This window comes from Eumetopias jubatus, unplaced genomic scaffold (genome assembly GCF_037043125.1).
Source record: "Eumetopias jubatus isolate StellerSeaLion01/CBP00866 unplaced genomic scaffold, mEumJub1_p1.0 scaffold_10, whole genome shotgun sequence".
In the NCBI taxonomy this organism is placed as follows: Eukaryota; Metazoa; Chordata; class Mammalia; order Carnivora; family Otariidae; genus Eumetopias; species Eumetopias jubatus.
This window is the reverse complement of record NW_028274816.1, coordinates 54,669,015-54,804,112: the sequence shown is the minus strand read 5'-3', so window position 1 is coordinate 54,804,112 and position 135,098 is coordinate 54,669,015. Positions and strand designations below refer to the sequence as shown.

The following is a 135,098-nucleotide window of genomic DNA, read 5'->3' as shown; positions in this document are numbered from 1 at the left end:
CTGACGCCCTGGGCTTTAAAGCCACTGCCCCTGGGGGACGACCCCCTAACCTGCCAGGCTGGGGGCTCATTCCAGGACCTGGCATAGATCAGCATACTAGAGGGGACTCTGGGGGACAGCCGCTGGATGCCAAGAGACCTGGACCTAGAGTGGGGCGGGGACGTGGCCCAGACAGAGGGGAGGGGAGCAGCCAGTGGGTAGAGGGCCAGGTGCGGACTTCTGGCAGCCCCACCTACTTGGAAAAACCTCTGCCTGTGACTCCCCAGGAAAAACAAAGGCACACTGGTCATGAGCAATTCTTCCCAGTGAACAATCATGCAAGCTTCCTCCATCCCCATCAGCCTTTCAGTAGCTCAGAGGGACCAGGGGAGCGTGCGGGTCACGCTGCAGCTGGGCAACAGTACGTTCCCCAGCAGAGCGCGCCCTTCCCACTGACAGGGCTCCAGGAACCTCGCTGCAGTAAATGACTACTCTGGGGCAGGGGGGCCAAAGCCTCCCCTCCCTTCTCCCCAGGGACCCAAGGGACAACGGGGAGGACACCCCAACTGCACTGGACAGGAGATGGCCTCAGCCTGTGGGTGCTTCGTGCTCTTCCCTGCCCCCTCCAGGGAGGCAAGTGGCTCTTCTCCATGCTGCCTGCCTGTCGCCTGCCAGGAGCTGCCTGTGGCGGGCCAGCTGCAGGGGGCAGGCTGGGCTGGGCTTGCAGAAGCAGCCAGGAAGCGGCAGGGCCCCGGGAGAGCCTGCCCACTCCAGTGAAGGGCACAGATAGCAGGTACCATGGGCCTGCCCCACTCCCCGCCCCGCCCCATCCTGACCTTCCAAGCCACTTGGCCCAACTGAATGAAGATCCTGTTACAGAAACATGTGAGATCAGAGGACGCCTGTAGCTTTCTGAGTCTGGTGGGGCAGAGGAAGGAGGCAGACCACAGGACTTACCTCAGGCCCCCTACAGAGCCTCACACACAGCAGGAGCTTGATAAGGCCAATGGTGCTCTTGGTTGAAGGGGAAAGTCAACGCCCCAATCCCTGGGTCCCCAGGGGCACAGGGCACACTAAACACCCACGTCCCAGCTATATGACAGGCAACTTTTAATTCTAAATTATTACCACTAACTATAGCCAACACTTATGTAGCATTTTACATACGTTAACTCCACTTACTGCTTTCAACAACTCCATGAGATCGATTATCCCTATTTTTCAAATGGGAAACTGAGGCAAGGGAAAATTAAGAAGGCTGCCACGGTCACAGAGCCAATAAAGGGAAGGGGCAGGATTTAAGTCCAACAGTCTGGCTCCGCAGTTCTTGCTTTTAACACATTTTGCCACCTTGCTGGTCACAACCACCATTTAGGGTACAGATACCCCTCCCCAACCTTTTCCAGAAGAGGAAACCAAGGCGGCGGCGGGGGCGGGTAGGGAGAAGCACTTGCCAAAGACACACAGCTAGGACAGAGAGGACCGTGCCCTCAACGCTCAGCTCATCAGGCGTGGGGTAGGGGGTGACCCAGCCCCATGGGAACAGCTGTGACGCTCAATATTCTTATGCAGGCCAGGTACCTACCCATCGGCTTCACTCCCTTATTCTCTATCCCAGCCCTTGGCTCATTCCCTTCCACATGCCTCTGTCTGTCTATAATGGCTCCGCTGGCTGCTTGGCCAGGTCTGTCTTGGCGGCCGCTGTGTCCCCAGCACAGGCCTGGGCACAGAGCTCAATACTGGCTGGCTGATGGTCAGAACCACCAAGAAAACACATCCAATCCCATGGTGAGTAGAGACTAATGACATCCACAAAACACAAGTGCCCAAGACTGCCCCACTAACCAACGGCATTCTGCCGGGACGTATGTGGGGGTCCTCTGTAACCTCGGTGAGCCCCCAGCTGGAAGGGGCTCCCGAGGGGATGTGTACATCTGAGGACACTGGTGATTTTCCACCTGAGGAACAGTACAGCCTGGCGGCTGAGGGCATGGCCTTCAGGGTCTCATCACACCAGAGTGTCTGCAGGGCCCAGGCACCCTTCTCTAAGATCTTCCCCCTGCCCCCACAAGGGTGACATAGGCCCTCGCAGGCCCCATTGGACAGGAAGGATGTGGATTTTTGCTAAGCCTGCACGAACTGCCCGGGGCAGGCACCTGGACTGATCAGTCCCATCCTGGCCACCTGGAAGGCCAGGCTTCTTTGGCCCACGACCAGGTAAAAAGAGAAACAAATCACAAGTGCATGTGGCCCAGGCAGCTGGTACCAGTCCTGGTTCCTGTTGGCTTTCAGAACCCCTGGGAACTGGCAGAGGACCCCATGTCCTCCCAGTGAACACCCTCATTTACCTCACACAGCTCCAAGTGAATTCTGGCCCTGACAACTTAAACGGACCCCAACTGTCCCAGGAGAGGGCCCTAATCTCTTTAGGGTTGAGTCTCCACATCTGGAAAATGGAGCCAATGAGACCGAGACACACACACACAACAGAGGCTTCTAGAAGCAACCACCGAGATCACCTGTAAGACGTCTGGCACGGGGTTGGTTGCTGCTTGGTAAACAGTGGCCACTGTCATCACTGGGCCGGGGCCTGACACCTGGGCAACAGCTCGGGGCGGGAGCCGGATGAGCAAAGGGCAAACGACGCCATCAGCCCCAGCCAGAGGCTCACGGCGCACCTGCCCCCCACTCGCTGCCTCCACCTGTCCCCTGCCACCCAGCTCAGAAGCACTGGTGACACACGCTCCCATCGGCCCGTACGCAAATATTTACCCAGGGCTGGCCTCTTCAGGGGGCTAAAGCGAAGACTTGGGGACAAGTGAGCACCAACAGAGTGGCCAGAAAGCAGGTGCAGGGACAGGGGAGGCGGAGGAACCACCCGGGCTCACGGCCTCCCACTCAGGTGTGCCTGTGGCGCTGGGGGCCACGCAGTTCTGTTCCTCAGTCTACCTGTCTGTGAAAGGGAGCCGCTGCTTCCGATCTCACGGCTCTGCAGCGAGGAGTCAGGTGCACGGGAGGGACAGCCCTCTGCCGGGTGCTCCGGGCAGGCCCGCGAGCTGCCAGGCTCCCAGGGCGGACGTCCAGGTGAGCTGGACTTACCCTCTGTGTCTCAGGGTCCCCCTCCATCTGTAAAATGCGGCAACAATCCTACCTCCCTCGTGGGCTATGGGAAGGAGAGAACGAGCCACAGCACGCAGAGCGTTTGGCGCCCCGCCGGCCCCCCACGGGCGCTCTGCCAACAGCGCAGGATGATTCCTGTTGTTAGTGATCCTCAAACCACAGTGACCCTGCCCAGCCCCGACCGTCCTCTGGGACTGCACGGCTCCTGCCTTGTCCACTTTGTGTGAGGGCTCTCACAGCCCTCTTCAAGAGAACACCCACGCCCGCTCTCAAACTCCCAGAGGACTGGGGGGACCTCACACTTCTCAGGGCACCTCTGCCCCGGCCCCGCACACTGTCAGGAGCCAGCGGTCGGGCATGACTCGACCCAAAGCTGCCAAGGGCGAAGGCTGTATCCTCTCTATCTGCCACAGGGCCAAGCACACATCCAAGCACCTTGTGTGCTCACTCCCTGGAGACATGGTGGGCTTTGGGCCAAATGGGCCTGGGGCTCAGGTCCACCTCTGACACGTTCTGGACCCTGGGCTCCATTTCTTCCTCTTTTTTTTTTTTTTATTTTTAAGTAAGCTCTACACCCAACATAGGGCTCGAACTCACGACCCCGAGATCAAGAACGACATGCTCCACCAGCCAGGAGCCCCACCATTTCTTCCTCTTAATCCCACCTACCCCCAGGGTGAGTGTCTCAGCAGTAACCCCACAGATCCTTCACTGAACACCTGCTCTGCGCCGCACTCTGTGTGGAGTGATGCTGGACACAGCAACCAAAACAGCTCTCAGCCCTGCCTACACGGGGCTCCCAGTCCAGTAGGGGGTAGAGACCCGTCTCCAGACAGTGATGACCCAGAGTGGGCAGGGCTGGGGCAGGGGAGCCCAGGAGAGTGCCTGACCCCGTCTAGCGGTCAGAAAGGGCTTTGTGGGAGAAGAGCTACCTAATACTACTGGTCATGCACATGCAGGGACCAAGTGGCCCTCACCACTGCGCTCCAGAACGCAACTGTACCTGGCATAAGGCAGGTGCTCCCCAGACAGGTGGGAAGGAGAGCCAGGGAGAACGAGCAGCCAAGTAACAGAGGGAAGAGCCACTGGAGAGTCTGCCACGACCGGTAAAGCTGTGTGGATCCACCAACTTACAACCAGCAATCCCACTCCTACGTCTATGCACCTCGACAAATTCTTGCTCACAACCCAGGCTTCATGTGCCAGAAAGTTCACAGCTGCACCAGTTTGTAATACTGAAAAGCAGAAACAGCACAATGGACAATCTGAGGCATGGTCAGACAGTGGAAGATTCTAGAGCACCTACATGGATGAAAATGGGAAACATAACGTTGAGAGGAAAAGCAAGACCCAGGAGTCCCCTCACGATGCAACACCATTTTTATAAAACTCAAAAACAAGCAAAACTAAACACTGCATTTGTCGGTGTGTGCACGGGCACACACACACGTACATAATAAAACTTAAAGAGGAAGCCCAGCTACTCAGAGGAGCGTGACTCTTGATCTTGGGGTTGTCAGTTTGAGCCCCACGTTGGGTGTAGAGCTTACTTAAAAATAAAATCTTAAAAAAAAAAACAAAAAACCACACGCACAAACCCCACAAGGCATGACAGTCATAACATTCAGACATTCAGGATAGTACTCTTGGAGTTCTGTGCCCCCCACGCCCCAGAAGGAGAGGAGAGTTAATGGCAATGTTCTCATCCCTAAATTGGAAGGTAGGCTCAGAGGTCCTCATTACATCACACTTTAACACTTAACGTGTATGTTACACATATAGTTCATATGCCCAGAAAAGGATTTAATTACAATAACTTAAAAAAGCAGAAGGAGGGAAAAGACTGTAGCAGCAGAGGGGACAGCACATGCAAAAACTCTGTGGAGACAGAGCTGATGGTGCCTCTGGGGAACTGAAGGTCACCATCAGGGTCAAAGGAAGCAAACGGGAAAGGAACCCAGCACACGTCCGGGGGCGCCGATGTGCCTGAAAAAGGACTGCAAGTCACCCAGTGGCTCACAGCTTCTTATCACTGCCACCCGCTGAAATCCCATGTAGGCCACGGGCCAAGCTCGGTGAAGGGGGCCTCTGAGAAAGTCGGTGCCCATCAGGGGACAACCAGCCCTGCCAGAACCAAAAGGGCTATTTCAGGCTGCCCGCCTCAGGCTTCCGGTCAGGGGCACCAGATGGCCAGCTGAATGCGGAGGCACTGGGAGAGTTTGAGTTGAGAATTAAAATCAAGTTACTGTGAGCTGTTTACTGGCCCAGCAAAGGCTCCGGGGATGGAAATGGGTGCCTGGAACTTCTTGTTGCCCAATCTGAGTTTCTCCATCTACAGAAGGTGAGCAACACCGCTTACCTTCATGAGGTCGTTTGGTAACTAAAGGATATATTTATTCCTCAATTTTCTACCAAATGACATAGGCTGGGCAGGCAACGGAAAACAAAACATTCTGATCCCTGCCCCTAGGGAGTAACTGCTAGGAAGACAGACAAATACACACACAATTAAAAGCAGCAAGTTATTAGAAAAAAACACTCATAGGAAAAATAGGGGCATGCAAACTTAAGACTGGAAGGAGGAGTTAGGACAAACCTGTAAGAGAAAAGAACGTGTAAGCTGAAACCAAAAAGATGAGTTAAGAGTCAGAGATTCATTCCTTCAAATATTCCTTTAGTGCCTATTCTGGGCCAGGCCCTGTTCTAGATGCCAGGTCTGCCCCAGTGAACGTGATCATCATCCATCCTCTCCCAAGCCGCTTACACCGGGGCACAGTGGGGGCAGAAGACAGTGAGCAGATTTAAGCAAACAGTAGCACACCAAAGGTGGGGAAACCCTCCCAGGCAGAGAAAAGAGGCAATGCAGAGGCCTGGCATGTGGAGCAAAACCTAGGGATTGAGGGGGGCGCGGCATGAGACGAGGCAGGAGCCATGAGCTGGAACCGCATCCCACAGGGCCAGGAAATGGTACTCTACAGGGATTGGGGAGCTGCTCAGGGGTGATGGCATATGATAAAAAGGACCCTCACCCGTGGGGTGCTGACAACATGGTGGCCCTGGCCAAGGGGGGAGCTGGACTCTGGGCTTCGGGACTTGCTGAGCCCTGCAGCTGTGGCAGACTGGATGTGTCCAGGAACCAAGACAGGGCTGCCTTCTGCAAAGGAGCACGACCTCCGGAAGCAACTGATGGCTCCAAGTCACAAAATGAAGGGCCCCACGAGCTTCACCAGGTCCCTCAGCCTGGTGCTCAGCAAACAGCAGCTGCAGTTGTGTTTACAGGGATCATCTTTATAATCTACTGTTGCTTGGCCCCGGCCTGGTCGCCACTGAAGAGCCCTGCTCTTATGCTGCACCGCCCTGAGGACCCAGGCTGATACTGCCTCATCTGCTCTCAGACCTGGCCACCAGAGCTCCTCCACTCTGAGCTGCTCCAGCTGGGATCGATGCCCTGCTATGCAGATCTGGTGAAAGAGCAAGGGAGAAAAGGATTCTTTTTAAGAAGGAAAGAGGGCACCTGGCTGGCTCAGTGGGTGGAGCGTGCAAATCCTGATCTCAGGGTTATGAGTTTGAGCCCCACGATGGGTGCAGAAATTACTTAAAAATCTTTAAAAAACAAAAAAAGAGAGAAGGAAAGAGGCGTCCTGCTCTGCTCATGGGCAAGGCCAATGATACACAAGGAAAAATATACACCAGTACAATAAAATTCCAAAGAGCCAATTATTTTCAATAGGGAAGGAGTCCTTACAAAAGGTCCCAAAACAAAAATGGGCAAAGAGCTTGAAGAAGGAACTCCCAAAGAATGTAACAAGGTAACAATAAATAGATTTAACTACCAGTCAAAAGAATGCTCATTAAAACAAGACACCATTGGGGCGCCTGGATGGCCCAGTCAGCCGGGCGTCTGACTCTTGATTTTGGCTCGGGCTGTGATCTCAGGGTCGTGAGATCAAGCCCCGTGGCAGGCTCCACGCACAGCTTGGAGCCTGCTTAAGATTCTCTCTCCCTCTGCCCCGCCCGCCTCCCTCATGCTCTCTCTCTCTAAAATACCCGCCCCCCACCGCAAAAAAAACAAGACACCATCTTGGCATCAAGATAGCCCAATGCAAATATTATTCATTCATTCATCAAAAAAAAAAAAAAAGAAATCAAGAGATAAAACCAAGTCCTGTCACTCCAGGCCTACAGTCCTAGGCAGGCACAGATGGTATCTTATCTAAGGTTTCAACGGTTCCTACCCTCTGACCTCGTAAAACCACCTTCTAAGAACTTCTGAGAAAGCTCCCCGTAATGAACATCAAGATTCATGGACGAGGATGAACATCGCTGCATTATTTATGCTACTGAAAATGGGAAAGGACCCAAATGCTCAGCAATGCGGAAATGCCTACAAGTAATTACAATGGCCCAATGATGTATTTTAATCCTGCTTTTTAGAAAATGAAAATGGGAGAGTCAAACGTATACAGAGTATCCTCCCAGTTTTGTTTTTATCGAACTGTGGCAATGCACCTAGCTACAGGAAAGAGATGGAAAGGAAATGCTCTGGCATTTAATGTTGAAAACATTCCAGGTGGTGCAAATCATTTCCCTGATAGGAGTCTTGCATCTAGAATATATATAGAACTCTTACAACTCAGTAATAAAAAGACAAACAATCCAATTTTAAAATGGGCAAAGGATCAGAACAGACATTTCTCCAAAGGAGATACACAAGTGCCGGATAGGCACGTGAAAAGATGTTCGACATCACAAGCCGAGCCATCAGGGAAATGCAAATCAAAACCACAATGAGATACCACTTCACACCCTCTAGGGTGGCTAGAATCAGAAGCACAGACACTGAGGCGCCTGGCTGGCTCAGTCAGTGGAACATGCGACTCTTGATCATTCCTTAACTCAGGGTCGTGAGTCTGAGCCCCATGTTGGCAGTCGAGTGTACTTTAAAAAAAAAAAAGAAGAAGAAGAAGAAAGAAGATGACACAACATTAATATCCAAGGTGTGGAGGAATCAGAATCTTCATGTGCTGGGGAGGGGAAAACCAAGTGTGGCAGCTGCTCAAATGGTTAAACAGGGCCACTGCATGACCCAGCAATTCCATTCCTGGAGAAATGAAAACATACGTGCACACACAAACTTGTACCTTAACATCCACAGATTATTCATCATAGCCAGAAAGAGCAAACAACCCAAACGTGCACCAACAGATGAAGAGAGAAGTAGAACGTGACGCAGCCATACGGTGGGACGTTCTTCAGCAACGAGGGATGGAGTTCTGACACATGCCACAATGTGGGTGAGCTCCGAAAACATCAAGCGAAATGAAAAAAGCCAGACACAAAAGGCCGCATAGAGTGTGATTCCATTTATACGAAATGGCCGGAATCTAAACAGACAGCAGATCAGCCCTTGCCTAAGCTGGGGAGGGTGATGGCTAGGGAGTGCAGGGTTTCTATGGTGAGGGGGGGGAAGAAATGTTCTAAAATCGACTGTGATGATAGATGTACAACTCTGGGAAGAACTGAAAGCCAATGAACATACACTTTAAATGGGTGAAATATGTATGAATTACAGCTCAGTCGAGCCCTTAAAAAAAATTCCAGATGGTGAAATTAACAAGTAATTTTTAATTTTCTTCATTAGACTTTCCAAGTTTGTTTTGTTTTTTATGATGAACATACCTCACTTTTAAAGTCAGGGGATCAAGGCAGCGATCCCTTCCCTAGTGGCCAGCCTCCAGGGTGACTGCACACCCCTCTCCCCGACTCCCCTTACCAGCTCCAGGACAGGAGAGGAGAAAACTAAGACCTTGGCAGCCAATAAGCTCACGGGGCTCCATGCTGGGCTAGAGATGGGGAGTCTCCATTTCCCCAGAGCACAAATTCTTTCTCTAAATACCACCTTCACACAGGCAGCTGGGGGGACCCCATCCTGCCCCAGGATGAGCCACCCTGCCCCTCAAAGCTACAGAGGTGGCGGAGGAGAGCAGTGGGAGGCCTGTCCTGAGTTCCAGGCCGTTTCTCTCTGGCCTGCTGCCTCATCTATAAAACAAGGAGGTTACGCCTCCACCTCTGATAATCCGTACTCTGGAGATGGGGAAGGGGTCTGCGCTAGCCCTGGGTTCTCTTGGCCGGGTGGTTAGTGAGCACAGGCAATCGGAGCCAACAGCTGGTGGTGGCACCGTAAGTCAGAGGCCCGCCTTCGAATGCCTGTTCCACCCACTGGGCTCACTGGCCTAGGATGTCCTCCCCTGGACCAGACAGAGTCAGGCTGCTGTCAGACATGGCAGCTCTAAGCAGGGCTCCACGAGGGCATCCTCTTTGGGCCCTCTCCCTACCCACCGCCCCCGGACCTCCATCCTAATGTTATGACATTCCCTGAGCATCTGCTCTGTGCCTGAGACACAGCAGTGACTGAGACGGACTTGGCCCTGCCAGGGCTCACGGTCCACTAGGGGAGATGGACCATCACCAGACAGGGACGACCCGGAGTGGGCAGGGCTGGGACGGGGAGCCCAGAAAAACTTGGCACTGCAGATCCTGAGGGCTGAGCCCAGGCCCAGCAAGGAAGGAGGCTCCCCAAGGGAACACAGCACTTCCTGGTATTCTGATCAAAGTGGGGAGAGTTGGATCAGGAAGCAAGGACCCCACCCAGGGAAAGAGGGGAGTTACAGAACAAAGAGTGAGACGGAGGAAGGAGGGGGAGGATGGAGGCTTGAGCTGGGTGGCTGCATGCCACTGACGTCCTCCACCTCCCTCCTGTTGGGGGGAACAGGGAATCAGGTCACCTGCCACAAAGGTGGAAAAGCAGATCAGTTACCAGAATGCAGGCTCTCTCAGCTCCATGCCATGATTTGGTTCCTTCAGTTGTGGGGGTGATCTATGTAGAGAGATGGAGAAACACACACAGTGGGAAAGGACCTCAGACACCATCTTGCTGCAACAGAGAGGGCAGTGCCTTGGCCTACGACACACAGCAAGTCAACAGCAAACCCAGCTTCTCCTGCGCTCTACCAGGCTGGCTAGCTTTGGGGTCTGCCAAATCTGGCAGGGGGACATCAGAGGCAACCTCCCCTCTTCACACTTCCTTTTCTGGACATGGGCTACACGAGGGCAGGGCCTGTCTAGTACCCAAGGCCCCCCACTGCATACTGCTTCCTTATCCACCTGCCATATAAGCTCTTGCTCAGAGCCAGGAGCAGTGCCACATGGTGTGGGCACCAGGGGGTACAGTGGCACCAAAACCAAGCCATCGTGCCTCAATGATGTGCACAGTCTAGGGGGCAAGAGAGAGTATCAGCAGGCCTACAGATAAATAGACCACCTGACAGGGGATTCAGAGGGCCAGGAAGAAAGGGTCCACTGGTACTTGAAGGACAAACCAGAATGGTGAGAGCGAAGCCAGCATTCTAGGACAAGATGGGGGAAGTTCCTCCCATGTTCTGCCACCATGCTTGAACCCAGGGAAGACGTGAGGAGGACGATCACAGTCATGGTCAGTGAGGGCGGCAGGGGCCGGGCCTCCTAAGCTGGTGCAGGGACTCTGGACTGGGGGTCGCAGGTCAGAGAGCGTGATCTGAAGTGAGAGAGGAAGCGGGTCTGCCCTCCCGAGCATGTAGGGGGAGCATGAGAGAGCAGGGGCAGCAGGCACAGGGAGCGGGTGCCCGTGAAGAATGAATACATGGGTGGGTGAACAAATGATCCCTCGACAGACATCCCCCTTCCCCGACGCTCTTCAGGGCTCCCGACTTTCTGAGGCCCCGGCGACTGGGTTTCAAGGGCTCCAAGGCACCCAGACTGGGGCACTCATTAGCCGACCCACTTCAGCTGAATCCCTAATGTGCCTGGGTGTGTGAAGCGCTGTGCCTCCTCGGGGGAGCCGACGGACAAGATGCGGTCCCTCGGGGAGTGTCTGAGTCCAGTCGGGGGATATGGACCCAATAAACAGCAACAGCCCGAGGCATCACGAGAACCCGAGCGCAGCAGGACCCTGCCCGGGGACTGTGCAGGTGGCGTCTGAGCCCCCAGCATGGGGAGGATGAGCAGAAGTTGGTCAGGAAAAGTCAGGGGACTGGCCAGGGGCACACTGAACAGAGGGAATCGGTGTCCCTGGGTCAGGAGGGAGGGCCTCCACCAGGCTCAGAGGCGTGGACCCCATCCTGTGGTTCAGAAGGGGTCCTCAGAGGTTTTCTGGGAACACAGCAGAGGACGAGAACCACTCCTTCTGGTGTGAACGTGGCTCCCCCCGCCCACCCCAGCCTCGGCTCTCGCCTTCCCGCTGCTGTGAAGATTAAACGAGTAGATGCATGTGAGGAGCTCAAACCTGGTAAGGGCTCCATGAAAGTGAGCTGTGATTATCACCACCACCCCGCCGCCCCCATCATCCAGGGGCACGACCCCTCCACCGGGTCACTTCCCTGGTGTCTGCCTTCATGCTCCAGGAAGGCAGGGAGTCCAGCTGTGAAGGGGCTTTGCTTTGCAGAAAGGGGAGGGCTGCAGAGACCGCTGGAAGCTCCACCACAGCGTGCCTGCAGACAGCTGCCAGGAGACTAAGAGTGGAGAGACACAGGGGTGGCTGTGACGGTGGCACATGGGTCTGACCCCAGTGGGGGGTTCCAAGAGGGGCCGGCCACCCAGCCGGGCAGGACATCCCAGCTGGGATCCAACAGGACCCCCCCCCCCCGCCCCGCCACCGAAGCATCAGACCGCAGGGCTCTGGACCCAGGCTTCTGCCGGAAAGGAAGAGGGCGTCAGGCAAGTCACATGAGCCGAGTGGCTGTCAGCAGACACTTCCCAAACTGCCACCCCCACCTGAGGCAACAGCTCGGCACCAGCTGCAGAGTAAGGAAGCGGGTGAGAATAACTTTAGAGCACCTACTGTGTACCTCCAGCCGATGTGAGGGCCTGCGGAATGCCAGGCACCGCAAAGTTCTGGGGACGGTGACGGGAGCCAAACTGATATGGGCCCTGCCTTCATGGAACTGTATTCCAAATGGGGGGAAATATAACCAGAGCACAATGACGTCTGTAATTCTTTTGGGCGTCCAGCCTCTGAACCCCTCCCTGGAACTGGGGACCCCTCTACCCCTCCCACACTCACTTCAGGCCCCAGCCTCCTGTGCCACTCCAGCCATGGAGGGCTGCCCCACATCTCTTCCAGCTGCCAGAGGGGCCACGGGTCCATCCAGGGTCAGGACGGGCAGTGCCAGTGCCTGCCTGGGAGCGGTCATGTCCAGGACCCCAGGCACTCTCGGCAGAGCTGCTTGAGCCTGGGGTGTGCTGCCAGCTGCGAAGGTCCTAGGCCTGGCCCTTTTCCCGGGGCGTCTGAAAGCTTTGAAATAGACTCGTCTGCCAAAATGGCTTCGCAAACAGGGACAGTGTAGCACAGGGATGTTTCAGGACATGCCCACATTCACACAGCTGAACCCACACCTGAGCCTCTGCCATGTAGCCTGGGGAGGTGGGGCTGTCTGTCCTCTTGCTTTTAGAGAGGAGGGAGCCGGGGCAGGCGCACAGCAGGGGCATGACCTCATTCAACTTCACCAAATCTTTACTGACTGACTATAATAGCTAGTCACTGTTCCAGTCTTTCCAAGTACGGAAAAATCTAATCCTCAATCCCCATACAAATGGGGACACTGACGCGGAGAAGCTGAGTGATTCGCCTAGGGGCAGAGCTGGACTGGCCCCAGTGGGCTGGAGCCCAAGCCCTGGGAGGCCTCTTGTATTGCTACCATTTCACGTTTTGGGGAATGAGGCCCACTAAGGACCCCATGGTCTCCTACTGGAGGCCCTTAGGCCAGATGCATTCTGGATTCAGAACTTTCTGGATTTTAGAAGAGAAATAAGACAGCTCTATTTTGCTAAGACCCCAGGAGGGTCTGGGACAGCTTTTAGAACTTTCTGGATCTGGGAAACGCGGGATCTAAAGGGACTGTGCAGGTGAAGCTACGTGTGCCACCTCCCTGTGTGCCACCACACAGGGAGGTGGCACACACATCTGAATGCACAGCCTACAAGCTGCCCGCCACCCCACCCAAGGGCGGGACGAAATGACTGGGGAGGAGCGGTGCTCGGAGATCCAAGAAGAGAATGGATGGGAGAAAACTGTCACCTTAGAAGTGTCATGGAAACACCGGCAATGGCAAAACCTTCAGGGGGCAGGGGAAGTTCAGATAAAGCCCACGAGTAAATCAATGAAGTCAAATGTCAGCCATTACCTCATGCAGGGCCACCTCCCTGGTCTCTAAGCCTCGGTCTCACCCCCTTCACACCACCCAGAAAGTTCTCCTAAAAATACCAGGCATGCCCCTTTAAAAATCCGCTGCTGGCTCCCCACAGCCGTGAGGCTAACACGGCTTATGAGGCCCCAGCTGGGTGGTCTCTTTCCTGCCTTGCGCACCTCACCTCTGACCCTCCTGCCTCCACCTCCAGGACGACTGGCTTTTGCAGACGTGCCTGGCTCACTCTCTGCCTCCAAGCCTTGCTGCGTGCTTCCAGCTGCTGCTCACCTGGCTGACTCCTGTGATTTCTAGGCCTCAGATGGCCCTGACTCCAGGAAGCCACCTTTGCCCACCTGCTGGCCCAAGCACACCTGTGAGCTCTTCCTAATCAGAGTCCTGGGCACCCTGGTTTGATTAGAATTGTTTACCGTGTGTCTCCCTTACTCGACTGTGACTTCCAGGGAGGCAAGGCCTGGGCCTGTCTCACTGCCTGCCCCCTAACACCTGGCATGGCCATGCCGAGCTAAATGAATGGTTGGCCATGGGGTAACCGAGTCACACATTCAGCCAGGAGGTACCGAGCACCTACCAAGTACCAGACAGTGTGCAGCACAGGAAGAACTCGGCCAAAGGGTCAGAATGAGGACCTAATGCTGAGGACAGGGGAGCTGCATGGACCTCCCAGGACTCTGGAGCTGCCAAGCGCCACGACAAACCCCCGTCCTGAGCTGTCAACTGGGCTGGGCCCTTTACTCGGTCGGTTTCTCATCCCAGCCACGACTGTGGGTGGCTAGAATTGCCATCCCCACAGCTCTTGTGGCCAGTACACAGGGGATGAGTACAGGACTGCCTGCTTTGAATCCCCGCTTCACCGCCTACTGGCTCTATGACCTCAGGTGAGTCGCATCACCTCTGTGTGCCTCAACTGCCTCATCTGCAAATTGGAAGAACAGCACCAGAAGCCATCCAGAGAGCAGGGATTTCAACCCAGGCCCCTCTACGTGCCACTGCAGCAGGCTGCCTTCCCAGCTCAAATTTCTGCAGTTACCTCAAGTCAGATATGTCAATCTGCTCCAAACCAGTCTATGAGGTCAACCCCAGCCAGCCCTGAACCGAGGGCTGGAAGGCAGTCCTGGGATTGAGTACTGAATGGCCTGAGCCCTGAGCAGGTCAGCCAAACCTGGCTGTCGGAACCACCTGGGGAGCTTTCTAGAAACATAGATTCCTGGCCCCCATTTCCAGAGGGCTGCCTCAGTCATAGCCAGGCCAGCCCGGGGCATCTGGCTCCAAGGTTCTTAACTTTCGGAGCATGAGACGGAGGAGAGCCACGGGTGCCTTGCTCCCAGAGACGCCCACGTGCACTTCCACTGACTCACTCACTCAAAGACTATTTACTGCCTCCTGCCCGCTAAGTCTGGGGGCTCGTGACGGACGCCAAAGCCAGCGTGCAGATCTCTGACGAAGAGCCCCTGGCACAGACTGGATTAACTACTCCGAAAGCTTTCTCCCAAATACCACCACCACCACCGGTTATTAGATGTGAGGACACCCTCACTCCTCTGACATTCATTCAGTGCCCGGGCCCTCTTGTGCGACAGGCTGAGGTCACAGAGGTGACTCGCATACAGTTTTTGCCCTTGAAGAGGGAAAAACGATACGAACACAAATAAAGAGTTGGAGGTGGAAAGAAGGAGCGCAGGCCGCCTGAGTTCGAGTGTGCAAAGGGCCCAGCCTGGCCCAGCGGCACTCCCAGCACAGCGCCCGATAACGCAGAGGGCTGGGTGGCGGGGTCCACGCTACAGACAGGACTAAGGCTCAGGGAGGAGGTGTAACTCGTCCAAAGTCATTGGCCGGTATCCAGAGAGGCTAACGCTTCGAGTCTAGAATCTGGGTACCCTTGCCACCTCTCAGGCTAGTGGGCCAAGACAGGCTGATTTAGTTTCAGCTCAGAGAGGTTGGGCAACTTGCCCAGGGTCACCCACCTTGTAACAGATCGGATCATGCCTGGAGCCTGAGGTCTTTCCCATGCCCGGTGAGGGTCAGGACAGCAGGGTTCTGATGGGGGAGATGCTGGGGAGAAAGATGAGTGCAAACGCACAACAGAGACAGGAAGCTGGTGGGGGCTGGCGAGGACAGGAAAAACGAGGGAGACATCTGATGAGCATTCACTATGGACTCTGTTATCTTACTTAATCCTCACGATCACCCTATGAGGAGGTACTATTGTCAGCTGCATTTTATAGACCGAAAAATCGCGGGCAGGGAGAACAATTGGCCAAAGTCACACGGCAAATCGCCCAAAGTCACACGGCAGATTATGTGCCAACGCCGGCAGCAGGATGTGAAGTTGGGCCCAGATGGAAATCTGGGCAAAAGCATCAAAAGCTGCCACCGCCCCCCCCCCATGACCCCATCCCCTACTCTCCAGCAACACCACCACTTAGGCTAAATTAAGCTGAGTCTCTCATTTTTTTTTTTTAGTTTATTTGTTTATTTTAATCTCTACATCCAACGTGGGGCTCGAACTCATGACCCCGAGATTAAGAATCACATGCTCCACCAACTGAGCCACCCAGGCACCCCTTGAGCTGAGTTTTATTTATCTGTAAGAGAGAGACAGCAAGAGAGGGAACACAGGCAGGGGGAGTGGGAGAGGGAGAAGCAGGCTTCCCGCGGAGCAGGGAGCCCGATGCGGGGCTCGATCCCAGGACCCTGGGACCATGACCCGAGCCGAAGGCAGACGCTTAACAACTGAGCCACCCAGGCGCCCTTTTTAATTTTTTTTTTTTTTTTAAGATTTTATTTATTTGAGCTGAGTCTTTTAATGGAGGGCCTCTTTCTACCACTGACAGTTGCATTTCCACCTGTCAAACCAGTTTTCAAGGACTAAATCTACAGCACGGGTTTCAAAGAGAACCAACAGTAAAGCATGTCCACCCTCTTTGATCCCCATTTGAGAACACCATGGCCACTGCCCCCACCGCTCCTTCCAACCCCCCAAACTCAGGCGGCCAGAGGTGGCCTCATCTTTGGAGCCCCCTCCCCCTGCAGACATGTCACAAGAGGAGTTTCTTGGTGGGCAAAACTCCCCCTCCCCCCCCACTGCAGGACTGACTCTCGTGGGCCAGAGGTCCAGGAGTGAGGAATGAGTCCCTGGCAGGACTGGAGGGAGGGGAGCCAAGCCTCCCACACCGGGGCCAGTGTCACACGCTCCCCGACACCTGTCCTGCAGAGCCCACATCTCCTCCCCACACAGCGTTCATGGGACTGGGAAAAGGAGCCGAGCCTTGGGGCATTCCTGCAGTTTGGTCTGGAAGGGTCCCCGGCACAAGTCCCTCAGGAGAGATGGGACCACAGGGCCTGCCACCAGGGGGTGGGGTGCACCCAGCCAGGCCCTCCTCCACCAGTGCCCACAGGTGGCCAGTCTGGCAGCTCTGAGGCAGCGTCTTCCACTCACAATTTCCACCCCGCCTCCTCCCCAAGCTTCACTTCCCGTCCACACACAACTGGCTTGCAGAGGAGGTCCTGCCCCACCGGGTTCATCCCATCTGCTCAGATGCCCTGGGTGGTCAGCAGGGCAGGGATCACGACTTCACAGATGAGGAAACAAACAAGCTCAGCAAGAACGAGTGCCTTCCTGGAGGCCACTGCACACGGCTGCCAGGGCTGGCCGGGAAGCGCACTCTGGCTACACAGGTCCCACGTGTGGCCTGCTGTCACCCCTTCCAGAACAGCTGCACACAGGCCCACCGGCGCTCATTCAACCATGATCACCGTGTGCCCTCTGAGAGGCCGAGGAAGTGGAAAGAGGACGGACAGCATCTGCTCTCCCATTTCAGTGGGGGAGAGAGACCCCTGGCATGAAAACGAGCACGTGAAGTAACAGCAGATGACCACTAGTGGCCAGAGGAAAATAAGCAGGACCCCAGCGTTGGGGGCCGGCAGGCAGGGACACTATGTGAGACGGGAGCCAGGCAAGGCCCCTCTGAGCACTGGTTTGGGTTGTGCCTCCAAAGGCCTGGGACTCCCTACTCCAGATCGTCTCACCTGCAGGGATCCCCAACATGTGACCTCAGGCAGGGCCTGATGGGGCTCTCGCCCTCAGGCAGACATCCCTAGAGGTTCCCACCCAGCTGGGCCACCACTCCTGTCCGGGCCTGGCCCAGCTCTCCTCCCTGAATGGTCACCTGTGCTGGGGCCCCCGATTCCTCTAGGCTGGGGATGCTCCTGCACCTCCTGGCTCAGGCAACTTCTCCATCTCTATGATGAAAGAGCAGCCTCTGAATGACCTCTCTCCCAAATCAGACCGGCCAACTCTCCCCTCACCCTTGATCCCGGGGTCACATCACCACAGCAGGCCCCAGAATGACTCTTCCATCACCCTTCCCACCAGGTCCACAGCTCGAAGACACCGCCCCTGTGCTTTCCCATGGCTTAAAGACCAAGTCCGACATGTCTCCCGCCCCTCTTCTAAGACCAACCAAGTCCACCCCGCAGCCCCCAGCGAAGACCCTTTAGCCTCCCAACTAGGTAACCCCCTTGGCCCAACTTTCTGTACCGAGTTTCCTCTTCTACGGCCTGGCAAGACTCCACCTTCCCTGGTCCCGAGCCAGGCAGCAACTCACTGTCCTCCCCAAGCACAGAGGCTAGCCACCTGCTCCTCAGCATTGACAGGCCCTCCAATTTCCTGTCCTGCAAATTCCATTGTCTAAACTCACCAACGTCACCCTGCTTGGGGACCAAGATCCCCCGACTCCTTCACTGCCAGGCCAAGCCCTCGGCCCCTCTCCCCAGCCAAGACAGACCATCTCTGCCAGCCCATAAACTGATTTCTCAACTTCTCCGTGTCATCACCGCTCTACCTCAGACCCAGTGACTCCGAAGTGTGAGTCCAGCCCCTGACCAGTCCCTGCCGTCCCTCTTTAAACTTCCAGAAATGACAGACTCCCCGAGCCTGTAATGTGTTACCACCTCCCCCTACCCAGGGACGACCAATCAGCAACTGTCCTCTCAGCTCCTCCCAGCCAGACTCCAAGTGACCCCTCTTTCTTGACATTCTTCCTTCCCCTCAAACTCCTTCACCGCCTGGGTAACAGCAGCTGCTATTTCTGTGGCAAGAATTGACAAGGACTATTTTATTTAATCTTCACAACTACCCGCGGTAGAAATTAGCACCTCCATTTGCAGAGAAAGAAACAGGAGGTGCAGAGAGGAAAACAGCTTACTCAAAAATCAAACAGCTGGTTACACACAGCTGTTCCTCTTCTGGAAACCTGCACACCAGAAACTTGCCCCCAGCCCCCAGCCCCACCCCGTGCCAACTCTCCCCCTGCCTCAACCATGGCCCTCCAGCCCACAAACTTTTCATCTTCCTTCCTGCTTGCCCGGGGCCCACAAACTGACCACCATCTCTGTCCCTCTCCTGAAGGCTTGGGAAGCAGGAACATCCAGGCCCCAAGCACATGAACGTCTAGACTGGCCCCTAAAATGACCAGTATCACCCAGCATCACCCCGAAAATGACCAACACTAACTGCAACTTCGTGAAAGCTCACCCTGGCCAATTACTTTTCATACACAACCATATTTAGTGCTCTCTTAAAGCCTTTGCAGGGGTTATTACCACCCACTTCACAGTCGGGAAAACTGAGACTCTGAGGAATTAGATAACCAGCCTGAGGTCATGAAGTGAGTAAATGGGAGTCAGGATTTGAACTGGAACCTCTGCTCTCCACCACCCTACTCTGCCTATGCAGGTCTTTCTCTCCTCCCGCTCTCAACTCCCTGGACTGGGTACCATGCTATAGCCAGGGCCCCATATGACCCTTCCCCTCCCCAGCCCAAGTCCTCCAACCCAAAAGTGACACCTATCCCTGGGGCCCAGAGCCCAAGACGTGGCTGGCTCTCGATGCCAACAATCATAAATTGTCTCTTTAACGAGAACTAGCCAGACTGGCATTTATGGCAGGCCACCTATGTGCTCAGCTTCCAGTTACCATGTTTCCCACTCTCACAAAAAAGCCACAATTCCTCCACTGCCAGACTAGCAACAGTGCCTCCTCTTTCCTGGGGTCAAGTGACCAACATCTACTGAGCCAGGACCAGTCTGTGACCCCTCTTTGTGGGCTCCACCATGGCAAGACAAGCAGAGAAAGACTCAACGCTCAACTCATCTACTGAGTGCCTTTCCAACTTTAGTCCTATAGGTAAAACACACACACTCCTCCAGCTGCCCTTTCAGTTCCAACACAAATCTGACCTTCAGGGGACCTAGAATCTGTAGACTTGCTCCCTCTACCAACATCTCAGGTCAGCAAACTTCTTCAGGCCCTCACCGTCTACCGACCAACAACTCCCAATTCCCCAACTCTTTCTCAGGAAACGAAGATTTTTTTAAAAGAGACCCTTCTATACCCAGACCCCAAAGGTCCTCTGCTCCTTAATGACTGATAATGCTTTGTTTCCCTTTTGGGGAGAAGAAAAGGAGGCATGCAGTGACTTTTCTTCTTAATGTCAAGATCTAACACCTCCTCCGGCTATCTCACCCACCTCCAAGGTGACCATCAACTCTGCTCCTTGCCTGGAAGTTTGTTTACCTTGACTCCCTTTTCCCAACCCCAGGATTTACCAACTCCTCCGCAGCCACAGGCCAGGCTGGTTTATTCCTCTCCTTTCAGCCAAAAAAGTGAGCAACAGGACTACCCCTTGTCCTGAGGTTTGCAGACCCGCAACTTAACCTCTTTCCATCCCTATGAGCCCATCAAACTCCACCTGCCCTTTGAACGCCAATGCTGATCCACTCTTCCTTCCCTGACTGCTCGCTTTATCCTTCGGGGGGGGGCGGGGGGGGGAGGACGACTAGGAACTCAAAGACTACCGCCCCACCGATCTCCCAAGCCTCCAAACTTTAACTGCTTGTCGTTTTAATTCCTAAAACGACCACCTTCAGCGACTGGAGGGATCCGGGCGGGGGGGGGGGGGGATAAGCCAGCTACTTTTCACCTTCCCAACCCAACAGGCACGCCATCTCTCACATCTTGCTGCTACTAAACTGACGACAGTCTCCTTAAATCCTCATCAGGTGCAACTTATTGAGCACCACCTCGGTGCCCGGCGCTGCACAGACTCCGGGTCCGCCACGAGCCTGCCCCCGCGCCCCGGCGGTAGCTACCGTGTCTCCACGGGTCTTTGGGTTCCACCGCTCCAGACACGATATCCTCGTCGGAGGGGAACGTGACGCGCTTGGCCGCAGCCTTGAGGCGCCCGTCGGCGGGGGACGATGCGGGGCTCGGAGACCGGGCCTCGGCGGGGGCCTCCTCGGCGTCGCCGTCCGCGCCCGGCCCGGGCGGCGCCTCCTGCGGCGGGATCTCCATCGCCGCCGCCGCCGCCTCCTCACGGGGGCCCCGGGGACATGTCCCGGGCCCCGGGCTCGTCTCTCCGGGCCCGCCCGCCGTCCCGGGGCATGGGCTCCGCCGCTGCTTCAGGCGCCGCCTCCGACCGCTCTCCTGGTCGTCGTAGTCGTCGCCGCCGGGAGCTCGAGCGCGCCTCCCCCGAGCCTCGCGCGCGCCTGCTCGTTCGCAGCCGCACTTTCGTTAAGAGCCCGTGAGCCCGTCGCGGACTGAGGAAAGCAGAAAATCAATTTAAGCTATTTGCGGGCAGGGTTGTCTCGCGGGTTGTTGAAACCGGTAACAAGAGGCAGAAAGAACCACGGGCAAAAGAAACGTGAGCAGTGAATCTGCAGAGCCGGAACTGCAGAATACGAGGGGCGGGGCGAGGTGGACGCCGTCTCCCGGAGCAGCGCGCAAGCGCGAACCTGAGCCGCCCCCACCCCCGCCTCCCCGCCTCAATCTAGGTAACTAACGTTCAGACTCACACACATTCGTCACGAGCTCGGGCAACCGAGAGGGGAATGGAGTTGATAAAAATAAAAACATCTGCTCGGCGGGGCTAGGCCAACTGATAAGAAGAGAGGCAAAGGGGCAGAGAACCTGAAAGGAAAGGCGATATTAGCCGTACTGAATATATGAGTACAAGTGATGGATGCTGACAGACGGATCCTCTGCCTGGAGACGAAGCCTGTGCCTCTTTGCTGCTTACTCTCTAGCCCTCCATTTGCAGACAGCGGTTTCATCAATAGTTCTCTGTATTCGTTGCGTGAAATGCAATTTAAATTCAAAGACTAAAATAAATATGAGCCCATGAGGACTATCATAGCCCTGATTAAAACAACAACTGGAAAAGGGAAGAAGTTCCAAAACCAAGAGACGAATCTGCCAACCAAAATAATCGGGCGATGGAGAGGCTAGATCACCAAGCCCGGAGGGAACCGGCACGAGCTCAACCCCCAGACCTCCCCTCAATTCAATCGCTTAATATTCGCCTCCGCACTTTCGCCAGGCTTTCCTAGCATATCCCCAATTGGGGGCCGGGGGTGGGAGGCGGGGCTAAAACGAAAAGGGAGGGGGGGATTCGGGGAGGAGCGAGCGACGTCGTTGCCAAGGCAACTCGGGAGCTAGGCCCCGGACTCGCTGGAGGCGGCGTCGCGAACGGACCTATGGGAGCTGAGGCTCTCCGCCTGCCCCATTCAGCATCTCCAGCCGCCGCACTTTCGCGACTGCAGATGAACAAAGCAAATCTCTTCTCTACTTAATGGGATCTTCACTTGCGTTCTGAAGTTGATGGGACTACAAGGGGGGCAGCAATTACTGTTTTAAGGCGAATCTGCTGACAGACAGCTGGTGACGGGGATAAGGGAAGCTAATGATACGGACGGTCACACAGCTTGGAGCGAAATGGAGAGGGTGAAGCTTCACCCCAACCCCTAGTCCTCAGCCTGGCCTCTGTGTCGCCGCCGCACGGGGTCCGACCCCTTCCGGAGTGGGCGGGGAAGCGAAGCGGCCGTCTCTAGAGTGAGGTCCACACCGCTCTAGGGCGGGGCGACCAGGTCACCCAGTGAGAGCCACGCCCCTGGCTGGAAACACTCCCGCCCACCCCGAAAAAGAAATCGCGTCCAAATGTCCCAAGCCCGGGGTTCAGGTCGCTCCAGCCATTCCCGGACCAAGCCAGTCTCCACCTTTATCCGCGCTCCTTCCAGCCCCGTGATGTGTCCTCTTCTTGTCCCAGATCCACCAGATCCAGCCCTTGGCTAGCCACCCTTCCACTTCCTAAATCTGGCTCCATCCCTGTGTCGTACACTTTAAAAAAAAAAAAAACAAAAAAAAACAGGAGGCGAATTTTCCTGGGATAATTGGTTCTTTAGTAGGAGGAGAGTATCTTCAGGGTGGCTGACCTTTGCAACTTCAAGAAACAATTTCCTACTCTGCGATTTGCCTTCCACCCCCAACCCCAGTCTTCAGGAACTGGCAAGTGGCCCTGTTTTTAGAGTTTATAGTTCTGTGAGGTAGAGCCTTCATCTCAACGGGCTCTAGAACTCCTGGGGTTGTAGAATCTTACTGACTGCACCCTGGAGGTCCCAGGAAGCCAGAGGTGCTTGGAGCTCGGCTCAAAATTCCAAGGGCATTCCAAACTCTCTGGGGCCCACGACCATGTGTGGAGGGCTGGGGCCCCGGGGCGAGGCCCAAAGCAGAAAGATGACCGTAGTAACGTGTTTAGGGCTTGAAGCTGTACGCAATAATGTCACTACACCGCAGCAGTGCCTCAGCCTGCACACCAATGGGCGTCTGCAGCTGCGACACGTAGAAGTTGGCCACGTCCAGGTCGGTGGCTCCGAAGTGGGCAGTCACGTGCACGCCCTCGTGCAGTGTGAAGCTCACCTGGTGACCCACCATGGCCAGCAGGCTGCGGAGGTAGCGTTCCCGGAGTGCAGCTCGTGCCTGCTGTTCCTGGGATTCCCGAGAGTCTCGAACTACGGCAGACCCCGGGGCTTCGGGACCCTCTGGCATCAGGGGGGCCCTGCGTCCATCTGGGGCAAAGCCGCGGCTCAAGCCATCCGGGCCGCGGGGAAGCCGGAGCACAGGTACAGGAATGGTCAGCGGAGTCTGCATTGTCCTGGCTGGTGGGTGAAGAAAGCAAGAAGCCATTACACGGGGAGTGTGCAATGACAACAAGAGGTGTCTAACCCCACCTCAATTCGACTTGTCCAAAACCCGTGCCGGATTCTCCTCCTAAACTCCGTGCCCTCCCTCCGCAGGAGCTGCTACCACCATTCTCCAGGTCCACGACAGCAGGAACTTTTGACTGCTTTTATCACTGTTTTATTCCTAGTCCCTGGCTATAAATACTTGCTGAAAAGAACACACTCCAGCCTCCTCAACTCTCTCACGCACAGCCTATCCAATCCAGAGGGAAATGCTCTCTCCCGAATACATTCCCAGTCACACAGGAGCCGGCTTACAACGGCTTCCGGTGGCCAGCTCTGGAATGATGTGAACATTACAATAATGATAGTTACACAGGGCGCCTGCCTGGCTCAGTCGGTAGAGCATGTGATTCTTGATCTCGGGGTTGTAAGTTCAGGGCCCACTTTGGGTGTAGAGATTACTTAAAAATAAAATCTTAAAAGAAATAAACGAAAAATGATAATTATAACCCACTGAATAAAAGAGAAATCCATGAGTCCCTACTAATGATAAATAAATAAAAGAGTAAATAAATGAAGGAGCTAAAATCCAACGGACACTAAAATTTGTGAACGAGTGTTGGGTGAGGGCCAGCGTATCCACAGTCTTAAAGTACTTTCCCCCAAAATGTTTATCTGTCGTAATGAGTAAACAGTAACTTTGTAATAGAGGAACCTGGTGGACACGACCTTAACTTAGGCATCAAAGCCATCATGTGCAGTGGTGGGACAAACGGACCCCCTGTGCCCCTGAGGTGATACACTGAGGACGGGGCACCACTTCTGTGGTATTCCTGCCAAAAATGGATTACCTAAATCTCACCGTGACGAAACTCAAATTGAGGGACATTCTATAAAAAAAGAGCCTGATGGGCTCAGTCGGTCAAGCGTCTGCCTTTCGCTCAGGTCATGATCCCAGGGTCCTGGGATCGAGCCCCGCATCGGGCTCCCTGCTCAGTGGCGAGCCTGCTTCTCCCTCTGCCTCTCCCCCTGCCTGTGTTCTCTCTCTCTGTGACAAATAAACAAAATCTTTGAAGTGCATTCTCTTTACCCTTTAAAAAAAAAAAATCAAGGTCATAAAAGACATAGCCTGAGGAGGAAAACATATATATTTGACACTTGATCAACACGGGAGTTAGAGCGCTGACCCCATGCACTACTGAAAATCCAGGTATAACTTTTGATTCCCCAAAAACATAACTACTGGTAGCCTGCTGTTGACTGGAAGCCTAGCTGATAACATAAATACATAAATAGTTGATTAAGACATATTTCATATGTTACATGTATCATATACTGTATTTTTACATTAAAGCAAGCTAGAGAAAAGCAAAGTTTATGAAGAAAATCACAAGGAGGAGAAAATACATTTCCAGTATTGTACTGTATTTATGGAAAAAATCCATGTATAAGTGGACCAATGCAGTTCAAACCTGTGTTGTTCAAGGATCAAGTGTTGTTTTGTATTCCGAGCCTAACGCTTCTCTCTCCACTGCCCACATCTTGGCCCAGCCACTGTCGCTCTCTGCTTGGACAACTGAAGACACGTCCTCCCTGGGCCCCTGGCTTCCACCTTCACTGTCCCCTCACCCCAAGTCCATCCCCACCCACACAGCCAGAGGGACCTGCTTAACACCTGACACCCACCATCTAACACCTGAGTCAGGTCACATCCCTCCTCTGCTGACAGCCCGCCCCTGGCTTCCGCCCTGCCCAGAGTCGAAGCCAAAGTCCTCCCCACAGCCCTCAGCAGCCCTGCAGGCTCCGGACCCTGCCAGCGCCCTCGTGGTCTGCCACGCTTCTCTCTCTACCCCAGCCTCGCCGGCCTCCTTGTGGGTCTGCAAGCACACCTGGCACGGAAGTGCCTCTCACACCCTTGCGCTTGAGGATCCCTCTGCTTGTACGTGCCGTCTGCCTTCTCTGGGCACGCCATGTTCAAGTTCCACCCCACGTCCCTTCCTGCCCTCCCCAGCTTCGTCGTTCTCTGTAGCACACAGTACTCTTCTGACGTAGGCTATATTTGTCATTCTGCTTATGCCCTTTGTCCCCTGCTAGATGCCTGCCTACCCATGGGCAGCGGCCTCGCTTCTTGCCTTCGGCTGTATCCCCAGCTCCTGGAACCCTGTGTGGCAGGGACACAAAGACCCGGCCCCTTCAACACTGCTCCTGCATGAACGAATGCAGTGGAGATTGAGCTCACAGGCCCGCTTCGCTGGGTGACCTCAGCGGGTTATCAGGATGCGACAGGCTCCTGCAGGATGGGGGCGCGTGGTTCACGGTAGCTTCTCTATAAAAATTTAGTTACGATTGTTATTATTAGTATTGCTGTGCGACTGGGGTAAGTTGCTTAACCTGTCTGTGCCTCAGTTTCCCCATCTGTGAAATAGGCACGGTAAGAGGACCAACCCCACAGGGTCGGCCCGGGGACTACACGCACGAACAATCACAGTGTTGAGCACAGGCCTGGGACACGTGAAGCGCCACGACCATGATGCTGGTTGCCTATAGGGGAGTGCTGGTTCTGTGTGCAAGAGAGAGGGAGAGGGAGAGAGGGATCCAAGTTTCAGGTGGCTGCACCCCTGTCTGTGGCTTAGTCCCCTCTCAAGTGATGACAGATTTTAGGCAGCCGGTGTCCCATCCCGGGGCCACTCACCGTGCGGGGGAGATTAAGATGAACCTTTTCCTTGTGAGGCTCTTCCTGTGTCTGCAGCTCACCCGTGAGCTCCTTGCAAGAAAGGACCCTGCAGAGAAATGGGCCAAGGCAACAGATGAGGGTTTCTCAACCGCAGCATTGTTGGTATTTGGGGCGGGGTCACTCTTTGTCCTGTTGTGGGGGGCTGTTGGATGCAGAGCTGTAGGATTTTAGCAGCAGCCCTGGCCTCTGCCCACGAGACACCTGTAGCATCCCCCACCCCGAGCTGTGACTCCCAAAATCGTCGCCCACTGGTGAATAGTATGGTATGAGAATTACATCTCAATAAAGCCTTTTTTTTTTTCCTTTTAAAGATTTGTTTATTTATTTATTTGAGAGAGAGCATGAGAGTGGGTAGAGGGAGAGGGAGAAGCAGACTCCCGGCCGAGCAGGAAGCCCGATGCGGGACTCGATCCCAGGACCCCGGGATCATGACCTGAGCCAAAGGCAGACGCTTACCGACTGAGCCACCCAGGCGCCCTCTTTTTTTTTTAAAGATTTTATTCTTGGGGGGACGCTTGCTTCTCCCTCTACCCACAGCTCCCCCCGCTTGTGCCCTCTCTCTCTCTGACAAATAAACAAAATCTTAAAAATAAATAAATAAATAAATAAAAACAAAATTCAGTGGATACACTCTTAAGAAATAATTTCTTAAAAAAAAAAGAAAGAGCTCTCCATATATGGGGGGAACAAAATAAAACATCTCTAGTTGAGAACCACCAGGGCGGATAAACAGGTGGGGTTGGGGGGGGGGCAGAAAAAGATGGCTACTCAACTCCTGAACATATTCACAACCTCACAGAGAACCAGAGAAATGCAGATTAAAGCTACAATACTGTAAGATTCTTCACCTCCCAGATTAGGGAGGACTAAAGGCTGATGAAGCATCGTGCTGGTGCATCTGTGGAGAAACGTCTTCATGGCCCTTAGGACTAAGGGTGTAAATGAGGACAGTGTCAAAGGGCGGCAGTTTGTATCCATGAAAACTGCAACCACTGCTGGTCATTCAGCCCCTGAAGAGCCCAGGGCAGGGGACTTTTAACTGTCTACCTTTTTATACCTTTTGCCATCCATACTATTCAAAGTAATTTGTTTTCAAAGATTTTATTTGGTTTAAGTCACCTCTACACCCAACCTGGGGCTGGAGCTCACAACCCCGAGATCAAGAATCACATGCTCTACCGACTGAGCCAGCCAGGCACCGCCATCAAAGTAAATTTTAAATTCTAATTTCGAGAAGGAAGGGGCATATTGTAATGCTCCCATGTCCCTTAAAAAATGTTAGATTCCGGGGCGCCTGGGTGGCTCAGTTGGTTAAGTATCTGCCTTTGGCTCAGATCGTAATTCCCAGGGTCCTGGGATGGAGCCCCTGCTCAGCTGGGAGCCCGCTTCTCCCTCTCCCTCTGCCTGCCACTCCCCCTGCTTGTGCTCGCTCGCTCTCTCTGTGTCAAATAAATAAATACTTTAAAAAATAATGATAAATAAGTAAATAAATAAATAAATAAATAAATAAAAGCTTCCACTGTTTAGTATTTGGACATTTAAAAAATAATAATAAATAAATAAAAACGTTAGATTCCTGGGGCGTCTGGCTGGCTCATTTGGTAGAGCGTGCGACTCTTGATCTCAGGGCGGTGTGTGGAGGAGACTACTTAAAATAAAATTTAAAGAAATACAAATAAAAATGTTAGATTCCCCCTCGGGAATCTGAACTTCCTCTCCCATCCTTACCCGCTCCCCAAACTTTCTGTCCCAGCCCAGGCCTTTCCTAGGGACTAGCTGTTCAAGCCCTACAGATCAGACACCCTCACTGGTGGCCCAGATTGAATCCTTACTAGAAGTGAGCAAATGTTCTCTGTACAGGGCCTGAAAGTAAATATTTCAGGCTTTGTGGGCCATAGGGTCTGTCACAACTACTCAACGCCGCCACAGTATTAAGAAAGCGGCCACGGACAGATGTGACAAGGAACGTGGCCATTCTCCTTACAACCCTCCGTACCAGGACACTGCAATTTGAATTTCATATTATTTCATGCACCCACAAAGATTTCTTAAAGTTTTCCAAGCACTTAAAAACATAAGACCCACTCTTGGCTGGTGGGCCATACCAGAGCAGGAGGCAGGCCATAGCTTACCCCGCAGCAGAGAGGATGAAGGTGTGGATTCGGGGAGCCTGGGGGGTTCTTAGCCCTCCCAGATTCATTACCAGGGATCTGGGCAGGTCACTGCGACTCTATGGCAGCCTCCCTGCTCTGGTTCCTCATCTCTGAAACGATGAAGGAAGGAAAAAAAAAAAAAAAAAAGACCTCCTAGGTTTTCCAGGAGAAGGGAGAATCTTTCAGGGTGATCAGGCAAAAGACATCCCACAGTGTCCTGGACCCCTCCTCGCTTTCTCTGCCACCCATATTCAATCCATCAGTAAGGCCCGTCAGCTCCACCTCAAAGTTGTATCCAGAACCCAGCAACTTTTCACCCCCTGCCCCACTCTGCCTCCTCCCCGGTCCGGCCACCATCCCCGGCCACCTGGACTATACCAGTCTCCTCCCCATTGGGTCCCCAGCTTCTAGCTTCACCCTACAGTCTGCTCCCTGCACAGACAAAGCTGCCAGGGAGATCCTGTTAGAACTAAGTCCCAGCACACCCCTCCTCTGCTCTGAGCCCTCCCATGGCTCCCACCTCCCCAAGAGCAAAAAGCCCAAGTCCTCACAGTGGCTCCAAGACCCCATCATACCCTCTCTGACCTCCTATCCCGCGCCCCCCACCCTTGCCTCACTGCTCCAGTCCTCGAACATTGCAAGCACACTCTTGCCCGGAACCCTCTTCCAGAGGGGAGACTTACATATTTCCGGATCCATGGCTCACCTTCCTCCCTCACTGCACTCAGGTCGCTGCTCAAACATCGCCTTTACAGGGGGGAAACAGTAGCCCCTTCACCGTGTTCTCCTGTCCCCACGGTACGACCCCCTCCTGACAATATGCATGTATTTGTTTACCTGTGTGTCTGTCTGTGCTGCCACCAAACACAGGACTTTTTTTTTTTTTAAGATTTTATTTATTTATTTGTCAGAGAGAGCACAAGCAGGCAGAGGGAGAAGCAGACTCCCCGCTGAGCAAGGAGCCCGATGCGGGACTCGATCCCCTGGGATCATGACCTGAGCCGAAGGCAGATGCCCAACCAATTGAGCCACCCTGGTGTCCCATCGAACACAGGACTTTGAGAGAAAAGCCAAGTCCCATTATTTCATGACTCCACCCCCAGCCCCAGCCAGAGCCAGGCAAACAGGGGGAGCTTGGTAAATATTTGTTGAAGGAATGAAAAGATTCACCCATCCACATTATCCAAGGGCCTGCTCAGGGCCCAGCCCACCTGGGGCGCTACTAGGGACACAGCCGTGAGCAAACCACCCCAGTTCAGCGGCTGCCACAGACTTGTCTCTAGCCCAGACTGACTCCGAGTGGGCAGGGCTGGAAGGATAGAGGCTGGGGGCCCCAGGTGCCCAGAGGGGCCGCCTGGCCCAGCCCGGGGGCGAGAGAGAGCTGGCCAGGAAGGCTGTCGTATTTGAGCACAGACCTAAATGGAATAAGGAACGGAGTCATGCAGAGATCTGGGGGAAAAGCCTTCCAGTCCATGGGAACAGCAAATGCAAAGCCCATGCAAGGAGGCCAGCGTGGAGGCGGCGCGGGAGCAAAGGCAGATGCTACAGGGAGGGGCCTTGAAGACTGAGGTGATGACCCGGCTCTCTACCCAGAGGGACTTGGATTTTCACATGATCCCTCTGTTTGCTGCGCGCGGGGACAGCGGACTGGGAGGGAAAGAGGGAGAAGCAGGGAGCCCAGTGAGGAAGCCACTGCTGTGGCCCAGGAGGGCGGCGGACGATGGTGCCTGGGACAGGTTGAGGGCCGCACAGGTGGGGAAAAATAGTCAGATTAGGATTTATTTTGAAGGTCGAGAGCCCTCACTATTTGCTGATGGACTGAGGGGAGAACCAAGGCAGACTCTCAGGGTCTTCCCTAATGGGGAAGACCACAGTAAATGGGCTTTATGGGATATATACATTTTCTTCTTTTTTTCTTTTGTGTTTTTATTTTAATCCCAGTTAGTTAATACACACTGTTAGTTTCAGGTGTACAATATACATTTTCTTTATTTGGCCACTACCACTGCGAATGGGATTCAGGGATACTTATCTGACCGCTAACTTATCTGACCGCTGAAGTCCAAGCTTAGTCAAGAATCATCAGCCCCTAGGGAGCCTGGGTGGCTCAGTTGGTTAAGCAACTGCTTTCGGCCCAGGTCATGATCCTGGAGTCCCAGGATCGAGTCCCACATCAGGCTCCCTGCTCGGCGGGGAGTCTGCTTCTCCCTCTGACCCTCTTCCCTCTCGTGCTCTCTATCTCTCATTCTCTCTCTCAAATAAATAAATAAAATCTTTAAAAAAAAAAAAAGAATCATCAGCCCCCAGGGCTCTCAAGCAACCTAGGGTAACACTTGAGTGATTTAAAAGAAACACCCTAGTCTCTAGGGCTAGTACTGAATTAAAGGACTGGGTGCCTGGGTGGCTCAGTTGGTTGAGCGACTGCCTTCGGCTCAGGTCATGATCCTGGAGTCCCGGGATTGAGTCCCACATCGGGCTCCCTGCTTGGTGGGGAGTCTGCTTCTCCCTCTGACCCTCTTCCCTCTCGTGCTTTCTATCTCTCATTCTCTCTCTCTCTGAAATAAATAAATAAAATTAAAGAACTGATGGGAATTAATCAAATGGCCACAAATGATGTTAAATCCCTGGATAAAACAAAAAAGTAAGGGTGGACCAATGTGCAGACTTGCTTTCTCCGTGAGGGGAAAACAAACAAGAGACTGGGGTCAGGCCACACGATCCCCATTTTCCCGGAGGAGGAAACTGGAAACAGGGAAATGCCAAATCATTTACTGGGTGCAAGCCGGCTGAGGAGACGGAAAACGGAGCAAACCCAGGTGGGTCTGACAACGGCCCCGGCCCATCACCCCTGCTCTCTGCGGGACAGATTTGTTTTCGTCCAGCACAGGAGGGCCACTGGAGGATTTGGAACCAAGGTGTGATCGGATAGGAAACCGGTTTAGGAAAGGTCCGGCAGGGTGTGCCCAAGAAGGCAAAAGCAGGCATTATCCAAGCTCCCCGGTGACCAGACTCCAGAATCTTTTACCTTTTCAGTCTCCAAGCCAAGGATTTCCCGCGGGAAGATTTCAGAAAAATGCCCAAACCCATCCCCCACGACTTGAAAAACGATTTGCATAAAAACTCCAGAGCCTATCACTTGGGTGGTGGGCGCGAGGGCAGGAGATTCGCAGACCTCCCTTCTAGGGGCCTCGGGGCTGACTTCCAAGGAAATGGCAATGGATCCGTTCAGTGGACACGCACTTAGCTAACCCTTCCGTTGCCAGGGCAGGGAACTAGCCGAGTTACCAGGTTCACAGGGAAGACCCCAGACGCCCGCGAATGAACCAAGGTGCTGATATGTCCACACAACACCCCACCCCCACCCCCCAGAAGCTCCAGCACAGAGTCCTTCCCCTCCCCTGGGCCCCCTAGGCCGGTCAGTCTGTGTTCCTGGCCACCCACCGCTAGCCTTTTCTTATACTAAGGAGGTCCTCCCGGCCCCCAGGCGTCCACTCCCCAGTCCGCCCGGGCTGGGCGTCTTCCCGGCTCAGATCGGGCAAGCGAGCCCGTCCCAGCGAGGCGGGGCGTCAGGACTGCTGTCGTGGTCACTGTCCTGACCGTCGTCGCCATCACCTGCCCGAGCCGGGAGCACTGCGCGCTGCCCCGGCTCCTCATCCCTCCGACCCGGGCGCGGGGACGTCCCCGACCGGAGTCCCGGTGCCGGCGCTCGCGGAGGGGGGGGCGGTGGGGTGGGATCCGAACTGCGTGGCAGGCGCGGACCTGCCCCTTTCCCGCCACTCCCGGCTCCGCACGCGGGCGCGCGCCCGGGGGAGGGAATTGCCCTGCGCTCGCGCCCCGCCACCGACACCCCGCACTCACCGAGGTCCGCGACGGCCGGCGCTCCCACTTCCGCCGGCGTCCCGGCTGCAGAGGCCCGGGCGGGCCGCGCGCCGCCCCGCCTAGGTTCCGCCCGCGCCACCGCCCCACGTGGTGGCGGGCGGGCTCTGGGGTTCGGAAGCCACCGCTGCCCCGGCGTCCCGCCCCGCCCCGCCCGCAGCCTGGCCCCGCGCTGCCCCCGGAGCCGCCCGCCTGCGACGTAGGAGCCTGTCCGGGAGCCCGCTTTACGGAAGAAGAAATTGAGGCGCAGAGAGGGGGAAGACTTCCTCCTGGCTGAGTTAAGCACGGAGCTTGGTGTTTGCACCCCCACCCCCTACACGTGCACACTCCTACCCTTCACCTGCAGGCCAAACCCCAGCTCCCTTCCTTGAAGCCCTGCGCAGCCAGGTTTCAGGAGGAAAGAGGTTTGGAGAGAGCTGCAGCTGGGATGGACCCCGGGTGGTGGTTCTGTCTCGCAGACCTCCCTGCAGCCCCCCACCCCCACCCCCGTTTTACAAAGAAGGAAACAGGCCTTGAAAGATGGAATGTCTGGCCTGAAGGCTAGGGAGCCTCGCTCCTCTGGGCTCAGACAGAATTCCCTTCTCCCACACTTTTTCAGTAAGGCAGAGGCTCCGCGGGCCTCTCCACCCCACCAGATCCCCAAGGCCTGCCTAGTGCCTGGCACACGGGCCTTCTGCGATATCTGTTGAAAGCCCGTGCAGAGCAGGAGCTCAATACACACTTGTTAACCTCTGAACGACTGGGGGCCCTGTGGACAAGGCTGGCTTGACTACTGCCCTCTTAGAACCTACATTCTAGGAAGGCCGGGAGGGGCAGATACAGGGTCTCCATGAGCAAATACATCAACAAGATCCTTCAGGGCTTGTGATGAGTGATATAAAAAGAATAAAATAAGGGTCATGGTGGTAGAGTTGGGGGAGCTTCTTTAATTGGGTGGCCATGAAGAAGCCCCCTTAGGTAACAGATGGGGAAGCTGAGGGCCAGGAAAGAAGCGAGGACGGATGGAGGTCATGGTTGTGAGGCCTTCAGCAGGGTGGGGCTACATTAGATACAGTGGTCAGGGAGGTCCTCTGCTCCCCAGAGGACAATTGAGCTCAGCCCTGAATAACAATATGAGGAACCTTCTGGCCTGGAGCAGTACTCTGGGGAGATTAGCATGTGAAATTCACTCGGAGCAGGGCTGGGGACAGCCCGGGAAGGACAGACCCTGGCCCTGACCTCAGGGGGCTTGTGTTGGGTGGGGGTGGGGAGGGAAGAGAGGACAGTCAACAAATAGGTCTATGTTATGGTGTGGCGGGTGCCAGGAAGAAAAAGAAACTCGTCAGGGTTGGAGGGTGGGGCAGGGTGTCGATGCCACTTCAAACAGCGATCGGAGTGAGCTGCTTTGCGGAGGGAAGTTCAAGGAGGCCCGAGTGGGGGGGTGGTGGTGGTGAGACAGTTGCCTGTTTGGTTTTAATGGTGATTCCAGAGCAGAGGAGATCTATTTGATCACAACCCTCCTTGCCTTAAAGCCTACCCCTCAAGGCTCTGGTCTCAGGAAACCAAAGACCTTAAAGTGATCAAAAGACCCTCTTGGGTCTCACCTCATTTTCTCACAAAACTCAATCACCCACGCCTCTCCCCACGCCCATCCCCCTTCCTTGTTATTCTTGAATGCCCAAGGCCGGCTGGCCCCCTCACCTCCCTCGGGTCTCAGTTCCACCATGCTCTGCCCTGGAGAAAGCTGACCCCCCACCCCCACCCCAGCAACCCTGTCCCTTTATAACCTCTCCTAGCTTTATTTTGCCCCATTGCACTTGTCATCCTGGGAGTCACTCTTAAGTTTTGCCGTTACCTCGTTGAGAGTCTGTCTCCCCAACAAACAAACTGCGTGAGGCGGGGGATTATTTTGTCTTGTTCACTGCGGTATCCTCAGTGCTTAGAACAGAACCCAGTGCACAGTAAAGGCTCAATAAATGTTTGCCCACTGAATTTTTATTGTAATGCATTTAGTGAAATAGTCCCGATTACTCATAGGCGCTTAGCGAGAAACGTGGCCCCTACTGTTTTCTCTCTTGGGGATGGGTGTGGGCACCCTTTGCCTCAGTTACACCGGCCCTAAAACGGGATCAGGAATAGCTGTTCGTGTGCGTGGCCGTGGGACCTGGACGTCATTAAGGTTTGGTCCCTAAGAAAATGCAGTGGGCTCAGCTTTGATCGAGTTTGGCTGCCGCCCGGGGCCCCTGGGGGACCGCCCCGTGCTCTCCCGTCAGGCCCCGCCCTGGTGGGCGGAGCCACGGGCCGGGCCAGCACGTGTGAGTTCGCGGCGGGTCGCCGCAGTCACTCACCTGAGCGCCTCGGACTGAGCGCGCACGGCCCCCGCGTCCTCCTCCCGCCAGCCCGCCCGCCCGCCCGGCCGGCCCTCGACTCATGTCCCGCCGCAAGGCCGGCTGCACGCCTCGCCGAGTAGACCCCGCGCCCGCCTCCAACACAGACGACGAGATGGAGATGCCGGACCTCGTCATCGAAGTGAAGCCCGAGCCAGACGCGCGGTCCCTACAGGCCCCGGGGCTGGGGCCCTTCTCCCCGAAGGAAGTGCCCGCGCCGGGGCTGTTCGAGGGCGAGCCCCGCCACTCCCCCGACCCCGTGCCCGCCGGGAGCCCTCTCCACGCCCCGGGCGAGCGGAACCAGTGGGCGCTGTGGACGCCACTGATCCTCAACCCTCGCGGTGAGCGCCCCCTACCCCTGCCCCGCCTCTCTCCCCTTCACTCTGGGGGCTTGGGGGGCTACGTGGGACGCCTTCCTCCAGGCACCGACCCCGGACCTTCGGACCCCGCCTTATTTCTGCTGCCTGATCCTGGCCTCCAGCCCCCATTCTGACCTTCGGGTTTTCCCTCTCCCTCGGAACCCCCAGCCCCCATCCTGGCCCCACCCCACGCTTACCACCCGTTTCCTCCCAGCAGACCGCCAGTCCTGGACTGACAAACACCCAGATCTGTTGACCTGCGGCCGTTGCCTGCAGACCTTTCCGTTGGAGGCCATCACTGCTTTCATGGACCACAAGAAGGTGGACTGTCAGCTTTTCAGAGGCCCCAGCCCCTGCCAGGGCTCAGGTGAGTCAAGCCGGGATGCAGTCCCCCTCTCAAGTTCAAGGGCCCGGCTTCCTGTGGGAGAAGGGGCTGAGCTGGACAGGCGGGGCAGTGAGCACTACTTCCCTTTTCTCGCTCCCCATCGGGTGCAGCCTAGGCGTGGCCAGGGCCTGCCCTGTCCTAGGGCTGGGACTAGTGGGGGTGGGGGGGGTAGGTGGGGGTGGGGCGGGGCCTGTACGAGGGCCGCCCACAGGGTGTGGCCAGCCCCTGAAGACTGGTCTGGGGATTTGCCACACACACACACCCCCAATCTGGTTTCACTTCTCCTTCCCCTTGGCCAGAAATAACTGGCCAGGTGGCTGGACCCTTGTGGCAGTAGGGGGACCTCTGGGAAGGGCAGGAACCTGGGGGAGGGGAAGCCGAGGCCAGCTGGAAGCGTGGCATGGCCACCCTGTCCCACCTCTTGATCACTTCTGATTGAGGCGCCGGTGCATTTGCTCAGAGTCAGGGAAGGGGCCTCTGGCTTCCCTCTCTGATGGAATCTCCCAGCCCTGCACGCTGGGAAGCCCCTGGTTTGGGCCAGGTCCTGGGTGTCTGGACACCTGGGTTCCTTCTCTTGGGAGGGAATGAAAGCCCTTGACATGGTACTAGACTCAATGGTAAACTTTTGGTCATCGCAGGCCGAGGCTTCTCCAGACCTACATGTTTCCATCCCCTGGCCCACGAGTTCCTAGGATTTTTGAGAGATGGAATTACATTCAGGCCTGGGCTGGCTGGTGGGGTGGGGGGTGGGGGGGTTCCCTGTAGTCGGGGAGGGGAAGGAGGGACTGTGAATTAGCTGTAGACTTGAAGCCAGCAGCTTATCTGGTGGCCCAGGGAGGGGCCTTGATGGAATCACTGAACACTCCCAGGTGCTTGGACTTGGAGCGGTGTGGGCACCTCAGCCACGTGGGCTCAGCTCATGTTTACCGAGGGCTGACATGGACCAGAACTCTCAGTTCTTCTCCATTCGAGGTCACAACAGCCCTAAAAGGGAGAGGATCCCCATATTCTGACAAATGAGAAAACTGAGGGCCAGAGAGGAGTGTTTCTCGCCCACACAGCTAGGGAGCCGGAGAACTAGTTGGAAGTCGGGCCAGGCTGACACTCTCCAGCCCCCATCTGTGTTCCTGACCCTGGTGTTGGATCAGGAAAGCCACCCCCATCCCAGACAGTCTAGAATTTGAAAGGTAAAGGCAAGTACTTTACTGATAGTACCTGGAGGGTCTAGAGAAAACATCCAATTTGGAGGGCTCTTAATTTGGGGTCCATGTCGAGGGGGGGCACCTAACTCACTGCCCCACCCCGACCTCTAGGTAGCTGCTAAGCCTTCTCCCCACTTAGGGCCAAAGGCCTTGGCCCCCTCTTCTGTGAGGCAGGGAAGAGGAGACCATGCGTGGAACACATGAACTTGGAGCTTGGCACAGAAACCCACTCAGTAATCAAGCCAACAGTCTTTTTTGAAAATCTGTCTCGCACTCCCCAGGTTTCTGGATTGAAATGCCAACTCCTCCCTTGCAAGCTTGTGACCTTGGAGAAGTGTGTCTGCCTCAGTTTTCCCATCTGGAAAATGGCACTCTTGTTTCTTGTCTAGGTTAGGAAGCTCAGTGAGCAGGGGGCATGGCCTGGCGCCCAGCACCCAGAATTTGGTCATGCCTTCCAGTAAGGCCTTCCTGACCCCCACCCCCACCACCCCCAATAGAAAATAGCACTCCTCCCATCCCTCACTCTGCTGTCCCTTTTTTCTGGAAGATTCTCAGACACAAAGAGAATCGCCAGGTAGTCATCATCCACTCCACAGATTTTTCTCACTTGTCTGTCCACCCACTTCTGCACCTCGGCTTCTGAGGACAGGGAGTTTCTGTCTCCCTGCAGTGCGTTCTCAGCCCTCCGAAAAGGGCCTTTGCTGCAGAAGGCGACCGACTGGCAGGCGTGAGAGGGCTGCTTTCATGCATCTCCCCAACACTCGGCCCTTCTCTCTGCAGAACGCAAGGACCCCAAGGCCTTGAGCTGCTTCCGCTGCGGGAGACAGTTCACAGGGGCCTGGAAACTGCTGCGCCATGCCCAGTGGGACCACGGGCTGTCCATCTACCAGACGGAACCTGAGGCCCCAGAGGCCCCGCTGCTGGGCCTGGCGGAGGTGGCCGCCGCCGTGTCGGCAGTGGTGGGGCCGGAAGCGGAGGCCAAGGGCCCCCGGGTGAGCATCCTGGCCCGGCGGAGCCCCACCTGCCCTGTGTGCGCGAAGACCCTCAGCTCCTTCAGTAATCTCAAAGTGCACATGCGCTCGCACACCGGCGAGCGGCCCTACGCATGTGACCAGTGTCCCTATACCTGTACCCAGAGCAGCAAGCTCAACCGCCACAAGAAGACCCACCGGCAGCTGCGGCCTCAGAGCCCCTGCGGGGCCAAAGCCAGTCAGGAACAGGCCTCTGCTACCGCCCCTCCGGAGCCCGCCGCCCATGCAGCCGCCCCGGCCAGCAGCCTGCTGTGCAGCAGCAGGGAGGGCGCCGGGGCAGCAGCCACGGCGGGCGTCCAGGAACCCGGGGCTCCTGGCGGCGGGGCCAGCTGGGGGCCTACCCCCAAGGAACACACAGCTGAGCCTGCCAAGAGCCAGACGTCCCCCAAGAAGATGCCCAAGCCGGCGGGCAAGAGCCGCGGGCCCGGGGGCAGCTGCGAGTTCTGCGGGAAGCACTTCACCAACAGCAGCAACCTGACGGTGCACCGGCGCTCGCACACGGGCGAGCGGCCGTACGCCTGCGAGCTCTGCTCGTACGCCTGCGCGCAGAGCAGCAAGCTCAACCGCCACCGCCGCATGCACGGCCTGGGGCCCGGCAGCGCCCGCTTTGAGTGTCCGCACTGCTGCGTGCCCTTCGGCCTGCGCGCCACCCTGGACAAACACCTGCGGCAGAAGCACCCCGACGTGGGCGGGGAGGCCTGAGCTGCAGGGATGCCCTCCCTGTTGGTCCTGGCACCGCACGGGGGGGGGCCACTGCTGCTCCACGTCCTTGTCCTTCCTCTGCCGCCAGTAAAGCCTCCCGCCCAGTCACACCCGTGTATGGACTCTGGCTTTCTCGGGGTGTCTCGGGGGGGGGGGGGCGGGTGGCTTCCCTCCTTGGGGTGGACGGCTGGACGGACCGGTTTGGAGGGGGTGAGGGGAAAGGCCAGCCCCCAGCGCCCCGGGCACAGCAAGACTGGCACAGAAAGCCGTGCTCCCGGTTCCTGGTGTGGGCGAGGCGAGGGCGGGGGGAAGCCTGGACCTGTCACCAGAGGCCCCTGGGCAAAGTCCTGGCCCATCCTCCACATGCGGGGTGCCGGCGCCCTTTCCCCACCGAGCGGGCCCCTGCCCTCGCCGGGCTGTGGCAGGAACGGTGCTGCCGAACCAGGAGCTGCCACCCAGACACCCACACGTGGGCAGGGCTGGCCACGAGGCTCGTAGTGTTGGCTTCCGCCCTGAAACCCGACCACCTCCCTCCCCAGCTGCCCTCGGTGGCTGGCCGACGCGGACCACACAGATGACACCGAGGCCAGGTCAAGGGAATTAAATAACGAGTGATTTTATTTCATTAGAGACAAAACCAGCAGCATCACAGCCTGAGCCCTCACCCCCCCCCACCCCCCTGCCCCTGCCCCCGCTTCTGCCTAATGTCGGTAATGGGGACTTCGAGACCGGGACCTTGAGCGCCTGCAGAGAGAAACAGGGGCCCCCCGTGAGGGCTTGTGCACACGCACACCAACACACTCGTGACCACCGCGGCATCGGTGATGATCAGGGGAGCAAGCTGCAGGGGGAGGGATGTTAACAAGGCTCGAGGCCAGCCTGTGCAACTGGGGCAGAGATGAAAGAATCAGGGCAGGGACAAGGTCATCTTCAGGGCGCTGGGCTGGGAGCTTACCTTCGGGAGGAGCTGTATTCTCGACCTGCAAAGAAAGAACAAAGCCAGTGCTCAGGGGCCAGGCCCCTTGGCCTGCTCCAAGGCCTGGCAACAAGCATTGCTTCTAACGCCTGCCTTTTTCCCCTCGTGACTAAAGCCATCACGTCAAGTGTGTGTCTTAAGAATTGTAATTCCTGGAGAGCTAAGGAGGAAACCGTACCGTGCTTCTGAGGTGAGAGCTGCGGGCTGCACGGCCGCAGGGTACTCACTGTAACGGGGGGAGGGCGAGCGGCTCTGCCGGCTGTACTGACGCTCCCATTCCTCTCGCTCCTTCTCTCTGCGTTCCCGCTCCCTGCAGGCGAAAGGGATGGAGCCCAGGGGCAGGCGTGAGCACGCGGCCAGAACACTGAACTTGAGGGTGTGGCGGGAATGAGAGTGCTGGGCTCGGAGGGATGCAGGCTGGGCAGAGCCAGGACTGGAGCCTCAGTCCGCCTTGCTTTGAAAGGCTTGCTAAACACACGGGATCGAGCTGGAAAATTCGACTTTTCTCCGTCATGCTCAGGTAGTCTCACAACACAGGGACTCACACATACTAAGTGCTTCCTCTGCCTTCGTCAGGCTGCCCGAGGCTCGCGACCCCAAGGGCTGTATTTATCGGGCCCCTGCTACTCGCCTGTTCCGGATCTGAATCCGCCCAACAAGCCTGTGGGCTGGGACAACTATTCCATCCCCATTTCACTGATGAGCAAACTGAGGCCCAGACAAGAAAGCGGCCCACAGCTGGTGGGCAGCGGAGGCAGGATCAGAACTCGGGATCCGACTGACCACAATGCCGAGTCCCCGGGCACTCTGCTTCCCCACCCGACGGAGGCAGGCAGCACCCTTGGGCCCAGCACACGGCAGCAATAAGCAGGAACAGTGACGATACACCCAGCCCCCTGCCGACACACTAGGCACCGCGCGGGAAGCCCTGCAGCAGGGGCCCCAAGGGAGGAAGAGGAAGGAGTCTCGGCTCCGAGGACCCACGAACAAGCGGCCGGTGACCTAGCCCCGCCACTGACAGACCCACCTCCACCCCAGCACGAGCGGGCCTGTGCTTTCTGAGCACTCCTCCCCGAGCTGCCCTGCGGGGTCGTCACCGAGTTCTGCCCTGGCTGCGGAGGCTGGAGTGAGGCCTGAGAGGGCCAGCGCCCACCCCTGGGGCCCCACAGTCACAGCACAGAGGGACAGAGCCGGGACTGGACTCCACGGCTGCCTGGTCCAGGACGTGAGCCTGTTCCCTTTGGAGCAAAGACCCGAGACACCTAAGGGGAACAGGGCGGAGCCACGCCCCGAACCGGGAAGAACCTGCCGCAGGGCTGGCTTGCGGAGCACCATCTCTGATCTGGGGGCTGAGCACACAGCAGGAAGCCGGCAGGCGGACCTGCCCGCTCGTCCCCTTTCCCGAGACATCAACGACAAGCAAGGAAACAAAACGGGGCGTGCCAGGCGGGAGTCAGTGCTCTGAAGAAAACATAGCAGGCTTAGAGGATGGAGCGTATTGGGGTGCTACTCTAGACAGGACGGTCAGGGAGGGCCCCCGACGAGTGAAGCCAAGGAGAACACAGAGGCCCCGTGCATCCGGGGCCGGCACGGCTGGGAGGGGCCGCAGCGGCTGGACCGAGCAAGCTGACAGAGGGCTGGGCAGGCGCGCGGGCGTTCTCCCACCCCAAGGGCTAGCGCGGGCAGCAGGGCCAGGAGCCAGCTGGTGGGGAACAGTGGGCAGCCCAGAAGCGGGGGGCCGTGGCCCTGGATACGGGGAGCGCAATGGTCTTACTTCATGCGGATCTTGCGGGCCATGGCTCGAAGCTCGTCTTCCCGCTCCTGTGGCAGACGTGGCTGTGAGGGCGGGCCGACTGGCCCGCTACCGCAGTCCCGCACCCCTCACTGCTGCCCTTACCTGGCGCTCATGCTCCTGCTGTATCATCTTCTCCTGGGCTGCCTTCTTATCCGCCTTGACTGTGGGCAAGGAGAGACGTGGTGGCTGAGGAGGAGCCCTCAAAAGCATCCCCCCTTCCCAGACGCCAAAACTGAACCCAGGGAGGCCAACCAGATGGCCACGGCCCTTAGCATGGGGGCAACGGAACGGCACACACACTAGCTCCTCCCCCAAAGTGCCACACCTCATTCACGCCTGCCTGTCCAGGAGCGGGCGGGCAGGGCGTCCCCCCGCAAGGCCAGACGGGCAGGCAGAGGAGCGGAGCAGACCGGGGACGGGGTGGGACGTACACTGCCTGTTCAGTGCTTTCTGCATCCTCAGCTTCAGCTTCTCCTGCGGCGTCAGCTTGGGCTGGGGAAGGGGGAGAAGAGGCGGGAGAGGGGGTGGGTGTCCGGAGCTCCCACCACCCACCTCAGCCAAGAGCCTGGGACTTGCGGGGGAATGTGGGGCAGAGGGACCGGCCACAGATGCCCACCACCAGGGATCTGGGAGGCCTGGGGACAGCTGGAGCCCCAGTGGACAGGGAGGAGGGGAGGGGGACATGGAACCTGACAGGGCAGAGCATTCCCAGCCCACTTCAACCCCAGGGCTGGATCTCCCGGCCCCCCGCCCCCCCCCCCGGGTCCCCCCTGCAGGCCCACCGGGCCCAGCTCTCGGGCACTGCTGCTGGCGGGAATTAGACGGGCGAGTTCCAAATTCTTACTGACTTTGGCAGCTCCTGTCTCTTTACCAGCGGCAGGTTCGGTCCTGGGAGGAAGAAAAGGAGGCTGCACCCTGGGCCCCGGGCCACCTCAGCACTGCTCTCAGACCAGACAGGCGAAGCCCTGGGCCTCAGACACCGCCCCCTCCCCCCGGGGAGGGACTGTGCCCCCACTTGGATCCCTCAGGCCACGGCCGTGTTCCTAGCACGGCCAGACCCCGGGGGGCAGAGCGCTGTCCCCTTCGGACGCCCCAAGGCAGGAGCTCTCTTGAGAAAGAGAACAGCGGAGCTCAGCCACCCTGTGCCACCCCGCCCTCCCGACTCACTTTCTCAGCTTCTCGCCCACAGCGGGGGACGCCGGCGGCCTGGTGGGCTTCTCCCTCGGGGGCGACGGCGAACGGCTGCGGCTGGGGCTGGGGCTGCGGCTGCGACTGCGGGACAGGCTGCGGCTGTGGCTGCGGGACGGGCTGCGGCTGCGGGACGGGCTGAGGGACCAGCTGCTGCGGCTGCGGCTGCTGCTGTGGTGTCGGGGGCCCCGGCCGCCCCGTCGGTATCGGTCCCCGGAGCGGGAGCGGCTTCTGGGCGCATGGCGGGAGGGGGACCGTGAAGAGCCAGGGACCCCCATCGGCATACCCCTGTCCCGAAGCTACAGCGCCCCCTACACCCCATTAGGCCCCGCAGTAGGTCGGGAGGTCCGGGGCTGACCACCCGCTCCTCCCCCGCTGTTCCCCGGCTTCTCCCTGGCCCTGCTCCGTGTCTACACAGAGCCCGCCCTCCAGATACAACCATCCTGAAACGGCTCCTCGCTTCTCACTCGTGACACACACTCACCGGCTCCCCTGGAAGGCGACCTCTGGGAGGGCGGGACCTGGCTGACCAGCGCCCAAACCCCGCCCCCCCCCCCCCCCCCCCCGCTTACCCACGGTGCCCGGCTCTGGGCACCTGGGGGCCACGACCTCATCCACCTCCTCACCTTGCTAGGGTCCAGTGGGGACCACCCCTCGCCCACTCTCCCCACCAATCTACAGCACGGACCCACGAGACCCAGTCGGGGGATGTGCGGCCCCATCCTTTCTCCACTCGGGACCCTGGGGGCTCCTCAGCAAGGGCTCTCCCTCAGGCTGGGGTTCAAGATGTGGCCAGGCCCCCTCCTTCCCCCAGGCCTTTCTCCTGTGGTTGCCCTGGGTCAGGCTACAGGGATTGACCTGGAAGCCAAGTCTAGGCCATACACGGATTCTGCTGGGGCTGGCCAACTTTTTACAAAACCCCAATTTGTGGGCAATGCTGAGAAAACGAACTATCCTTTAACAATCCAGACTCTCAATTGCTCATGAGAAACACAAGATGGGGCGACGTCGGGCCCACCACTGCACAGCCGACGACGTGACTGGATGGGACACGTGTACCCCAGTCCCCCCGGGCCCACCTGGCCCCTTATTTTACCTGCCAGCCCCAATAGAAAGCTGATGCTCAGACGCATGCCACAATACAAGGGTCAGTGTTGGTGGCGGCAGCAGTCGCCCAACACTAGGCCCCGTACCCAGCATTCAAGCGTGTTGTCACACCTTCCAAACGACTCCACAAAGGAAGCACTGTCCTTATTTTACACATGAAAAAACCGAAGCCCAGAAGTTTCCGAGCAGAGCCAGGATTTGAAGCCAGGCTCCCCCGCTGAGCCACGCCGCTGTGGCACAGGCAGGCCTGATCCCGCCAAGCAAGAACCCAGGAAGGATGCTCCACTCCCTAGATGCCTCGTTTCCTACCCCCGTCTGCAGCGCCTCTCTACTGGCGGAGCACCCCAGCCCTAGAGGCCAGCCGGGTCCCCACTGCAAACCACAGGACACCCTGAGCATCCGCACACCTGTCTACACCCACACCGGGAACTCCCCACAAGAGGACCAGCTCGGTCCCCTGAGAACGTGGCTGTGCGCCAGCCCACGTCACCACACGTGGGGAGCAGAGGAAGCACACCTCCCCTGCAAACCGAGCGCTTCCTCACAGAGCGGCCGTGGCCTGGTCCCCTCCCTCAGAGCCAAGTCTGGCTGACATGGGGCCATGCCTCCCCCCCAGGCCCCACCCCCATCCGTACCACACACCTGCTTCTGCGCCGGGGCCCGTAACCACCGCGCCGGGCAGGCGAGCGGGAGTACCGGTGTCCATCTCGGGAGCCCCCACCCGAGTGCCGCCGGCCGCGGCTACGGGACCGCGAATAGCGCCGGGAGCGGGACCGAGAGCGGGACCAGGACCGAGAGCGGGAGCGCGCGTGGCGGCCAGAGCGGTAGTAGCCCCCGCCGCGGCGGGAGCGGGAGCTGGAGCGGGAGCTGGAGCGGGAGCTGGAGGTCCTCGAGGCAGAAGAGGAGGAGGAGGAGGAGGAGGAGGAGCGGCGGCTGCAGGCGGGGCACGGAGGGCCGGTCAGCACGGGCCTGGGCCAAGGCCCCCCACTGCCCCGCGTCCCCCCCCACGGTGGCTGGGGCGTAGGGCGGGCGGCGTGAGCGTTACCGACCGGGCGCTGGCATTACGTCCCGGTGCGGGGCCGCCGGGCTGGGGGGGTGCGGGGGCCTTCCCTGTGGTGGCCCCAGATGCGGCTGCTGCCGCTGCAGCTGCTGCTGCCTCCTCGTCGCTGCCCCCAAAACTGGTGATGAACGTGATCTTCTCCTCACGGCCTGGGGTCGGGGAGCGCGAGCGGGAGCGGGACTCGGAGCTGGATTCGGAGGGTGACCTACGAGGCAGGGCAGAAGGCCTCAGCTGCCAGGGCCCCTGGGAGCCCACCAGCTAACCACGCACAGTGCAGGGCCCCAGAACCGCGGCCAGTGTGGCACCGAGCACCGCCGGACACCCAGCATGAACAGAGCCGAGGGCCCAAAAGGCACCCAGCCGTGCAAGGGTTTGACTCCGCCGCGGAGCCTCTGCAAAATAAGCAAGAAAGTGAGCAACAAGCTGGACCGATTCTGTGTCACTATTAAAAAGGGATGAGCAGATCTACAGATTTAACCTCGAAAGATCACTTCGACACAGACGTCCATGAAGCAAGTTCTACAACGAAAAGTGTGGCACAATTCCATTGTTATAAAAGGAAAGTACCCATGTCCTTGAATTGAGTGTTGACCTGTGCCTGACCTTGTACCCAAAGGCACCTGCCTCATCTCCTATGCTCTCACAAGCCCAGAGAGACAGTCCCCTCCCACTGCATGCTGATGAGCACAGCAGGGTCAGGCTGATGGCTGTCCACCCTCAAGGCCCCTGCCCCGTCACTCCCACATCCCGGAGACACGCGTGTGCAAGGCCAGGCCCTCCTGTGCAATCTCTCACTGCTTACTTCTGGGAGTTTAGATCAAAGGGACTTCTGATTTCTGTATCAAGCCCTTCTGCCACGCTGGGTCATTTTTAACACACGACTATGTTGTGTTTAAATCAAAAAATTAAAGAAGGTTCACATTTAAAGGAAAAAAGATTGGGAAAGCAGAGTAACATTCTGGAAAGCAGAAAAACGATTCAGACCCACAGATGACACTGGGTGCCAAGAATCGCCCCACTCCCCCTAAAACACACTGCTCTCCCCCCTCTACTCCCCCCCCGCCCCTTCTCCCCAGCCATACCCCTCCATCAAGGTTTGCCAGCTGCCCCTCCTCAGGCCCTGGGAACTCACCGCTTATAGGGGTCGTAGGTGGGGCTGTCTCGGCGGGCATAGCTATGGAGAGAAAAGCAGGGTAGGACAAGCAGGGGCTTGGGATCCGAGCGGGCATGGAACTGGGCCCACTCACCCAACCAAGGAGCCCAGGGTCAGGTACCGGGCACTGTCAGGAGGGGGCTGCTGGCCAGGATTTAGGCCCCTGCCTTGATCCTTCTGCGCACCCCACCTCCGATCTGTCCGAAGCCTGAACCTTGGCCACACCCCGCAAACTACGTCCTGGGCCCCTCCCGACCCTGAGCAACAGGGACTCCAGCAGCCTGAGTCCTGCTTAAGCTCTGGACCCCAGGCGGAAGCACCCCTCCTGCCACTCCAAGTCCCTGGCTCTGCAACCTGGGTCCCGGCTCGTAGACAAGGACGATGGGAAAACTAGAAACGCCACGGTGTCTTGGATGCTCACTACATGCCGCGCACTGAGCACTTTACTTCCACGAACGCAGCTGTTCTTCACAACTCTCACACAGCTGCTGGCGTCCCTCACAGCTCAGAGCTCACGAGACCACGGCCCAGAGCGGTGGAGTCACTTGCCCAGCGCCACACAGCTCATAAACGAAGGAGCTGGGCTCCCAAGCCAGGCGCCGGGGCACCCAGCCCACGCCTTTACTCACTACACGGACTGCATCCCTATGGGAAGCAGGATGATGGCGAGAATCAGTGTGGCTTTTCCGGACCCCACACCGAGCCCTGAGCCCACACCAGGCTGCTTAAGCCCCACAGCTACCCTGAGGGACTCTCCTTGTCTGGAGGCAGTGCAGCAAGAGGCCTGGGTTGGCACTGGGCCTCCAGCGCTAAGAGGCAGCGGCAGGCTCGTCTGGAGGCCCCTCGACCTAGGCCGACTCTCCACACCACACCAGACCGCCTCCTCCCAACCTGCCCCAGACCTCAGAGTGGGCACTGGTGTGCCCCCAATCCTGGGAGGTGACGGTGCCCCTTTTCCAAAGGAGGAAACTGAAACCCAAGGGAAGTCACTTGCCCCCGATCTGACGAGGTCACGGCCCAGGAGGAGAAGCAGGAAGAAGTTCAGGGACAGGGCTGTTCCCTTGATTCTGCCCTCAATTCTTCGGCTGCCCCGCACCACCGCCCCACTTGTGCCTGCGACACCCGGCAAGAGTCCAAGTCCAGCGGGGGAGGGGGGTTGGGGTGGGGGGTTGGCAGCTGGCGGAGCAGGGTGTCCACAAGGCCATCCCTACCCTAAGCCTTCCTTGTTTCCTGCCCTACCAGGGGGACTCTGTTCACAGGCCCAAGCCTAACCCCAAAGAGTCTCCTTGAGCCCCAGCCCCGCCCCCAGAGCCCCGAATGAGGCTGGCAGGGCAGCAGCACAGGGGACAGCCCAGCCTACCTGGGTGGGCTGATCTTCCGGCCCCTCAGTCGCTTCTCCCGGAACTCCCTCCGCTGGCGCCGGGAGCGACGGCCCTGGAGGAGGGCGGGCACCATGCTGGTGAGAGATGTGCCCTCCCTGGGGCACCCCCCTGCCTCCCCCCAACCCCACCCCGGCCCAGCCCTCACCGAGTACATGGCCTTCTCTTCCTCAAGGGCCTTGGCGTGCTTGATCGCCTCCGCCTCCTCTTTGTCTTTCCGGAGCATCCTGCAGAGGGACAGGGGGGTCACAACGGAGGAGGGGGCAGGCCACAAGCAGTGAGGGATCCCACTCCATCCTGGGGTCTCTCATTCGTGCAACACTATGATTAAGCGCCTGCTGCGTGCAAATGCTAGTTTATGGATTAGGGATTCACTACTGAAAATAAACAAAAATCCCGGCCCTCACGGGCTCATGTTCCAGAAGACAATGGCCCAGGTAACATGGCGACATGTAGTGTGTTAAACGGTGAAAACCCGGCCGGAAAGAGACATTGTAGACGGGAGAGGAAGTACCAGCAGACAAGCAGAGATGCTACGGCTTTCAACAGGGAGGTCGGGGAGCCCCACAGGGAAGGGAACAGCTAGGGAGAGCCACGGGGAGCACGCAGCACAGACGCCAGCACAGCCGGCACTGCAGCAGCCCGGAAATCGGGGGGCCTAGGGAGTGAGGAGGCGCGGAGGCCGCGCTGCGTGTGGGTGGAGGAGCGGAGGACCAGATGGGTAAGACCTGGTGGCTGAGGTGAGGACCCCGGCTGCCCGGCTGACGGGGCAGTCACGGAGGGTTCTGAGCAGAGGGTGCTGGGTTCAGATGGGATCACTCGGACTCCGACTCACTACTGTGTTAGCCGGGGCTGCTATATGGCATCCACATGGGCCGTGGCCCAGGGAAGGGGCCGGGTCAGCAGCTGCCAGGGAATGATCTGCTGAACGAAGCCTGCTCTCCACCAGGGGGAGCCGTCCACCAGGCCCAGGAGCCCCGGGAGCTTTTAGGGGTCAGACGGCCACAGGCCACAGGGAGCTGGGTGCCACCCGGTGGTCAGTACCCATCCCAGGAGCCTGTGTGTGGGAGGCCCGGGGCCGCGCACACTCGTGCTCAGGAACAAAGTGGCGGTCAGCAGCAGAGATAACGACCCCCGCCAGCAGGCCTCACCTGACAAAGTCGCCATCGGCCATGCCATAGGTCGTGGCCTGCTTGTTGAGATCTGCCACCTGTTCCTGGTTCAGTTCGTCCACATCCACCTCCACGTCTGCACCAAGAGAAGAGCTGTCAGGGGCCAAAGCTGAGCGAGAGGACCGGGGGGAAAGGGGCAGGGCCCCGGGAGGTGGGGGCACGAGGGGATGCCCACCAGACCGGAGGCCCCTGCAGGCAGGGAACGAGTCCGCTCATCTCGGCAACCCCAGGCAGGCGTGGGGCTTGGCCGGAGGCAAGGGGCGGTGGGGGCGGTGGGGGTGGGGGGGGGGGAAGAGATGCAATGGATGAGGGCCCAAATGAGCACTGGGATGGACGGGCGAGACCAGCGGACAGTGCGATGTACGACGTGTGGACACGGACGGACGGGCGGTGGGTGAAGATGTGAGTGGGTGGGTGGGAGGCGGGGGTTGGGGTGTGGGTGGCAGGTGTTTAGGAGCCAGATGCACTATGAAGAAGTGGAAGGGGGGGATGGATGCCTTCCGGATGTGTGGTAAGCAGCAGCTGGCTGAAAGGAGGAGGGGGAGACAGGTGGATGGCTGGAGCCACGGGTATTTAGGTAGGGGGTGAACGGCAGGGTGGGGGAGGGGTGAGGGATGGTTCTAGAACTGAATGAACACTTGGTTCTCCAGAGGAGACAGAAAAAGAGGAAGATGGAGAGGCTGACCCAAGCGGAAGAGAACAGAGACAGAACCTAGGTGGGGACAATACCATAGGAGCAGTGTCCTAGAAATGAGAGCAGACAGATAGAGGGAAGCCAGCACAGAGGAGCACCCGAGTCAGACAGGGAGGGCGGCAGGGGCTGGAGCGCCCCAGGGCAGGGGCGGGGCAGATGGGGCTCCTAAGTGCGGGGTGCCCCACAGAGGGTGAGGAACAAGACACGAAAACGATGCCCAGGGACTGCGGGGTGGGGGAGGGCAGAGAGGGGACCCCACCGATGTCGGGGATGACCTCATCTTCGTCCGAGTTGCTTTCCTCCTCGGCCGCTGACTCCTCCTCCTCTGGTTTCTCCGCTACCTTCTCTACCTCGGCCACGGTGCTGTCCTCGTAGGTGTAGCCAATGGAAGCCTTCTTCTCTGCCAGCCTGGGGCGGGGAAGCCCGTGAACAGGAGGGCCACGGGCAGGACAGAGCCCAGAGCCAAACCTCGAGGGCACACGGACTCCCTGAGCTCCAGCCTCTGGAGGGCGCCCTTGCCTGCGGCCCCTCACGCGCGCTCTCCCTCAGCCTCGAACCTTCCGCACCTGCCTCCCACCAGCCCCTCCCTCTTCCCCCAAGCTCCAGCTCCAGTGTCCCCAGGGAAGCGTCCCCCAGGCAGGGTCAAGCACCATCCTGAGCTCCTCAGTCCCACCCACGTGGGGTCCTGACTGTCGGGGGACAGATTTGTCTCCCCCTAGCAGACTAAGCTCAAGAGGGCAGGAGCCAGAATTCTGGGTAACAGAATAATTCTTGGGTAACAATGTGGCCCAGCTTTGCCCAGGACAGAGGAGGGGCCTCATGCACGTGTGTTGCTAAATTAATTTAGTCGACGTTCCCAGACGTCCCTCGAGTGTCAGCCTCCTCCTGAAAGTGGGCTCATGAGTGGGGACCAGTCATCAAGAAGCTTCTGTGGCATCCGTGGAAACTCCAGGAGGAGGAGAGCAGCGAGTGCTCAGGCTCACAAAGGCGAAGCCTCGGCAGCGCGAGGCAGCAGGAAAGGAGTGAGGCTCCGGCACTGCTGAGGACAAGGGGCCACCCTGGCCGAGGGACCGAAGACAGAAGGGAGACTGCCTGCCGGGGACCTCCTTGAGCCAGAGGCGGCTCCACGTAAGGCCCTGCCTACCCCCGCCGATGGACACAGCCCTGAGGAGCCCCTCTCTGGGGCGACGCTGGCTGCTACCGAGCGCATGCAGGGCAGGCACAGGACAGGCGACCCACAAGCTCCGTCTGCTGCAGGAAGGGGGGCTCCTGCAGGCCCGTGATGCAGGGGAGCGCCCCAAAGCTCAGCGAGGGAGTCTTTGCGGGCAGGGTGCAAACCCGGGCCTGGGTCAGCACGCGGCCGGCTCCGCGGACTGCACCTCCCACTGACCCCCACGCTAGAAATGCGATGCAGACGTTCTGCAGCCAATTCTCTCCTCTGGCCACCACTTCCCCTTCTAAGCGTATATTAAATGAGCACCTACTGTGTGCCACACGCTGGCCCTGACTCTGGGAAAGCCGAGGGGGACGAGCCAGAGAAGGCCGTGCCCTGGTGGGGCACACATTCCTCCCGCCTCCCCAATGCCAGCATGCCCCCAGACCCCAACTCACTTCTTCTTCTCATCCTCGCTGGGCCTCTGGAGGCCTCCGTACAGCTCGTCAATGTAGATCTGGTACAGACACTGCTCCTCTGAGACTGTAGCAAGGCAAGCAGCAGGAGGGTCGGGGGGGGGTCACTAGGAACTTGGGGGTGGGGTGGGGGACACAAGAGTGAGCGCCTGGCCCGGGGGCAATGCTACTATTATCCCCGCAAGGGAGGCCTTTGGGTGGACCCTTCAGAACTACAAACTTCTCCTGAGCGCTGAATGTCAGCAGGACTCCAGGGGCCACTCCACTGCGGGCCTGTGGTTCCGTTTAAACTACCGGTGTTTGGAGCCATCTGGGTTCTCGTTTTACCCACAACACCTGACCTGGGGAGCTTCCCACTGTACCCCAGCCTTCCCTGATCTTCCCTGCAATGAAATGCACGGCCCTGACTGGCTGTGGGCCCCTGGGCAAGTCCCCTTCCCTCTGTGGGTCTCAGCTTTTCTGTCAAGTCAGGTGGGTGGGCTGGGCGAAGAGCACCGTCCCTTGCTCCCGCAGCAACCCCCCTCCCCGGTTCCCACCGTGGCACACAAAGCCCAGGCAGAGAGGGCTCGGCCGGCCTGTCTCACCCAAGCTGCCTCGCTCTCCCTGTTCCAGCCCCGCAGGCTGCCTGTGCCCACCCTCCCACAGGCCTCTTCTGCAGCCTCCTTCTCCTCACCAGAGCTCCTCCCCCCACAGCCCCCCCAACCCCGACGCCAGCCTCCGTCAAGCACCTCAGAGAAGAGCCCACCGTCTGTTAGATCACCACCTCAGCCTGCAATCGCCACCCGCTTTGGTGACTGTGTGGCTGCTGCCCTCACCCCCACGAGACCCCCGACCCCAGAGGCGCGCCAGCCACACCACACCACAGGTGCTCAGGAACGGTGGCAAGGGACAAATGCGGAGTCAGACCGAACTAAAGGAAACCCTGGCTCCATGGCCAAGAACCCCTATGGCCCTGGGTGAAGGCAAAAACAGCAACAGTATGAAAGATGATAAAGTTCCCTGGTTCTAAGGCCTCGCTGATTGCTAGAATTTTGGCGAACTTTGGTATGAGAGACAAAGAAACGAGGGAATAGCAAACCACAGCAGGGGCTGACCGCGCCAGGCTCGGGGCCAGGCATTGACGCGCCCCTCGTTGGGCCCCTACAACCACCCTGGGGGACAGAAACCATCATGACCACCCTTCTCTGGGAGGAGACCAAGACGCACCAGGCGAAGGGCCTCGTGTGGTCCATTTTCCCTTTGACCCAACAGGGAAACCCTAGGAGGGGGCGTCTCAGCCCTCAGGAGATGAGCTAAAGCTCCAAGCTGTCCATCAAGAGGCGGCGGTGGTTAAGGGCGGGGTGAGAATCCCAGCTCCTTGGACACCATGTTCCCACCAACTCCTGAGCCTCAACATCCTCACTCGTAAAATGGGTGCCACCGGTAGGTGGTTGTGCCAATGTGATGAGATATAATACCGACAAAAAGGTCCAAGTCTGTCAGGGCCTGAACCTCCCCAGGCAAGCCCAGAGCGGGGAAAACCGTGAGCCTGTTTTCTCATTTGTGAAGCAGCATGGTGACAGCCTGGAGAATGACACCGACAGATACAACAGCTTGGCAGATTGCCAAACTCTGTCTAACTATTCCTAAACAATTCCTAAAAGAAATTTCCTCTTCACAAGTGATATTCCGACCCAAACAGGCTGGGGGAAAGACAGAGAGAACAAAATGTGTTCTTGCTATTTTCCCCAATTTTTTAGGACAAGAGACCAGAGAGGCAGAGGGTGTGGGATATAGAAGTGACCCCAGCAGGACCATCTTGCTCAGCAGACTCGGCCCGTACTGGGTCCAGAGAAGGAGGCCCGAGAGAAAAGAGCGGGGAGCAAACCCGAGGGCCCGGAGGAGAAAGCACTGGGGTAAAAGTGGCCTCCCCATGTCCACGGATGCCCAACCCGCCTGCCATGCCCCAGCTCACTCACTGCCGGCAAAGTCGTTCTGCACCAGGCCTCGGTAGCGCTCGTAGTTACATTTCCGCTCGTCTGACTCCTGTTCTGGGGAGCTTTGGGGGAGGCCAAAGTCTTGAGATCAGAGGGAGAGGAGAGGCCCCACCCGAAGCCAGCAGGAGTGGGGTTGGAGGAGCCTGGCTGGGGCTGGGAGGCTCCCCGCCGGCACACCTCCTCCTTCCCAGGAAGGGAACAGGTGGGCAAGGGCTTGGGAAAGGAGAGGCAGCAGGGCGCAGACTCCCTGCTGGGCAAGCCTGAGGGGTGGTGGCTTACATGGTGGTGAGCAGCGGGGGGGTGTAGTCAGGGATGTGGTCAAGGTGGGCGCGGACATCGAAGCGGTCAATCATGTTGTTGGTGTCCCCCTGCCAGGGCATCCTGAAATGGGGAGCAAGGAGTTGAGGATCCCCAGTGTCCACATCCGTTCCCTGTCACCTCAAGCTCAGGAGCCTGGCCCTCAGTTTCCTGTGATTTTCCAGGCCATGGGCCCCACACCCTCACCCCCCACTTCTCAGTCTCTTATGTCACTAATCCCCCTGAATCCACATTCAGGCTCCTGGCCTGAATAGGATCCTGGGAAACTGGGGCCCTATTTCTCAGAACCAAGCAAGAGTGGGAAACTCGAACCAGGTCTCAGGGGCCACTTCCTAAGCCCCGGTCACTTTGAAACATCCCCTCTGGCAACGTACTTGCCATGCCATCTGGGCCTGTGGTCCTGGTTCCACCCATTCCCCTCTAAGTCCCCCAAGCACCCCTGCACCCTGGGGCCTCCGTCCCAACCCCTGCCGGCTATCCTCGGCTGGTCACTGTAGGCTCCTCATGCAGGTCAGGCCACCCCTGCTTGAGTCCCCACAGGTCTCTCCACACCCCAGGCCCCTCCTGACCTCCAACCCTCCCCCCTTCTCAGTCTTACATGTTAACGGGGCTCTCGGCGGCCAGGGCGACTGCAGAATCCAGGTGCACCTTGCACGCTCGGCCGTGCACCTGCAGGAACTGCGCTGGGTCCTTCTTCTGCGGGGAGAGACAGTGTGGAGGTCACCAACGCGCTGAGCTCCAGACCCTGCCACCCCCACGCAACCTGGCTCAGCAGCAAGTGCACCTCTGTCAAGTGGGCCATGCCTCAGAGGTAAACTAAGCTGCAGGGGGGTGGCAGCACTCACGGGGGCCACCTCAGTTCTAGGGATGGGGACCTTGAGATGGTGGAGAAAGGCTCTGGGCTCTGGCCCAACCTTCTGTACAGTCAGTACCAAGACCTTCTGCCCCAAAAATATAATTCCCCAACTCACCTCCCTCCCCCAATCCCGGGTCACTCATTCGGAGCCAGGTGTGAGCACTCTGGCCTAGACCGGCCTCTAAGACCCCGGAACCACGTGAGCACAGGCAAAGATGATCAGTGTCACTACTCATCAGAGAAATGCCAACGAGAACCATGAGACACCACTTCACACTCACTAGGACAGTGAAAACGGAAAGGACAGACGTGAACAACGTTGACAAGAAAGTGCAGAAAGTGAGTTCTTCAACAAAGAACTGCCCTAAGACCCAGCAACTCCACTCTTAGGAATATACCCGCCAGAACCGAAAACAGATACTCAAATACTTGTACACCAATACTCAAGCAGCACGACTCACAACGGCCAAAAGATGGAAACGATCACGTGGCCAGCAATGGATGGCCAATAAACAAAACCTGGTATGTTTAGACCACGGAACCTTGTCAATAACGAGGACTGAAGAACTGACGTGCTACAACGTGGACGAACCTTGAAAACAGAACGCTCAGTGAAAGAAGTCGGTCAAAAAGGCCACATGTTATAGGATTCCATTCATGTGAAACGTCCAGAATAGGCAAATCCACAGAGACAGAAAGCGGATGATTGACTGCCCAGGGCTGGGAAGCTGGGGGGGACTGACTGCTAATGGGTATGGGGTTCTTTTTGGGGTCATGAAAATTTTCTAAAATTAGGCTGTGGTGATGGATGCACCCCGCCCCCATGAATATTCTGAAAACCACAGAATCGTATGGTCTGTGAATTGTACCTCAATAAAGCTGTTACGAAGGCACCAACATAGAGGAGCGCGTCCCCCGAGTCTATGCTCCTCCAGCCTGAGCCCTCGTGTGGACGTCAGGATTCCAAGTGTGGCAGGAAAGGGCAGAATCTAGCACCAGCGCTCCCACTGCTGAGCCTCCTGAGTGCCGGGCCCTGGCTGGGCTCCTGCTGCGGGCCACATCCGAGGAACCCACCAGAGCCACAAGAAGGACTACTGCTACTATCCACTGAATGCTGGCCAAGCTCCCAGCAACGCCTCGCCAGGGTCCAGACCCCCCTCACCACAAGCTGGTCCAGCCAGCGTCTCCAGCCCAGACCCCTTGGCAGCCTCTTCTTGGGCTCCCTGCCGTCAGCCTGCCCTCCGCGGTCCATCTCCCACACAGGGCCTGGGGCGGGCGGGGGGGGGGGGTGCTGCTAAAACCTATCAGGCCACATCCCTGACACCTCTGCCCCAGACATGCCGGCTTCCACAGCACTCCGTGACCACTCCACTCAGGCTCCACTCGGGACCTCAGTGCCCGCTCTTCCCTCGGCCTGCAAAGCTCTGGCAGGTGGCTGTCCTCTGGCTTATTTCAGATCTCTTTCTAGAAGCCTTCCTCATCAACTCTAAGTAGTTTCCTGCGCAAGTGCATACTTAACTCTCGATCTCCTTAACCCCACCTGTTCTCTTCACAATGCCTGCCACTACCCGGTTTCCCACCTTACATTCATTTATCAGTCATCTCCCGCACTAGAACATAACTTCCATGAGGCAGGGATCGCTGCTCTGTTCACCACTGTACCCCCAGTGCCCAGAGCAGGGCCTGCCCCACAGCATGCGCTCAGGAGCACTGACTCAAGGGAAGAGAGAATGAATCCTGACCGATGAGGAGACTGAGCCCCCAAAACCCACAGCATCAAATTCCCAAAACCCTGCACTTCCTCACTGCCTCCACCTCCCACCCACAAAGGGCCGAGAAGAACACTCACCGACGACCACGGCTAATGCTGGGCTACTGTCCATCCTGTGCCAGGCTGTTCCCACTCAGCTGAGGTGCGATCCGCCCAAGACCACAGAGTCCACCAGGGGTGGTGCTGCGGGAATCCAGCTGCTTATCCCGCACCTCACTTCCCTCCCTCAATGCCTCGTCTCGGGCCCCATAGCTCCTCCTTCAGCCCCGTGACAGCCCCTGGGGCTGTTGCAGGCCCAATGCCCAGGTCCCACAGCCATCGCGGGACCCTGCTTGCAATAAGTGCACTGACTGGTCCAGGGAAGCCGCAGGCTGTGCCAGCAACCGAAGAAGGGAAAAAGCATCGGGCTGGGTATAAAAATCTAAGTCCAGGGCCTGGCTCTGCTGGGAGATTCTGGAAAAGCCAATGAACTGTCCTAAAAGACAGGCCCTGAACTGTTTTATGTATATTTTCTCAAACTTCTCAAGCATGGGACAAAGGTTAGCAGTGTTCCCGACGAGGAAACTGAGGGGTGTGGCCCACTCGCTTGAAATCATGCCAGTAACACACAGAACTAGGATTTGAACCCAAATGGGCCTGACCCTCAAATCCACTCCTTTTTATTTCAAAAGTAATTTTTTTTTAAAGTCTGGTGACAAGCATATGATAAAAAATCTACATTAACTACTTTTCTCTTTTTTAAGATTTTACTTAAATATTTGATACAGCACGAGCAGGGACAGGGGCAGGGGGAGAAGCAGACTCCCCATGGGCGGGGCTCAATCCCAGGACCCTGGGATCACAACCTAAGCCAAAGGCAGATGCTCAACCAACGGACTGAACCCCCAGGTGCCCCCACATTCGCCACATTTAAGCATACAGTACAGCTGTGTCAAATTACATGCACCTTGCAGTGCAGCAGATCTCTAGAACTTCTTCAACTTGCAAAACTGAAACTCCATAGCCAGTGAATGACTCCCCTTTTCTCCTCCCCCCTGGCAACCACCTTTCTATTTCCTGTTTCTAAGTGCCTGACTACTTGAGATACCTCATATCTTGCATCATTTTTTTTTTTTTTGGTGACTGGCTGATTTCACTAGGCATAATGTCTTCAGGGTTCCTCCACGTGGCAGCACGTGACAGGATACCTTTTTCTGAGGCCGAACGATATCCCACTGCACAGACATACCACCTTTTCTTTATCCCTTCATCAGTCGAGGGACAGTTAGGCTGTTCCCCCACCTGGGCTATTGTGAATAACAATACAAGGAACATGGGGTGTACAAATACCTCTGTGGGATCCAAAGTCCATTCTTAACCATTGGACTATTCTGCCTCCGGGATCAGATGGGAGTCAGAGGGGTTCATGGACTCTTTCATTCACTCATTCAACTGATAAGCAGCCACCCACCATGTGCTAGGCCCCATGCTAGGGCCACGGCCATGACAGACACAGCCCCAGCCCGACCCTCACGGCTCACAGTCCAGGGCTGGGGACGGACCCGTCCCACACAGTAACGACCCAGAGTGGGCAGCGCTGGGATGGGAGAGCCCAGGGAAATGCCTGACTCAGCCTGGGCAGAGGTGGGGGTAAAGAGGGGGGTCAGCCTGAGGTTTTCTAGAGGAGGAGAGGCTTGAACTGAGAACTATTTCCCATTTTCTTATCAACAGGGAATTCTGTTTCTTTACCCAAACCACCAATTAAAGAAGAAAGTTGACAAGGACAAGGGCAACAACAGAACCAGGGTCAGCTAGGGGGAGAGAGCAGATGCCAAGGACAAACCAGGAGCAGGGAAACCAGCCTTGTGTGGGCCACCCATTCAGCCTGCCATAAACTTCCTTGGCTTCCTCAACGCTCGCCCCACAGCCTCCTCTCCAGCCAAGAATCAGACGAGACCCGTGTGAGCCGCCCCATCCCCTCCTCAAAGCAGCCGTCAGCCGCTGCCCACAGCTTGACAGCTCCACTCTGCATGCTGATCACGTTCCCTCGAGGGGACAATGGCGGCTTGTACAGGCCCACACCACAAAGTGCCCCACAGACACTGTTCTTGTTCTTGACGTTCCTTCCCCTGTCACCCAGTGAGAGGGGCCGACGATCACCACTGTCCTGAGGGGGAATATAAAGCTCAGGAAGCTCCCCTGCTAACAAGAACGATAGCCTGGAGTCCCAGACCTTTCAGAGTGACCCAACTGCAGCCTTCTTTCCTCTACCCCATGCCAATGCCAGCTCCACCTGGTAAGAAGAACTTCAGGAACAACAAGAGCCAGCATTTACCGAGCCAGTCACCCTGGGCAGGCCTAGCAGAGGTCAATGTGCCCCATCAAAACAAAGAGCCCTGTGAGGGAGGTGCTCGGCCCCCACCATCTGTGGCAGACCAGTAGCTGGCAACCAACATCTATTCCCCCTCCCAATATGTCTGGCACAAGGCCACCCAGAATGAAGCCTAGGCCTCTCAGGCTCCCTTGCACTTGTATATGATCCTGGGACTACTTTCTGGCCAGTGGGACGAATGGAAGTATTGGGTGCAAACATCTAGAAACTTTCTTAAAAACTGGCATGAGCCAGGTTTTTCCCTCCCTCTTCCTCCCGGCTGGATGGAATGCAGGCACGATGGCTAGAGTGTGAGCAGCCCTCTTAGACCTTCAGAGGACACTGGTAAGAGGATCCACGTTCAGCTGAACAACAAAATGGTCCTTGCGCAGAGAGGGCTATTTTGGGGCTTTCAGGGGAAAAAGAAAGAAACTTCTATCTTCACAGCCAAACCTGACTCGACGTAATTCATCATTTCACATGCAAAAAAGGAAACTGGCTCAGGGAGACAGTCACTCGCCCAAGGTCACACTGTACGTAAGCAGGAGAGCTGGAATCGGAACCCAGAGCCCTAGGACTCAAACTTTGAGGACCTAACCGTTTTAGTATTCTGGCTCCACGCTGTGTCACTTCGGATGTGTCGCTGCACCTTTCAGAACTTCTATTTCTGGGGCGCCTGGGTGGCTCAGTAGGTTGAGCGTCTGCCTTCAGCTCAGGTCACGATCATGGTGGGGTCCTGAGTTCGAGCCCCACATCGGGCTCCCTGCTTAGTGGGGGGCCTGCTTCTCCCTCTCCCTCTGCAGCTCCCCCTGCTTGTGCTCTCTTGCTCTCTCTCTCTGTCAAATATATAAATAAAATCTTAAAAAAAAAAAAAGAACTTCTATTTCTGCAACAGTAAGCCCAGGTGAAGTGCTAGGAGAGGTCAAGGTTCAGAGAGTCTGGGTGAGCATGCCAGCTGTGCCCTCTTGCTATGTGACTGCAGACCATGACTCTCCGAGCCTCAGTTCGCTCATCTGTAAAATGGACGTAAATAAGAACCACGTCTGAGGCTGCAGTGAGGACTTGATGAAGCGTAAACGCATGTCAAGCACATAATACATAACGGACAACACATATTTATGTGTGTTGTGTGTGTCAACAGCACCAGCTGCTTTTACCAGCATTATCTTTAACACAGGGATCAACCCCAACCTCTTAGGGCCACTCAAAGGACTAGAAAGAACGCACCAAAGTAGTGGGCACTGGGTCTGGCACACCATGAGCCCTCACTATAGCTCATGGCAGCCATTTCTTCCTAAGCATCGTGTTCCTGGCCCACGCTGGGGCCTCAACTAGGACCGGCACAGACCCGGACCCTGACCTCATGGTCATGTTACAGTTTTCCCAACACCACCAGGGAGGGGCTCGCCTTGATCCAGTGGTTCCTCCCTGGGAGACAGAGGGCAAGTGAGGAGCTCTCAGATATTCCTCTCCTAGAGTAATAGCAGCCTCTGTCTCATTGGGGACTCACAGGAGTCAAAGAAACCATGCATCTAAAACTCTTCTCACAGAGCCGGGTGCCTGGAAGGAACAATTAAAATGGTAACTGCTGGGCACCTGGGTGGCTCAGATGGTTAAGCGTCTGCCTTCGGCACAGGTCATGATCCCGGAGTCCTGGGATCGAGTCCTGCATCAGGCTCCCTGCTCCTTGGGAGCCTGCTTCTCCCTCTGCCTCTCTCTCTCTCTGTCTCTCATGAATAAATAAATAAAATCTTTAAAAAAAATAAAAAAAAATTAAAATGGTAACTGCTACTATTAGTAGGTTTACTCAATTACTCTTTCAAGCTGTTATCTGTTGGCCCGAGCTGAGGATGCAAAGATGACCTGAATACTAGTCCCCAATCTTACAGAGCTAGATATGTGTGTGTTAAATTCCAAAAAGGAAGAACAGGGAGCTGTAATGGCTTTTATAGGGGACACGTGACTGAGTGTGGGAGATGAGGGAAGACTTCCTCAAGGACTGAGATCTGACAGATGAGCAGTCAGTCATTACCCAGGTATGGGAAGAGCTCATGCAAAGGCCCTGTGGCTATGTAATTCTGAGAGCTAAACCGATACTCTTTATACATCTTTTGCGTTAGAGAAAGTCACCCTAGATAACGAGGAGGCCAGATAGCTTGAGTAAAGGAAGGAGGCAGAAAACAGAGTGGCATGAGTCTAAGTGGGGGGGGGGGGGGGTGCGGTGCAGACCATGCAGAGGCTTGAAGGCTGTGTTGAGGAGCCTGGGCTTTCTATCGAGGGCACTAGGGAGCCATGGAGGAGTTCAGAGCAAGGGAAGGATAGGGTCAGACTTGTGCTTTAAGATTTTTTTTTATTTATTCATTTGAGAGAGAGAGAGACAAAGAGAGCACAAGCAGGGGGAGAGGCAGAGGGAGAGGGAGAAGCAGACTCCCTGCTGAACTGGGAGCCAGACATGGGGCTCGATCCCAGGACCTGGTGATCATGACCTGAGCCGAAGGCAGATGCTTAACCATCTGAGCCACCCAGGGGCCCCAGCCTTGTGCTTTAGAAAGACCTCTCTAGCCCTGCTGAAGAGGATGGCTTGGAGGGGGGTAGGAATGAAGGCCAGGAGACCAGGTAGGAGGCTAAAGCAGAAATGCAGTAGTAAATGGGAACATCTATATTACTATCGTCTAACAGGAGAACTGAACCCAGTACACAAGTACCATTTCAAGCTGGGGTCTCAAGGGCAAGTAGGAGTTAAAGAGGTAAGGAGAAACATGACAAGCACAATGCCCTGTGGTGACAGAGATGGGGAAAAAAGGCCAATGGAGCTACCCAAGGATGAAGCTGAGAGCCTGGGAGACGTCAGACCACAAGGGCCTTTAAGGTCACAGATGGAGTGTGGTCTTCTTTCCCAAAGCAACCGAAGCATCAAACAGCAGAGGAAAGTGGTCAGAGTCCATTTAAATGAATATGGATGGCACTCCCACAGGGTGCCAAGCCAAATCTCAAGAACAGCTGAGCTTTTCTGGGCACTGCAAATACAGCAGGAAGACAGACAGCCTTCAGGAGGCGGTCGTCTTATATGTGGACTGCTCTGAGTGTTACAAAACTTTCCTCCTTCCTGCTAACACCAGCCCTGTACTCTGAGGCCACACCAAACAAGACAGCATACCAGAACTAAGAGAATGCCTCTGGTTTTTACCCATGAGGATGCTCAAGAATTAAATATTCTCCTGAGGAAAGCTGGGCTCTTGTTTTGGCATATTTCCAAGCCCAAAACCCCACCAGGATGACCGGGGCCCCACCCTCCAGGAAAGGTCCCACTCCAGATCAAGGCCAGTTACTCACAATCTTTTCATAGTACTCCCGCCGCCGCTCTGCTCTCTTCTTATAGTCAACCATCATGCCTCGAAGCTTCCGCTCATGCTTCCGAGCCTCGTGCCACATCGTGGTGAGGCCGAGCTGGGGGCCTCAACCTGGGGGATGAGAGGGGAGGGTCAGATGGGCTGTAGAAACCATATGGGCAGAATCAAAGTCACCTAACAAGCCGGTAACAGAGCCGACCCTAAACACCAGCTTCAGGGAAGGGACGTGAGGCTGCAGAACTGTGTGCCAGATGCCAAAGCATATTCCTGACAACTCTGATCCAGTACCTTGGGCGTTCTGAAAACCCCCCAGGAGATTCTGGAACGAGCATCCCTGGGAAAGGAGTGTCCTGGGTTCAGGGCACTAGAATCAAGGATGAAAGGTTTTGGAATGCTAGGAGTGAGTAAAGGAAGTATGAAGTATGGTCTGGAGGCAGACCCTAGGCAAGTGGGGCTGTAGTTCAAGGGAGGGAGAAGAGCTGAAATGGGGCTACCCGTGGGGGTAAGGGATGAATGCAGGTGAAAAAGACGACTTTATGGGAACAGAGCGGTGGTATGGGGCGGAGATGGGGGAATGGGGGGGTGGCGGAGATGGAGGGCAGGTGAAGGGCCTGGGCGGAAGACGACAACGATTGGGGGAGGTGGGGAACATGGGTGGGGGTGCTGTAAATAAAGACCGGAGAGAGGCTGAGAGCTACAGAAGAAATCTGAATGGCGGGGGCGGGGGGAGGTGGGGCGGTGAAAAACGGAGTAGAGAATGAGGAAGGCGGAGCCGGCAGACAGGAGGGGGTGGGCTGAGCTCGGGGGCAAGGCTTGCAGACAGGGGCGGAGCCCAGGGATTTGGACTGGGATCGAGGACCCCGTGTGGGCCTCCGAATTCGGGCGAAGGTTTTTGACAAGGGGGCGGGGCCTGTAGTAAGCGGCGGGGTCCGACACGGCGAGTTCGGGCCCACAGCGGGGGCAGAGGCGCGGCCTGAGGCGCCGCAGGCCGGAGGGGGTGCGGGGACCAGCGGCCCTCGGGGCTGGGGCCGAGCAGAGGCTCACAGCACCCCGGGGAGAGGCCGAGACGAGGGCGAAGCTGGGCTGACGCCCGCCCGAAAGCCAAGAGGTCGGGGCCCGCTGCCTGCACTCACCGGCTCGTCGCCGCCTCCCACCGCAGCGCTCGCGCGCGGCCCGCACCGGAAGCGGAAGTGGGAGGCCGCACGCAGGGGGGGGGCGGAACGTGGTTCAGCGCGCTTCCGCCGACGCGAAGGGCGGGCCCTGAAGGGGAGGGGCGGGGCCTGGAGGGTGCGGCCGTGAGAGGCGGAGCCGAGGAGTTCCCGGAGGGATCCGGCGTGCGGGCCCCGGGGTGTTTCCCCAGCGGAGAAGAGACCAGACTCCAGAGGCTCAAAAACTCATCTTTATTTGGGAAGACTCAGAACAAACCACCTTTACCCCCCACCTTCAAGCTCGGGGTAGGAGAGCTGAGGATCTGCACCTTTCTCCCATATGTACACTCCAGAATCCGCCTGGAGAAGGTGCCCCCACTCGTGGGGGCTGAGGCAGCTTTACAAGCTGGTGCGTGGGAGCCAAGCCCCTTTTCCTCTCCGGACTCGGTTTTCTCATTTGTAAAATGGGCTCAGGGGAAACCGGTGCTACGGAGCTTCTCACCAGCGCTGAAGATGTCCCAATCAGAAGGATGAGGAGGTCGGAAGACTGACCAAGGGTGGCCCAAGGATGGAGGTGCTGGACATCCTGGTTGGGTTTGCACGGCCCCTTCCACCTCCCTTCCTCCCCACCCAGCGCCTCTCCTCCAGCGCCTCGGGGCTACGTGGCCTCCGGCCCTGGGGACAGGAGGCCTCCCCCAAAGCCCACCTCGCGGTACTGGTTGGGGAACATGTTGCTGCCCACAAGGCTGGCAGTGCCCCCGTCCCCGGGGCCTGGGGCCTGGTATGAGTCCAGCGTCATTGGCTCGGGGCCGGAAGGCTCTCCAACAGCCGGCCCGACAGCCCCGTTGCCCGTGACGACAGCGCTGGCGAGTGGCGGCGCGGGGGGCAGCATGTCCAGCATGGTGAAAAGTGTGGGGGCCGCAGCGTCATCGTAGGCAAAGCCGTCGTCCAGGAGGTCCGGCCCACCGGGGGGCTCCAGGCCGGGTAGGGACACGGTGCCAGGGAAGAAGTCTGTGTCCGGCAGCAGGGCTGACTGCGGGAGGAACGGGCCTGCAGGGATGAAAAGGCAGAAGGAAGTAGGGTGGCTTTAGCGGCGACTTCTGGCCACGCTCTAACACCAGTGCCCTGATAGTACTAAATGCATCATCACTGTGGCCTCCTTTAATCCCAAGGAGAACCCCGAGGTAGGGACTATCACCATTCTCGTTTAATAAGCAAACTGAGGCAAAATAATTCAGTCACACATAGCTGGAGTGTTGTAGCACCAGGGTTCATACCATGCTCCTGCAGGGCTGGGGAGTTTTTCCAAAAAATAAGGAAGTTGAAGAGGCTCTAAAGTCCCCTCTCCCCCAAATTATAGAGGCCACCCAAAGAGTGAAATCCCCACACACGGGAGACCCAAATGAGCAGTCACCAGTCCCCACACTGGAAGATAAAATTATGTGTCATTAGGAGAGTCTCTCTCTGAGACAAGACAAATCTCACCAGCAAAGGCATATTATGCTTATCTCAGAAAGGGACCCAGGGCTGCTGGGACTCTATTTTCCAGCCTCCCTTACAGCTAAATGTGGTCATGTGACTAAGTTCTCCTGGCTGGAAGGTGGGCATGATGGCTCGAGCTTTGGCAGCCATCTTGGACCGTGAGATGGAAACTATGAGTTGAAAATGGCAAGAGCATGCTTGGGTCTCTGATGATCATACAACCTTCAAACCATCCCAGGACTATTTACCTCTGTTTAGCTGAGAGGAGAAATAAACTTCTAGCCTGTTGAAGCCCCTGTTAACTTGGGTTTTACTATGAAAGCAGCTAAACATGATCATCACAAATGCAGGTGGCATTCTTGTCTGGCAAGTTCCTAAGATCTGAGCACTAACTCTGTGCCAGCCACTATGCTAACTAACTGTGTCATATGACCTCACTAAATTCCAAAAAGGACCCTAAGAGGTAAGGTTTCCATCTGACAAATGAGATCCCAAAGAGGTCACACGATGGCTAAATTCAGGCCTCAGAATCCAAACTTGGTCTGATTCCAGAGGCCATGCCCCTAACCATTATACTATCACGCCAGAGCAGCTTTTCCCCAAGGATGAGAGGGGCGGGGGGCCTTTAGGCACTGAGAAATTGGGGTGATGGAGGAGGTAGATGAATGGCAGGTGGCCAATGAGGAGAGGCTCTGGAAACGGGATTGAAGGCTGGTAAAGCGGGCTAGGATTGGTGGTTGCTATAGGTGGAGCTCTGGGCATTGGTTACCAGGTGCAGTGGATAGGGGGAGCAACAGGTGATACTTGAAACCTCCCGGGTGGGACTGGCTGGAGTGGTCCAGGCTCAGCAGACTCTGAGTGGTTGGCTGTTGGCGGGTCGGCTGGGAGCTGGGACCCTGCAGTAGCTGGGGTATTGGGGGGCAGCATTCTTAGGGCTAGTGGTCAGCAGGTGGGGAGGCTTCTGATGGCAGCCAGATAGGGCTGCAGTCCATGGGAAGTGGAGGCTGGCGTGTGAGTTGAGATAAAGGTGTGGGGAGAACAGGCCAGAGGGTGGCTGGGCTAGACACAGGCTCTGAATTAAGGTTGGCTGGCTCTGACAACCCCTCCTGTTTATCTACCATCTATTCCCTGCTACCCATTCTACATAGTGTTTCATCCCTCATCTGTACATGTGCCCAGGTACAGCTCCCAGCTCCACCGCAGACTCGGTGACCTCAGCTAAGAGACTTCACCTTTCTGGGCCTCGGTTTCCTCACCAGTAAAACGACGGTGGGGGGGAGTGATGCGATTTAAATTCAATGAGTAAACATACAAACTGCACTTATGTGCCCGTTATATAGTGTCTGTAAAAATAAATTCATTAAAATCTAAAAGGTCAATGAGGGAGGTATACGGTGAAACTTCTCAGAGGAGACCCTGAGGCTCTGAGAGATGGAGCAACTTGGTGAGGATTGCACAGCAGGGGAATGGCCCAGCGGAGATGGGAGCCTCCAGACTGTGTCCAGAACTGTTCTTTCTACTTCATGCTGCTGCCTAAGATGTGAGTTCCTGGCCTTCGGGGAGCTTTGGTGGGGGGACGCTGAAGAGGGCAGAAGCAGGGCTGCAGCTCACCCTCAGACCCACCTGAGCCATGACTCACCTGAGCTGGGGTTGGGCAGGAAGTGATCCAGGAAGGCTGGCTTTTTCCTCCGCCGTTTGCTCTCGATGCCATGGGGGTCTGAGGGAAGGCAGAGATGAGGAACCCTGGACCCTCAGAGCCCCTCCTCCCCAGCCTAGGGCTTAGCCATCCCCTCCCAGGAACCTGGAGATGAGTGTGGAAAGGGGCAGAGGGGACACACCAGAGCTGTTCAGCTCCCCGAGGACGTCAGGCATCCCCCGTTTCCGCTTCTTGTCCACGCCATAGCTGTCTGTTCAGGAGATACCAGGGGCAACAGTATCCATCAATAATAATAATTAAGAATTATAGAGACCATTAGGAAGTCATTGAGCTGTTCTAGTTCTTGGCCAACTAATGCAAATAGATGTCCATATCTTAATCAGAATGAAACCCAAATCCCCTTCTAGCCACATTGGCCTCTTTGTTTTTCCTGGGACACTGCAGGCACAATCCTGCCTCAGGACCTTTGCACTTGCTATTCCAGCTGCTTAAAACACTATTTCCCAATTCCCCTGGAGAACTGCTTAGTCATCCCCACATTCTCAGCTCAGCCGTCCCCCTCCTCCAGGAAGCCCTCCCTCATCTCTAAGCCTGGGTCAGATGCCCCCTCTGAGCAATCTGAGTCCCCTGAGCAATTCCATCCCCACTAAAGGACTGTGAGATTTATGAGGGCGGGGCTGGGGCTATCATGGGTCACTGCTATGTCCCCAGCACCACCCAGTACAGGGCCAGGCATGAGCAGGCATGCTGAGGGGAGAAATAATCAAATAGTCCCCACATGCCATCAGATAGGTACTATTACTTCCACTTTACACAGGAGGAGACTGAGGTTCAGAGAGAGGCCAAGGTCACACAACCAGTAAGAGGTGGAGCCAGGAACTGAACCTCAGTCTGTGCAGTTATGAGCCTGCATTTTACTTCTGCCTCTTGGCCCCTCTAGGCCAAAGACCTGGTCTCTGGGCAGCAGGGGTCACCCAGGATTGCCATGGTTACCATGGTCCCGAGGCAGGTACGTGAAGGGCAGAGGCTCACTGCAGACCCCATCCGTAAGCCGCTGCAGGAAGACATTCACGGTCACAGGCTCAACGATTTCCAGGTCTTCATAGGGCGGTGTCTTGAACACAATGGCAATCTGGCGGTGCACATCGGCCTGGGAGAAGTCAGCCCGGCCTTCCCAGGAGGCCCTGCTAAACACCACCGATATATCCTCTGGCGGGAAAGTGGGGACATCAGCTGAGCCAGGACACTGGCCCACCGGGCCCCCAACTCATTCAGCCTCCCCCCAAATCAATATTGATATTCTCTTTAAAAAAATACATATACACACATATATATATTTTTTAAGTTTAAATACATTTCAGTGAGCTCTGTGCCCAACATGGGGCTTGAACTCACAACCCCAAGAACAAGACTTGCACTTTCTACTAACTGAAATAGCCAGGTGCCCCCAATATTGATATTCTTGAGAATAAAACTAAGAGGGGCACCTGGGTGGCTCAGCTGGTTAAGCGTCTGACTCTTGGTTTCGGCTCAGGTCATGGCCTCAGGGTCATGAGATCGAGCCAACCCCCCCCCCCCCACTGCTTGGGCTCCATGCTCAGCGGGGAGTCTGCTTGAGATTTTCTCCCTCTCCCTCTGCCCCTTCCCAACTCAGGCATGCACGCATGCGCTCTCGCTCTCTCTCTCTCTCTCTCTAAAATAAATGGGCGCCTGAGTGGCTCAGCTGGTTGGGCAACTGCCTTCAGCTCGGGTCGTGGTCCTGGGATCGAGTCCCACATCGGGCTCCCTGCTCTCAGGGGAGCCTGCTTCTCCCTCTGCCTCTGCCTGCCACTCCCCCTGCTTGTGCTCTCTCTCTCTGTCAAATAAATAAATAAAATCTTTAAAAAAATAAATATTTTAAGATTTTATTTTATTTTAGAACGCAAAGTACTAGCTTCATGCCTGGCGCTCAGAAATTCTCAGTCTATGCTAACTCTTTGTAGTGTAGTTCTTAGATAAGTAAGATCCTGTCTCATCTTAACACCAACTCATTTTAGGGATAAGGAAACAGAGGCTCAGGGTGGTGAAATCACCGGTCCGAGGCTGGACAGTGAACAAACGATGGAACAAGACTCACATCTGCCTCTAGTTATTCGCACACATGTGGAACGGTTTCCCTGCTCTGGCCCCAACCCCCAGGACCCTAACCATCTTCTTGGCATTCCTCAGATCTTGGCTCAAATATCATCTCCTCTGGGAAGCCTTCCAACATGGCCAGCCCATATCTGGTCTTCCTGTTGTTTTGGTGCTTCCATCCAGTTTTAGCGTTTGGTCTTCTTCCCTTTCAGCAGAACTCACACTTGTAATTTGTGTTTCTTTCCCTACCCCCCTGAACTGGGAGCCCTGCAAGAGCAGAGCCCGGGCCTGTTTCTGTCCTCACTATGTCCCAGCACTGCCTAACACAAGGGCCCAGCGCAGAGGAACCACTCAATCTCCATTTGCTCATTCACTCAAAATTTTATAAGAACCTCCACTCCCGGGCACATATCCAAAAGAACTGAAGACAGGTGTTCAAACAAAAACTTAAACGCAAACGTCCAAATGTTTGTAGCAACACTTTATGATAGCCAAAAGTTGGAAACCACCCAAATGTCCACCAATTTACAAATGGAGAAACAAATTAGACATCCATACAATGGACTATCATCCCGCCATAAGAAGGAATTAAGCACTGATACGTACTATCATGTGGATGATTCCTGAAAACATTAAGCTAAGTGAAAGAAGCCAGCCACACAAGGCCACATAGTGTAGGATGCCATTTATACGAAATGTCCGGGAGAGGCAAATCCACAGACAGAAACAGATTAGTGGTTGCCAGGGGTTAGAGGAGGGAAGAAAATGGAGTGAGTGCTTATATAGCATAATGGGGTATGAGGTTTCTTTCTGGGGTGATGAAAATGTCCTGGAACTAGGTAGCAGTGGTGCTACAACATTGTGAGTGTACTAAGTGCCACTGAATTTACACTTTAAAATGGTTTTAAAAAATTTTTTTAAAGAGTGAAACTTGTGGCCCCCCAAAAAAATGAACAAGTAAAAAAAAAAAATATTTTTTCCTGAGAACTTCATGGGTGCTTGACCCTGGACTGGGTAGTTTGGGGGAAACAACTGCTCACCATGAGAGCCCTGCCTCATACAACCCAGTGGGGAGACAGACGTTAACTGTATAATCACAGAGCATGAGAAAGGATGGGAAGGGATCCCTGAGGCTGTGACAGGTTCTCCCACTCTGTTCCCCTCCCGCCCCATTGGCCTTGCTGTTCCTCCAACAATGAGACCTGCTACCACCCCAGGGCCTTTGCACTTGCTGTTCCCTTTGCTGAATTACTCTTCCCTATAGAGACTCACATGGATGCCTCATGGCTCCAATGGCATCTCCTGACAGTGGTCTTCCCCGGCCCCACTGAGTAAAATTGTGCCCACAACCCCTCCAGCCATTCCTCCCTATCTCCTTTCTCCAAATACTACTTTTTCTCCATCTTCCTGAAGTTTTTTTCAACCTCTTTCTTTCTTATTTTTCCGGAAGAATGATTATGAGCACAGACCATTCAAATCCTGTCTCTTCCTGCCTCCGTGTGTGACCTTGTGCAAGTTACTTAGCCTTTCTGTGCATTAGTTTCCTCATCTATAGAAGGGAGGTAATAATTGGATCTACCTGATAGAACTGTTAGGCAATCAGATGATCTAATAAGTGAGGTGTAGAAAGTGCTTATAACAGAGCTTGGCACATAGTAAGAGCAAGATACATGTTAGCTCTTTAACACCCTTGGTGGTGATGTTATTTACAATAGAGTCACAGGATAAAAAATGCAAAGGATACAGAAAAGATATATACAGTCAGAGGGAAAGCTCTCGCCAGCCAGGTAATGCAGGGTGCACCTGTTGTTGGCTTTATGGTGTTGCGGTTGTTTTAAGTAGGCTCCAAGCTGGGCATGGAGCCTAACGCCAGGCTTGAACTCACTACCCTGAGATCAAGACCTGAGCTGAGATCAAGAGTCAGAGGTTTAACCGACTGAGCCACCCAGGTGCCCACACTTGTTTTTTTAAAACCCTATTTGAAGAAGGGGCATTTAAACAGACATGAATGAAGTGGAGGAGATACTTCTCCCATTCTGTTTTCTTCATCTCCTTATCAAGTCACCATAAAGCATTTATTTATGTAATTGCGGATTTTAATGTCGGAGTCCCTCCCCCCCAACCCCAGCTCGTGGTGGGGAGCCCTGCCTGGCACCCAGCATGGCCATCACACAGGGCTCTCCATCTTTGTACATGAACCAGTGAGTGAGGAGCTCCGTGAGTGAATGAACCCATGGGCTGTTGCAGTCTGACTCCAAAACCAGAGTTCTGGATCCTTCCACTGCGCTGCCCGCGTTAACCAGCTCTGTCTCATGCTCCCACCCTCCCGGGCTCCCCGGCTCCCGCGCGCACGGCAAGCCACCCGATGCCACTCCACCCACACGCTGTCCCAGGTCCCTCACCTTTCTGCACCTTGTCGCACAGCAGATAGAGCTCCTCGCCACCCGTGCACGGCCCGCTCTCCTTGTTGATCCGGCAAATCCGCAGCTCTGACGTGTTTGTGGACTCTGTGCAAGCGCAGGAGGGAGTGGTATGTTAAGAAAAGAGGAGAATTCAGTCATCAAACCCTCAGCAGGTACCCCGTGGGTGCCCACCCCCCGCCATGCAGACATGGGAAATGGGGAAGCCGGGGCGTCCGATCCTCCCCGGGACCGTGGTACGGGGAGAAAAAGAAGATGTTCAGAGGGGTCAGTGGACAGTCGCGAGTCCTCCATGTGAGCGTCCCGCCAAAGGGAGACCATCAGCCCTCAGACGAGAGTTGGCAGGGTCAGGGATCAAGACCCTTCTTAGACGAGGATCAATGGCCTGAAACGCATAGTGGAGACCCGTGGTTTTGCCTATCTAGTAGTCCTGGCCCTTCTTCTGTTAAGAGCCCCTCTATTTCCCTTCTGGGAAACAGCCCCCCCCCCCCGCCCCATTTCAGTCCTGAGGATCGGGTAGGGCGGAACCCACTCCCTAGCTCAGCAGTGATCACGTGCCCCCAAACCTGACCAATTAGAGCATTGCCTCCCTCTGGCCATAGCTGATTGGTCAGAGAGGAGCACATGACCAAAACCAGGCCAATGAGAGCCCTGAGACTCCAACCAAAAATACTGGGTAAGAGAAGCTCTCTTTGGGCATCTGGGGAGAGGTTCCAAGCTGGTAGGATATAAGCCTAGAGCTGCATACAGTCATTTTGCTCCCACCGTGGGAGCGCTGTGCCAAAAATGACTCTAACTTGAAGAAAGGATAGCTGAGAGCTGGAAAGAGACGGATCCCTAATGACATCACTGAGCACCTGGATACAGCCAGACCTGAAGCACCTCACGACCTCTGGACCTTTTTAGTTACTGGAACAAACAAATTCTTCTTTTTTTCTCCTTCATCCCATTTGAATTGGAATTCTATCACTTGCATACATGAAAGCCGTGGCTGGATTAACTTCCCTCCCCATTTTGAGGCTTGTGGCTGCTAAAACCTAACAGCCATTCCCAATCTCTTCTTCCATGCTCATCTCCCTCTGTAGATGATGGAAACCCTAACTAAATACTTGCTTTTCCAGACTCCCTTGCAACTAGGGGCTGCCATGAGACCACGTTCTGGCCAATGAGACAGAAGCAGAAGTCTACCAGGGGGATTCTGGGGAATATATTATGTTCCATATAAAAGAGAAAAAAGTATCATTGCTCATGCTGCGTCTTCCCTAGAATTGCCTAGTATAGTGGGACAGGTTGTGCACTCTACAATACAAGGAGGCCTCATTTCCATGGGCTACCTGATAAATGCTGACCACTGGAATTGGGCAGTGTACAGCCTGCACACCATATAGGGTGACACTGCCCCTCATGCCTTGAACACAGACATGATATCTGAAGCTGTGGCAACCAGCTCACAACCAAGGGAATCACAGAGCTCAACCACTGCCCTGATATTGCTGAGCAGCTGAGTCAACACGAACAGACTTAATAATGAGACAAATAAAAATAAAGAACTCCCTGTTCGTCCATGCCATCATACCTGGGCCTTTCCAGGACCTGTGGCCAACAACAATCCTAATACGCCCAGCACCTTAGACTCACTCTTGTCATAGACAGGCTCAGAGAGCACAGGGTCCATCCGGCGCATCTGTCCCTGCTGGTCCCTATATGAAGCCTGGAAGCAAATTCTCACAACATTCATGTCCACCTCTTGATGGTTCTTCAGGGAGCCGGCTGTAGGAGAGATATGGGAAGGCTGAGGGTGGGGGATGGAGATGGCAGAGAGGGCTGGGGAGATAGTGGCTACCGGAGAAGGGAGAAGGGGAGGGGACGGGGTGGCCGAGGGCATGAGGGGTTCAGGAGGACATGACAGTCAGTTTAGTTTCTGGGACTCACCGTTGTAAGGGTCGATGCCCAGCTGAATCTTCCGCTCAATGGCGGCCTCGATCTCCTTCTTCCTCACACACTGGATGCCCAGATTGTTAAAGCTGAATGGGGAGGGGGGAGGAATGGGTGAAGGGAGGTACTCATGAAGAGGCAGGTCTAGCCCTAACCCACAGGAGGACTCCAGCAAAGATGCTGCCTCGGGGCTCACAGTCTCAGGAGCCCCAGCATTAGGAGCGGCCTGGGGTTTCAACCTCTCAGGAGTGTTGGGGATTCTCCGAGAGCACCTGGGAATGCCCTTCATCTTTACCACATGAAAACACTAGCCCACCTCCTTTATAATAAGAAAACTGCAAATTAAACATCAATGCGATGCCAATTTTTAAAAAGCTCATCAGCACAGCAAGGATCAAAACGTTTGGTGACGTTCTCTACCGGTGAAGTTGTGAAGAATCAAGCACTCTCACCCACGGTGGGCAGGACTGTAAATGTAATCAGCAGTTACATACCGGAGGACAATATGGCGGCATTCATTCATTCCACAAATATTTCCTGAGCACCTACTGTGTGCCAGGCAGCATGTGGGGGCACACAGCGGGGAACAAAAGAGACAAAAATCCCTGCTCTCATGGACCTTACACCTTGGCTAAATTTATAAGTCACTGAAAGTTTACAGAGAGTAAATCACTGAAGTTAGAGCCAGCGAGTTCATCTCTAGGAATTTATCCTAGAGAAGAGATGATATATACGTAAAGCCATGCATTTAGTAACAGGGCCACAGGAGCTTGGAACCATCCTAAGGGCCCATTACTAGGGGGGCTTGTTCAATTAACGGTGTACAGCTGTGCATTGGAATACTATGCAGCCAAGAAAAAGGATAAGGCAGCTCTAAATGCTTACAGGAATGATCTCCAAGATGTACTGGAACATAACAACGAGGTACAAATGTCTGCTACCATTTGTAAGGGGAGAAAAAATATACATGCATAGCATATTTGTAATTGCCTCCAGGAAGGACCACGGACAGCTGCACAACCAAAGGTGGAAGGAAATTTATTTTTCACTGTACGGTCTTTCTGAACCTTTTATTTTTTTATTTATTAAAAACGTATAAATTATCAAGCGAAAGAAAGAATGATCTTGCAGTTAAGTCAGGTCTGGAGTCAAATCCCTGCCCTGCCATTGGCTATCTGTGCTCCTTTATGCTTCCAAGTCTCAGTTTCCACCTCGACAAAATGGGGATGAATACAACTGTGTGTGAAGGTGTGTGCAGCAGGGGGCCAGGCCCAGGCACGCCCCTCCACCCCCCGCCAGGCCTGGCCTTGGTCTCTCCGTCCAGGAAATGCAGTGGGGAGAATCTGGCCAAGTGGCCCCTTGCCCTAAGGTCTCCCTGGGTGATCTTCAGCCCCTCCACATCTCTGTGACCTGGGGTGAAGGGTTGGGGGTCAGGGGTCGAGTACCTGTGCCGGGGGCTGACATGAGGCCGGAGCCTCACCCTGCAGACGCCGTCGGTGCAGTCTTTCCCCACGAGGCTGTGGGGGTGGACTCGGTGAGGCCAGTCCTTCCACACCAGGCAGGCGGTCACCTCCACCTCCCGAAGCCCTCCACAATCCCGGAGCTGCAGGGAGACAGGTGCATTTTGGGGGTCCCCTGGCAGACACCTGCACCCATCCAAACTCCCTGGGGCTTCCTTTGATAGCTCCCAACCTTCTTCCCCAGGATGATGGAAGGGGGTTTGCTTAAGACCCCTCTGAGATCCTAAACCAAAGGCTTCTGGCTGGTGGCCTGGGAGCCTCATAACAGGATAGCTGCCCCACAGATATGCTTTCTTTGGCCACTATGAGTTTTAAAAACTTGGATGCACACAGGGTCTCCAAGGACCGCACACAGAGAATTTACTAATGACCAGGGGAGGAAAGCACCTTCACAGTGGAAAATCCACTGGACACCACCTAAATCAGGTGATCAAGGTCAGCATCACCAATACAGAGTCAAAATGATCTGGGCAGTCTGACAGGGTGCACTGGGAAGGCACGACATCACTTCTGCGACAACCCTCCGGGAGTATGTCACCCGAATCTCACCGTGATTCCTCAAATGAGCCCAAATCGCGGGTCATCGGGTGAAAAAAATCAGTGTCGTGAAAGACAGTAAAAAGATGGGCAACATATTTCGGTGAAAATCAAACAAATAATATATTCTGACCTGGCTGGTAATTACACAGTGTATATGTATGTAAAAATGTATAGAGCTGTACACGTAAGATTTGATCAATTGCAACTTGATTTTTAAAAAGTTGGGGGGGGAGGTGGGAGAGGTCAGAGTGACATGACAACCAAATGCAACATAGGATCCTTAATCGGATCCTGGATTGAGGAGGAAGAAACAACTATAAAGTATGTTCTGGGGACAACTGGAAAATTTAACACTTTGGGTGATACAATGGGATATCTTTACTTTTCCTAGGGATGCTAATAATATTGTCACCACACGGGAGCTTATTCAAAGGAGGTGCCCACTAAAATATCTAGCAGTGAAGTAATATGATATCTCCAACTCACGGTGCAAAGAGTTTAGCAAAAACAACGTGTGCATTTGTCTGTGTGCGCGCATGCCCATGAGTTTGTCCAGAGGAGCATGACAGATACAGTGAATGTGGCAAAACGTCAACTGGCAAATACAGGTTAAGGGCACACAGGTGCTCACTGTACTATTCTTCCCATTTTTCTGTAATTAAAAAAATGTTTCATCCAAACTCATCAAAATGTATGCATTAAATATGTGCAATTTTGTATATATACATTATACCTCAATAAAACTTTTTTTAAAACTACAAAAAGAGCGGAAATTTTTGTTCAAATTTGGGGAAAATATGGAGCCTGCTTTTAAAGAGTATGAGACAGGGGCCCCGGGGTGGTGCAGCCAGTTAAGCATCCGACTCTCGGTTTCGCCTCAGGTCAGGATCTCAGGGTCATGGGATCAAGCCCCATCTCCTGCTCCCCGCTTAGCTCCGAGTCTGCTAAAGTTTCTCTCTCCCTCTCTCTCTCAAATAAATAAATAAATCCTAAGAAAATAAAAAAAAAAAAAAAGGGCGCCCGGGTGACTTAGTCGGTTAAGCGTCTGCCTTCGGCTCAGGTCGCGATCCCAGGGTCCTGGGATCCAGCCTGGCATCTGGCTCCCTGCTCAGCTGGGAGCCTGCTTCTCCCCCCTCTCCACCCCCCATTCCCCCACCCCGCTCATTCTCTCTCTCCTCTCTCAAATAAATAAATTAAAATCTTAAAAAAATAAAAAGTATGAAACATCTTGTTATTCCAGATTTCTAGATTCTATTTTTTTCAAGATTTTATTTATTTATTTGTCAGAGAGAGAGAGAGAGAGCACAAGCAGGGGGGGCGGCAGGCAGAGGGAGAAGCAGGCTCCCCGCTGAGCAAGGAGCCCGATGCGAGACTCAATCCCAGGACCCTGACTCAATCCCAGGACCTGACATCATGACCTGAGCCAAAGGCAGACGCTTAATCGACTGAGCCACCCAGACGTCCCATCCAGATTCTCTTTAAAGAAAAAGGTAGGGGTGCCTGCATTCATGAGGTCCCAAGCAACTGCCACCTTTATCATGATTCCCTGGGGCTGTGCCTGAGCATTTACACATGGAAATAAAGGTGCTTATTATGCTGTATTGTTTTCCTTTTATTTCTCCTTCATATTAGGGCATTATGGATTTGGGGGATGATTATGAGTAGAGGGACATAATATTGTCTATAAATACCACTGAGTCAGATGGGGTTAAAGCTATTCATTTAACCAGCTCCCCACTGCAATATTAGGAGATTCAGAAAAGTTCAGAGTCAACAGTCTCAGGATTCATGAGAACTGCAGGCCTGAAAGCTTCTCATCTTTAAGATGTCACAGGAGGCCTTGGGATAAGCCAGACCTGATACCAGGCTCTATCACTGGCCATCTGCATGATAAACCTCTCTATTCCACGTTTATCTGTAGAATGGGTATTATTAAGTACCAGGCACAGAGGAGTGCTTAGTAATTACTACAGTAAACTTGCTGGGTGCCTCTGAGCAAGTAAGTTCCCCTCTCTGAGCCTCAGTTTGCCGCTCTGAAAGATAGGAATAAAAATCCTGAATCCACATCCAGACGAGGTCATCCCCTATTATTGGATATTTACGGTTCTAACTCTCTGAAATCAAAACTGACACCGAGCCAGAAAAACTGCCCGGAAAGACATAGAAGTAAACTGTTGGGGAAAACACAGCCTCAAAGTATCACCCCACAGATAAGTTACTCATTACAAAGAAAAGCTGTCCCCTTACAATGAAGAGCCCCACTGGGCACTCGCTCTTATGGGCTAAATTGCCATCCCCCTGCAATTCATATGTTGCAGCCCTAAACCTCAGGACCTCAGAATGTGGCTGTATTTGGAGACAGAGTCTTTATTTTTTTTAAAGATTTTATTTATTTATTTGAGAGAGAGAATGAGATAGAGAGAGAGAGCATGAGAGGGGGGAGGGTCCGAGGGAGAAGCAGACTCCCTGCCGAGCAGGGAGCCCGATGCGGGACTCGATCCCGGGACTCCGGGATCATGACCTGAGCCGAAGGCAGTCGCTTAACCAACTGAGCCACCCAGGCGCCCTGGAGACAGAGTCTTTAAAGAGGTGATTGAGTTCATGAGGCCATTAGGATGGGCTCTATCCAATCTGTCTGGTGTCCTTATAAGAAGAGGTCGTTTGGACACACAAAGAGATACCAGACAAGTAAGGACACGGTGACAGGGAGGCCGTCTGCAAGGCAACGAGAGAGACCTCGGAGGAAACCAAATCTGCTGACACCTTGATCTTGGCCTTGCAGCCTCCAGAGTGCTAAGACAATACATTTCTGTTGGGGCGCCTGGGTGGCTCAGTCGTTAAGCGTCTGCCTTCGGCTCGGGTCATGGTCCCGGGGTCCTGGGATTGAGCCCCGCATCGGGCTCCCCGCTGAGCGGGGAGCCTGCTTCTCCCTCTGCCTGCCGCTCCCCCTGCTTGTACCTGCTCTCTCTCTCTCCTGTCAAATAAATAAATAAAATCTTTAAAAAAAAAATACATTTCTGTTGTCCAAGGCACCCAGCCTGTGGTAGTTCGTTACGGCAGCTGGAGAGACTAATACACCGCCTTAACCACAGGATCTGACGCCACATCACTGAGAGTGGGACAGACTGCCGCCCCACGTCTCCTGGTGTGAGACACCGAGAAGGCCACAGCATCACCACTGGGGTGTTCCCGCCAAAACACACAACCTGATCTGATCCGGAAACAGCCAACAAACACGGAAGGTGGGACATTCGACAAAACATCGATCCTGTCCTCTGCAAATGTCCACAACCCCAAACATGAAGTCAGATGGAGAAACAAACTCAGGTCTGAAGACACTAAAGACATCTGTCTTCGTCCGTGTGGGCTGCTACACTAAATACCGTGAACTTGGATGGCACGCAAATGACAGCAATTTCTCTCTCACAGTTGGAGGTTGGAAGTTGAGACAAGGGTGCCTGTGTGGTCAGGCTCCAGTGAAGGCCCTCTTCCTGCTGGACGGGGCCCACAAGCTTTCTGGAGTCCCTTCTATAAAATCATCCATCCCAGTCATGAGAGCTCAGCCCTCATAACCTCAGCACTCCCCAAGGGCCCTCCCTTCTAATGCCATCACACTGGAGGCTAGGATTGAGGGATACATTTTAGGGGGACACAAACATTCAGACCATGGCAAGACCTGCCAGCTAAACGCAGCAGGTGATCCTGGACCAAATATTAAACAAGTGAACAACAAGAACAACAGCCCTCAAGCGTATTTGGCGGAAGGGAGGAGGGCCTGGCTGCCTCAGTCGGTGGAGCGTGCAACTCTCGATCTTGGGGTCATGAGCTCGAGCCCCACGTTGGGTGTAGAGATTACTGAAAAATAAAATCTTTAAAGAAAAAGAATATTTGGGGGTTAATGAGCATATGGATTTAATATCAGATAATATCCTTGGAGGAGTATTAAGTTTCTAGAGTGTGGTGATGGTATTATGATTACACAGCTCCTACATTGTTGGAAAACATCCTTGCTCTTGAGGGACACACACCAAAACATTCTGGGCGAAGTATCATCCTATCTCCAACTGACTTTCAAATCTCCCTCTATAAAGGTCTATGTAAAGGGAGAGAAGGACATGAAGCAAATAAGGCAACAGGCATGTTTACTGCACTATTCTTGTCTATTGCATGTAGGCTTTAAATTTTTAAAAAGAAAAAGATGGGATACAAAGTTGAAAAAAAAAAACAAAAACCCTGTCAGGGGCGCCTGGGTGGCTCAGTCGGTTAAGCGTCTGCCTTCAGCTCAGGTCATGATCCCAGGGTCCTGGGATTGAGCCCCATGTCGGGTTCCCTGCTCAGCGGGCAGTCTGCTTCTCCCTCTCCCTCTGCCCCTCCCCACCTCTCTCTCACTCTCGCTCACCCTCTCTCTCTCTGCCTCAGATAAATAAATAAAATATTTTTAAAAAATCCCCTGTCAATTGGAAAAATAAACAAAATCCTTAAAGATAAATAAGGGGCTATGAAAATGCCCCTCAATGCATCACCCTTGTCCCATTCCTGAAAATCCGGTGATGGAATATACATTTCAAAGTAAACAATTCTTTTAACCAGAATGTTCTGCCCTGCGTGCTGCTTTTGGCCACAATGTCTAGAGCCAAATCAAATAACAACCACCTCGCTGAGTAAAGAGGGAGCCTCTCCTCTGGTGCTGGTCCACCTTCCTGGTTTCCTCATAGTATCCTACAGGAGCCGGGAACTCCAACCCCATTTTACAGATGAGGAAACCGAGGCCAGCAGAAGCACTGGACTCGCCTCAATTCATACAGCTGGTAAGACTAAAATCCATGTCTTTCTGACTCTGAAATGCATATTTGTAACCACTATGTTGACTGCTTCCTGCAGGGTGGGGGAAGGACAGGGTTGCTCTGTTAGTAAACCTATGAGGACAAATCCCATCGAGGGAGAGGAAGAGGGAAGCAGGAGACCTCATATGAAGGAGTTTGGACCTGGGGAGGGTGGTCAAGGAAGGCTTCCCGGACGTGGGCTGAGGCCTCACGGATGAGTACGGGGTGACCAGGCTTCAGGAGGAGAGCACTGCAGGCAGGAGGAACAGCATGGGGAAAGGCCTAGTGGCTGGAGGGTGGTGAGTGAGGAGGAGCTGGCTGGGAACTGGCAACAGGAGTCAGAGAGTGAGAGCCTTAGAGGCACAGGGAGGAGCTTGGGCTTCCTCCTGAGGGCACTAGGGAGCCAAGAGAGGGTTCTGAGCAGGGGAGTAGAGCGGATGTATAACTCAACAGGGCCCCTCCATCTGCCTTGTCGGGGGAAATTTAGAGGACACTGGGAGCCAATGGCCAGGGAGCAGCTTGGGCCAGAACCCGGGGCTAGTGGAATGATCAGTACCCAATTCAGACTCAATAAACACTTGGGCAAAGATCCAGAAGCACACGGAGGCTCTGTATCAGGGAGGCGCAAGGAACCAGGCCTCTCAGACACCAGCTAGGAGAAACAGTCGTGGGTACAACGCTCACAGAGGGCAATTTGGCAATATCTATCAAATTACCTTTGACCAGCAATTCCAATTCCAGAAGTTATTTGCATGACATGAAGGAAATAATAGATGAACTGAGTCGTTCTCTACAGCTTTGCGCAAAAGAGGTGACGGGAAACAACCTAAAATACCCACCAAGAGAGGACCTGCACAGTGAATTAGCACCCACCCATGCAATGGTTCAATGGTAGAGAATGGGACAGCTTTAAATAGGCTTATTTTAGCTGAGCTCCAAAATACAGTTTTTAAAGATTTTTTTTATTATTTATTTATTTATTTTTAAGAGATTTTATTTATTTATTTGTCAGAGAGAGTGCACACAAGCAGGGGGAGTGGCAGGCAGAGGGAGAAGCAGGCTCCCCCCTGAGCACGGAGCCAGATGCCGGACCTGGGATCTTGGATCATGACCTGGGCTGAAGGCAGACACTTACTCCACTGAGCCACGCAGGCGCCCCAGGGTGTTTTGTTTTTTTTTTTTTTATGTTTAAGTCATCTCTACACCCAACGTGGGGTTCGAACTCACAACTCTGAGATCAGGAGTCGCATGCTCTCCAGACTGAGGCAGCCAGGCGCCCCTTCAAGATACATTCTTAAGCAAAAAAGACCACTGTCAGAATAGTATATAGATTATACTCCTCTCTATGTACAAAGGGGGGGGCTGTACATACGTATGCACATATGCTCCTATATAATCATAAACTCCTCCCAGAAGAATACGTGAGATATTGACAAGAATAGTCACCTCTGGGGGTGCCTGGTGATGCAGTCGGTTGAGCCTCTGACTCTTGATTTCAGCTCAGGTCATGATCTTAGGGTCATGGAATCGAGCCCCGCTTTGGGCTAGTGCTCAGTGTGGAGTCTGCTTGAATTTCTCTCTCTCCCTCTCTCCCTCTGCTCTTCCCTTCCTGGCAGGCGTGTGCGCATGTGTGCGCACGCTCTCTCTCTCAAATACATAAATAAATAAATCTCTCGTTTTTTTTTAAATGGTCACCGGGGCTCCTGGGTGGCTCAGTCAGTTAAGCATCTGCCTTTGGCTCAAGTCATGATCCCGAGGTCCTGGGATCGAGTCCCACCTCACGCTCCCTGCTCTGTGGGGAGTCTGCTTCTCCCTCTCCCCCTCCCCCTGCTTGTGTGCGCTCTCTCTCTCTGTCTAATAAATAAATAAAGTCTTTCAAAAAAAATGGTCACCTCTGGGGGGCAACCTGGGGCCTGAGGGCAGGAGTGGTGAACTTTTGTTCAGTTTAATTTAAATTCTGTTAATATGTATTAATTAAATTAATTTACATTTTGGAAAGTTTTGAGCCATATGATTTAAAACGATAAAGCAAAATAAAGATGCATGTAGTGAAAAACCTTACCTGTACCTTATTCATTCAGCACTCCCCCCACCAAAAAAAAAGTCTTGACTTTTTTTTTCCTTCCAGGGTTTCTGTAGGCACATAGCAGCAAATACAAATACAGAATCTTATTTTCCCCCTTTTTTAACACCAAAGGTAGTATAATCCCCTACAGAGAGTTCTGTGCCTCAAAAAAAATTTTTTTTGGTTTATTAATAGATCTTGGAGATGGTTCCACATCAGTACCTAGGGGACAGCTTCATTTTAAAATCTTTCTGTGTGAACCGTATGTATTTATATTTATCTGCGCGTGCGCACACGCACACGCACACGCACACACGCGCACACACACACACGCACACACGCTTGGCTGCATAGGATTCCAATGTGTAGATAGATGTTCACGGATTATCCCACCAGTGCCCCGCTGATTACCTCCGCAGTTTCCAACTCTTTACACAACAAGGCTGCAGGGGATAATCTGGCACCTCCCTCTTTTCCACCCAGAGGCTGGCTTATCTACATCGTCAATTTCCTAGAAGCAGAATGGCCAGGCCTATGAGTCAGGATGGCAATAGTCCTAACACCAGTTCCATCTCTCCTGAGCACAGAGCATGTTGGAGGCCCTTGGCAGGTGTTCTTAACTCATTCACGCCTCCCGACAACCCCTGGTGGTTAGTTGTTATTATTATTATCCCATTTTGTAGAGAAGGAAACTGAGGCACAGAGGGACTGAATAACCAGCCCAAGGCTGCACAGCTAGTAAATGGCAGAAGAGGGATTCAGACAGGGCCACTCCAATTACTAGGGCCTCCCTTGTAGGCCACCCTGCCTTTCCCGGCAATGATGATTTTGATCGACACTGCCAAGTGCCCTGAAGGAGGCCTCTCCTGGAATGTCCTTTGGAATCCGGGGCCAGGTGAGAGTATTATCCGCTCCAACAATAGCAACGGCAATAATAATAACCGCCATGAATTACACGAGGAATACCAGCGCGCGGATCTCGGGGGCGGGGAGGCGCGAGACCCCCGGGCCCGGGCCTCACCTCGATGGCGGGCAGCGTCTTGCTGGCCTCGGTGCTGCTCTCCCCAAGGATGCTGCCGGCCGAGCGGCCCTCGCACTCGTAACGGAAGCGCATGCCGCGCTGCTTGGGCTGCTCGGTGATGACCAGGTGCGGCCGCGGCCCGGGGCCCGGGGCCGGGGGCACGAGCCGCCCCAGGGGGCAGCCCCAGGGCGGCGGCGTGGCCGGGGGCGGGGGCGCCGGGGGGCCCAGGGTGACGGTGCTCAGGGAGGCCGCCCCGCGAGGCACCAGGCGCGGCAGCCCCTCGCCCGGGCCCGGCTGCGCCCCCTCCAGGCCGAAGCCATTCTCCTTGATGTACTCGTCGATGATCTCTGCGGGAGAAGCAAAAAACAGGGGGTGACGCTGATGATAGAAGCAAAGGCCTGATGAACCCCAGCCCGAGACCTGTGCCGCCCCGCCTTTCCCCCATCCATTCATTTCTTCAAGACATCTTCCTTGTGGGCCGAGTGCGGGCGGGGCGGGGCGGGGCGGGGCGGGGGGGGGGCTCGGCTCCCAACCCCCCAAAAAGCCTCTACCGTCCTTGCAAACAGTTCCCCGGTTCTTGAGGCCAGACACGGGGGTCGGCCTGGGTTCTCCTTCTCCTGCAGCTTCGTGTCCACTCCCCTCCCTAACAGCACCTGCATTCACGTCTCCATCCCCTCTCACCTGGATAAAGGTAGGGCCAGGTAACAGGTGTCCCCGCCTCCTCCTTGCCCCCGTTTAATAATAACAAGAATAATAGCTGCTCTGCCCCAGCAGTTCCCACCTCGGCTGCACCACCATCCACCAAGCGCCCAAGCTGGAAGCCTGCACATCTCACGATCCCACAACTGTTCCCCATCCTTGAACTTCTTCCACCTCTTACCTCGAATATGTGTTTACATTCCCACTGCTTGTCCCCACACCCCTGGCTCCAGCCGGGTCCACACTCACTGTCTCCCCTCTGAACCACTGCTCCTGGTCCCCACCTGGCCTCCTCCAAGTCTGTCCCCCACGCATAGCCAGAGGTAGCTTACGTCAGACCCTGACCTCGCTCTGCTCAGAGCCCTCCCATGGCTCCCATCTCCCTTAAGAGTCGAGGTCAACATCCTCCCCATACAATACCTTCCCCAAACTCGATTCATCTCAGAAAAACAAACAAACAAAAACCCACACCCCTGACCCTGGCCACAGAGCCTGGCGTGGGCCATGGCCCTCTGCTGTCCCGGGCCTTCGGCCTCTTTTCTGTTGCTTGCTCCCAGCAAGCCTGGCCCTCTTTGGGGTGTTGTGCTTACTCCCCATCTGCCTAGTCCATGCTTCCCCCCATTCAACCCACGCTGGCTGGCTCCGTGTCCTTCTGGTCTCAGCTCAAATGTCACCTCCTCTGAAAGGCCCATCTAGTGTGTGTCTTCCCAGGCCATCTGCTCTTCTTCCTGTTATTTTCTCCACAGCCCTTAGCCCAATCTGACATGATCTTGTTCATTTATTCCTTTTCCTACTGTCTCCCCCATCAGAGTGTCAGCTCCAGAAGGGTGGGGACCTTGTTTGGTCCGTGGCTGAATCCCCGGTGCCTAGAACAGTGCCTGGCACGTGGTGGGTGCTCGATACAGTTCACCGAAAGAATGAACTGATGCTCACAGTAATAGCAACACTAAAGGCAGCTGACATGGGGAGTTTTTTCTAAGTATCACGTACTGCTGGTACTTTGGGAACAGGAACATTAAAATCCCCCAACAGTCCTACCCGACAGCAAAGAAGGCCCAGATCCCGCACTGTGAGCACTTGGACATCTCGCCAACCCCCCACCCCAGGCCTGCCCTGTGATACTTACCCAATTCATCTGTGGAAGGAAGAGAAAGAGAAAGAGAAAGGTGAGGTCCAGAAAGTGGTCAAGACTTTCATGTTTTAAGACAGATTCCCCAACCCCATCCCCACCTGGAACCCTCCCCCTTTCTCCCTTCCTCCATCCTGGGAAACTGGGCTCTGGCTCCCTGGGGTGCCAAACCCCAGCCCCTATCTCACCTTCTTGGGCTACCCTCCCTTCAGCTCCCAATATTGGGGCCCCAGGGTCAGGGTACCCTCAAGTGCCTTCTAAAAAACACTGAGGCCGGGAATTATAAAGCATCGTTGAGGATCCAAGGAAGCCAAGGGTCTTATGACCAGGAAAAAATTAAACATCCAAGATTCTAAATGAGATGTGGGGGTGTTCCCTCCCTAAAACCCACCACAGAACCCCACTGGGGTCACTGGCTAGTATCTGAAGATCCAAGGACACTGACCCTTCACCTCCAGGCAATCACCCGCTCTGCATCCTGGCCCAGTCCCTCCAGAGTGCCCACCCACCATTCCAGATTTGCTCCCGGAGGGGACAGTAACAGCAACGCTGGGGAAGACCCTCATCACCTCCTCAGGAAAGCTCGGTCCTGAAAGGGGCCATGGAGAAATCGAAACAAACCTCCCGTCATTCCATAGACAGGACGAGGGGGAGGCCAGAGCGAGCCGGCAAGCCTGCGGTCACACAGCTAGGCAGGGCTGGCCAGGGCCAGATGTCCCTCCCAGGGTTGCCTGCCCCAGCCGCTGGCCACAGATGGATCAACGCCAGCCTGCCCCGCTCCCAGATCTGTCCTCCTCGTCCAATGCCCAGGGAGTGGCTCCTGGCAGCCAGACCTTTGCTCCTCGGAAAGCTCCCCTTATCTCATGTGATCTCTGAATTCAGCAGGGTAAGGGAAGATACCCCCACTTGGTAGCTGGGGACACTGAGGCTGGGACAGAAGAAAGGACAGGCTGTAGGTCCCTGGCAGGGCCAACCTCCGGTCACTTCAACTTGGAAAAACCCTCTTAGGCATCTGTGCTGGATGACCTGGAGACCCGAAGAGGAGTTAGACTTTGGGCCCTTGAGGAGCTCCCGGGCTGTAGGGGGAAACCGAGGCCCAGGCAGCGGTGGCCTGAGCTTCGGACTGCCTCAATTCCAATCCTGGCTCTGCAACTTGATAACTGGAGGACCCCGAGCCCCTCACTTCACTCCTTTGTGCCTTGGTTTCTCCATCTGTAAAATGGACACAGTAATAATGCCTCATTGGGCTGCTGTGAAAATTAAATGAGCTAATACGTGGGAAGCACTCAGAACTGCCGCAGTAGTAGGTGTTGCGTAAGTGCTGGCTGCCAGTGGATAAAGTGTTGGGAGACATAATTTTATGGACTTGGGTAACCAACCCGCTTTCCCTCTCTAGAATTCAGGCCCCCTGTCTATAAAATGAAGAGGGTGACCGACCTGCTTTCAGAGCATGAAGCGTCGAGTCACACAGACGCTGGTTCGAAGCCTATCTGTCACTCACTCACTGTGTAGCCTCGGGCAAGTCTCTCCACCTCTCTGAGTCTCTATAAAATCAGGCCTGAGCTCCCATCTCAAGGTGTGAACATGAGGATTCGGAATCACACAGGTAAATTGCTTAGCACCGTGTCTGACCGCCCTGGCCCCTCCATGAAGTTTAGCTAATAGCCTTATTATCTAAAAATCCCCTTTCGGGGGCGCCTGGGTGGCTCAGTCCGTTGAGCAGCCGACTCTTGATATTGGCTGAGGTCATGATCCCCCGGGGGCCTGGGATCCGGACTGTGTCAGGCTCACTGCTCGGCGAACAGTCCGCTAGAGGATCCTCTCTCCCCCTCCTTCGCTCTCTGCCCCTCCCCCTGCTCACTCGCTCTCTCTCTCAAATAAATAAATAAATCTTTGGGGGGGAGAGGGAAATCCTCTTTCAGCCCGTAGACACTGGGAACTTCTCCTTATTTAGGGCTCAACTCGAATAACACTCCATCCCACCCCAACCTCCCACACAGACCTGCCACCATCCAGGGACAGGCAGGACGGGCCGTGCGTGAGCAGAAAACCAGTTATGTCTTTCCTGCCTCAGGGCCTTAGCACAGCCTGTTCTCGGCCAGAATGCTCTTTCTCCAGTTCTTTGCATGGCCTCCTCCGCCGCCTCCTCCTCCAGGTCCCTGCTCAAATGTCACCTACTAGATAGGCCTTCCCTGCCCACTTTATCTAAGATAGCCCCCTCGCCCCTAAGATAGCTCCAGTCACTCATCATTACATACCTTTGTTTTACCATTTTCGTGGCGCCGGTTAGGATTTGGTATGACTTTGTGTTAAGGGACTCTTATCTGTCTCCTCCTGTAGACTGTGAGCACCTCAGAGTAGGGGACATGTCTGCCCCATCTCCACTGTATACCCAGGGCCCAGGATGCGTCTAGCCTGTCAGAATGAGGGAGATTTTCCCCTCCCACTCTGTCACAGCATTTAGTTCTCCCATCCTAACACTGCTGTTAGATTTCACTGACCCCAAGACTTCTTCAGAGCCTTTATCACATGTGATGATCCACATTTAATTTATTGCCTACGCGCCTGCCGCTCCACCCAGGTAGGGAAACCATGAGGGCAGGGTCAGGGCTCTCTCGGTCACCGACGAGTCCCCAGCACTGCCCAGCACAGGATGAGGTACCGAACAGGCGCTCAATAAATATTTATTGAAGAGATGACATCACACATTATTCTCAATTGAAACCAGAGATCTTGGGCCAGAAAAAACCTCAGCCTTGTTCCTGCCCAGAACCAGTGCGTAGGCAGTACCTGTCCCCAGTGCCATGCCCCACCTTTCCCTATTGTCCTCACTCTCTGTTAGAGAACTGGCAGAGCCTCCTCCACAGCTGGGCCAGCACTGCTGGGGTCCATCCCAAGATTCTACCTCTGGACGGAGGCCCAGCCCCAGCCCACTAGGGGCTGAGTCTTCATGGTAGCAGGACTCAGTCCCTGCCTTCCGAATCCCAGCAGATTTATAAGAGAGAGGATGTTGTCATTTAGCCATGATTCTGCATTTTCTTGGGCGGCACTGAACTTTGGACGGCACTGGCTCAGGGACCTTCCCGACTAGTGGTTCTCAGCATCTTTTGGGAACTTGCTAGAAACGCAAACTCTCAGGGCCGATCCCAGGCCTACTGAAGCAGAAACTCTAGAGGTAGGGCCCAACAATCTGTTTTAACAAGTTCCCTGGGTGACTCTGGTGCACACAAAGGTTTAAGAACCACTGTTACGGGCTGTCTGATAACAATAATAGTAACAACGATAATAATAAAAACGAGCTATCAACAGTTAACACTTACGGAGACTTTACTGTGTGCCAGACACTGCTTTGGAAAGTCTGCCTGTAGCCGCTCATTGAATCCTCCTAATCCCCCGGCAAAGGAGGGCAGTGATATTATGTCCATCTTACAGATGAGGAAAACTGAGGCCCAGAGAGAAGTGATTTGCAGGCATTCACAGAGCGAGGAGGGCAGCAGCATGTCATTATTGCCCTCTGCACTAACATGGCAAATCTCTAAAGTGGACTCCTCTTAGAGGGTGAGTAGGTGGTTAGTTTTACCTGTCCAGCTCCTAACCACCCGGGAGGTAGAGGCACCTGGGGCCCCCATCTCAACGGGCGGGGACGAACACAGGCGGTCAGAGGAAAGCTGAGGTGGACCTGGGCGAAACCCCAGACAGAGGCGTGCCCAAAGCCACCTCCACAGGATTCCCCCCTCCCCCGTCCCGAGCGCGCGGGTGGGCCGGAACTGTGGAGAGCTGCTCACCCGTGGTCCTGGAAACGGCGAGCGAGAGCGAGGAGAGGTCCGCGGACCCTGCAGGGAGGGAGGCATGTCTCAGGAGGTGACGGAGATGCAGCGGGAGGACCCGAGAGTCTCCCAGGCCCCACCCCGTTCCTCTCCTGGCCCCGCCCCTTCGGATCAGGCCCCCTCACCCTTAACGCCCGCAGGGTCTGGCCTTGCTTCCTTCTCTAACTTACGGACCGGATCCCTAGTTTCTGTCATTCTCCCCACCCTGCACCACACTCAGGCCGCCGGCGCCTTCTCTTCCTCAAGGTCGGGTCCGGAGGAGCCCTTCCCAACCTCAGTTAGGAAAGCCCCCACCCCGTCCTTTCTCTCAGGGTCGACCCTACCCCTTCACTTTTTCAGTGTCACCCCGTCCCCTTCTCCCTCTCAGACCCTGCCACTTCTCTCCTGAAGCAAGCCCCACCCCCCCTTTCTCCTCCGAGTCAGGCCCCGCCCTGCTTTTTTCGGAACAGGCCCTCCCCCTTTCCCCTGCCCGAGTCAGGTCCCTCCCCCTTACTCCGAGTAGGACCTTGCTTCCTTCTTAGAGTTAGGCTCCGCCCCCTTCTCGCTCTCAGAGTCAGGCCCCGCCCCCTTCGGTGAGCCAGAACCCTCATTTTCGTCCACTCTGAGTCTGGCCCCTCCCTCGTCTCGCCCTCTCCGAGAGCCTGGCCACGCCCCTACTCCGCAGGAGCGGCTCCCGCCCCGCCTTCTCTGAGTCAGGCCCCGCCCCTCCCTCCCGGAGTCGGGCCCCGCCCCCTCCTTTGCCTCAGGGTCAGGCCCCGCCCCCTTCTCACTCTGTAGTGGGACGCCTCCCTCTTACCTCCGGCTGGACCCCGTCACTATCTTCTGCCTCCTTCCTTCCCTCTAATACACTGTCCCTGGACACTGAACCCTCAGCCTCGCCCCCCAAAGCCCCTAGACTCCTGTAGGAACCCCCAGCCTACTCCGGGGCGCCCAGAACCCCCGCATCTCCAGTCCCGCCCCAGACTCCTCTCCTGAACCCGGGTCCCGCTTACCCAAGGCCCCCAGCTCCGGCGCAGCGGACGGTCTGGCGACGCGGCGACTCGGCATGGCCCGACCAGTGGGGACCGACGGCCGGGAGGCCGGCCCAGATCAAAACACACACGCGGGCAGGCCGGGCGGCCAGGAGGCACGGTCCGGAGGACGATCGCGGGTCGGACGAGCGGCGCAGGGGCTGGGGCCGCAGGCCGGGCTGGACGCGCGGCGCCCGGGGCTGCGGGGGGCGCCGGGCCGGGCCGGGCGGGCGGCGGGCGGGGGCGGGGCGGCGGAATTCCCCGGCGCCGCCGGCCTGCGCGCCCATTGGCCCGCACCCCATCGTGACGTCACGCTAGGGGAACGGGAAAACCCCCACGCGTCACGTGGTCTCGGGGGCGGGGCCGGCCGGGAAGAGGAGGCCGGGCGCACGGGAGGGGCTGGACCAGCGCCGCTGCCCTTTGCTCTGGCGGAGACAACTGAGGCTTGCTTAGGGCCGTTCACGTCCTACCCATGGGGCAAGTCGGGAAACTGAGGCCCGTCCCCCAGGTCTGCCAGCGGGAGCTGAACCTGCTGTTTCTCTGGCTGTAAGGGAAGATTCGGGAGCAGGAAGTTGCCAGGGCTCCAGCTGCCATGGGTAGTAATGATCTTTAGGAAAACCACACTCTCTCTATGCCTGTTTCTTCAACTGTAAATTGGGGTTGAAGATACTTAAACGTTTATGGCTAGAATGCCAGTTTTAGGATTTGTCTGTTTTGTTCCTTGCTCTAACCCTAGGGCCTAGAACAGCCCTTGGAACACAGTTAAGTGTCCAATGAATGTTTCTAGAGTGGATGGACGTTTTATTCTCTCCCACTGCCCCTTCAAGTTTCCTAATAGCCCAGAACACTTTCAGCTCGAGGGCTCGGTAACTCAGCGTGGGAACATCAACCGGGGAGCTCCCAGTGTGCATATACTGAGCTGTGTGCCTGACCCCTGAGCAAAGGGCTTACCTGCAGGCCTCACAGATGCCTCCCGGCTTGCACCAGCATCAGAGGCAAGTGATCAAATCAGGATTATTGCAGAGAGGAGGAGACTGAAGCTCCAAGAAGGGCAGCCCTTTGGTTAGGTCACATTCCTAGGCCTTCCCTGTCCCGGAAAATGACTAGTTGACCATCAGGTCCTAACTGGGATGCCCGGCACCCTCAGACCACAGAGCCAAGCTTTAGCATCCTGTGTCTGCTTCTGTAAAATTTCCATGGATGACCCACACAGCCTCATTGATTCATTTGACATACACTTATTGAGCACCTGCTGTGTGCCAGAGCCTGCCCTGAGCACCAGGTCAGAGCAGTCGCCAAACCCGGCTGGCTACCTGCTCGTGGGAAGCAGAATCGTGTATAGCAGTGGTCTCAAAGTGTGGCCCTCAGCCCTTCGGGTGATGCAGAGAGCTCAAGCCCAAGCTGGAGAGCTACTGCCGTAGAGCAAAATATCAAGCAGACTTTTTCCACAAAAAGCGGCCAAAGACAGCACAGGCGTGGCCGTGTTCCAATAAAACATTATCTTATGGACATTGAAATCTGGATTTTGTGTAATTTTCATGTCAAAGCAAATATTTTTCTTGAGATTTTTTTTTTTAACCACTTAAACATGTAAAAATCACACAAATTCTAGGAAAAGCTGGGTTTGGCCTGCAGGCTGTAGTCTTGTGTTCAACAAGAGCCCTGCAAGAGAGGTTATGATGTGAGGGTCCAGAATCAGGCTGTCTGGGTTCAAATCGTAGGTCTCCCACTTACCAGCCATGTGACCTCAGGCAACTGACTCTGAGCCTCAGTTTCCCTGTCTGTAAAATGGGCCTTATAATAGGATGGTTGTGAGGATTAACTAAGATACTAAAAATAGTGGACACTTGCATATGGCTCTTACATGTGCTGGGCACTGTTCCAAAAGCCGGGGACACAGCAAGGAACCCAACAAACAAAAGCCCCTGCCATTACATGGAACTGAAATCCAAGGTGGGGGAGACGGATGGAAAAGTAGAGAAGCAAATATATATGTATGTCTGGTGGTGATGGCGACATTACAGAATAAAGCAGGATATATGGATTGGGTTTGGAGGGCACGGTTTGGGGGAGGACGTTCAGGGAAGGTCGGAGATGACATTGAGCAGAGTTGAATTGATGAAGGGTCTGTGTGGCTATCCAGGGAAGTGTGCGAGGCACAGGGAACAGCGAGTGCAAAGACCCTGAGGTGGGAACACACATGGCATGTTCAGGGAACAACAAGGAGGCTCAGAAGTGGTGGACGTGAGGACTGAATGACGGCCTGTAAGGTGATGGGGACATTGAATAACATTACATTTGATAGATGAAGCAAACCACAAACAACCCTTAGACTAGAGTTTGGTTCATGATAAGAAACATCGAACTGTGGCTCCTACCATAGGACCCGGAGCCCACCTGATGCCCCCCTGCCCCTTGCAAACGTCGGGCCTCACCACTGTTTATTGGGTGAAAAACCGGAGGGACAGATCAGAAATCCTCAGCACTCGGGGCTTCTGCCGGGCTTTGAGCCCCATGAGGGAAGGCCTGGGCTGTCTTGGTCCCTGCTGTGTAAGCAGAAAACACACACACACACACACACACACACACCTGGGCTGTCTTGGTCCCTGCTGTGTAAGCAGAAAACACACACACACACACACACACACACACACACACACACACACACACACACACACACACACACACACACACACACACACACACACACACACACACACACACACACACACACACACACACACACACCCCTGCATGCAGGGGAGGGGCTCAGGAAAAATTTGTGGAGTGACTGCATATCAGTTTCTCTACCAGTGTGTTAATGCAGGCCCTGTCAATGTCCACACTTCTGGACGTGTGCGTGTCTGTGCAAGTCAGGAGTATACAAACATGTGCTCAGCAAACATTCCCAGAGGACAGAGCAGTGACCGAGACAGCCCCGGCTCGTTCCAGTGGAGAATAACCTGTCTCCAGACAGTGTTGACCCACAGCGAGCAGGGCTGGGGTGTGAGAACCCAGGGATCTGGGGGGGAGGGGGCCGAGCAGGTGGTCAGGGAGGGCTTCCTGGAGGAAGAGGCATTGGAACCACAATGTGGAGGATGCATAGGATAAGGTAAAGTTGTATGCCTTAGGGCATGTCCCAGGTAAGGGGAGAGCAGGGTCTAGAGCCAGAAGGTAAGAGATCATGGCAAGTTAAAGGAGGGGGGGTGCATCCGGCTCTTAGGGTTAAATCCCATCCCCTCAAGGTCTCGTTCGTTAGGGGCCTGGCCTCTTCTCCCAAGGGTACCGGGAACCATGGTAGGTTCCGAGCAGAGGACCGGTAGGGTCAGGTTTGTGCTTTAGAAAACCCTCTGGCGGGTGCCTGGGTGGCTCAGTTGGTTAAGCGTCTGCCTTCGGCTCAGGTCATGATCCTGGAGTCCCGGGATCGAGTTCCGCATCGGGCTTCCTGCTCAGCGGGGAGTCTGCTTCTCCCTCTGACCTTCTTCCCTCTCGTGCTCGCTCTCTACCATTCTCTCTCTCTCTCAATAAATAAATAAAAATCTTAAAAAAGAAAAAAAAAAAAAAGAAAACCCTCTGGCTGCTGAGCGAATGGGAGGGGCGGGACTGGCACAGAAGAGGGAACAGCCTGGACCAGACAAAGTGAAGAGGTGAGGCTCCCGAGTGATGGGGGTGCGGGTTATAGCTGAGGGGCCTTGCCAAAGTCTTGGGCGTGTTCCTGTAGGAGGAGGCCAGTGAGTCCAGGTGGCCTGAGAGCTTCCTTCCTTGGTTCCCAGAGTCATGGGACAGAAGCCCCGCAGGGGGGCCCGGGCTTTCTCCCGGGGCACTGGCAACTGTGAAATGAGGTGGGGGAGGGCGGGGCGGAGCCGGTCCGTGGCTGCCGGAGGCGAGAAGGAGCCCGTTGTCCCACGTGTGTACACGTGGGGCTCTGCGTGTGCCAACACCCCCTGGGCCCTCCTGGATTCCCTGCCTGGCTCCGCAGGATGGGGTGGCAGGTGGAGCCTGGTGTGGTCCTCCTCTCCCAAAACAATAAATCTGGAAATGCGGGGTCCCAAGCCCTCGGAGCACAGGGACACCCAGAGACCTATGTCCTTGTCTATAAAGTGGGTGAACAGTCCCAGCACCCAGGCAGCTGGGAAGACACGTGTGCTACGCACTAAGGTCTTGGCTGGGTCCTGAGGGCGGGGAGCCCCGAGGATGCTGAGGTCACCCCAACAGCTCCAGAGCACCACTCTGCCTAAGGACCTGCCCCTGTACCCCTACCGCAACCCCGGGTGGAGAGCTCACAGGCCAAGAAGCGAGGCTGTGTGTCCAGCATGCGGGGCCTGCTGAACGAGTTGGTCTGATGGGCAGTTATCAGGACAGTGGGTGTCTGTGGGCGTCTACTCGTGAGCCAGGCCTGTGCTGCTGCCCCCCACCTGGCAGTGTGAGGCCAGGAGGCAATCAGTGGGCACAGGCAAGGCTCAGCCTCGGCCGGTCAGATGCAGCCTCGTGGTGAGAACACAGGTACAAGGAGGTCCCAGCGAACAGCTTCCCATCTGTGAAATGGGGACAATTACCGAAGGCCCTCAGAGGGCTGCTGGGAGGGGGAGAAGGGTGCGAAAGGGGCCTGGCCACGAGGGTCCCTGTCTCCTACTGTGTCCTGCACCCTGCAGGTCTCCCTCGCAGACCCAGGAGAGCCACCTGCAGCCCGGTGAAGCTAGCCTCCAGGGGGGCAGAGGAAGGCAGGCACGAGGGGGGATTGCTGAGTTTAAGTTAAACACCCATATGAATTTATTAAATCCAGACTGTGTTAAAGGGCGGCGGTCTGGGAGGAGGGGCGTGGCCGGGGGACAGGGGACAAGATGATGGATGGCCGTGGGCATCCCACAGAGGGGCCCCGGCCGCTCTCCCCGCCTGGCCCCCAACCTCGGCAGCGCCACGTCGGCTTCACCATGATTCCCAATGGTGCTGGGCTGGCAGGGCGAGATGGCTAGAAACACAGAGGAACATACAGACAGACGGCGCCTCCACAGACAACATGCCCTGGCCTGCCCCGGCCCCCCGACACACGCTGGGCTCCGGCCCGAGGGGGGCCTCCCGCCGCCCTGGCCCGATCTGTCCAGGGAAAGGGCGACAGGGAGGGGAGGCGAGGGGGCCAGGACAGCGTGGGTGGGTGGGGGTGGTGGTGGTCACCAGGAGCCGGAGCGGAAGAGGAGGACCAGGGGCAGCTAATCCCTTTTCTTGTCCTCTGCTGGCTTTGGAGGAGCTTCCTGGGGCTCGCTGGCAGAGCTGGCCCCCTGGGTGGGCTTGGCGGGCAGGGGCGTGGAGGCCTCCTCTCTGGTGGTGGTGGCGGCGGCGGCGGCGGCGGTGGCGGCGGTTGTGGCGGGGGCCGGGGCGGGTGGCGGTGGGAGGGCCCCTGCTGCCGTCGGGGCCTCGGCCACAGGGGCGGCTGCCGTCGGGGCCTCGCCACTCATGCCAAACTCATTCACCCGCGTGGGGTCGACGCGGTAGATCCACCGTTGGTAGAGGTAGATGAAGAAGACCACATCTGGGGGTGGGGTGAGGGGGGCAGTGTGAGAGGAAGGGGCCCGCCCGGCACCCCTGGCCTGAGCCCCTAGGCCGACGCTGTGGCATCTCCCTCGGCGCAGGGCCCTGCCTGCGCCCGGCTCCGGGGGCCTCCCGCCGGGCCTCCTGCCCGCCCACTGGACCTCACCGTCCCGCAAGCAGCCGATCCGGTACATGACGGGCATCTTGATGACAAAGGCAAACAGGTCGTCGATGAAGGTGTTGAGGGCCTTGTAGGTAAGCATGCGCCAGGGCAGGTGGGCCACAGACTTGAGCTTGTAGTTGATGAAGAGCTGGGGGGTCATGGTGATGAAGCCTGCAGTGATGATGGAAGGAGCCCCGTGAGCCGAGGAAGGGGTGCCCTGACCCCCGACCTCTCTGACCACACTTCCGGTCTCTCTCTCCTCCCTGTTCCCTGGCCACCCTGGCCTCCTTCGCCGCTCCCACCCCCAGGCGCATCTTACCACAGCTTCCTCACCACCCCCCTGGGCATCTTTCAGGCCTCGGTTTACATACCATCTCCTGAGAGAGGTATGTAAACCATCGCCCCAACCCCCTTAACTTCAGCCCCTCGTGGCACCTGCCACGTGCTGTCACTCGCCTATCTGCTTGTCCACTCTGAAGGGGCCCTGAGCACAAGGACTGAAACGTACCGTGCACGGCCTCCTGAAGTCTTCCCTGACCCCCAGCCTAGACCGGGCACCCCTCCAAGGCTCCTCACGTGCCACCCCTGCCCACCCTGGGTCGTCCCCGTCTAGGGATGAGTCTCTCCCGCACGGGACCATGAGCATTAGGAGGACAGGGCCAGGCTGACCGGACCCGGCTGGTCCCCTGCGTGGCCCAGCACAGGACCCAGAAACGTGCGCTGCTGAGTCTGCCCTAGGCAGGGGTGCCGAGTGTGGCGAGGGCCTGCTCACCGAAGGTCAGCAGGAAGCCATAGAGCATGCTGAGCACCCAGGAGTACCAGCCCTTGTGCTCCAGGTACAGGAGGCTGTAGACAGCATAGCAGCCCAGGAGCGGGAACAAGATCCACGACAGGTACCGGAACGCCATCTGTGGGGCACAGGGCGGGGCTGGCACCCCTGGCTCCCCACCCTCACCCACCCACACCTGGGCTGGCAGGCCAGACCAGGGGAATTTCCAGGTGGCCCTGGGAACTCTGGACTTGGACAGGAAGTATACACGGCAGGCACGGAACACTGGCGGGTGTGACACAGGCCGTAAAGAATGGATGGGCCCGTCAGTCGGCAGGCAGATGCCCTGGACCCCCACCTACCGCCCATGTCCTGGTCCAGAGGTGTGTGGGTGCTTGGAGACCCTCCCCGGGGCCCACTGTGGGGGACACTCACATCATCATACACTTTGGTCGAGGACTCGATATACGTGGACTTGTCTTTGAAGGTTGGACGGGGAAAGAGTCCTGCCACCTTGTGCTCCCGGTCCAGCTGCAGATAGAGAGGGAGGTCATGGTCAGCTGCCACCCTGGCTCCCACCCCCCACCCCCACCAGTTCCAGCCCCTGCCCTTCCTCACTGTTCCCAGTTCCCCTGCCCCACGTGTGACCCAAAAAATCCCCTGGTGCGAAAATCCCCTTGGTCCTGGGAGTGCAACAGGCATTGGGAAACCCCCAGGGGCCAGCTCCAGGGTCTGGCTGGGGCAGACAACCCCCATTCCAACCCCCCGGCGGCCCCCAGAACAGCACAGGGGCCCGACCTTACCCGGACGTCCATGACCTTGGTGATCTTCCAGAGGTCGATGAGGACCCCGATGAAGACGCTGACCTGGACCACGAAGTTGGTCTCATTATCCAGGATATAGAGAAGGACCACGAAAGACTGGAACACGCCGAAGAAGACGGAGCGCACGGACAGGCCCTCCAGAGACTGCCGGCTGTTCCAAAACTGGATATCTGCGCAGGATTGGGGTGAAGCCGAGAGGCTATGGAGCCTCTGAGTCCCTCCCGTAGCTCCCTCAGGCCCCATCCCCCTCAGAAACCCCGACGTGGCGCTGGGTCTGCCAAGGGGGAGGGGTGCACACCACCCTCCCCTCCCATGAAGAGTCTCTGCCTCACGGGCGCCACCCAGAGCAGTCGACAGGGTGGTGGCGGCAGGGATGGGAACGGTGGCCCCTGCCATGTCCTGGTGCTCGCCACACGCTGGGAGCCGAGGCTGCTCAGGGAAGCCCCATTCCTCAGGCCACAGAGCCTGCCCTGGCAGAATGTGGATGCAAGCCAAGTCTGCACGACACCAGAACCTGGCTGTCCACCTGGTGCCAGGCCGCCTCCCCTGGGCAGGAGGCTCTGGGACGTGCACTTCGAGACCAGCTCTTCTAGCCCACCACCCTGAAACTTGGAAGGACCTCAGACACTCCTGGGGCGCAGACAAGGCCCTGGGCTCTGGTCCCCAACCAGAGCTCCTCCCCAGCCCCTGTCTGAGCCCTGGCCTCCCAGGGGCCAAAGCAGGTACCAGTGCGGCCTAACACCCGCAGCCACAGGCAGCCGACCCACCATGATGCTGGTCTTACAGAAGCGAAGCCAGGCCCAGGGGCACACACGGCTGGCCCTGCATCAGCGTGCAAAGCTGTCCACCCGCTCTGATTCCGATTCCAGAGCTCCAGCACGCTCGGCAGGCTTGCCCCACTCCCCTATCGGACCATCAGGCCCTGAGGAGACCTGACGGGGACACTCCTAGAGCCCCCCAGTACTGACTGGGAAGAATGGGTCTGGAGACGGAGTTCGGTTGGAGGCGGGTAATGTGAGTCCCGCCTCAGGCCAGGGAGGCAACAAGCACGGGGTGTAAAGGCGCCCAGGGCCCATGCCCCCCACTGGGTGACCTCAGGCAAGGGACGATTCCCTCCGTGCCCTCATTTCTCAGGAGGAAGTGGGACCGTGGGGCGACCCAGCTCGAAGTCAGCAGGCAGTCCGGGCGCCCGGGCGTGGCCGGGCACGGTGAGTGCTCCATGCGGCCCCGCTAACAACTCCCTCCCTCCCAGTGGTCGCCACCACCTACCGTCCAGTTTGGATGTTAGGAACTTCTAGAAGGTAACGCTCGATTGTGGCACTATTGTGTCCGTAACGGCAACACCCGCTAGGACCGCTGCCAGCACAAGCTACAGAGCAGCAGGCCTCCCTAGGGAAGGACGCAGTGGCCCACTCGGCTCCGAGGAAGAAAGCGGGCGTCGCAGCCCCTGCCTGGGTCCAAACCCTGGCTCTGTCACTTGGCAGCCGCGTGACTGCGGGCAAGTTACCTAACCTCTCTGAGCCTCCACTTCCTCACCTGCGAGCCTGGAGGTAATGACAGGCTTCCTCTTGGGGCTGGGGCTGTGGGGACTCCACAAGCTAACCGATGAGGGTGCTGGCCATCAGCATTGCTGGCCTTTGCAACCTAGGGGCCCTCTGGCGACAGGGCTGTCAAGTTCCCACTCAGGTAGGCCCCCACTCAGCCTCGAGGGGTCTCCCCCAACGAGAAGCCTGCTGTGTGGGGCAGCAGGAGCGGCTCTGGGGCTTCCCTCATCGATCCCGGCCTCGGAGTTCCCCGGCCCCGCTTCCTGGTGGTGCCATCCCGGCCTCTGCCGGAGCAGCAGGCCAGCTCCTTCCCCAGTGCCACACCCACTGGATGGGAGTTTCTGGGCTGGGAGTTTTGGGGTCATTACCCTCCCCAGCTCCTCAGGCCTCTGGAGAGTGGGGCCGAGAGACCCCACATAGAGGGAGAACCTATGGGGAAGGAGGAAGAGGGGGAAGGGGGCAGGCCCTACCCCCCACCACACAGCCTCCTATCCCCAGCACCCCCATGGCCCCTCACCGGCCCCAGGGGCCCACCCTACCGTTCTTGAAGGCCAGGAACTCAAAGACACTGTGGACGATGGACACAATGATGGTGAGCGCCAACAGGTAGGGGTTGGTCTCTAGGAGCGCAACCTGGGGGTGGGGGTGGGGGGCGATGCCTGTGAGCACAGCCGTGCCCTCGCCCAGGGGTGACCGCTGCAGCACCTTCACTAGCCAGCCCCACTCTCCTTCCCCCGGACCCTGGAGGCCCTGAGCCCCGGAGCTTCCCCGGGGAAGGAGAGAGCACACCGGCCAGCAGGAGAGTGGGTGAGGGTGGGCGGAGGGACACGGAGGGCCGGGTGAGCGCTGTGCAGACGGGCGGGGGTCGGGGGGACGGGGTGACAGTGACGGGGCGAGAGGCAGGGTGACTGAGGCAGATGAAGGGACGGTTGGGGTGAGGACTGGAAACTCGGCACCGAAGACAAGCCCAGGGAGGCACAGCCGAGTCTCCAGGTCACAGACGCAGGCCAAGAGAAAGGTGGGAACAGAAGATGTTCAAGGATGCGCTAAGAGGGAGCAGAAGCTTGGAGTCGGAGTCCAGGGTCAAGGCGACAGGCTGGGGGCGGGGGCAGGGGCGCAGGTCCAGACCTGAAAGGCCTGGCTGAGGCGACAGAAAAGCCGTGACGAGATGACAAGGACCCCCCCAGAGCCAGCCAGGGCCTGCTATGGGGAGGGGGCCCGGGAGGTTGCGAAACTGGGCAGGGAGCTCGGGCTGGAGGTCCCCAGGCTGCCGGCGGGCCCACTTCCCCTTCGTGCAGCCCAGGAAGGGGCCGGAAAGCCCCCGTCCCGCCTCACCTTCACCGAGTCCTGCTCCTCGTCTGACTGCTCGTACAGCTCGTCACCCAGGAAGTTCCAGGGCGACTTGGTGCTCTGGGCAGCGTAGAGTTGCCAGCGCCAGAGCGAGAGTGGGCAGAAGGAGACGCGGAGCGGCAGGCTGGCCAGGCTCTCGTTGATGGGGTAGTAGTCCTTCTGCAGGTTCCAGTAGTCGTTGAAGTAGATGATGGGGTAGTAGTCCCCACTCACGGCATCAAACTTCACATCTGCGGGCACGTGGGGCAGGGCCACCGCTCAGCCAGGGCCGGAGGTCACCGGCACCCAAGAGGGCGGGGACATCCCTTGGGCCTCCAAGGGCAAAGATGGCAGATTCAGATGTCCATGGGGACCCCGGGCAGAGAACAGGGGATGCTTCTCGGCTACACCACAGGGAGCTGAAGAGCTGCTTGACCTCCGTGGAGGGGATGGGGTAGAGAGGGCTGGGCAGGCCCCACCTGAAGGGGACATCCGTGGCTTGGTTCCAACCCACGGCTGCCCCGCCAATGACCACATATCAGGGTTTTGTAAAAGAAGTCAGGAATCTGGGTTTTTCAGCGATGCCGTCTCAACTTCAAAAGTTGGCAACAGCTCATGGGCTAGATGAGGCTTGCCAGAGGACTGGTTTGGGCACACAGGGGGTCAGCGCTGGGGTCACCGGGAGGTGCAGGAAGGAGAGGAGAGAAAGGGGAGTGCCGGGGTGGGGGGAGCTTGGGAGTGGTGGAGACCCAGTCAGATCTCGCAGGGAGTTGGGGCTGGGGCCCGAGGGGGCTGGGGGCTCACACTGGTCCAGAGGCGGCGGCACGCTGCCCTTCACCCATGGCGTGTGGTCGTCCACGATGTTGATGGTGATGTTGGGGTGCCAGTGGGAGATCACCTCCACGGGACCGTAGTCCTCGGCCCTCTGAGGGAAGATGGGGTGAGGCGGGGTTGGGGGAGGGGGGGGCCTCAGAGGCACCTGCCTGCTTCCTCCTGAGGGCTTCCGTGACATTGAGATAGCAGAAGAGTAAACCACCACAGTGACCGCTGGCCGAGGGCTTACTCTAGATGATCCCCGTACCAGCCTTTCCAGAGTCTTCCCCACCCCCTCCCTGGATCCCACGCCCCCCCGTCCCCCAGCCACCTAACAGAGCAGGAAACCGAGGCCTGAGCATGTGGATGCGGTCATATGCCAGGCTGCAAAGCGTGGCCTGGTGACAGCACGAGTGTGGGACCCACACGCAGCCTCTGCACGGGGGCCGTCCCTCTCGTCCCTGTGCAGAAAGCCTCCCTCTCCCTTCCCTGGGCTCTTGGGGCCCAGCACAGGTTAGCACCCCCCAGCGCCCCCAGCCTGCCAGGGAGTATTCCTGCTACAGTCTCATTATCGGCTGCCCGCTCTAGGCCGGGCTGCCTGCGCGTGAATCCTGGCCCTGCCACATCCTGCCTGGGACACTTGGGGCAAGTCTCCTTGTCTGAAAACGGGAACAGTGACAGGACCTTCTCGACAGGGCCGGGGCGAAGCGTCTAAGTCCGTCTAAGTACCTGCTCCCTGGGTGCTGGCTGCTATGCCCTTGCCTGAAATCCGCCCCATCCTGAAAGGCAGCTCTGCTTCCTCGCCTGGTTTCCAGAGAGGTGAGGCGGCCCGACCAAGCCTCCACAGGGGCTCAGTGGTAGTGTCCGAGGGGAACCCACGGGGGCTGGCTGCCGGGCGGTGAAGGGCCCAGACGCACCCCTAAGGCCCCACAGCTCCGCTCCCATTTACCTTGATCATTTCTGGATCGGCTTCTGTCTCTCCCGTCAACAGGTTCTTGGTTTTCTGAAACCGCCGGCGCTTGTATTTGTTGATCACTGTGGGAGGGGAGGTGGAGGCAAGAGGGCAGACAGGAGAGCTACTGGCACCAGACACCAGACCGCTGCCCGCCGCCAGCCACTCGCTGGTCTCCTGGCTGCGCTCTTGCACCCCGAAACGAGGGGACGGCAACGGGAGCCCAAGAGCCGAAGCTGCCCTCTCAGACCTCATCCCGTCCACTTCCCCATCTTGGCAGGGACACCCACACCTGCCAAACTGCCCCAGGCAAAAACCTGGAGTCTTCCTTCTCCAGAATCTGCTCCATCCGTTCCATCAGCCATTCCAGGGACGCCCCCCCCCCCAACCCCCGCCCCAGCTCGTGCTTCACATCCAACCACTCCTCCCACCTCCGGGGCCCCAGCCCGGGCCAGCCACGGCGTGCCCCTCCCGATGACCACAGTCCTTGCCCCCACGACCTGCTCTCCACAGGGCAACCAGCAATTCTTTTTAAACCGAGCGTCTGTTCTTCTCCCGCTGCTCCAGAAACCCAGAAGGCTCCCGCTCCCCGAGCAGGGCACCTGTGACGCTCACCACGGCCCCACTGACCTCCTGCCCTCGCCCGCCTCACTCTCCCTCCCCAGATCTGCCAGCCCCGGGCCTTCGGAGGCCCTGCTCCATCTCCCTGGCACGCATCCACCGCGACCGGAACCTTCCCGGTGGGCTCCTTCGTAGCCTTCCGGTCCCCGGTGCGATGTGAGATGCCCCTCTTCCACAGGCTTCCCTGCCCACCCCACTGCAGGAGGCCATCCTGCTGTCCTGCTCGCCATTTCTGCCTCCCTCCCCACTTTTTATCCTGGCCCCCAGTTCGCCGCCCCGTCGGCTGGCTGGCCTGCTCTCTGCCCGCTCCAGTCCACGAACCCCAGGACTGACAACTAGTAGAACCCCGTGAACATCAACAGGCGGGCTGCAGACAGTTCTGGAGAAGGCCCGAGCCACCAATATGAGAACTACTATGGGGCTGTGAATCCCCAGCCAGGAGTGGACCTCACTTCTCTTGCGGGGGCCAGGTGGGCTACATGCTCCCTGCCGCCCTGCCCGGAAGAGTGCCAAGACTTGGCAGGAAGAGGAGGCCGGTGCTTGCTTATGCCCCATCTCCCCTCCTCCACCCTGGCCTGGTACTTTTCACTCTTCCTTATGCTGGGACGAACCACGGCCTGCCCATCTGGTGACTTCTCCATCCTGCCCCTGCGGGCCCGGGAGAGATGGGGAAATGGGAAAGGGAGCTGGCCAAGAGCGGGGGCTTTGGGGTCATATCCTGGCTCTGTCTCCCTGAGGGACGTTGGTGAGCTACGTCACTTCCCTGGGCTTCAGTCCCTCCTCTGGAGAAGGGGGTTCAAAGCACCACCCCTTCTTGGCAGGACCACTGTGAAGAGCACAGCCAGGCCGCATCTGCGCCCGTCACACTTCCACAAACCACAGGGCCCAGATCCCTCCCAACCACCCAGAACCAGGGCTTGGGGCTTTTGGAGTCTATGGATGAGCTCAAGTTCAAAAATGCTTCTGGGAATTGGCTTTCGGTTTCAGCCCAGGGCCTGCTGCTCTTTCTTGTTACCATGAACGCTAACCCCCACTCCTATCATGTTAGTTCATGTGAGACCTTGCCCCCCCCCTCCGGGGAACACAGGAAACACCCGAGGGTGGGCATCCTAGAGGAAACCTTCCAGGGGGACACGCTCTGCCACTGTTCCACACCTGGGAGAGGCTGTCCAGGGAAGGCAGGAGCTGTGCCCAGCCCCGCCGCAGGAGGAGAGAGGCTTTGGTTTAAGTGGAGAACATTCTACAACCGGGTGGCATTCAGACTGGACTGTAACATGAGATGGACCTGGCTTCTGTCTGGGAGAAGAGTCCCCCTTTCTAGGGGTTACAGCTTCTAGAACTGCACCAGCCAGTACAGTCACTGGCCACGCGAGGCTACGGACACTGACCAGGTGGCTGGTCCGAACCAAGATCTGCTGCGAGTGTAAAACACACAGTGGACTTCGAAACTTAACGCAAAAAACAATGTAAAATAGCTCGCTAATTTTTTACACTGATTACATGTTGAAATGACCGTATGTTGACGTCAATAAGATTATTACTAACACTCACGTGGCCACTAGGAAGCATAAAGGACTTGCGGGGCTGGTGTCATATCCATGGGACCGTGCTGCTCTAGGTACTGACTACCGGGCTTCCGGGCAGAGGGGGGCTTCTCTGGCCCCACACTCTCGTTCTTCCCTCTGGACTTGGCGTGTGGCCAGCTCTGAGCCCCTTCCCGCCCCTGCTCCAAGCCGTCCCAGGTGTGGGACGGGGGAGGGAGGCCTGGGGAATCCTAGTGGGCTCTTCAGGTCCAGGGGCCGCACATTCTCTTCTGCAGACCATGCCACCATGTGTCACACTGACCGTGGATGTGACCTTAACCACGCCTCGATACCGAGCACATTCCCCAAAGGCAGAACCACAGAAGAGAACAGTGGTGTCGGTAGGGGGCAAATGGGATGCAAGAGCGCGGCTGTCACATTCAAGACAACCTCTGAGGCGTCAGGCACATTTAGGTCGGACCCCCGATCCATGCCGCTCCCGGGGCCACAACCGCGGAGGCTACCCATGCAAGCTGCACTCCCTCTGCTCGCCTCCGCCTGCACCAGATCCTGCTAAAGGAAGCCAGCTGGGCAGAACGTCCCACGGACCACATTCCACAGACACGCTCACAGAACAGGGCTCACCACACACAAAGGGACTTTTCCAGATCACTTTTTGGAGGCTGACACGGGTTCACCAACTGTTTGTTTTGCCCACTACAGAGGATAATGAAAAAATTCTCATCCTTTGGGATATTTTTACAGCCCCGAAGTTAGGGAAGGCCTAACCCAACAAGTAGAAGCGCATCTATTGCTGCCCCACACAGAAACAGCCGGAGGGATCTGAACTAAACCCCCAGGGGCAATGAAATAAAAGCGAGGCGGGCACACGAGATTCATGACAGGGGGAAGGGAACTTTCCGAGGGAGCCACTGAATCTCTAGATCTGCTGAAACTCAAGTATGGCGAGAGAGGCCCAGGGCTGCCAATCAGGACACAGTGGATTCAAGGACAAAGACCCCAAGAGGGAGGAAAAAAAGGAAAATCTGCACAACCACGATTCATCTCATACAAAACGAAGGGAAAAAGGACTACGTTCAGCACGCGGCTCCGATGCCAATAAGCCACGTACTCAAAAGCACCTAAAAACTGAGTATTAATCTCCTCAAAAATCTCGTTCCTGTGTTGGGCTTCTCTCCCCTCGGGGGAGCTTTGGAGGTTAAACAGCGGAGAAACAGCGACAGGAACTTGCAGGCAGTGGGCTGTGGGGAGTAGGGCCGGGGCACGAGGGGAAAGGGGAACAGGAGACGGCGGACTTGCACTGTCTTGCTGAATTACTTGAATTTTGAACACCTGTGTGCAAGAAGCGACGAACTGGAAGACGATCCTCTGGGTGGAGAAGACCCCCGCTCACTACCGGGCCATGTCAGAAGTCGCAAATGGCTCGCCCTGACCCAAGGCTTCCCGGGGTCACTCACAGTCCCTGGGGTTTGTGCTTGCAGTCGGGATGGCCGGGTGGCCAGCCAGAATGAGAACGGGGGACCTCATCCGGCTGCGCGGCCCTCATAGCATGCTCTCACGGGACCATCTAAATGGGCTGCCCAGGAGCCAGGCACCGCTGCACAAAGCCCCTGGAGGGTGGCACGTTTGTGCGGCTCCCATTCGCAGGGACTGGGGTAACACAGACACACTTACAGACCTCACACGGGATCAAACGTAGCCCAGAGTCCTCCCGCTTCCCCTGCTCTCTCCTGTTGTTCATTCACAGACCGCTCCTGAGTGTCTGCTCTGACCAGGCCTACAAGCGTGCGTGAGCCAGCCCCGCCCTTCTCTGACCACTGTCCCCTGCCCTTCAGAAGTCCCGTTCTCTACCTGCTCTTTGACTCCTCTCCCGTCTGCTCACAGGTGTCCGCAGAGGTGCAGCGGGTGGGTGGGGCTCGAGCCCAGCCCGCGGACCCCAGCCTCCCTGGGCCCAGGCTTTCCTGCCTGCCCTCTTGGCCTGGCCCCCCTGGCACAGGGGGTCTGCCACATGGCGGGGGTGCTTACTCCGTGACATGTGGACCGTGGCGAGCCGGCGGTAGAGGGCCTTCTGCCGGGGGTCTGGGTGGAAGCCACTCTTGGTGAAGTAGACGTGGATGTAGATGGAGCCATTCTGCTGGACGCTCTGCAAGGTTGGCCGACAGGGAAAAGGGACGCGCTGAAGCCCCTCCTGGCACCCGGCCCCAGCAGCGTCACCACCCCCAGCTCCCCGGTACTGAGCGCTCGGGTGGGCAGTGGGGCTGAGCGGCCAAGAGCAAATGGCTAATGTCAGACACACTCAGATTCGAGTCCCAGCTGGAGCACACCCTGGCTGTGGGACACCCAGGCTCCGCCTCACTGAGGCCTCCGCGCCCCGCCTGAGCCATGCAGATAAGCAGCGCTGGGAAGACTATCTGAGAGCACCCGGCGCGTCCACGTGGGCACAGAGGAGGAGCTCCACACACGCCAGCAAGCTTAACCCATTCGACAGTAAAACAATGGCCCAGGCCCTGCTCCAGGCCCTTCAAATGGTAACCACCGAACCCAGTGCGTTCACCTTTGTATGACTGACGCACGTAAACCTCATGCTTTGCGTGGTGTGACCACTCCCATCTTCCATGTGAGGCAACGGGGCCTCACGCAGGGATTGTGTAACGTGGTGCATCAGTGGATCTGAACTCAGTCTGTGGGCTCCTGTGCGGCTCTCCCCTCACCATCTGTGTCCCCCGCTCTGCCTGTGCCTGTCACCTGCTATCTCCCAGGACGGGGACTATTCTCAGCCCCACCTGCTACAGATGAGGAGACCCAAGAGGGCGGCCACTTGCCTGAGGCCCTGGGGCGACAGCCAAGGCCGATCTGAGGCCTCTGTCGGAGCTCTGTGCAGAACTTGGATTTACTTGTTCCCTTCACTTCCCTGCCTTTTAAGCCCACCTCTGCGTTCATCATGTTTTATATATTTTCACTGTTTTAACATCTTGGGGCAGGGGTGGGGGGGCAATGGGGTTGGGGGAGGGGGGGTATTCTTAGCTGGCTGAGGAGACTTGCCCCTTCCAGGGCTACTAATTCCTAGAGACAACTCACCTGCCTTTGTACACATCTTTTATATGCAATCCAGCCAATCCCAAGCCCACACTCCACCTACTCCCTTGATCTAATAACTTTTACATACCAAGCTTCCCTAAATCACCCAGGATGGGGTACATGCAGCTGGAGACCACCCCTCTAGCCCAGAGCCCACTGACATCCGACATCCGAAGGAGCCAATCCTAAGCTGTTTCCCCTGCTTGCCCTGCTTTTCCCATGGAAACCCCAGAAAAGGCTCCAGCTGGGCTCCCCACCCCCCCTCACCCCTTCCTTCTGCTTCTGACCAAACCTGGTGCTTCCCCTGTGGCCCTGCATGGGAAATGCAAATAGTAAATTAAATCAGGCACAAACGGGCTACCTCCCGCCCCAAAGCTGGGAAGGAGGGTTGACTGGCATGCTTGGGAATGGCTCTCACCATCCAACTTGCTACCCGCTGAGCCTTCCGGGGATCGCATCTCAGGGAGGGCTCTGGGGGCGGGGCCGGAGGTCTCAGTGGAACCGCGCCCCCCTTCCCCCGGTATAGTTATCCTACCCGCCTCAGAAAGACGGAACCCAGACCCTGCTTCGAGGCACCCAGACAGAGCAGACATGCCCCCTCCCCCCAGGGGCCGAGGAGAAGACCTGCTAGGGAGAAATGAATGAGAGGGTGGCCCCAAAGAGATATCAACACCCACTGATTCACTGATTGATTATATTCACCAACTCGTGTATTCGCTGAAGTATTGGCCCCATGCTGAGCAGGGCTGGGGACACAGCGGTGACCAAACCAGCCCCAGGAGTGACCACCCAGAGTGTGCAGGCTTGAATGCAGAAGCCCAGAGGGGGTCCACTGCCTGAGCCTGAATGTCAAGGAAGGCTTCCTGGAGGAGGCAGGATTTGAGCCTGGGGCTGTGAGAGTCCAGAGCCAGACAGCCTGAGCTTGAGTCTCTCACAAGCTCTCTGACCTTGTAAGTCACCCAAGCTCTCTGTACCTCAGTTTCCTTATCAGTCAGTCAAACAGAGAGGATAGCTGCCACTTCACAAGGCAGCAGGGAGGCTCCCACTTACTACGGAGTACACAGCAAGTGCTCCATCGGTATTAACTACCACTTTCAAACAGGGCTGCCAGCACCCCTAAGGTCGGTTACTCATCTTTCACTGGTTTAAAGCACAGGTTTACACGCCCCTGTAGGTAGCTGGGAAGATCCGAGGCCAATTCCAACCCTGTTCACATTTGTCAGCTGGGGAGGCTGAGGCCTAGAGACCCCCAGGGCCTCCCTGTGGTCACACAGCAGGTGGACGGCAGCAGCGTCAGGCTTGGAGCCCAAACTCAGGCTGCAGGACCTGGAGCCGGTTCAAAGAAAGACCCCCCAGCGTGAGCAGCGCAGCCCTAGAGCCGGAGCCCAGGAGCCGGCCCCACCTGTGGGATATCGAGCTCGGCGAAGTGCTCGTAGCAGCCATCCGAGTTCTCGCCACTAGTCCAGTCGCCGTACACGAGGTCGTGCTGCTCCCAGAACAGCGCTGACGTGGCGTTGAAGTCTGTAAAGTGCTCGTGCTCGGAGATGTACACGTGCAGGTTCTGTGGGCAGGGGAGGGGCGGGGAGGGAGCTCAGGGCTGCTGCCGAGAGCTTCTGAAGGCAGCCGGAGAAGGTGCAGACCAAGAGCCAGAGCCGGGGCAGCGGTTAGTGCACTAAGATGAAGGACTTTGTGGTGGGAGTTGGGGGGGGGGGCGGGGGGGCAGTGAAGAACAGTAGCCCCCAGAACCCATTTTCTCTTTTCCGCACCCCCCACCACAGCTCTCCTGGTCTCAGGCTGTGGCATCCATGAGCAAAAAGCAGTGGAAGAATGGCCAGCCTGCCAATTAGAATTTGGGCTCAGCACCTGACCGGCTTGGTCGGTAGGGCATGCAACTGAGCGAGTTCAAGCCCCATTATTTTTACTTTGAAAACCAAAAAAAAAGGGGGCACCTGCGTGGCTCAGTTGGTTAAGCAACTGCCTTCGGCTCAGGTCATGATCCCGGGGGTCCTGGGATCAAGTCCCACATCAGGCTCCCTGCTCAGCCAGGAGCCTGCTTCTCCCTCTCCCACTCCCCCTGCTTGTGTTCCCTCTGTTGCTGTCTCTCTGTCAAATAAATAAAAAAAAAAAAATCTTAAAAGAAAACCAAAAAAAAGAGGTAGAATTTGGGGTCAGAAGGGATCGAGTCTCCTTGCATGATCTTCTCCCTTCTCGTACAGCCTGCGTGGTCAGAGATCTACAGGCTCACGGAGAAAGCCCAGAGCTGCGAGAGGGCTAGCGGACTCCTGACAACACAGAGGAAGTGCAGAGCTGGCCCGCAGACAGCGCCCTCCCTTCTCAGGTGCCCGTGGCCATCTCTGAACAGAGCCCTGAAGGCCCACTGACAGAGAGGCTCGCCGAGCCATGGTCACCCCTTGCTAACTGGAATTCTGCGCAAGAAGCGAAAGGTGGGAGAAGTCTCAATTACTGGGGTCCGGGCACTCCCTGTGGGGGTCCTGAACCCCAAGCCCTGGCCCCTTGGGACCCAGCAGGACAGCACACGCCTCCCTCTTCTCGCTCGCTCTCGTGGGCTGCTCTGTCTGGCCCCCCGCTCTCTCTCTCTTTTTCCCACTCCTTCCCTTCCCATCCCTGCACACCTCCCTTTGCAACTTTTTTTTTCTTCTCCCTTTGCAACTTTTAAGACCTGAATGCACTTTTGAAATAGGTTATGTTAGGACCCTGTTAAAACAGTTTTTAAACAGCTGAGTGAGGGACGCTTGGGTGGCTCGGTTGGTTAAGCAACTGCCTTCGGCTCAGGTCATGATCCTGGAGTCTCGGGATCGAGTCCCGCATCGGGCTCCCTGCTCAGCAGGGAGTCTGCTTCTCCCTCTGACCCTCTTCCCTCTCGTGCTCTCTATCTCTCATTCTCTCTCTCTCAAATATATAAATAAAATCTTTAAAAAAAAAAAAACAACAGCTGAGTGAAACCTTTGCTGTCCCTCTTCCCCACAAAACTGAAAGAATTTACTTTTTCCTCAGGGGTGTTGCTAGAGTGACACAGGTCTCATGGGCTGAGGATGGACCCGGAGTTCCTCAACCCTGGACCTGTACCCAGCTGACAGCAACGAGGAACCTGTCTGTTCCAAATGCCCATGTCACTCCCTCTCCGCCCCCCCCCCCCTTGGTCGCCTCCCGAGTCTGGCCTCCCAGCCAGCAGTTACCATTAAAGTGTCTTTGGGGAACAGGTTGCGGCTGGCGACGCGCGGAGCTCCCCCGGGGCCTGCCTGGTCCTGAGGGGCCGGCCCTCGGCGGAACCAGCTGCTGATGACCCAGATGATGAAGATCCTGAGGAGGCAAGAGGGTCAGACAGTGAGTCCCAAGCCTTTTCTTTCCATCGTGGGCCCACCTGACCTCCTTCTGACACAGCACGCACTGGGGGCCTGACCCATGGCTGGCAACCAAGGAGGGAGGGCCCCTGAGAAGGCAGTCATTGGACCGGTGAGAAGCCAAGATGCCCCAGATGCCACGTCTGGGGTGCTGCCCCCGTTTCCACGCAGACCCCCGCCCCATGAGTCCTCCAGAAGCCCCCAGTGACCACAGGGATGCAGGGTTTGGACCTTCTACCCTCTGACCTAGGAAACCTAGTACACCAGGCCCCCAGAATCCCAAAGTCAGGGACCCCTAAGAACTGGAATCTCAGCATTTTAGACGCACAGCAGCTTTGAGAGCAACATTTTAGAGCTTAAATCAATTGAACGCTGAGAAGGGGAGAGTAAGTAAAGGGTTAGTCCCAATTGGTAGTAATATTGGCCTAGGCTATTCAGACCAACACAGCTGCTGGAAGCAGCCAACTGGAAGAACTTAGTAAAAGTGAATATACTAAGAACATATCAGTACTAGTTCTACATATATAATTACATATCCTGATAAAACAAGAATATATTCTGCTCATATCTGTTCTTTATCAGGTTTACGTATGATTATATGGAAGTACATGTTCTTAAAAACACCAAATGGACAAGACTGTAGATTTACCAGGCAAAAACTGAAGGGAAGACTGGAACCAAAAGAAGTAAAAATGCAGGGGCGCCTGGGTGGCTCAGCCGGTTGGGCGTCTGCCTTCGGCTCAGGTCATGATCCCAGGGCCCTGGGATCGAGTCCCGCATCGGGCTCCTTGCTCAGCAGGGAGCCTGCTTCTCCCTCTGCCTGCAGCTCCCCCTGCTTGTACCCTTGCTCACTCTCTCTCTCGCCCACGCTCTCTCTAACAAAAAAATAAAATCTTAAAAAAAAAAAAAAGAAGTAAAAAAGCAACAGAAGCTTCTTTTTGTGTCTGAGGACATTTGCTAGGTATGTTGATGGGTAACAGAAATGCTAGGTGAGGGCCCACACAGGATAACCAGAGAGTTAAGACCCCACAGGGTGCCACATTCAGGACCAGGGGAGGCAGGCGAGGCCTACTCTTCCCGGAGAGTCACCAGGTAGACACAGCCAGAGCCCTGAACTTGGCGCAAGGAGACCCTGGATGGATGATGCCCCAAGCAGCCAGCGGCAGAAGGAAAGCACATCCTCTCTGGAGGAAAATATGTTCATCCTAGGCCTGAAATTATTCTTATATATAACTTTGAGATGCTCAGAACAACTGAACTCTAATGTTTCAGAATTTGTTGTTATAAAAAAACCCTCAAAATTTGGTATCAAGAGAGCTTCAGAAGTACCACACTGGGGCGCCTGGCTGGCTCAGTCAGTAGAGAATGCAACTCTTCTTTTCTGAAAGCTCCACACCCAGCATGGAACCCAACGCAGGCCTTGAACTCACGACCCTGAGATCAAGACCTGAGCTGAGATCAAGAGTCAGATGTTTAACCGACGGAGCCACCCAGGGACCCTAAACATGTGCCTCTTGATCTTGGGGTCGTGAGTTCAAGCTTTACATTGGGTAGAGATTACTTAAAAATAAAATCTTTAAAAAGAAACAAAATACAAGGTGCCTGGGTGGCTCAGTTGTTAAGTGTCTGCCTTCGGCTCAGGTCATGATCCCAGGGTCCTGGGATTGAGCCCCGCTTTGGGCTCCTTGCTTAGCAGGAAGCCTGCTTCTCCCTCTCCCACTCCCCTTGCTTGTGTTCCCTCTCTTGCTGTCTCTCTGTCAAATAAATAAATAAAATCTTTTAAAAAAGCTGTCCGTTTTAAAAAAAAAACAAAACAAAACCAAAAACACATGCACCCCCAAAACCCCCAAACCATGTATTTGCTTTACATTGAAATAAAAACAGAGAGAGCGCCTGGGTGGCTCAGTTGGTTAAGCGACTGCCTTCGGCTCAGGTCATGATCCTGGAGTCCCGGGGTCGAGTCCCACATCGGGCTCCCTGCTCAGCAGGGAGTCTGCTTCTCCCTCTGACCCTCTTCCCTCTCGTGCTCTCTCTCTCTCATTCTCTCTCTCAAATAAATAAATAAAATCTTAAAAAAAAAATAAAACAAAAACAAGGGGCGCCTGGGTGGCTCAGTCGTTAAGCGTCTGCCTTCGGCTCAGGTCATGATCCCAGGGTCCTGGGATCGAGCCCCACATCGGGCTCCCTGCTCAGCGGGAAGCCTGCTTTTCCCTCTCCCACTCCCCCTGCTTGTGTTCCTTCTCTCGCTGTGTCTCTGTCAAATAAATAGATAAAATCTTTAAAAATAAATAAAACAAAAGCAAAAAAACCCCAGCATTTATATGAATCAACATGTAAAAGGATCACAAAGAAATAAAACAAAAACAAAAAAACCCCAGCATTTATATGAATCAACATGTAAAAGGATCACAACTAATACAATAATGACGAATGATGGTTATCCGTAGGTGATTTTTACATTCTTCTTTAGGCTTTTCTTTTTGAATTTCTTTCTTACTTTTTAATGAACAAAAGAAAAGCCTCCAAACAAAACTATAGCAGATTGCTAGATGTTTCCCAATATCCATCTTCCCCTTTTGTCTCAAAAAGGAAACTCTTAAATTTTAGCTGGACCCCTTGGCTACCCAGAATAAAGACTGTAATTCCAGCCCTGCTTATAGGTAGGGAGTGGACACAGGGTGAAGTCCTGGCCAATAAAATTTAAACAACGTGTACTGTGCTGGGCTTTGGGAAAGTGTCGTTAAAGAGACAGAGCATGCCTCCTTGATTTCTTCTTCCCTCCTAGAATGCAGATGCGATGGCTGGATCTTCAGCAGCTATCTTAAGCCATGCAGATAAGGGGCAAAACCTAGTGATGGTTGAACAAAAAGCAAGAAAGAATCTGGGTTGCAGAAGACTGCAGAATCCTGGTCTAAGCCAGAACAGTACATGAGAGAGAAATAAAATACTTCTCTTGTGTTAATTCAGGTCTCTCAGACACATGCTGCTGTGTAATTATTAAATGAGAGAAGTACTTATTAATTACTATGAAAAGCAATATAGCAGAGGTTAAGCGCTCAGCCTCTAAGCTGCAATACCTGGATCTGAAGCCCAGCTCTATCTCTTATCAACTGTGTGACCTCAGGCAAGACTCCTAACCTCTCCAGACCTCTGTTTCCTCAACAGTTAAAATGGGGATAATGACACTACCTACCTCACGGGGTTGTTTGTAAGCATTAAATGCATGGATATGTATCTCTATCTAAGTATATACACATATGCACCCATGATAAATATATATCATCCACAATGAAGCCTGGTATACACTCAGTAAGTACTTTAGAAGTGTTAGCTATTATTAGTTTCATCATAGGAAAAGAGGCAGACAAACCCTTTGGAATGGAAAAATACTACAAGGGAATTCTAGTGTAGGTGGGCCCCAAACCACACCGGAGGGCAGGATCAGGCACAGGGACTGGTCTCTGCCTGTAGCAGCTCTGGAGCCCTGGGGTCTGGGGTCTCAGGGGCCACGGCCCAGCTGAGCCATCTGCTGCCTCCCCAAGAAGTCCCTGACGCACAACGGCCGAGGAAGGTCTGGGACTGGTAATCTCGGGGGAACCCTCCACATCCAAGAGAGGCTCCCATTTTAGTACATATGCCAAGGATGTGGGAGCAAGGACACCCACTTGCAGCCCTGCCTTGGCTTACTGTGTGGCCTGCAGGAGTCCCAACCCCTCTGGGCTTCTGGGTCCCCATGTGTAAAATGAGGCCGACTGGACCAGACAGTTTTTTTAGGGATTCCAGATCCCCAGTCCCCTGAAGAGTACCTGTGTGTTACCTGCACACCCACAGTTTTGTGGGTCCTCTCAGAGGGCACATGGCCACACCCCTCCACCCACACATCCCAGGCCATGAAGCCCTACCCTCTGACAACAGGCCTATAGGGGGCTGGCGCCCCCCTAATGCTTTTCAACCTCCTGGACTCAGCAAAGAAAAGAGACGTGCAATCTTCCCTCCCACCCCACCTAGGTATCCTACATTCATGGGCTCAGAAAGATGTTAAACAGATGAAAAGACAGAATGAAAACTCTCCCACCTCATCCATTTTCCCACCTGGTTCCCGTCCCATCCCCCACGCCCAGGTAACCAGGGGGTATAACGTGAACAGGCGCTGAAAACCAGACTCCACTCTCTCTCCCCCGAAAAAGGCCATTCCCATGCAGTCTACTCAAAGCTTTGGAGAGTTCACAGGCCCATGAAAACAAACCCTGAACCCCACTGTCAGAGTGCCAGATGAGATGTTCTCCGGACCTCCAGCCAGGCTGTTCGGTGCGGCCTGGTTCTAAGGGAGGAAATGAGCTTAAGCTGGGACTGTATTAAAAATGTCTATCTGAAGGAAGTGCCCTATGTACTGATGTGGAGAGATTTCTAAGATATATTGTTAATGAGAAAAAATCAAGGTGCAGAACTCTGTAAAATAGGCTGCTCTTATGTAAAAGCAAAGGGAAAGATAAAAATAATCTTTATTCGCAGCTGCTTGGAGCATGAAAAAAAAAAGAAGAAACTGACAGGTAAGAAACTCCAGGTTCTTACTGGACACGGCAGGGCAGAGTGGAATGGAGAAGGGAGGGGACGGAGGCTCCGCAGTGGAAGAAGATCGGGGGCACGTCAGGGATGGCGCCCAAGCTTACGGGCGGAACAGCGAGGAATTTCGCATCCTGCGTGGCACTGTCGGAGGGTACCAGCCGGCGGGCCTGGCCCACACCAAAATGTGACTGTTGACTGCATCTGGGATGGTGGGGATCCCCCCCCCACCCGCGCCAGCAGTTTCTCTTTGTAATTTTCTAAAGTTTTTTAACACTCAACAACAAAAGTGATCCTGGCCAACTCTGGGCGGGCGCCAGAGCCTCGTAGCATCCTCTCGTGACCTGCGAGCTGACTGGCAGTCTTCCGACCTCTTGAGATGGAAACTCAGGCACAAGAGGGACCATCAGCCAACCAGGACACACGGCTCGGAGGCGGGGGGACTGAGATGTGGGAACAGACCTGCACTCCTACACATCATTTGACTCTACCAGCGCCCCCACCGCCATTTCCGTAGCTGATCCTCCAGTTTGGACAAGCAGGCTGTTTGCAGTTTTTCTCTCATTTCAACAACTGTCTGTGAGCATCCTTCTACAATCTCACTGAAGGCAAACTGCAGGGGTGTGCTTATGGGATGGCCACCGATCCGTTACGCTTTTGTTACTTTCTTTCTACACATTTGTATTCAAGTTTACTTTCTACAATAAATGTGTATTATTTATAAGTTTAGAAAAAAAATAAAAAACGAGTAAGACAGCCTGGAAGAGACAAGTAGTTGGCTCACCCAAACCACTCTCTTCTTACTCAGGAACCGAATTCCTGCTTTCAGCAGGGTGCTTGGTTTCCCAGAATAAAGACATTTCCCAGGCTCCCTGGTAGCAGGCCACGGCCATGTGAGGCCATCCTAGCCAAGGGGAGGACTGGTTTAAACAACTCGGGCCATGTGAGGATGTGGAGAAAAAGGAACCCTCCTGCACCGCTGGTGGGATTGCAAATGGGTGCAGCCGCTGTGGACAACAGCATGGAGGTTCCTCAAAAAGTTAAAAACAGAACTGCCCTAGACCTAGCAACTGCACTACTAGGTATTTACCCAAAGGATACAAAAATACTGATTCAGGGTGCCTGGGTGGCTCAGATGGTTAAGCGTCTGCCTTCGGCTCAGGTCATGATCCCAGGGTCCTGGGATCAAGTCCCGCATCGGGCTCCCTGCTCCTTGGGAGCCTGCTTCTCCCTCTGCTTCTCTCTCTCTCTCTCTCTGTCTCTCATGAATAAATAAATAAAATCTTTAAAAAAAAAAAATACTGATTCAAAGGGATACATGCACCCTGGTGTTTACAGCAGCATTATTTACAACAGCCAAATTTTGGAAGCAGTCCAAATGTCCATCCACTGATGGATGAATGGATAAAGATGGTGTGTGTGTGTGTGTGTGTGTGTGTGTGTGTGTGTGTGTGATGGAATATTACTCAGCCATAAAAAACGATGAAAGTGTGTGTGTGTGTGTGTGTGTGTGTGTGTGTGTGTGTGTGTGATGGAATATTACTCAGCCATAAAAAACGATGAAAGCCTGCCATTTGCCAGACATGGATGGAGCTAGATGCTAAGCAAAATAAGTCAGAGAAGGATTTCACTCATCTGTGGAATTTAAGAAACAAAACAAACAGGTAAAGGAAAAAAAAGAGAGAGGGAGAAAGACAAACCAAGAAACGGACTCCTCACTACAGAGAACACACTGCTGGTTAGCAGAGGGGAGGTAGGTGTGGGATGGGTAAAATGGGTGACGGGGATGAAGGAGTACACCTGTCATGATGAGCACCAGGTGATGCACGGAATTGTTGAATCACTATATTGTATACCTGAAACTAATACACTGTAGGTTAACTAACTAGAATTTATTTATTTATTTTTAAAGATTTTATTTAGTTATTTATTTGACAGACAGCGAGGGAGGGAACACAAGCAGGGGGAGTGGGAGAGGGAGAAGCGGGCTTCCTGCAGAGCAAGGAGCCTGATGCGGGGCTCGATGCCAGGACCCTGGGATCATGACCTGAGCTGAAGGCAGACGCTTAACAACTGAGCCACCCAGGCGCCCCAAACTCACTGGAATTTAAATAAAACCTTAATAAACCAACTACCAAACAACTCTGCCATGGAACTCCTTATAGCTGATAAGGACAGAAAGTGCCTGCTTAAATGCAGAGCCTGTCTCTTGAACATTTCGCTAAAATATGTGTCTGGAAAGACAAAGAAATGTCCATTTTGCAGATGGGCAAAAAAGGCCCAGAGCAGAGAAGGGAACTGTCACAGAACTGCCTACAGAGGCAAGAACTCAGCCCCAGGAAATCTCCCCACCCCCACCCAGCATCTCCCGAGGGCCTTGGTGAGAGGCCGGGCTTCCAGAAGGCAGGCCCTGTGCTCCCACGGCCCAGGAAATGACCATTTGAATGCACCCATACAAAAATCACCACCAGCCAGGCACAAATGGACAGCCTGTAGGACTCCGCTTATATGAGGTAAGTAGAGCAGTCAAGTTCATAGCGATGGAAAGTAGAATGCTCAGTGCCAGGGGCTGGAGGGAAGGCAAATGGGGGGTAAGTGCTTAATGGACACAGTTTCAGTTTGGGGAGATGAAAAAGTTCTGGAGATGAATGGGATGGTTGGTGGTGATTGCTGCACAACTGTGCACTTAAAAATAGGTTTTAAAACGGAAGGTTTTATGTAATGTACATGTTGTGGCTAAGCTGTGTGTGTGTCCCTGTTCCCTCCCCGCGAACCCCCCTCCCCGGCCAATTCATATGTTGAAGTTCTAACCCCGAGTACTTCAGTGGCTGTATTTGGAGACAGGGCCTTTAAACAGGTGATTAAAGCTAAGTGAGGCCACTAGGGCGGGCTGGTGTCCTTATGAGAGATTAGGACACGGACACACACAGTGGGAATGCCATGTAGGGACACAGGAAATGACCATCTAAGCCAAGGACAGAGGCCTCAGAAGAAACCAGACGTGTTGACACCTTGATCTCAGACTTGTAGCCTCCAGAACTGTGAGAAAGTAAATTTCTGTTGCTTAAGCACCGCCACCCCCGGACTGAGCTATTTGTTACAGCAGCCCTAGCAAATACAGTATATTTTAGGGGCGCCTGGCTGGCTGAGTCGGTAGAGCTTGGGACTCTTGACCTTGGGGTCGTGGGTTCAAGCCCCACATTGGGTGTAGAGATTACTTAAAAATAAAATCTTAAAAAACAAACAAAAAACCCCACAACAGTGTATTTTACCACGACCACAACAAAAAAACTCTGTCATATTAAAAGAAGAAAAAGATCTCCACCGATAGGGTGATGGTCATCCCCAGTGACTTTTTCCTTTTTTCTCTATGCTTTCCTTATTTGAATTTTTTTCAGTGAACAAAACCAACCGTCATCTGCTCACCTGAACAGCACGCCTTTGATGACCTGCCAGGCGTTGGGTGCTGGCTGGGGTGGTGGGTTCTGGGGCTGGGTCTCCGCCGGCGGGTCCCTCCCGATGCTGCCATTGCTGGTCACCTGCAGGAAACAAGAGACGAGCTTAAGGAGGGCGGATGCCACCTGAGGCACTGGGGCTGTCTTAGGCACCACTGCATGCCAAGGCCCAGCACAGGGCTACGCACAGAGTAGGTACTTGATCAATAAGTGGAGAATGAATGAATAAAATCACCCAGGAAGGGTGGTGGATCTTATTCCTTCAAGACAAAAACACTCCCCCAAAACCTACTCTGTGCTGGTGACACAGAGGTGACCGAGACAGCCCTGTGCTGCCCTCCTTGGGATCACAGTCCAGTGCGGGGAGCCAAAGAGTCCCCAGACAGGGATGATCCAGAGTGCACAGGATGGGGTTATAGGATCCCAGAGGGGACATCTGATCCAGCCTGGAGGTCAGGGAGGGCTTCCTAGAGGAAGGGACCATTGGAGCTGAGGCCTACAATGTAACAAGGGGGCAATGCAGAGGAGGCAGCGAGTACAGAAAGGAAAGGGGGAAAAAAGTCTGGTGGTGAGGACTGCCCACACTGCTCCCTGAAGCCAGAGCTCAGGATGCAAGGTGGCCACTGGGAAAAATGCAGAAGGGTGACCAGAGCCAGATTCTGGAAGGCCCGGGTTTGTCTGAGAGGTCCTTCCCTGGGCAAACAGTTCCTAAGGCCTCCTCTGTGGCCAGCCCTGTGCGGCGCCTGTCCCCTCCAGGGGCTCCTATCCAGCAGGAGACAGACGTAGAAAAACACAGCCAGAGTGTGAGCCACGACAGAGGTCCGTGCCGCAAACAGCACACACTGCCCTGTGGGGCCAGAGCCCTGAGTACCTCCACTCGGCGGCCGGGCAAAGGGAGGCTCGGGGGGCTAAGCCATTTGTCTGGGTCACTCACGAAGGACAAGGGCAGCAGGATGACAAGGGCATGGGTAGGCCAGGGAGGTCAGGCAGGGCTTCCCAGAAGAATCTCCACTCAGAAACAGAAGCGCAGAGGCAGGGAATTCCGTGACGCCAGGAAGGGCCTGAGATGGGGAAGCTCTTCCCGCCCTCCTTGCACCTGCTGGTTCCCGGGTCCTCTCCCTCCTCCCAGCTCTGTACCCTCACCACTCCGCCTTCCAGAGGCAGGGTCAGGCCTGTCATGGTCACCGTTGGGCAGAAGCACCGCCCAGCACAGAGCAGGGGCTCAGTAAACCCCTGTGGAATCAACATGTGCTCCCCGAAGGGCTTGCCCGCAGCACCCAGGCCCCCCACACCACTCCCCTCCAGGCCGCCTCTGCCCAGCCTTCCCCCCGCCACAGCCCCGAGCCCACCCCCTCCCTGGCGTTTGTCATGCCTTGTCCCCTTCACCAGCAAGAGCTCATCCCTGTATCTCCCGATGTGCAGGACACCGCCGTGGCAGAAGGTGGGGGCCCTGGGATCCCGCGGGTCCTGGCTGGGAGATCTTGGGCACGTCACTTCCCGTCTCCGACCCAAGGGCCAGGCTGATAAAGTACTGGTGTGTTACAGACAGAAACTATCTCCTTTGTGCGTTGAAAAAAATGTTTCCTGAGCACCTACTATGCGCCACGCTCCGTGGTAGGCAGTGGGCAGACAGCTCTGGGCCCTGCCCTCCTGGAGCTCAGGGTCTAGAGGGGAACACACCCACGGAACAGTCAACGGCATCATTCAAACTGGTAAATGGGAAAAGTGCTCTGGAGGAAAGCGGCAGGGGCAGATGGGGTGGGGACAGGGAGCCACTTTGGATTAAGTAGTCAGAGGCCTGCCTGAGGAGCTATTTTTGAAATTTGGGTGAAGGGCATGTTGGGAGAGGGACAAGTTCCGGGAAGTGGTTGGCTGGGAGACCAGGCAGGGTCAGAGACAGACACAGGGCCCCCTCATTCAGGGCTGGCCTTGCTCCTGGAGCACCGGGGGCCAAGTAAGGCTTTCCAGCAGGTCTGAGCTGATTTCCGTCAAGAAACAGAAAATGAGTCCAGGCCAGGATTTGAACCCAGGTCTGGTTGACCCCCAGGTCTGTTGGACCTGGCTCCACTCAAGGTCCAACCAGGTCTGTTGGACCTGGTTCCACCCAAGCTGGCTGGAAACCCTCCCACAGCAACGTAAATGGAAACTGCAATGAGAAGCCACTTCACGACGCTGGCCACAATCAAAATGACGGACAATCACAAGTGTCGGTGAGGGCGTGCAGAAGCCAGACCGACTGTATACTACTGGTGGGGAAACGGAGCTGGGGCTTTGAAAAGTACGGCAGAGAATTAAAAAGCGACATGTGTGGGGCACCTGGGTGGCTCAGTCAGTTAAGCATCTGCCTTCGGCTCAGGTCATGATCCTGGAGTCCTGGGATCGAGCCCTACGTCAGGCTCCTCGCTCAGCACGGACACTGCTTCTCCCCCTGCTCGTGCTCTCTCACGCGCTCTCTCAAATAAATAAATAATCTTTAGAAAAAAATTTGTTTAAATAAAATAAATAAAAACAACAAGTGAAATGTGCACCTGCCATACAAACCAGCAGCCCCACTCCTAGGTCTCTACCCAAGAGAAAGGAGAACGTACAGACAGGGGAAAGCTTATGCACAAACGCTCACGGGGGCATTATTGGTAATAGCCAGGAACACCTGCTAACGAACATGGTGTATCCATACAATGGAATGCTACTCAGTCATAAAAAGGAGCCCTGCTGGGGGCAGAATGGCTGCAAAAGGGAACTGGAATGTTCTGAGGGGATGGGGACCGGGTGGCAATGGTTGTACTGCACTAAACGCCGTTGGAACTCCATACTGACGACAGGTGAATGCTGTGTTATCTATTATGCTTCAAAAGAAAGGTAACTCTCCTGTGGCTTCCACTTCCCTTGGAGTAAAGGCGAAATCTTCACGTTGACCTCCACGTCTTGGCTTGATCTGGCTCCCTCCCTGCCTCTCTACTCTCACCCCTCTCCCCTCATTCACTGGCTTCAGCCACATGGCCTCTCACTGTTCCTTCCAACAGCAAGGCATCTGTCACCTCAGGGCCTTTGCATGGGCTGTTCCCTTTATGTGAGAGGTTCCCGCCCCTCTCTATCTGCATGCCTCCGTCCTTCCTCTCCTTCAAGTCTTTGTTCAAATGTCACCTCCTCAGGGGCCCCTGGGTGGCCCATCCGTTAAGTGACTGACTCTTGGTTTTGGCTCAGGTCATGATCTCAGGGTTGTGGGATCGACCCCACGTCAGGTTCTGTGCTGAGCAGAGTCTGCTCAAGTTTCTCTCTCCCTCTCTCTGCCCCTCCCCACGCTAGCTCTCGCTCTCCCTCTTTCAATAAATCTTAAAAAAAAAAAAAAGTCACTTCCTCAGCGAGGCCTTCCCGAACTACCTTGTTTAAACTGCAACCCTCTCAGCCACCCCTCACTTCCTATCCTCTTCTCCAGCTTTACTCTGTCCATGGCATTTATCACCATCTGACCCGCTCTATATTTTATCTTATTCACTGTTTTCCTGTCCATTCTTCTATCCCCGCTGCCCAGCCCTTAAATAGAACATGAGCTCCAAGAGGGCAGGGACTGTTCTGTTCACAGCTGTAGCCCCAGCATTAGCCTGGGGCCTTGTATGGAATGGGGACTCAGTATACATTAGCCGAAGGAATGAAAGGCAGGGCTGAGGACCATGTGTCTGAGCCCCTGGCTGGAGAAGCAGGTTGGCAGGAGCATGAGACTGCTGAGGGTCCACCCACTCTGTGCTAGGCCCCACAGGCCCGCGGAGGGTATGGCGGCTATGGACACAGTAGTGACTAAGACACAGTTCCTGCTCTGGGACCCACATATCCAATCTCACACGCAACCTACAGAACCAGTGGCTAAGGGACCCAGAAGCAGCTGAGACCATGAAGTTGGGCCGGGAGCGTGAAGACAGGCTTTCCAGCACATCCTCACTGACTGCCTGATCCACCATCGGAATTCCATCCCAGCCCAGCCTCTGCCTCAACATCTGTTGATTCCACAAACACCGGGCACCTGCTCTGTGCCTGGTCCCAAGCTGGGCAGTGCAGGGGCCACAGTATTGACCACAGCAGTCCTGGTTCTGCCCTCCAAGGGCTCTCAGTCCAGCGGAAGAGACAGGCAGATGGTATAACCCAGAGCAGACAGGCCTGGGACAGGAGAGCCCAGGGGCCGTGGGAGCCCTGACCCAGTCTGAGAGGGTCAGAGAGGGCTTCCTAGAGGAGGGGATGTCTGAGACGTACAGAACTAGTAAGGATCAACCAGGTAAAGAAGGGAGAAGTATGTGCAAAGGCAATAAAGAGAAAGCAAGGCACACTGATGGAAATAAAAGAGCTTCACAGTGGGTGACACTCCCCTCTCCCAGTGGTTCTCAAGCAGGGGTGATTTTGCACCTCCCCAGGGGACATTTAGCAACGTTTGGGACATTTCTGACTGCCACAGCCGGAAAAGGGGTATGTGTGCTACTGACATCTAGTGTGTAGAGAGGCCAGGGATATGCTGCTAAACATCCTACAATGCACGGGACAGCCCCCCACGACAAAGAATTAACCCACCTTTCAAAATGTCAATAATGCTGAGGCTGAGAATCCTAGTCTAGTCTGAAGAAAATTCAGATCGTGCAAGGCCTTGATCTACTACAGAATTTGTACTTCACCCTGAAGGCAAAGGAACAAGTCTTGAAAGGTTTTAAGCAGAGGTAGGACAAGAGAAAATCAGGGGATCCCTGGAAGCCTGGCAACTGGGGTGACCTGAACCCTAGTCTCTCTGATCCACCCTCCCCCCACCCCAGTAATCGACAGAAACTCAGAGGGGGGAAAAGGCCTTCCTTCAGCAAGACCAGAAAGCCCCCCGATGACAAGGGACTGAGTCTTCATTCTAGAGCTAACTCAACAAATATTTCCTGAGGCTGCCCCCAGGCCAGGCCCTCCTTACAGATGCTGAACCAAACATGTTGGGCTCTATCACGCAAATCTCATCCTGGCGTCCTCCCCAAGTGATATTATTTGCCCCTCCTCTGGGCTCCCTCAGTCCCTGGCACAGACTTTTGTCACCATCCTAGTCATTCAGGATTATAATTCTCTACATGTCAATCTTCTCTCCCACTCCACTGATGGCAGGGACATGGCTGGAACCATCTTTGGGACCCATCGCATGGCTGGCCACCCTGTGCAACCCCTATACTTACCACCGGAGAAACGAGGGCCCAAAGAAGGCAAGGAACTTGTCCAAGGTCACACAGAAAGTCAGCTTCATTCTTCCCTCTCAACCTGCACTCCTCTTCCCTGTGCTGCCTCCCACATGTCAGTGACATCCCAGTGGGTGGGTCGACAGCACCTTGCTGTCACTCCATCCATTCCCTAAATGCCTGAAGGATGGATGCCTGAACTAGTATGTTCTGCAGCTTTGGTTTAGTTGAGGCAGCAATGGATCAGAAGTGATCAGCACCTGGACTAACTCCCCCGTAGGATTAGTTTATGCTGAAAGCACACCCATCCCAGTCCTGACCACCCTGGGTCAGCAATGTGTGGTCACTTCTACATGGAATGGATCCCAAACCCAAGCTGGGTGACCTTCTGCAAGCGCCTTAGTCTCATTCTTCCTGGGACTCCCGTCTGTAAAGTGGGTCTGTCGGCCTCCACAGCCCGTGCCCTTACCCACGATGATCCCCTGACTTCCCCAGAGCTAGAAAACTCCCAATTAATCAATCACTGCCCACATCCCAGGTACTGCAAGGGAGACCCTAAACGCCGGTCCACTTTAGGAAAGGTCTTGGAGCCTGGAATCGCAGAGTCGAGAACCAGGGCGCTTGGGTGTAAGTCTGCGCCCCTCCGTGCCACTGTCTCCCGGCTCGAGCAAAGAGCCTGATGGCCGCCCAGCGCGAGCGTGCAGGGGACCCGGCGTGCAACAGGGCCCCGCTCCCCGCACTGTCCGGCCTCCAGGGCTGCCCGGCCCCGCCTGGGCCCGGTACTCAAGGTCCCTCTGGGCAAGGAGCCCCCAGTGCACCGGATTCCGCGAAGGGGGGCAGGACACGCCCCGTGGGAGGCCCCCCGGGTGGGGAAGAACCCCTCAGGCCCCTCTCGGCCTCCGTACCTGACCGGAGCCGCCTCCCCCGGCTGCAACCACGGCGCTGCCGGCCCCGTCCGCCTCCTGCGCCGCCGCCATCTTCCCGCTCCGGGTCCCCGCCCCCGCCGCCAGCCCCGCCCCGTCCCCGACGGTGCCCGCGCGATCGCGCGAGATTTCACACTTCGCCCGGCCCGCCAGCTACCGTATCCGGCAGGAGCGCTTTAAGCCACGCCTCGAGAGAGAGCCGCTTCCGGCTAAGAACGAACCAGCCCGGCTGTCGTACTCTACCTCCTCTCGGCCGCCTGTCTTTCACCTAGTAGACGTTCTCCCTGCTTTGAACTTCCGGGCTTTCTCGGCCAGCGTAGGAGCTTCCCACAGGCTCCATTCCCTTTGCTTTCTCGAGTAAATCCGCCTCTTCCATTTATGTGAGCCTTGTAGACCATCCTGCCCGCCTCGCCGATTCTCCGAGGCCTTTCCGTTTTCGTGTTTCTTGAGCTTTCCCGGCCACCGTAACGCCTCAAAACGTTCTGCTCGAAGCGCTCCTCTCCTGTGGTCAATGAACCTTCGTGGCCGCCGTACCCAGACTCAGAGGGCGGGCCTTCGGCCGATGCCGTCACCTTCGGACCCCGCTTCCTAAAGCAAGCCTTTCTCCTAAGTCCACTTAGGTTAGAGCTTTCCCGTGCGTTCAGAATTACTATTTCAGGGTTCTCACAGCCGCCAGCCCCTCCCCAAGCCTTCGGGCCACCTAGTTTAGCCCGCACGCGCGCTCCGGGGTGATCTTTGCTTCCTAGCAGATTTCGCAACTCTGGACTCGGCTTCAAGGGCTCAAAGAACTTCATACTTTTTCCTAGCTACGTATCTTTGTACTGTTCCAAGCCTGGGCACGTGTTGCGAGACCCCTGGCCTGGGGACGGTGGTATGGAGGATCAGAAAAAACTATCAGCGGCTCTTAATCTATGAATTGAATGGAGGTGTCACCTGGATGTGCTGCTGACCTTCTAAATGATCCCGGACAAGTGACGTACCTCTTTGGGTCTCAGTTTCTTCCTCTTTTTTATAAACGAAGCATTTCCCTCCCGCTTATGCCCCCCCAGGGTTTTGGAAAGACCTAGTGAGGTCACGAATGTAAAGCACCTACCCACCCAACCCCACCTCACTCTTAGCAAGTGATCGATATCTTGCACTGTTATTAGGGACCTTACAGATTACCTGAAAGGGAGAGCAGGCTTTGCATTGGGATTCTCCAATTAATTGATTTCTCATTTTACTATCTACTCCTTCCACTTTCCTCTTGGTCTAGTAATACCACCTCCTCCAGGAAACCTTCCCTGCTGGCCCCCAGGCTGTGCGAGCACCGCCTCCCAGTCTTCCCCGTTTCCTGAGCTCCGCAACTGCATCCCGGCTCACCTTATGTCATCACTGTCAGGGACGGATGTGGCACGTCTTGCTCTCGGCCGGGGGGGAAGCCGAGGGCTGTCACGCTCCCTGCTCTCCCTCCAGCACTGCCCCAGGGGATGATTGCTAAGTGAAAGGATGAAACTCTGAGGGTGGAAGGTTGATGACCTACCTCTGAGGACCAACACAAAGGCAAAAAGTTACCTTGGAGAATGTCTTTCCCAGTGCACTCACAGATAGTAAAGAGTAGCAAGAACGGGGGCGCCTGGGTGGTTCAGTCGTTAAGCGTCTGCCTTCGACTCAGGTCATGATCCCAGGGTCCTGGGATGGAGCCCCACTCCGGGCTCCCTGCTCCGCAGGAAGCCTGCTTCTCCCTCTCCCGCTCCCCCTGCTTGTGTTCCCTCTCTCGCTGTGTCTCTCTGTCAAATAAATAAAATCTTAAAAAAAAAAAAAAAAACGAATCTGTGAAATTGTATGCCCAGTTGGTTAAGTGTCTACCTTCGGCTCAGGTCATGATCCTAGGGTCTTGGGATCAAGCCCCTCTTTGGGATCCCAGCCCCTCTGCCCCACCCCCCGCTTGTTGTGCTCTCTCTCGCTCTCAAATAAATAGAAATTTTTTTAAAACATTGTAGGCCCAGTTTTTAAGTCTACGCATGAAATGAACATATTGATTGAAGTCCACCAGACAAAAGGCAGATTGAGACTTGTGGGCCTCTTTTTTTAAAGCACAAAATTACATACACAAGCTTAAGTAGAGGACCACAGAAAACCCAGGCAAGTGAGGGGCTTTTTTTTCCCCCCAAAGATTTTATTTATCCATTCATGGAAGAGAGAGAGGCAGAGGGAGAAGCCGGCTCCCCAGGAGCAGGGAGCCCGACGCGGAACTCGATCCCAGGACCCTGGGATCATGACCTGAGCCAAAGGCAGACGCTTAACCATCTGAGCCACCCAGGCGCCCAAGTGAGGGGCTTTAGAAACGTAATCTCCAGTTTCACTGTAACCCAATCTCTGCTTTCAACTGTAGATACAAAATGCTCCGGTCTGCCCTCCTCTCTCATAAACTGCAGAATCCTGATCTGTTGGAGCATGAAGGTCTCTCAGCTAGACTGTGACTTTAGGAGCCCTGCGAAGCCCTCCCCCATGTCTGCTGAGTGACCATATTCTTCCTTTTCTACTAATTGCTAAGTGAGTCACAGCCCACAGCCCCTCTGTCTTCCACTAGGGGACGCCCAACACCAACCAGAAGATGCGATTGCAGGTTGGAAGGGAGGAAAGGATGGGAGCCCTACGCTTGGGGGTCCAGACTCCGAGTCTGAGGGAAACGAGGTCTGGGGTCCCAGACTCCTGAATTCTGGGGGAAGAGGCGTCTAGGGGCCTGGACTCCGGGGTCCTAGGGAGAGTGGGACTGGGGTGGAGGCCTGAGAAAGGAAGGAGGAATCTGGGAAGGGCACCAGGATTGGTTGGAAGCAGAACTGGCCTGGGCAGTGGTTTGGTTTGGCTTGAGTCCGTGGGAAACAAGTGGACAGAGCAGGGATTGTTCCTCTAGGGTCCCCCCTCCCCATCACCCCTGGGGTTTGGCAGCCTCAGCTCTTCCCAGGCCCTGGGGACTTGGGGGCATTTCCCACAGCCCCTCCCCAAAGCCCCCGTTTTCTACTAGACTCCCAGCTGCCCATCCTCAAGACCTGGGAAAGCTGCCCCAAGAGTGCTGAGAGGCTGGCTGGAGATTAATGCCAAGCAGATTAGGAGAAACACAGGCCCTGGATCCTCAGAGGCCAACAGCCCCACCCCAGGGACTTGGGGGCCCCAGACCACCCTCTACTCCCTCAGGACCCAGAAGGGCAGGCCCCCAGCCCTCTACCTAGGGGCCCCAGCACTGTCCTCTCTGATTGCACCTCCTCTGCTCTTACTTGCACACCCTGTGCTTTTTGCCTGCAATGCCCCACTGCCCAGATACCATTTCCCAACCACTAACCGACCAAGCGAGTCCCCCTCCCCCCGACAATCCAGCAACAACAGCCCCAACCACACTACACTGTGATGCATCCCCTGGGACCAGCCCAGCCAGCTTTTCTAGGGGGCCCTCCCCTATCCAAGGGGGCTGCACACAGGCCTTGATCTCTTCACTTCTTCTTTTCTTCATTGCACAAATCGCTGTCTGAAGTCATCTTCTCCCTTGGTCGTCTTGCCCATCCTCTGCCTTCCCCCTCCCTATCCCCCCCCCCCCCCCCGCCGGCCACTCTGCGGCCTCAAGACGGAACAGAGCTCCTGATCCTGAATGGGAGCTCAGAAGATGTTACTACTATTGCTAATAAGGAGAGAGCAGCTAACAGAACACACCACACAGCCGTAATCACTAAAACTGCATGGAATTGGGCCTGGACCCAATTGATAGCTTTTTTTTAAGGGGCCACAGAAAGCAGGGCTCTCTGTCTTTTCCCTGCAGTGTTCCCTGGGCCTAGCAGGGTTTCAATAAATACAGATTGGACAAGCATATAGGAACTGTCACAGAGCACACCTTTTGTAGATCGATCCTCTTGGGTCCCAGCCAACCTGGGCTCTGACTTCCTATGCTCAGTAGTGACCTCTGGGCACCAGTCTCCCCTCTGACACAGGACCATGGGACACCTCACTGGGATGTACATTTAAAGGATCCGTCCAGGGCCTAGATAGTGCCAGAGGCCGCTGGAAGTTAGCTGTGTTCGTGGTCTGTCATTTTACGTATGAGAAAGCCAGACCTTGGTGAAGGACAGTTTCTAATTTTGTTGTTACAGTTATTCCTTGTTATTATTCACCTCTTTATTCCCACTGACCAAGTTAGGGCTACATACATCCAATGGGCACTCAATAACCGTTGGATGGACTGAATCAGTCCCACCATCTCGGCCCCTGAGGTCTTAAAAATCAACCACATGGAAGAAAATAAATGGTTTTTTAAATTAATTTATTTATAAGAAGAACAGACGAGCGTTGGGAGCAGGATGCTGGTAGCTGCTGAGAAGTAGGGGGTAGGTCAGAGGAGCCAAGGGGTCTGGACTCTCCCTTCCTCCCTGGTCGGGGCCCAGCTGTTACTGGTCTCCCTTCAGCATAGAAAGTAACTGGTCAGTGAAAACCCCTGCATAAGTGCTCACAGCTGCTGTGCTTTTGTTGTATATTTCCCTGGGGAGAAAGGACAGACGTTCAGAGCAGGGAGGAGGCTGGGAGTACCCTGAGTCTAAGGGAGAAACAAGCTGGGGGCCCAGAATCATGTGTCCCGAGGGAAAAGGTGGCAGGAACCCAAACTCTTGGATCCCTAGAGAGGACAGGGCTGGGATCTCAGAATCCAGGGTTCGGACAGGGCTGGGGGCTGGGACTCCTGGTTCCTAGTGGGGGCAGGTCGATGATACCTGATTTTCTCATCCATGGTGGTCAGGTATGTCTTCTCGTACAGCTCCTGGGCGGCTGACTTGGCTGTCCCCCAGTACCTATAGAGTGATTCCTGTATCTGGCCGAATAGGGAGGAGGGGGTGGCTTCATCTTGCTGGGGCATGTGGGCCCCCTGGACCTCTGCAGGGGGAGAGTGTGTTAGGAGAGCCGAGGAGCCTGCGCAGGGGACAATGAGGCAGGGAAGGAGGGGGCAGGGGGAGGGCCAGGCAAGAACTGGACTGGGAAGATGCTTGAGGCTCCTCTCATCCCCCTCACAGACCCCTCGTCCCCTGCTGAACACACTCACCACATCCTAATACCAGGAGGACAAGAACCAGAACCAGGAGGTAGCGGATGCCCATGGCTTCAGAAGACCTGGAATGCTGAGAAGGCTGTGGGGCAAGGTCATTGGTGACATCTAGTCCTGGGGTTCTCCCCCACCCCCGCCAAACGCAAGAGGAGGGGGCTGGGCTTCCCCTCTCCCCTGCCCTCCCCCCCACAGCTGAGTCCAGTTGCCAGTGCATCTGCTTGGGCCTCATTGTCTAACACTTTATGATTCTGCTCCCGATTCTCACACCTTCCTTTAAACATCCATTCATTCCCTCAAGAAGCATTTCTTGAGCACCTAACCGTGTGTGCCAAGCACAGCCCCTGGGCCCAGCTGTGACCATAGGCGACAGCCCTGCCCTTCCACAGCCCATGTGAGAGAGAAAGACACTCAATGATATTAAACGAGGAAAAAATACAGTGTGTCCCGGGGGGATAAGTACTCTGGAGTGGGGAGGGCGTGTCACGTGGCCTGGGAAAGGCTTGGCAGAGGGTGACACTTCCACTGACACCCTGTCGGTACAGGGATGCACCCCTACAGACTCAGCACATTTCTGATGCCCTGGGCCCTGGTCTGCATGCCTTCCGTCTGTCTTCACCCCCACTCCCACCCCCATGCCAGAAGGGCTCAGCTCAGCGACAACCGTGCTCAGAGGCCCTACTGTCATCTTCAGTTTGGAGATGAGGCTGAGATCCGACCCCAAGGGGCATCAGGGAAACAGTCTAGGATTCTAAATTCCGCCCTTCCAACAGAGGAATCTAACGTCGGAACTCTTGAGGGTTTCTGACTTCATATTATCTTTGCCCCCTCCCCGCTGACCCCTCCCCATTGCCCTCTTGGTCCCTCTCTTACCCGACTCTGGCAGGCTCTTCTCACTGGCTCCACACGGGCAGAGAAAGCCTTTATAGCTCTTGAGGTCCACCTCCCTGTCCACAGCCACCACCCCCACCTTGTCTCCCAGGCCAAAGTCCGAGCCAACAGGGCTGCTGAGGGGGTGGTGCGGGGCAGAGAGGGCAGTGACTGTCCCAAGGGTCAAGCCACAGGGAGCCCCCACTCTGAAAACTCTCTCCTGAGAGAGCCAGGCTGGGTGGGGGCTGTGAAGAGGTTGGGGGTTCTGGGCATCCACCAGGAAAGGGGTCTGGGGTGCCCCTCACGTGGGAAGCAAATACAAAGCTCTGAATGAGGGGTCGCTGTGGGGGCCTGCTGACCCCGTCTGCATGCCAGCCTTCTTCCTCCATCCCAAACTCGGCTGTCTGGTGTCTCCTTCCCTCCACAAGCCCACAGTGGTGCATCTCAGGGCTGGGGGAAGGGGGCCATCCTCCCAACTCCTTCGCCTCAGGGCCCCCCCAGCTATCCCTCCCTGGCCAGGTGTCACTTCCTCTACTCATGAACTGCTGGGGGTGGCCTCAGTGGGAAGGGATGGGGACAGGAACACAGAGAAGCATTACTTTATTGTGGAAGCTGCGGAAACTTTAATTCTGGTCCCCGTCCCCACAGAGAAGCCAGGGGCACAGGTTGTGAGCCCGGTTCAGAAGGCTATCTTTGGAGCTTTTGAGCCAGGCCTGGGTGCGGAGACTCAGGTCCTTCAGATGGTCATCATAGTAGGTCTGCACAAAGCCCTGGAGGGCCTCCGGTCCCCTGCAGAAGAGGGGATATAACAGTTGAGACCCCCAGCTACCTTCAAGACTTCCGCTGCCCCATTCCTCCCTCTTCCTTCAGACCCAGGAGTGCCTGCCCTCAACTCTTACCCTCGGCTCTGCTCAGACCCGGAGGTCACAGCCTTACCCCACTCAGAACTCAAGAGTTCCGGGCCCACCCCTCCTCCCTCTGACCCAGGTTCTCCCTCTAACCCAGGGGCCCAGGCCCCCAGCTCCTCCTCCCTCAGACCCAGGAGCCCAGGCCCCCAGCCCCTCCTCCCTCAGACCCAGGAGCCCAGGCCCCCAGCCCCTCCTCCCTCAGACCCAGGGGTCCAGGCCCCCAGCCCCTCCTCCCTCAGACCCAGGAGTCCAGGCCCCCAGCCCCTCCTCCCTCAGACCCAGGAGCCCAGGCCCCCAGCCCCTCCTCCCTCAGACCCAGGGGTCCAGGCCCCCAGCCCCTCCTCCCTCAGACTCAGGAGTCCAGGCCCCCAGCCCCTCCTCCCTCAGACCCAGGGGTCCAGACTCCCAGGCCCTCCTCCCGCAGACCCGGGAGTCCACCTCCCAAGCACAGCTGCACATACTCACCAGAACCACTGCCACTTCTCTCTGGTCCTGGTCACCAGAGCCTTCACATTGTCAGGCACCGGGATCCAAAAACCACTTGCTAGCTCTGGTCGGGGGCTCGGGGATTCTGTGGACACTGTTTGCTGGCGTGCTAGGTGGGACCAGAGGGCCACATGGGTGGGCCGGGACCCGAGAATCCTTCCTTCCTCCCTTCGCCTCTGTGCTCACCATCACTGTCCCTCCTGGTGGCCCGAGGGCAGCCCCTTGACGTCCATCACTGCTGCCCTTCACCTTGCATGTCCCTTTGATCCCTGGTCCCCCTTTTAGCCATCAGTCGATCTCTTGTCACCCTCTGTGCCCACGGCCCCTCCTGTTACCCCTCCGTCTGCCTGTTGTGTCCCCCCTCAGTGTGTAACCCCACCTCTTTGACCCTTGTCCCCCTCCTGATGCCTCCTTTACTACCTGATCTTGCTGCCTTCTCGGGTCTCCCGTGACCCCCACGCTGTCTGAACAACCTCTGCTAGCAGCCGAGGGAAAGCACAGGAAGACTCCCCGCTCCGCCAGGGATGGAGGTTGGCAGAGCTGTGCTGTTCATTCCCTCCCCTCCGGGGGGCCAGGGGTCCTGCCCCGGATCGCACTTGACCTCCTCTCACACACCTGCCTGTCCATCACTCTCGTGCCCAGTAGGTAAAGCGTCACCTACAGATCCCAGCCTTCACACAGACACGCATGTCCGTGCACATACGGGGGCACCCCTATGACCTGCGGAGTGCCTTAGCCAACGACTGAACCTCTTCTGTACTCAGTTTCCCCTTCTGTAGAATGGGATAATGAGAGGCCCTACCTCGGGGATCCTGGGAGAACTCAGAGTTACCATGCATGAGGCACTTGGGAGGGCGCCTTGCACATTGGAGTGTTAAAGTCTTAAATGCACGTGCAGAATGCAGACAGGCTCACGTGCCAGACACCCTCACAGCATCCACACACTCGTATCTTTTACATAAAAACGTGTGCACACAAACCTATATATGTTTGTTCACGGACGCACATTTACCATGACGTCCTATTCTTGCGCAAATACACACAGCAACGCACATCCACGACCACTGTCATTTGCACCAGCCCCATGTACGCGCCTCACACGGGGCCACCACCAGCACGTTCTCCCAGAAACGCACACCCGTCTGCACATGACGAAACACACAAGCTCCATACCTGCATGTCTGCCAACCCGCACACCATATGGATGGTCACACTCACCCCCCACACCCCTGCAGGGTCCCCGCACCTGCCCATCCTCTCCTCCTCACCCACAACACAGGCCAGGACCAGAATGCAGAAGCAGAGGGAAGGCAGGGCCTGGGGACTGAGTCCAGGAGGCAACATTTCTGGGGGCTCTTGTTCTCCGATCCTCGATCCTCGATCCTCCACGCTCAGCTCTCCTGGCTGGGGGAGGGGGCACTGTGCAGAGCAGAGATCAGAGCCTTCCCCTGGCTGCCTCCCCACGCCCCTTGGCAGGGACTTCAGAGAGAGGGGCCCAGGTGACGGTGACAAGCAGAGGCCTTGCCCGCCCCCGCTGGCCTCCCTCCTTCCTACCCTCCCGGCACCCCGGCCTGACAGAGGAAGACAGAAGGCTCTCTGGCCTCCTACAGTGAGTGGTGTTCAAATCCTGGCAGCACCTCACCTGCTGGCCCCTCTCTCTGGCCTCAGTTCCCTCCTCTGAAAAAGAGGCCCACAATCCATCCAGACTTGAGGCAGGACTTTCACTGAATGAAATGATACAAGGAAACGTCTTAACGGAACCCTGGTGATGGTGGTGCTCACAGATCATGGCTGTTTATGATTATTTTCTTTCTAAGATTCCTTAGGCTCTGGGCTACAGGCCAGACACACTCTCATCGGGTGACCCGGGAAATTCCAACTCCTTCCCCGGGCCTCAGTGTTTTCACCTGTAAAATGCACATGCTCATAAGCGTCTGCCTCCCAGAGTCCATGGGAAGACTGGGTGAGGTCCCGTGAGAGAAAGTTCCAGGTGCACGTAGTAGGAAGTTGTCAATATCAGGCTCAGGCCCAACACCAGGTGGAAAGAAAATGAGCCTTTTCTCCTTGGACGCCAGGGCACATGGCTTGGCCAGAGGACCACGGACTGGATTCCTCGGTTCGGGGTTGGCAGATAAAATATAGGACGCCCATTTGAATTCAGATAAATAATGTTTTTTTTTTAAGATTTTATTTATTTATTTGACAGAGAGAGAGGGAGACACAGCGAGAGAGGAAACACAAGCAGAGAGAGTGGGAGAGGGAGAAGCAGGCTTCCTGCTGAGCAGGGAGCCCGATGTGGGGCTCGATCCCAGGACCCTGGGATCATGACCTGAGCCGAAGGCAGACGCTTAACGACTGAACCACCCAGGTGCCCCAATAATAAGTTTTTCTTTCAGTATAAGTATGCCCCATGCAAAATTTGGGAAGTATCCTAAAAATTATTTGTTATCCATCTGAAATTCAAATCTGACCGGGGATCCTGGTACTTTTTTTTAAAGATTTTATTTATTTATTTGACAGACAGAGACACAGTGAGAGAGGGAACACAAGCAGGGGGAGTGGGAGAGGGAGAAGCAGGCTTCCCGCCGAGCAGGGAGCCCAATGCGGGGCTCGATCCTAGGACCCTGGGATCATGACCTGAGCTGAAGGCAGATGCCCCTCAGGCGCCCCCCACCGTAGTCCCCCCTTATCCACAGTTTCAGTTACCGGAGGTCAACTAAGGTTTGGAAGCAGATAATCTGACAATACGCCAACAGTCACCAAATACCACGTCACAGTACCCGTGTCCTTCCCCTCACGTGGGCATTTTATCATCTCACATCATCACATGAAGAAAGGTGAGTATAGTTCAACAAGGTACTTTGGGGGAGAGAGAGAGACACTCCCCTAACTTTTATTACAGTGTATTATTATAACTGTTCTAGCTCATTATTCATCATTGTTGTTCATTTCTTACTGTGTCTAATTTATGTTAAACTTTCATAGGTGTGTACGGATAGGAAAAAACCCCAGTAGATCCAGGGTTTGGCACTATCTCTGGTTTCAGGCATCCCCTGAGGGTCATGGAATGCCTACCCCCCAGATAAGGGGCAGCTACTGGGCAGTTTCATGCTGACCTGGCAACTTCCAGCAGAGTGCTTCTCCCTCCAGGGGCCCCAGTATGGGCTCCGGCACACAGTAGGTGCACAACAAATGTGCCCTGCAGCTCCTGGCTAACAATAATGTGCAAAATGAAACCTCCTGGAAAAAAAAAAAAAAAAGAAACCTCCGAGAGCTTCTGTTTGGAAAGGTGAGAAAGTTCCAGAAATGGATGGTGGTGATGGTGGTGATGGTGGCACAACATTGGGCATGTACCTAATGTCATTGAAGCGTACCCCTAAAACGGTTGACGTCGTACGTTTTATGTTCTGTACTTGACCATAAGAGAAAAGAAAAAGAAAAGCCCACCGTGCATCGTGGGCAACCGCGAGGTAGGTGGGTTTCAGAGCCTGACTCCACCATCTGCCCTGCTGTGTGACCTGGCGCAAGGTGCTTAACCTCTCTGGGCCTGTTTCTTCATCCATGACTGGGAGTCATGGACCAGCTGCCCTGGAGAGTAGAGGAGACTGTTCACGTAAACTGCTGTAAGCAGCACCAGATACACTGCTGGGGTGCTCAGTCAAGGTCAGAGGCTGTTTATTAAGCTTGTGTTTTCTTTTTTTTTTTTTTTAAGATTTTATTTATTTATTTGAGAGAAGCAAGTGAGAGAGAGCGAGAGAGAGAGAGAGAGAGAGAGAAAACGAGCAGGGGGGGAGGGAGAGGGAGAAGCAGACTCCCCGCTGAGCATGGAGCCCAACGTGGGGCTCGATCCCAGGACCCTGAGATCATGACCCAAACCAAAGGCAGACGCTTAACTGACTGAGCCACCCAGGTGCCCCAAACTTGTGTTTTCTGAGCACACACTCTGCACTAGGCACCACGGCAGGTGGTGGTTTGGCGCCTTAACTCACTGAATCAACACAACAGCGCTATGGCGTGGACATCTTCATTATTCCCATTTTACAGATGAGAACATGGAGGCTTGGGGACCAATGGTTCCTCAACCAGCAAGTGGTGAATTTGAACCTGGCTCCCTCACACCTAGCCAAGCCAGGACAACCCCTGTGGCACCTCCCCACCTGGGTCTTAGAGGCGAAGAGGGAGGTTGGAGCAGGGCTAGCAGCAGGGTGGGCCTGGGGGAGGTCTCTGACCCCCGCCCCTGGCTCCAAGGTCAGTGTGGGCTGTTTGCTGTTTGCTGCTTGCAATGTTTGCCCATCTTGGGGACAGGAACAGGCTGAAGGTCGTTCAGGGTGGACCTCAGAGTCAGCTGAATAACAACTGGGTGTGAGGTGATGGGGGCAGAGAGAGAGGTCACAAGAGGGGAGTGGGGGTGGGAGGGGTGGGCTCGGAGACCCCAGTGCGTGTGTCTGGGGGCAGAGAGCATCTCTGAGCCTGCAGCTCTGTGTTGGAGAGACCACCAGACACCAAAATCACTCTCCCCCAGTCCAGACCCCATCCCCTCACTCCTGAATCCCAGAATCCTGGCACTCCTGGGTTATGGCAGGAATGTCTGGGGCCCAGGAAAGGTTGAAATGTCCCCTCCTTTATCTCTTCTTTCTGCTTTCTGTCTTGAGAGTTCTGCTTTCCTTCATTGTTAAGACACAGAGATATTGGGGCGCCTGGGTGGCTCAGTCGGTTAAGCCCATCTGACTCTTGAATTCAATGTTGTGAGTTCAAACCCGCCCAGCGTGGAGCCTACTTAAAACAAAACA

The 135,098-nt window shown here is 55.7% G+C and overlaps 8 protein-coding genes across 16 annotated transcripts in view; 1 reads left to right on the top strand and 7 right to left on the bottom strand.

Moving 5' to 3' along the window:
• PPP1R37 (protein phosphatase 1 regulatory subunit 37) overlaps positions 1-20,868 on the bottom strand; it is a 39,698-nt gene extending 18,830 nt beyond the window's left edge. Inside the window, exon 1 of the mRNA XM_028088091.2 lies at positions 20,490-20,868. Coding sequence (XP_027943892.1) covers positions 20,490-20,691 — 202 coding nt within the window. The 5' untranslated portion in view covers positions 20,692-20,868. The remainder of the gene's footprint in view (positions 1-20,489) is intronic.
• A 1,683-nt stretch (positions 20,869-22,551) lies between these two features.
• Positions 22,552-35,350, bottom strand: GEMIN7 (gem nuclear organelle associated protein 7). 5 transcript variants are annotated; one of them, XM_028087957.2, is made up of 3 exons: positions 35,043-35,292; positions 26,050-26,137; positions 22,552-23,330 (listed from the first exon to the last, which is right to left on the bottom strand). In XM_028087957.2, the coding sequence occupies exon 3, from the start codon at positions 23,320-23,322 to the stop codon at positions 22,927-22,929; it is 396 nt and encodes a 131-aa protein (XP_027943758.1). In that variant the 5' UTR covers positions 23,323-23,330; positions 26,050-26,137; positions 35,043-35,292; the 3' UTR covers positions 22,552-22,926. The 5 variants fall into 5 exon arrangements, 3 of the variants coding, with proteins under 3 accessions (XP_027943758.1, XP_027943763.1, XP_087883785.1); XM_028087962.2 differs by having other exon boundaries at positions 35,103-35,292; XR_015769186.1 differs by lacking the exons at positions 22,552-23,330; positions 26,050-26,137; positions 35,043-35,292 and adding exons at positions 28,287-28,354; positions 28,928-28,991; positions 32,103-32,161.
• Positions 34,459-38,273, top strand: ZNF296 (zinc finger protein 296). 2 transcript variants are annotated; one of them, XM_088027658.1, is made up of 3 exons: positions 34,459-34,827; positions 35,060-35,212; positions 37,213-38,273. In XM_088027658.1, the coding sequence occupies exons 1-3, from the start codon at positions 34,530-34,532 to the stop codon at positions 38,163-38,165; spliced, it is 1,404 nt and encodes a 467-aa protein (XP_087883784.1). In that variant the 5' UTR covers positions 34,459-34,529; the 3' UTR covers positions 38,166-38,273. The 2 variants fall into 2 exon arrangements, with proteins under 2 accessions (XP_087883784.1, XP_027943756.1); XM_028087955.2 differs by having other exon boundaries at positions 34,463-34,827; positions 35,063-35,212.
• Positions 38,274-38,839: 566 nt separating this feature from the next.
• CLASRP (CLK4 associating serine/arginine rich protein) lies at positions 38,840-62,119 on the bottom strand. 3 transcript variants are annotated; one of them, XM_028088000.2, is made up of 21 exons: positions 62,073-62,119; positions 60,923-61,050; positions 53,211-53,308; positions 52,574-52,675; positions 52,277-52,356; positions 50,301-50,385; positions 48,949-49,097; positions 47,975-48,071; positions 46,972-47,050; positions 46,805-46,878; positions 45,424-45,465; positions 44,281-44,496; positions 43,874-44,164; positions 42,104-42,355; positions 41,785-41,824; positions 41,368-41,428; positions 41,039-41,097; positions 40,916-40,962; positions 39,369-39,451; positions 39,121-39,145; positions 38,840-38,909 (listed from the first exon to the last, which is right to left on the bottom strand). In XM_028088000.2, the coding sequence occupies exons 2-21, from the start codon at positions 61,019-61,021 to the stop codon at positions 38,867-38,869; spliced, it is 2,022 nt and encodes a 673-aa protein (XP_027943801.1). In that variant the 5' UTR covers positions 61,022-61,050; positions 62,073-62,119; the 3' UTR covers positions 38,840-38,866. The 3 variants fall into 3 exon arrangements, 2 of the variants coding, with proteins under 2 accessions (XP_027943801.1, XP_087883783.1); XR_015769184.1 differs by having other exon boundaries at positions 38,853-38,909; positions 39,121-39,451; XM_088027657.1 differs by lacking the exons at positions 38,840-38,909; positions 39,121-39,145; positions 39,369-39,451 and having other exon boundaries at positions 41,781-41,824.
• A 205-nt stretch (positions 62,120-62,324) lies between these two features.
• RELB (RELB proto-oncogene, NF-kB subunit) lies at positions 62,325-88,453 on the bottom strand. Of its 2 annotated transcripts, none has more exons than XM_028087893.2 (11): positions 88,313-88,453; positions 87,279-87,326; positions 81,666-82,012; positions 73,142-73,299; positions 71,694-71,785; positions 71,400-71,531; positions 69,744-69,848; positions 66,220-66,435; positions 65,408-65,476; positions 65,209-65,286; positions 62,325-63,137 (listed from the first exon to the last, which is right to left on the bottom strand). In XM_028087893.2, exons 1-11 carry the CDS (start codon positions 88,365-88,367, stop codon positions 62,746-62,748), a joined length of 1,692 nt encoding a protein of 563 aa, XP_027943694.2. In that variant the 5' UTR covers positions 88,368-88,453; the 3' UTR covers positions 62,325-62,745. The 2 variants fall into 2 exon arrangements, with proteins under 2 accessions (XP_027943694.2, XP_027943692.2); XM_028087891.2 differs by lacking the exon at positions 88,313-88,453 and adding an exon at positions 87,446-87,638.
• A 4,998-nt stretch (positions 88,454-93,451) lies between these two features.
• Positions 93,452-123,052, bottom strand: CLPTM1 (CLPTM1 regulator of GABA type A receptor forward trafficking). The gene is made up of 14 exons (XM_028087935.2): positions 122,968-123,052; positions 116,845-116,957; positions 108,691-108,814; positions 106,896-107,054; positions 104,441-104,558; positions 100,248-100,333; positions 99,290-99,410; positions 98,492-98,736; positions 97,696-97,789; positions 95,592-95,782; positions 95,224-95,319; positions 94,792-94,927; positions 94,023-94,190; positions 93,452-93,857 (listed from the first exon to the last, which is right to left on the bottom strand). Exons 1-14 carry the CDS (start codon positions 123,037-123,039, stop codon positions 93,538-93,540), a joined length of 2,043 nt encoding a protein of 680 aa, XP_027943736.1. The 5' UTR covers positions 123,040-123,052; the 3' UTR covers positions 93,452-93,537.
• Positions 123,053-127,400: 4,348 nt separating this feature from the next.
• APOC2 (apolipoprotein C2) lies at positions 127,401-128,099 on the bottom strand. Its single transcript, XM_028088131.2, has 3 exons — positions 128,045-128,099; positions 127,719-127,878; positions 127,401-127,491 (listed from the first exon to the last, which is right to left on the bottom strand). Exons 1-3 carry the CDS (start codon positions 128,097-128,099, stop codon positions 127,401-127,403), a joined length of 306 nt encoding a protein of 101 aa, XP_027943932.1.
• A 1,438-nt stretch (positions 128,100-129,537) lies between these two features.
• On the bottom strand, positions 129,538-131,652 carry APOC4 (apolipoprotein C4). The gene is made up of 3 exons (XM_028087847.2): positions 131,577-131,652; positions 130,288-130,417; positions 129,538-129,703 (listed from the first exon to the last, which is right to left on the bottom strand). Exons 1-3 carry the CDS (start codon positions 131,650-131,652, stop codon positions 129,538-129,540), a joined length of 372 nt encoding a protein of 123 aa, XP_027943648.1.
• Between the last annotated feature and the right edge of the window lie 3,446 nt (positions 131,653-135,098).

What these genes read in the sequence shown, in the direction of transcription:
- APOC2 (XM_028088131.2), bottom strand. Translation starts at nt 128,099, where the DNA reads ATGGGCATCCGCTACCTCCTGGTTCTGGTTCTTGTCCTCCTGGTATTA. An exon ending in CCTCCTGGTATTAGGATGTG is followed by an intron (nt 127,879 to 128,044) that starts GTGAGTGTGTTC and finishes CTCCCCCTGCAG; the next exon opens with AGGTCCAGGGGGCCCACATG. An exon ending in ACCATGGATGAGAAAATCAG is followed by an intron (nt 127,492 to 127,718) that starts GTATCATCGACC and finishes CTTTCTCCCCAG; the next exon opens with GGAAATATACAACAAAAGCA.
- CLASRP (XM_028088000.2), bottom strand. Translation starts at nt 61,021, where the DNA reads ATGTGGCACGAGGCTCGGAAGCATGAGCGGAAGCTTCGAGGCATGATG. An exon ending in AGCGAGGATGAGAAGAAGAA is followed by an intron (nt 49,098 to 50,300) that starts GTGAGTTGGGGT and finishes TCCCCGCCCCAG; the next exon opens with GCTGGCAGAGAAGAAGGCTT. An exon ending in GGGCCCCGGCGCAGAAGCAG is followed by an intron (nt 42,356 to 43,873) that starts GTGTGTGGTACG and finishes CCATGCGCCCAG; the next exon opens with AAGCCGCTCCCGCTCCGGGG.
- CLPTM1 (XM_028087935.2), bottom strand. Translation starts at nt 123,039, where the DNA reads ATGGCGGCGGCGCAGGAGGCGGACGGGGCCGGCAGCGCCGTGGTTGCA. An exon ending in CCGATCCAGAAATGATCAAG is followed by an intron (nt 99,411 to 100,247) that starts GTAAATGGGAGC and finishes ATCTTCCCTCAG; the next exon opens with AGGGCCGAGGACTACGGTCC. An exon ending in AGGAGCAGGACTCGGTGAAG is followed by an intron (nt 97,790 to 98,491) that starts GTGAGGCGGGAC and finishes CCCCACCCCCAG; the next exon opens with GTTGCGCTCCTAGAGACCAA.
- ZNF296 (XM_088027658.1), top strand. Translation starts at nt 34,530, where the DNA reads ATGTCCCGCCGCAAGGCCGGCTGCACGCCTCGCCGAGTAGACCCCGCG. An exon ending in ACTGATCCTCAACCCTCGCG is followed by an intron (nt 34,828 to 35,059) that starts GTGAGCGCCCCC and finishes GTTTCCTCCCAG; the next exon opens with CAGACCGCCAGTCCTGGACT. An exon ending in CAGCCCCTGCCAGGGCTCAG is followed by an intron (nt 35,213 to 37,212) that starts GTGAGTCAAGCC and finishes TTCTCTCTGCAG; the next exon opens with AACGCAAGGACCCCAAGGCC.
- APOC4 (XM_028087847.2), bottom strand. Translation starts at nt 131,652, where the DNA reads ATGTTGCCTCCTGGACTCAGTCCCCAGGCCCTGCCTTCCCTCTGCTTC. An exon ending in GGTCCTGGCCTGTGTTGTGG is followed by an intron (nt 130,418 to 131,576) that starts GTGAGGAGGAGA and finishes GGTCCCACCTAG; the next exon opens with CACGCCAGCAAACAGTGTCC. An exon ending in GAGAAGTGGCAGTGGTTCTG is followed by an intron (nt 129,704 to 130,287) that starts GTGAGTATGTGC and finishes CCTCTTCTGCAG; the next exon opens with GGGACCGGAGGCCCTCCAGG.
- RELB (XM_028087891.2), bottom strand. Translation starts at nt 87,515, where the DNA reads ATGACAGAAACTAGGGATCCGGTCCGTAAGTTAGAGAAGGAAGCAAGG. An exon ending in CGGGGAGCTGAACAGCTCTG is followed by an intron (nt 65,287 to 65,407) that starts GTGTGTCCCCTC and finishes GCCTTCCCTCAG; the next exon opens with ACCCCCATGGCATCGAGAGC. An exon ending in CCTGCCCAACCCCAGCTCAG is followed by an intron (nt 63,138 to 65,208) that starts GTGAGTCATGGC and finishes TCATCCCTGCAG; the next exon opens with GCCCGTTCCTCCCGCAGTCA.